The 144179-nt window shown below is 43.1% G+C and overlaps 7 protein-coding genes across 18 annotated transcripts in view; 3 read left to right on the forward strand and 4 right to left on the reverse strand.

The window, feature by feature from the left end:
- Positions 1 to 6966: 6966 nt before the first annotated feature.
- ankrd44 (ankyrin repeat domain 44) lies at positions 6967 to 49036 on the reverse strand. Of its 3 annotated transcripts, none has more exons than XM_080785007.1 (28): positions 48460 to 49036; positions 40434 to 40517; positions 38379 to 38457; positions 37686 to 37756; positions 37084 to 37284; positions 35934 to 36021; positions 35218 to 35360; positions 34080 to 34292; positions 33129 to 33207; positions 31490 to 31604; positions 31083 to 31165; positions 25363 to 25426; positions 25186 to 25254; positions 24931 to 25071; positions 23283 to 23348; positions 22139 to 22250; positions 21670 to 21741; positions 20804 to 21005; positions 20618 to 20705; positions 20059 to 20176; positions 19662 to 19884; positions 18726 to 18813; positions 17275 to 17358; positions 16296 to 16441; positions 16025 to 16107; positions 15803 to 15885; positions 14694 to 14785; positions 6967 to 13151 (listed from the first exon to the last, which is right to left on the reverse strand). In XM_080785007.1, the coding sequence occupies exons 1-28, from the start codon at positions 48484 to 48486 to the stop codon at positions 12892 to 12894; spliced, it is 3174 nt and encodes a 1057-aa protein (XP_080641133.1). In that variant the 5' UTR covers positions 48487 to 49036; the 3' UTR covers positions 6967 to 12891. The 3 variants fall into 3 exon arrangements, with proteins under 3 accessions (XP_080641133.1, XP_080641132.1, XP_080641134.1); XM_080785006.1 differs by having other exon boundaries at positions 25363 to 25471; XM_080785008.1 differs by having other exon boundaries at positions 12894 to 13054; positions 25363 to 25471.
- Positions 49037 to 50774: 1738 nt separating this feature from the next.
- sf3b1 (splicing factor 3b, subunit 1) lies at positions 50775 to 69666 on the reverse strand. Of its 6 annotated transcripts, XM_080785468.1 has the most exons (24): positions 69609 to 69666; positions 66210 to 66382; positions 65902 to 66003; positions 64756 to 64870; positions 61877 to 61956; positions 61245 to 61439; positions 60254 to 60728; positions 60041 to 60162; positions 59646 to 59843; positions 59349 to 59450; positions 58509 to 58688; positions 58314 to 58400; positions 57098 to 57368; positions 56800 to 56945; positions 56364 to 56510; positions 55850 to 55975; positions 55509 to 55730; positions 55089 to 55271; positions 54863 to 54974; positions 53151 to 53271; positions 52735 to 52866; positions 52204 to 52476; positions 51839 to 52055; positions 50775 to 51467 (listed from the first exon to the last, which is right to left on the reverse strand). In XM_080785468.1, the coding sequence occupies exons 1-24, from the start codon at positions 69634 to 69636 to the stop codon at positions 51309 to 51311; spliced, it is 3966 nt and encodes a 1321-aa protein (XP_080641594.1). In that variant the 5' UTR covers positions 69637 to 69666; the 3' UTR covers positions 50775 to 51308. The 6 variants fall into 6 exon arrangements, 5 of the variants coding, with proteins under 5 accessions (XP_080641594.1, XP_080641596.1, XP_080641595.1 ...); XM_080785470.1 differs by lacking the exons at positions 65902 to 66003; positions 66210 to 66382; positions 69609 to 69666 and adding an exon at positions 62340 to 62394 and having other exon boundaries at positions 64756 to 64831; XM_080785469.1 differs by lacking the exons at positions 64756 to 64870; positions 65902 to 66003; positions 66210 to 66382; positions 69609 to 69666 and adding an exon at positions 62340 to 64534.
- Positions 69667 to 73614: 3948 nt separating this feature from the next.
- Positions 73615 to 82833, forward strand: coq10b (coenzyme Q10B). Of its 2 annotated transcripts, XR_013965577.1 has the most exons (6): positions 73615 to 73833; positions 77423 to 77581; positions 78698 to 78890; positions 80056 to 80157; positions 80513 to 81231; positions 81285 to 82833. XR_013965577.1 is itself a non-coding variant. In XM_080786671.1 (5 exons), the coding sequence occupies exons 1-5, from the start codon at positions 73736 to 73738 to the stop codon at positions 80678 to 80680; spliced, it is 720 nt and encodes a 239-aa protein (XP_080642797.1). In that variant the 5' UTR covers positions 73627 to 73735; the 3' UTR covers positions 80681 to 82833. The 2 variants fall into 2 exon arrangements, 1 of the variants encoding a protein (XP_080642797.1); XM_080786671.1 differs by having other exon boundaries at positions 73627 to 73833; positions 80513 to 82833.
- A 731-nt stretch (positions 82834 to 83564) lies between these two features.
- Positions 83565 to 91121, reverse strand: hspd1 (heat shock 60 protein 1). The gene is made up of 11 exons (XM_080785655.1): positions 91019 to 91121; positions 89023 to 89198; positions 87871 to 88206; positions 87667 to 87762; positions 86900 to 86993; positions 86597 to 86765; positions 86306 to 86405; positions 85924 to 86169; positions 85414 to 85588; positions 85139 to 85317; positions 83565 to 84898 (listed from the first exon to the last, which is right to left on the reverse strand). The coding sequence occupies exons 2-11, from the start codon at positions 89194 to 89196 to the stop codon at positions 84740 to 84742; spliced, it is 1728 nt and encodes a 575-aa protein (XP_080641781.1). The 5' UTR covers positions 89197 to 89198; positions 91019 to 91121; the 3' UTR covers positions 83565 to 84739.
- A 704-nt stretch (positions 91122 to 91825) lies between these two features.
- On the forward strand, positions 91826 to 101776 carry LOC308331205 (MOB-like protein phocein). Of its 3 annotated transcripts, XM_080786484.1 has the most exons (9): positions 91826 to 91947; positions 94032 to 94187; positions 97229 to 97291; positions 97927 to 98027; positions 98165 to 98207; positions 98432 to 98518; positions 99389 to 99468; positions 99697 to 99808; positions 100512 to 101776. In XM_080786484.1, the coding sequence occupies exons 1-9, from the start codon at positions 91945 to 91947 to the stop codon at positions 100644 to 100646; spliced, it is 780 nt and encodes a 259-aa protein (XP_080642610.1). In that variant the 5' UTR covers positions 91826 to 91944; the 3' UTR covers positions 100647 to 101776. The 3 variants fall into 3 exon arrangements, with proteins under 3 accessions (XP_080642610.1, XP_080642608.1, XP_080642609.1); XM_080786483.1 differs by lacking the exons at positions 91826 to 91947; positions 94032 to 94187 and adding an exon at positions 96527 to 96610; XM_080786482.1 differs by lacking the exons at positions 97229 to 97291; positions 97927 to 98027; positions 98165 to 98207; ... (2 more) ...; positions 99697 to 99808; positions 100512 to 101776 and adding exons at positions 95348 to 95437; positions 95609 to 95810.
- A 1528-nt stretch (positions 101777 to 103304) lies between these two features.
- Positions 103305 to 125445, reverse strand: rftn2 (raftlin family member 2). Its single transcript, XM_080785514.1, has 9 exons — positions 124822 to 125445; positions 115145 to 115325; positions 112915 to 113023; positions 112367 to 112541; positions 111461 to 111679; positions 108976 to 109085; positions 106521 to 106624; positions 105796 to 105877; positions 103305 to 105431 (listed from the first exon to the last, which is right to left on the reverse strand). Exons 1-9 carry the CDS (start codon positions 124958 to 124960, stop codon positions 105228 to 105230), a joined length of 1323 nt encoding a protein of 440 aa, XP_080641640.1. The 5' UTR covers positions 124961 to 125445; the 3' UTR covers positions 103305 to 105227.
- A 12010-nt stretch (positions 125446 to 137455) lies between these two features.
- Positions 137456 to 144179, forward strand: part of plcl1 (phospholipase C like 1) — an 83390-nt gene continuing 76666 nt past the window's right edge. For both annotated transcript variants that reach the window (XR_013965517.1, XM_080785687.1), the window contains exon 1: positions 137456 to 138406. Coding sequence is in view for 1 of the 2 variants with exons in the window: in XM_080785687.1 (XP_080641813.1) it covers positions 138254 to 138406 (153 nt within the window). In the remaining variant the exon portion in view is untranslated. The remainder of the gene's footprint in view (positions 138407 to 144179) is intronic.

Raw genomic sequence — 144179 nt, forward strand, 5'->3', positions numbered from 1 at the left:
TTGTGATGTCCATGTGTGGTCCAGCTCCATGGAATGCACTTGCTAATAAAAAGTACTTAAAATATTGCTTTGATGCTTAGTCGTTAAGCTGTTTTTGTATTAGCAAACACACGGACAGGCCTCTTTCATACTGGAGTAATTCATCCGCTTCATTTACAGACATCAGTAAAACGTGACATGACGTCCGTATTTAGAATACAACAGCAGCGCTTATTTTCCAGATCCAAACTTAGCGTTGCACAAAGCTTGCTTAATAGCGACATCAATTCATTCCAATCCACATTAAATGTCGTGCTCTGCACGTTCATTCATCCGTATGGTATAGCTCATTTTATTAGCTTCAATAGCGTGACACATCCATTATGGTTAGATCCTTCCAATCGATCCAATTTCAATACTTGTGTCCGTATCAGAGTAAAGATTTCAACTTGAATGTAGGGCCAATATGCCTTTCTTTCTTTTATCACCAGGGATATACGGTTTAACAACGTGCTCACACTTTGGGCCTTGGGCGTCTTGTTGTTTACTCACTTGTAGTTGTTTGTCGATGGTGATTGATGATGACTGCAACAGGTTGATATTATGGTAGGAGTTTGTGTTGTGTGTGTAGCGAACCAGGCTGGACAAAGAGGTTGAAGGCTGACTGATGATGTGAAGTTTCTTTAATGGATCAACGTGAAAACTAAAAACAAGACACAAACATATAATCAATACAGGCAGACATATCCAATAATGTGAGGCATTCATATAAACAAATAAGTTTACAAATAACCAATAAAAGTTTCATATCAAACCATAATACCATATAAACAAACCAATAAAACAAGATCTCACAACAATAGGACACAAACCAATAACCATAAAAATGACATTCACCTTGTTCCCTCTCCAGCTAGGTGCTAACTTGTTAACGGGTGTCCCAATACCATGATGTCACTCAACCATGTAATTCTCCAGGAAAGTCACTAAAACCAATAAATCATATAATTAAAATCCAGCAGTTCCATTTCCATTCCATTTGTTATTTTGTTGGTCTGCACTCACTTGATCTGTTTGGTGTTCCATTTCATCCTGTTGGTTTAGGCTTGGCTTTCAAAGATCATGGTGGAGCACATGAGGAACAAACATTTTCTCCCTGACTGATGCATGCTGGGCTTTCTTTATCAGACAGTATGACTCTGGTGAGTGAGCAAGCTTCCTGTTTGCCCACATAGCCTTTCAAAATATGAGCTTTTCCTCCATTTCCATTCCGGGGTCCGTTACAGTGTGAGTGTAATGGTTTCAAAATAAACGGGGCAAACAAAACAAGACCAGGCTCCAGACATAAACTAAATAAAGGTCTCAAAAAACAGACGAGCGCAGGGTTCAATAAACAAATAATAAAGTACTTTTCTTTCTTTAAGCCGTTTGTGCGTTGCGTGCGAGCTGTTGAAATCTGTGTCTCTGCTCCGCCGCGACAGTCCCCCCCCCCCCCCCCCCCCAACGCAATTCTGTCTACCCAAAGTAGGCTACCAGTGAAAACATCAACTTCTTTTTTTCCACCACTGCGGGGGGGGGGGGGGGGTAGCATGGGTATGGTAGCATGTAGCCCACTTAAACAAGCAGCAGGAATCAGACGGTTAACTAACCTTCACTGATAACAGCAGCCAGCAGTGGCAACAGCATAGAGTTCACCCAGCAGTGGAAACAGCATAGAGTTCACCGAGCAGTGGCAACAGCATAGAGTCCAGTCAGCTTCACTTTCTGAAATGGCAGGGGAAAAGAAAATTAGTTGTCGGCCTACAGGATGACATTTTGGAAGTCATAACAGTCACTGACAGGGCTGTGTCACCATTATTACACACATTCTAGGGCTACAATCTGCCTTGTGCAACCATTTTTCAGTTCAACAGCAAACACAATTACAATTGTTAATCGTAATCCTTTGTATGTACGTACGGTGGGGGGGCTTCCGTCGCTCGGTTGAAGATAGCCGGTATTAATAGAGCCGCGTAGGTTGTATGGCACAATACGTCCCGAGCACCGTACGCCTCGTAATCTCAGGGAGCGTTCGTTGACACCGTTATGAGTTTCAGCTCAGCCGAGTAGACACTCTATTACCAATACCAGCCATCTCCTGATGACTGCAGCCAAGGTCACCGCATGACACCAAGGTCACATGATCAACCTGTAAGACACAAACATACGCCAACATTACTCTTTATCCAGATTTTATACATTGTAGAAAATACATCTTTAGGAAATTCTTGCATTTTTCTTTTGCAACCAGATCTTATTTTAATGATGTTTGAGACAAAAAACACTTTCCTGGGGTTTTATTTTAGTATTTCAAAGAGTCCATGATGTCATGGACACTGGGCTCACTAATGTTGTCTCAGTAAGACAGCCCTCCCCCTATCCACAAGGAGGAGCAGTGGCCCAAAGCATTGTGGGAATTGTAGTTCAGGAAGGAAGTGAGCCCGGTGTCCATGACATCATGCTACTTTTGAATTCTGAGAAGTTTGTACATTTGAGTTTTCCATCCAGCAGAGAGACATTTAGTTTAATCTTATGAATGTGTCTGAGCCACAGTTACAACTTGCGTTACCAGGCATTATGTACTAAAGTAAAAGGGTACGGCATAAAAATGTACTTAAAAATGACCAAATGTAGCCTACTCATTACACAGAATGTCCCATTTCAAATGTTTGAAAGAAAATCTGAAAATGGCAGATCTACAATCTCACAATGCATTGCATCACAGTGCATTGTGAGATTCCAAATGGCCAAAATGTAGTTGTAGCCCAGTGGTAAATTGCAATGTAGCCAAAAGGATATATTCTTTTAATAATCCAAATCTACAAAATAACTAATCATTTTTAAGAGCCTGCCCAGGGACTACAGATGAAATGTAGCTTTGGCTAACTCTGGCCCATTTACATTGATGTGAAAACTGACATGTTGATTAATGAGCTTTGTCCCGGTCAAATAAATAAAGTCCAAATAATAGAATACATTGTCCACAGTACTTCAGTAGATGTTTGTTTGTGTCTCAAAAAGTACAAACACATTCCTCATATTGTTGTCCTTTTAGAGTCACAATAAACAACCAACAGTCATAACACTAATGTTTAAACAATAACAGAGTTAATGTTGGCTAACAACCATGCGGTTCTCAAACAAATCTTAATTACCTCTCAGCAGCAACGCCCCAAACACTGTTATGCATCCGTGTGCGGCTCCATTTTAAATCATAAGCCCCGCCTGCTGTATCCGGTTCTAGACCGTCGGTCATTGGTCCGTCAGAGTGAATGGATCAGCTGTGTGGATTTACAAGCCACACGCATGCGCGCGCGCGCACACACGCACGCACACACACGACAGACAGACAGACAGACAGACAGACAGACAGACAGACAGACAGACAGACAGACAGACAGACAGACAGACAGACAGACAGACAGACAGACAGACTTACACGAGACAGACAGACAGACAGACAGACAGACAGACAGACAGACAGACAGACAGACAGACAGACAGACAGACAGACAGACAGACAGACAGATATTGTATTATATCATTTGTGGATCCTTGACAAGGACCCACAAATTATATAATATGAAAAGGTTTGTCAAGAATCTTCAGACACATGCAGTGTCTGCTCGTGAACACTAGATGGCTTCCCAGTCTGTCCATGACAAACGACTTTAAACATGTAGCCTAGTTTCACCTGTCTCTCTCTCTCTCTCTCTCTCTCTCTCTCTCTCTCTCTCTCTCTCTCTCTCTCTCTCTCTCTCTCTCTCTCTCTCTCTCTCTCTCTAGAAGTGTATATTTGTATGTCTCTAAATGTTGTGATGAATTGAACAAGGTAAACAAGTCTAGTGCTTTATTGGTCGTCCACTCACAGTTAATATGTGCGTGTGTATTTGTGTGGGTGTCAGGTGGTGAAAAACAACCATACTGTTTTCATGCTCATAGCCATGCACCCACACACACACACACACACACACACACATGTGTGTGTGTGTGTGTGTGTGTGTGTGTGTGTGTGTGTGTGTTCCGTAGTGGTCCTACGGCGTAGGACCACTACCAGTTGACCTGTAGTAAGTCTCATGGTCGGGGGGGTAGGACCAAGGGATTTGGGATTTGTTTATAAACATTTTGGTATTTGTTTATAAACATTTGTGATTTGTTTATAAACATTTGTGATTTGTTTATAAACATTTGTGATTTGTTTATAAACATTTTGGGATTTGTTTATAAACATTTGGGATTTGTTTATAAACATTTGGGATTTGTAAGTCTCATGGGGGGGGTAGGACCACTACCAGTTGACCTGCAGTAAGTCTCATGGTCGGGGGGGTAGGACCAAGTCTCATGGGTTTTGGGATTTGTTTATAAACATTTTGGTATTTGTTTATAAACATTTGGGATTTGTTTATAAACATTTGTGATTTGTTTATAAACATTTTGGGATTTGTTTATAAACATTTGGGATTTGTTTACAAACATTTGGGATTTGTTTATAAACATTTGGGATTTGTAAGTCTCATGGGGGGGGGTAGGACCACTACTACTGGCCACATGAGGCCCCCACCTAGCTTCTTAATTTTGATCTCAAAGTGCACCAGATTGAAGCATTTTCATGGCAAATTTACAATTTTTATCCGGCGTGGCAAAGCAGGGGGGGGGCTCTGTATAATATGTTGCCTAGGGCCTCAAAAGGCCTAGAACCGGCACTGCACACACACACACACACACACACACACACACACACACACACAACACCCTTCAAACCATATAACAATATGAATGTACATCTGATATTCACAAGCTTGCATATCTATGCCAAGAATATGCCCGCTTCCCCCAATATTAATCTTCATCATTCAACCTCTGTTATTTGTCCAAAGTCTGACATATTAATGGTACTACTCACATGCTTTATCCTCAGGATGGCGCTCCATACGGTGATCCACTGAAGTGACATGCACTTGAAATAACTGGGCTGAATGAGAACAGCAGTTGATACTGTACACTGCTTAGAATTAATCAAAAATGTACCTTCATACCTACCATATTCATATTTTATAGATACAAAGTCACAAAGGAGGGGCCCGGACAGGAGTCAACCCACAGAGCCTAGTCCTTCCATGCGCCAGACCTCCCAGTCCCGGCAGAGTAGTTCGGGAGCAAGGGGGCACAGTTGGTAGTGCTGTCGCCTCACAGCTAGAAGGTCCTGGGTGCGATTCCCGCTGGCGGCGTGTTTCCTCCTCCGTCATCAGTGCCCATACCCGAAGGTGGGGTTGGCGAAAGGCAGTAATCCTGGTCACTAAACTGCCTCCCCCTGGCCAGCCGGGGCGCCTGATGGAGGGGAAAGGAACTGGTTGGAATAACTACTACCAAAATATATGGAAGAGCTACGTCCAACCAGGGAAACTCCCCCCCTGTCAGGTGTAAAGGTGCAACTTGGACACTCAGGCATGAAGGAAGCATGAGTTCAAGTCTGTTGCTCTCCCCTTGTCCCCCATATATGGGGACTAGGTTGGTGGAGGGTGTGTGTTGTGTAGAGCCCAGGATCACATTAGATGATTGACACAGGGGTGAAAAATGGGTTACAAAATCGTGGGAGTAGTTCGGGAGCGGCGGTCTGTGTGGCCCTGTCTTTCCCTAATGGGACTGGTAGCCTAACTGAAAATGAATGAGTCTCCATGAATTGATTGAACAACATTCAGTGTGCAAATTTGCCCTAAACGTCACATATTTGTGAGGTTTGTGTTAAAAATGACATGCTTTTATTACAATAAGGCAAAAGCTAGAGCATGGTTATTAAAGACCAAACTCTGAGCGTCATCAGGACCACTGACCATATTATGTTCTGCTGGGCTACCATTACAATTTACTGTAAGTCTGGATATCCAAATGTTAATATATATATATATGCTATATATTTGTGTATCACAATAATATGGCAAATTTTATATTGAAAGGAGAACCATTATTTTATTTTATGTGTGTGTGTGTGTGTGTGTGTGTGTGTGTGTGTGTGTGTGTGTGTGTGTGTGTGTGACATGACATGGCAGTGTTACAGTGAAATTGGTGACCTGACAAAATATGTGATCATCTTGTGGACTTCTTGTCTTTGACACATGGCCTAAATACCACTAGGTAACTTCAGACGGACGGACGGAGTGCAAAACATACTCTGCGGCTTTGCCCATGCCTTTGGCCTGGTGGAGACAATGACATAGTTACTGACTGTAGGCCTACTGTATAGCAGCCTCATAGTCATAGTGCGTTCTCAGTGTGACAAACCAGTCTTGTTATAAGAATTGGTCACCAAATGATGAATACTTGAACTTATGAGGTGTGTGCATAATTTAACCACATGGCCACAGATGACCCCTGATCTGATGGTGCCTCAGGCCGGGTTGCCTACCACCACCAGAGCCCACAAACGTATGCAGTCACAGCCACTTGGAATGGGATCTGAAATCTAACTCATACTTCTTGATTACATGACCTGATTATGTATCAGTTTCAGTGTTTGATAAAATATGGACTAGTAGCAAAATGTTTTTCGAAGAAAATACAAAATGGCAGAAAATGTAATCTACATATATGATATTGGTTAGATTTTGTGTGCATGTCAGTGGTATTGAACACCCTTTACTTTACATCCATGTTGTTTCGAAAATATTGAACGAATGAAAAGTAGTAAACGCTTTGGACACTCTTAACTCCATTGGGTCCTCAATGTCTGCTAAAGCAACCAACTCCACCCCCCCTCCCTTATGCAAGTAATTGACAATATAAAGTCACACCAACTTTGAGGCATAGTATTGCTTTGTTTTCAAAATATAAGGATTTATTTCAAATTTCCTGAAAAAGGAACATCTTGGGAGTTTAGATGGTTTCTTCCCGACAGCGATATGTAATGTGGTCAAGTAGGCTTAGGTTAATCAAAAAATACCACCACAGCAGTAAATTAAAACAGATCATCTTTATAATTTTACAATTCATATAAAACAAAGAGTCGCTGGCAAACAGCCCTCAGAATCTCATTACTGCATTAGGAACTGGTATGAAAATCAGACACAATAGCGATTGTCACAACTGGTGAAGCTCATTCTTTTCTCTCATTCTGTTCACTTATAGTTGAACGTAATACTGACTTAACCGTGGCAGACCTTTAGCATAATGTAAATTCATAGTCCATTGCACAACGGTATCGTGTGCCAAAAATAGCCAATCTAAAAGCTCACGGCACGTTTTGGAAAGCGTTGAGCTGCTAATGTTTTTGTTTTGTGACACCGTTGTACAACAAAGTATAAATCAGGCTTAAGAGACAGGCAGGCTAACACTGCTTCATAAACAGGGTGTGTGCTTATCAGGCTCAAACTGAACCTATATTTTGTTGCATGGTGGTGTTGCTGAAAATCAGCTTGCTTAAGTTATTGTATCGTCTGTCAGGTGGAAACTTTCAGTAGCCTATTTCAAATTCAAGAATTGCAGATCTGCTATTTTTGTTACTTTTGGGTGACGCTGTAGGGCATTCATTTATGAAAAAACACAAATGTGAATATGGAGATAAGGTTTCTGCCCTGAAAAACGTTACCATGGCGAGCGACACCGTCATGTGCTGAATCATAACAGGCTTTAGGATAATCTCCATTCCGAGGTTTGAATGCGAAACTAATAATTTACAACCTTATTTTCTCAAAAATATAAATGGAAAGACCCTGTGGAAATACATGCTTGTTATTCATGGGTTTCATTGTTTCCAATGGGGTGAAATGGAGGTGTCCCTGATAGCCTCTCTGGTGGACATCTGTACAGACAATGCTGTGCTTTACAACAGTATATATATATACAAAAGCAGTTCAACTTCATATCTTCAAGATAATGTTACACACTCACACACACACATGGACATACACTCATAAGCACACTCATCCTTTAGGAGTAACATTGGTAGGGGATACTTTGTTTTTGCATCCATTTTACAGGTCAGCTGAATGGTTCCCCCGCTTGGAGCGAGCGCCTCACATTATAGACAACTTAAAACACAATAAGAATAGTAGCATCCACTACTGTGAAAATAAATGTACAAATTAAAAATGAATAGACATACAGAACAAGGCACTGGACAAGTCCGAGACACTGTCATTTAGGCGTTGTTCAGACTATACAGGCAAATCCAATTTCTTTCTCAAATACGAACTTTTGGACTGATTGATCACACTGCAACTTGGAAATGATCAGGTCAGACTTTTGTATTGAGATATAACGACATAGGTGTGAGTAATGTTGACCTTATACTTTGTTGTACGACTGTGTGCTCACCAAAGCACCAAATCTGATTTGCACCACATTCCTATGTGTTTTTGTTTGATGTGATTCCAATCTAGATGGGACAAAAATTGGATTTGGGCTGCCAGTGAGAACATAGCCATGGCTGGTAGGTGAACAAACAGCAGTGGAAGGATGGATAGAAGGCGAAAAAAGGACAAGAGAAAAGTGGTCAAGGCCCTGTGTTATTTTACATTTAAGTGCTGGCAGTATACTAGACGTACCTTCGCGTCATAATTAATAAATAATACCATGCTGCAATTTGGAGACAGCTCCCATTTGGACCATCTAGTAACCTCGGAAAGCACAGAAATTTGGTTCCCGTTTCACTTCTCTGCGTGTTAAAATGGAGTTTCTGTGATTTGAAAGAACTATCCAGGAAGCTGAAAATGACAATTGTAAGCTTTTTTCCTCACATCACTTATCAGCACTGCTTTGAAAAACAGCATCAGCGTAAGCCGTGACAGGACCCATTCGCATTTTTACTAGGTGTTCTTTCTGGTCAATATTTCTACTAAAAACACTGGCATTGGTATCAGACACGTTTCGGCCATAGTTGGCCTTCATCAGGTGACAGAAAGTAATCAATGACGGTCACAACGAGAAGGTGCACATGGTGGGGTAAGCCCACTGGTATGTTCTTGCAGACAGACAACTATACAGAGGAGGACCCGCCATGTGTGCAACGTCTTATTCCTCGCAATCCCAAATTAAGGCAGCCTCAGGCTTGTGTCCAACAGAAGATGGTAAAGGACAGCAATGCATGTTGTGGCCTCCCTTGCATCATTTTAATTAAATTATGATTAATGTATAATATTTTAGTCCAACAGGCTAAGGAGGATGTCACAGAAATTCCCCCAGTCTGCATCTAATAGTGGTAGTAACTCTGTTGATGAACAAGAGAACACAATGGTCTAGGACACAGACATGGAGCTGACTGCATCTGACACCATTACAATACACACTGTAGAACCTGGCTCAAAGAAAAATGATAGTGGGGAATTCTAGAAAGCAAATAAAACTTTGACAGATCAAGGTGGTATCTGTGCGGCGAGGAACCCTGAAACACAGAGTAAGCCCACTGGTATGTTCTTGCAGACAGACAATACAGAGGAGGTCCAGCCATGTGTGCAACGTCTTATTCCTCGCAATCCCAAATTAAGGCAGCCTCAGGCTTGTGTCCAACGGAAGATGGTAAAGGACAGCAATGCATGTTGTGGCCTCCCTTGCATCGTTTTAATTAAATTATGATTAATGTATAATATTTTAGTCCAACAGGCTAAGGAGGATGTCACAGAAATTCCCCCAGTCTGCATCTAATAGTGGTAGTAACTCTGTTGATGAACAAGAGAACACAATGGTCTAGGACACAGACATGGAGCTGACTGCATCTGACACCATTACAATACACACTGTAGAACCTGGCTCAAAGAAAAATGATAGTGGGGAATTCTAGAAAGCAAATAAAACTTTGACAGATCAAGGTGGTATCTGTGCGGCGAGGAACCCTGAAACACAGAGTAAGCCCACTGGTATGTTCTTGCAGACAGACAATACAGAGGAGGTCCAGCCATGTGTGCAACGTCTTATTCCTCGCAATCCCAAATTAAGGCAGCCTCAGGCTTGTGTCCAACGGAAGATGGTAAAGGACAGCAATGCATGTTGTGGCCTCCCTTGCATCGTTTTAATTAAATTATGATTAATGTATAATATTTTAGTCCAACAGGCTAAGGAGGATGTCACAGAAATTCCCCCAGTCTGCATCTAATAGTGGTAGTAACTCTGTTGATGAACAAGAGAACACAATGGTCTAGGACACAGACATGGAGCTGACTGCATCTGACACCATTACAATACACACTGTAGAACCTGGCTCAAAGAAAAATGATAGTGGGGAATTCTAGAAAGCAAATAAAACTTTGACAGATCAAGGTGGTATCTGTGCGGCGAGGAACCCTGAAACACAGAGTAAGCCCACTGGTATGTTCTTGCAGACAGACAATACAGAGGAGGTCCAGCCATGTGTGCAACGTCTTATTCCTCGCAATCCCAAATTAAGGCAGCCTCAGGCTTGTGTCCAACGGAAGATGGTAAAGGACAGCAATGCATGTTGTGGCCTCCCTTGCATCGTTTTAATTAAATTATGATTAATGTATAATATTTTAGTCCAACAGGCTAAGGAGGATGTCACAGAAATTCCCCCAGTCTGCATCTAATAGTGGTAGTAACTCTGTTGATGAACAAGAGAACACAATGGTCCAGGACACAGACATGGAGCTGACTGCATCTGACACCATTACAATACACACTGTAGAACCTGGCTCAAAGAAAAATGATACAGTGGGGAATTCTGGAAAGCAAATAAAACTTTGACATATCAATGCATGTTGTGGAAATGAGAAATCTCTGCCATCTCAAATCTCCCAAACATCGTCATACCCGTGCTGGATGTCATGGACCCAGTCACAAAGAGCTCCAGAGCCAAAGAAAGTGCGAAATACAGACTTATCAGAGAGAGAGAGAGAGAGAGATTCCAGAGGACTCTGTCTGGTACGCTGATTCCCAGTAGAGAAGCAGTGCTTGAAGTGCCTGGTGTAATTCCAGCTGAAGCATTTCCAGGTGTGGTAACATACTGTATGCTACATGTGTTCTATTTAATACGTCTTTCTATTCTGTACATAGTTAGACCTTCAGATAAAAAAAAAGGTTTTTAGATTGGCAATATCTACAATCTGGTCTTTTTGTTTGATTGATTTGTGATTTATGTTTTGTATTATTACAAAAGGGGAACTATGACGTACCGTACTATATAATTATATATTTGTATTATTATAGTATACCATACATTATATACATTATGTAATATATAAGTATAGTAAACCATATATATTATTAGTAGACCATTATTAGTAAACCACAACACATATTATGTACTATATAAGTATAGTAAACCATATCATATATATTATACCATTATTATTTTTATTATTATTATTAACTACAAATATTAGTATATATATGAATGTGTAGATGAATGTATACATCTATCTAAGGACAACATGAATGTATGCACTGTGATACATAGATGTCCCATCGGTCTGCTACACGTGCACAAATGGACTCCAGGGGTAGGGACCGACAAGCCTATGGATACTCCCTAGCCCTTTTTCGGATAGGACAGGACATGAGCTACGGAAAAAAAAACTATACATAGCAAACTATGTGTGCTATGTATGAACTGTATGTCCTTCTTCCGAAAATAAAACTGAACTGAACTGAAAACAGTTGAGTTCATCCTGTGTCTTGGCAGAGAGAACATTAAAATCAATAACTAACACCACTACGGCCAGAGAGCTCATTCAAGAAGTGGATGCAGAGAAGACGGCAAGGAGACCACAAGGAAGAGGATGGCGATGTCCCATGATGACTTTTTGCCACCTGATGAAGGCCAACTATGGCCGAAACGTTGTGTCTAATACCAATGCCAGTGTTTTAAAATAAATTAAGCGCTGTGGAGCAGAGCTGTGTGCAGACTTGTCTCTTTTAAACTCTATCTACCTATTGTCCAGCACCAGCGAGGGACTGGATGTGCACAACCCACCTGTTTTTAAACAATTCACAATGGAGCTATAGGCTCATTTCAAATGTGAGCTTCAGAGAAAAAATTAATAGTTGTGCTAAAAGCCTAAAATCAGTGGGCAGTCATTGCAAGAGTTAAGTACCATTGTAAAAAATATACAAATACCCAGCCATAGAATGGTGCCTACAGTACTTATTAAGTATTTAGGTGTGTGAGTCAATATTTGGTACATCAACTAAACTAAAATCATATAAAAAGGTTAAGATTATGCTTAGCTTTCAGAATGGTCCTCGTCACTCATGTACAAACAGTTAAAGTGGCTTTTTAAGACCGACAAGTCTCCGAGGCTAGTTTCCAAGCCACATAGAGAGAGTACCGAGGTTGGTTTGGATTTAAGCACCCGTGAGTGGACAGAATGATGATACAAGTTCAACACAAGCATGCAGACCCAAACTGTAACTGGCCCAGATTGAAATCTTTCAACACTCTAGCACGCATCCAGGGAGCAAATAATTCGGTCGCATTTAACGTCCAGTGAAGTGCAGCCGCTCCGTTCATTATTTCATTGACAAGGGCACTAGGCGAGAGAGTGGGAGAGAACTCTAGTCCTCCGACCTGGTGTAGGGTTGAGGTCCTGTACATGTTCCCCTACATGGTGAAGTGAGCTCTAAGGGCAAAGAGCCAGAGCAAACATCTGGCCCGCGTCCCAAACAATGTCTCAAAACCTTCGGCCTTAAAGTGTGCACTTACTTACTGCTCTTCGAGCCCTGGAATGATGCAAAAAATTGAATACTTAGTGAAACCTAAGCCACTTCCCTCAGGACATTCCTTTCTTCTATGCCGCCTAGAATATGCAAGGAGTGGGGACAAATTAAATAAGTCAAGTGCACGCTTTGAGGTAGGAGGACAGACAGCGTGGGACAGTGCACACCGGGGGACTCGGGAAGAGCAGGAGACGAGAAAGTTGAGAAGGGGTGTCAGAAGGTTTCGGAGTCTTCAGAGTCGTTCTCTGTGGTTCCCTCGCTGGAGGGCCCGGAGGGGTTCTTGGGGCTGCGCTGCCCCCGGGGGCCGATGCCGGGGCCCTTGCCCCCCTGGCGGGGTAGCTGCCTCAGGAGGGAGCCTGGGGAAGGAGCCCCTGAGCTGCAAGGGGAGCAGAAAGGCATCATGGTAGCCAGAATGAGAGCCAGACAGTCAGCCACCTCCCTGCTGGGAGCGCAAGCCAGAGCAGGGGTCAGACCTGAGAGAGAGAGACAGACAGACGGACAAAAGACCCAGAGAGAGAGAGAGAGAGAGGGGGGGGGGGTGTGGGAGGTACAGGTACAGTATGGAAGGGGAGGATGGCGCAATGGAGGATGGACATGGATGGGGGGGGCAGACATGGAACATGGAGGAAGCAGGGAAGGCGAGGCAGGAAACAGGAAGTTGAGCAGAAGACAAGAGTAGGGGACACAAAGGAGGGATGAAGCAGCATTCCATTAGTCTAAAGCCAGCCATACAACACGGTACACAAACAGACATGGCGACAACAAGCTTACACAGGCACAAACTAGGACGCACCTGATTTAATCATCCCCGACAAATAAGAGACTAATGCAAAACAATAAGCTACATATAATATAGTCCATATTTACTGAGCACATACAGTATAGCAAATTGCTGAGGTCAATTCCATCAACACCCAAACAAAGTAGAATTTGATGTATGTGGAGAATTCCATTCTCATTTGATACTACAGGGCAGTGGTTCCCAACCAGAGAGGCCCCCTCTGGTGGTATGCAGAGGAATCTCAGGGGGGGGGAGAAAAACGTGGAGTGAAATATTAATTAAATTAAATATTATACAACAGGTAGTTCTGAACAAAGCAATCCGATTGGTTGAAATAGATTTTCCAGTTTGGTGAAATGAGCCTGAAAGCACACCTAGCCGTTAGCAGAAGATTTAAGAACAGCTTGATGACAAACATAATGATCAGCTGTGCTGATCAGATGGAGCCACGGAGGTTCGGCACGGCAGAGCAGCAGGGTTGCAGGTGCAGTAGCGGCTAAGCAGCTAACGCTTGCATGGGAAGTTCACATTAAAACATAGTGGCTAAATCTGAAAAATTATGAATTTCTATTAAATATAAATGAGACTGAGACAACAGTAAAATGTGTGGAATTAATTGAGTTTGGGAAAAGTTGTCTGGCAAACAGCCATGGGTCTGGACTGGACTGACTGAGTAACAGGACTAGTATAGTACTGAACCCTACATTGCCTCCAATGAGTCAGTCGGTGCTAGCTCGCCACCGTTGGTGTGTGAATGTGGGAATTGAGGACGCTGGCGTTGACTGTTCGCCGCTTCACCTCCCAATGTATGAATGAATTAACCATTGTAAAGGGCTTTGAGCACTTGGAAAAGCGCTATAAAAATGCAATTCATTATTATTATTATTAGTTGAGTAACAGGACTTATATAGTTGTCTCTGTAAAGCCCCTATGTATTTTCAACATAACACTCTCAAAAATCCACCATGAGGGTAGGTCTACGCTACTGTTATTTTAACATCAGTCATCATGGTGGGACTTGGAGAGACAAATCTCTTCCGAGGTGCTGTAAAAAGGTTGAGAACCACTGCTATAGGGTCAAGTTTGTGATGGAATGGAGCCCCGGGTTCAAAAGAGAAAAACACTGCATGCCAACCATGCTTGAAGCAGCAGCAGCTTAAGAGTTTTTGACTCCCAGCATTCCTGGAAAGGCCGCTAGACCACAGCGGATGGTTCCAGACCGGGACAGACATACCGTTCTCATCCAGCGTCTGGACACTCGCCCCTCTGGCCAGAAGCTCCTTGACAGCCTGCTTCAAGCCGCTCCGGGCTGCCAGATGGAGGGGACTGATAGGGCCAAAGTGGAGAATGGGAACATTGACAGAAAGCATAAGAGAGACTAGACGCAGTTAATCAAACCAATTGATTTGATCGATTATAAAAAAAGTAATCAGTTTCACCTTAACAAATAAACGATTTTGGGTGGAAAATCTTTGTGTTCATTTGCACAAAGATTATTCTATGAACACATTCATACATTCCGGAAATCTAGGCTTGGTGAGGCAACTTGGACTCTCTCAACTTACTTTTGCTTGCTTGCAAAGTTCACATCATCACATGCTTGGAGTCTAACCCCATTCTGGCATCCCTATTTTGAGCATGCCATTATTGGCGATTTTTTTTTCCTTCAACCAAGGTTCATTTAGGTTGTTATTAGAGAAAGAAAAAGATGAGTGTTATTTTCTTTCTTGCCGCTTTCTTTCGTTTTAGCGATTTTAGCTATTTTTGACAGGGGGGCGGGGGGGGCATTTGCACATGGGGCTAAATATGTTTTATAGCAATCGTCATAAAAAAATAATATATAGCGATTTCTTTTTTAATAATTTACTACAGTCCTACTAGACCCCATAAAATTACATCTGGCCACAAAAGATCAATGGATCTATTGAATGTGAAATGTGAATTGAAATTGAGCCTACGACACACAATGTGTCATCGCCCTCGTAACCCCCTTCGCATTCAGTAGATCCTGTGATCTTTTGTGGCTAGATGTAATTTCCTGGGGTGTAGTACTGTAGGACTATAGTAAATAATAACATAAGGAAATCGCCGTAAAATAGCGTCAAAAAAAATAAATAATTAACCAGCTAAAATCGCAAAAAAAACGAAAGAAAGCGGGAAATGAAAAAAAATGAACACTCATCTTTTACTTTCTCCAATAACAATCTTTTACTTTCTCTAATAACCTAAAACCCAAAGTTGTCCTTTAAGTGGTTATTTATACTACTTTTGCACCCACTCTTAGTCCATACAGGAGCATCAACTGAACACCTATGGCTTCATCAGTTTAGTTTAGACACTCACGTCTGCAATGCTGCGTTTGTGGCATTGATGAGGGCAGCGTCGGACAGTTTCTCCAAGATCAACAAAACACAGTCCTCCTTTCCCTAAACATAGAACGATTGTGAGGTTACAGTCACTGCATGAGGTTGTACAATTTACTAGAAATTACAAAAAAGTAAACTACTAACTAGTCATGGAGAATAATGCACAATGAGAGCAGAGCCCCCTCGTGTGGACACTCACATTACTGCAGGCCAAGTGCAGGGCCGTGTTGCCGTCTTTGTCAGTCAGACAAAGGTTGGCATTTGCAGTGGTCAACAGCACCTCTGGACAAGACAAAAGAGTTCCATATTAGCTGTAGAGAACACACACACACACACACACACACACACACACACAGAGCAAAACTCACACATTCCCAACTGTGAGTGACTGAATTAGTCATATCTTTACTGGAACACACAGCCTTTGACCCTCGTGAGAGCATCAGCCGAGTAAAGAATGCATTGTGTACCGAGTGCCCTGACTCCACCCTTCTCTGCTGCCATCATCAGCGCGGTGCGCCCCGATTGGTCCACCGCATCAACAGGTGCATCATGGGAAAGTAGTAGCTGGACACAGTCCACGTGACCTGAGAACGCTGCCGCATGGAGAGGAGTCCTACAAGACGAACACAGATGAATCACTTTAAGCTTATTGTGAACAGGTCATTGTAGGCGAAAGTTTTTTTTATATTTTTATTGCACAACAAAGCAAATGGCAACCTTTTCTGGATAAGGGCCAACTTGAAAATCTCAAAAGCTTTCACTGCCCACAAAAAATAATGACACAATCAAATGTGTTCCGGTCTGGACAAATGGAACTAACATAGATAATATTGCTTATCGTTATCAAGGTTTTGAAGAAAAAATAACTAGACTTTAAAAAATATATATGTTATATTATCATAAAGATTTTAGTGTTTTGCCAATAAGCGCTCCACCTCAGAAATCCATCTCCCAGGGGTCTAGCACATTGTAACGTGGATAGGCTCCCGTGTTCTCGGGCCAATACAGACAATAAGCCTCTCAACAAGTAGAATGTTAGTGCCAAGTACGAATGACTCTTTAAGTGATTAAACTGAAACAATACAAGAAAATGATGACATATGTCATATTTGTCAGGTGAAACAAGCGCCGTCTCCGTTCTCTCCCTCCCATATTATTATTATTATTATTATTATTTTTGTAACGTGTATGTTTCTGTGTCACAACCTCCTGGCCGTTGTTTGCGTTAAGTTTCCAATGTTCTTTTCCTGCTGTCCATGCAGTTAGCTCATAACATTAGCAGCTGTTGTCACTTCGAGCTGCAGTCTTAGAGTGGCCGCGGTGCGCTAATATTGTATTAGTAGGAGGCGCTTTCCCAGGGAGCGCTCACATCTACTGGCCTGTTGTACAGTACGTCAGGTTTCACATGACAAAAAAGGTTCAGTGCAAAATGAAGTCTTACAGTACCTGTCCTTTGCATCCTTGCAGCTAGCGATGTCGGATCCCATAGCCTCCAACAGCAGAGATGCACAGGGCTCATGGTCATTCACCCTAAAGGATGGGCCAAAACAGATGTTGCTCAAATCACTCTATTTGTATCCATGGTGGCTAAATTGCTGCCTGTCAAATGCCATGTAATAATTGGGTTTGGCAGGCAAGATTGTCTACTTCAGTGCCAAGACTGTCCACTTTGGCAGATAACCAGACAAATTTGTTCAATACATCCTCTCTTATGTTTGATGGCTATATGGGTCATTGGGGGCTTATTGTTTTGTAGGACAATATACTCATATGCTGACTACTAAAGAAAGGGTGTTCTGTACAGAGGATTCACCATGGAGGAACAGTGAATCCATGTCATCAGTCTGCCAATGCCAGGCTAGTAGACGTCCACGTCTCCTCTGATAGACATGGAAATGTGCTGTACCATTTATAAAATGGTTACCAAGCATGTCTATTGACAGAAAGGTTCTCAACATCACATGAGACTGAAAATAAGAACTAGAACTGCACTCTGTCGAGTGCCTACTTGCGCTTTGCACACAAGTAGGCCATAAATGACCTACTAGTGCGCAAGCAAAGCGCACAAGTACTGTCAACCGCTACGAACTTTCAAATCTCTGGCTCGCAATGGTGACGTAATAAAGATAGGTTTCAGATTACATATATACATGTATGTATTATGTAAATTGTATTATGTATATGTAATTTGTAAGTTGATTAGTAGTATACTGTGATTACTTAGGTCGTTTGATGCGTATGTCCGTAGCTGCGTATGACGTAATGAAGATATGTACCAATGCCAGCGTATAACTGGCTTTCGATGGTGACGTAATAATGATATGTTTCAGTGTCAGGTGGATTCAAGAAAATGCCTCTATGTATACATGTATATCGTATGTAATTGTAAATTGATTAGCAGTATACTGTGGTTACTTGGGTCGTTTGATGTGTATGTCCGTAGCTGCGTATGACGTAATGAAGATATGTACCAATGCCAGTGCATAACTGGCTCTCGTAGTAATAGTGATATGTTTCAGTGTCGGGTGGATTAAAGGTAATGTATACATGTATGTAATCTGAAACCAATACCATATCAAGCACAAATTAATCATTACGTCATACGCAGCCGTGGACATACGCATCGGAGCACCGGACAAACAACATTACTTGCACGCTCTGCTTGAACAAGTAATTATAAAGCACTCCACCACCTGCTCACTAGCTAAAAGACATAGTTATGCTTTATGGAATAGTTATTACAAATGTAGTTATGCCTTGTGGAAATTAAAAGCACAGCTGGACCCGGCCTTAAATTAATCACGGCTGAAATTACCCATTGCATTTGTTCATATTTCTAGCCATTAATATCAAATAATAATCTACTGACGATCCACCATATTTAAAACAGGACTTACACAGCACAGTGCAGGGGAGTGAAAGGGTTCCCTTCGATACAGCGACAACCTTTCTGCTCCAGCAGGATCTCCACACAGCCCTCGTGACCTGGTGCGCGCGCGCACACACACACACACACACACACACACACACACACACACACACACACACACACACACAGTCAGTGGCGGCGGTAATGTCCCATATGCGAGATGGACAGCCCAGCAAGACAAAACAAGACATTCATTCAGACAGACAAACCCTTAATTATGTGTTAGATATATAGTATAGGCTGCAAAATCCCAAGTGTCAATTTAAACCAACATTCATTAAGAACGCATTCACCGCCATTATCCCTAACCTCAGTTTGGAAAGTCTGGCCACCTGGCAATCCTGTTAAGGCCCACGTACCTCTCTCAAAGCTGAAGGCTAACCCAGTCACAGTTAAGACTACTAGGATGTGCACAGGCAGACCTACAAGGCCACCCGGAGGCCACAGACATGAATGAAGAGGCCACAGACAATATCCATGACTACGCAGAGGCCGTTAGTGGTCATGTTGAATGGGGCACCTCCAGCTGCATCCCCTCCCATACTATTCGAGTGTTCCATAACAATGTACTCGTCTATATGATGTTTTTTGCATAGTATTGTATACTTGCCTGTCACTTAATGTTTCAATGAATTGAATACACGGGACCCCAATGGAAACAGGCCATAGGGCTTTCTTTAGTTCAATCCTTTAAGCAGACCTTGTATAGAACTGTCCTTCCTGTGCTTTTCAGACCGGCGTCAACAAAGTATTCAAACAATCACTCAAAAACACTAGCCAAAAACAACAGATCTACAAGTTTGTGAGCTTGTAGATCGGCAACCTTCAGGGGAAATACAGTACAGAACCAACTGGGGTCCAGTTTACTAAGTCTTGAGGGCTTTAAGAGGTTAGCGCTGCTAACCATAGTAGCATGCCCAGTGCAGGGGTGTGTAGCCCCAGTGGTCGCGCAGTGGGGGGAGGGAGGGCGGCTCTGAACAGGCGATGCTGAGCAGCTCACTCAGCCAGGAGGCGTGGCCTCGCGCCGCCGCCAGGTGGATGGGCGTGCGGCCCCGAGAGTCGCCTAGCAACACAGACGCCTCCTGCTCCAGCAGACACTGGACGCACTCCTCCTGACCGCACAGCAACTAGAGAGAGAGAGAGAGAGAGAGAGAGTAAATGAGTCAAGAGTGAAGGAAGAGACGGGGAGGAATTATCACATGAAATTTTAATTGAACAGATAGGCTTTACAGAGAAAACTCTCCCTCTCTCCCTCTCACGTGCACGCACGCACAGACAGACGGACAGACACACAGCCTTACCCCCAGGTGGAGCGCAGTAAGCCCGTGGTTATCAGCCAGGTTGACATTGGCTTCTCTCTCCAGCAGCAGAGACACGGCGTCCACATGACCTCCTGCCACTGCCAGCATCAGAGGAGTCCTGGAGGACAGCGGGAGCGGGAGCGAGGGACGAGGCCGCAGAGACAGAGAGGACACATTAAGGTAGTTGGTATATGTACGAATACGGCGATGTTTATATAGCGCATTTTATCCAAAGCGCTTTACGATGTGCTTTACACTGACGGCAGAGGAAACCAAAGCTGCTCATGAGGAGCACTTAGGGCTTCAGTTTCTTGCTCAAGGACACTTTGACAGCAATAAAGGGGTAATAAAGGGCTTGGGAACCTTTCGATTCCCAAGCGGCCACCCTCCCAAGGGCCATTACCCCCTCCCCCCAATCTAATAATAAGATGAAATAAAAGTGTGTCGTATGTGTCATTCTTGGACCAATGTCACAGCTGTAAACCCATAAATTTCCTCATACATTCCGTATGCACACAGAGCAACCGGTAGATGAAAAGTAAGACAGAGAACCACTCACTGTCCCTGAGAGTCGGCAACGTCCACCAGCTCCATACTGTCCGAGTCATCCAACAGGAGGCGCACACATGTCGTATGACCATTCATCACTGACGGCCAGAGAGGGAGAGAGCAGCAGCACATGTCAGACAAAACTCGAATGCCAAATGAAAAGCACTGCCTGGTAGTAGCGCAGTTTCAGCCATACCTGCTAGATGGACTGGAGTGCGTCCATACTGGGTGTCGGTGGTGCGCGGCGACGCTCCCTGGTTGAGGAGCGTGTGCACGCAGTCCGTGTGTCCCCGGAGGGCGGCCAGCGCCAGGGGGGTCCTCCCCGCCTCGTCCCCCTGGTCCACCTCTCTCTCGCCCTGTAGCAGAACTTCCAAGGCCTGGGCATGGCCGTGATACGCCTGCACAGACACAGGGAGAGACCGGTGTTTCGGTGATGATAAATACACACTGTATTGACATCGCCTGCCAGAATGTTACGTTTATTTATGCACTTCACTTATGGATAAGACACATGGGGCTGTATTTTGCGTGTCTTAAGTACCAGGTCTTATTACCTAACTTGAGTAAACTAAAGACCTGGAGGCGTGATCAATGCTCTTTGGCCACTCAGAATAGCCAAATGGCATTGATCACGCCTCCAGGTCTTTAATTTACTCAAGTTAGGTAATAAGACCTGGTACTTAAGACAAGCAAAATACAGCCCATGGGCTTTTAAAGTGCAACTAAGTCCAAGGCCACTTTTATGAATTTACAGCTGCCATCTAAGGTTAAAAAACAACACATGTGCAGCTAATAACATAAATCATGGTTAGATTTAAATGTGCTAGTATGCAAGTATTTGCACACCTAAATCAAAGATCCATAGTATATAACCACAAGATAGACAATGCCACGCATAGCCACTAGTATGAAACTTAGATAGAAGCAATAGTGCCTTGGTGAGTGACTTGGTGAGCAATAGTGAATTGGTGAGTGACTTGGTGAGCAATAGTGACTTGGTGAGCAATAGTGACTTGGTGAGTGCATGTTTGTGCAATTGCGTGTACATATGCTTTATCTTACAGCAAGGTGTAGGGGGCTCCTGGCACTCAGGGAGTCAGGGTCTTCTTGATGACTGTCATCTCTGTCCAGCAGCTGCAGAGAAAAGGCAACAGCATCATCATCACCAGACAACTCACATCTTCATCTAAATTAACATTATTATGCTATGTAGGGATTTTTCACACACTTATTTCCCATTTTCAAAACTATGACTGTAGCCTTTTTGTTTTTTTCTTTTGCACGGCAACAATGAAAATTGTTATAATAGTGCCCTATTATACAATGATTTCATGGAAAACTGAAAGGTAGTTGGGTATTGTCCAATGAAAACATCTGCCAGCCGAAAGGACAAACGCCCGGAGTCACTATAGTCAGTATTAAAACAATTTCCTGTATGTGGCCTCAGTTGCACTCAAACGTGCGTGTGCGCGTGTGTGTGTGTGTGTGTGTGTGTGTGTGTGTGTGTGTGTGTGTGCGCGTGTGCACTGACCAGCTCCAGACAGTGTCTGTGTCCAAAGGCAGCAGCGTAGTGGACGGGGCTGTAGCCCTGTTTGTCTTTGAGCGAAGCTGTGGCACCATTCTGTAGCAGGAACTCTAAACACCTGCCAACAACACAAAGGTAACATTAACTCTGAGCCAGTCAGATAAGCCAGTCGTTGTACAGTATAGAGTTACACTACACGTAAGCTCAAGACAGATTCAGAGCTCCGCAGCTGAATCCATCTGCAACTCTCATTTACAACACGTAGAGTTGTTGTTATTAGGAATGAAAACAAAGGAGCACCACAGGAAGAGGAGGGCTGAAGGAAAGCTGAGCCGACATCCGGTCTCTACAAGGGCAATTGGGAGGTTTAATGCTAATGCTGCTAGCATTAAACCTCCCAATTCCCCTCGAAGGAAGTTGAGGAACCACAGAATTACAACAGATGTATGGAAACGTTGTGTTAAATGAGACGTGTATTTTAACACAGTCAGGAAACGGAAAGAGGCATCGAGGATCTATTATGCCTTTTTGTTCTTGCTTAATGTAAGTCGCTCTGGATTAAGAGCGTCTGCTAAATGCCTAAATTGTATGCTGGTAGTGTGACAAATACACAATACAAAAATGTGAAATTCTAGCTGTCAAATATTTCACATCAGAACTATTATTAATATTATTATATTCATATGATTATTCATACATACAGGTTGATGTCTTTCTTTGCAGTGCAGAAGCTCAACCTTGTTCCAAGGTCATGGGTTTGAACTCGGCACCGCTGAGAACTCAGTGTATGAGGAGCACGGCTTAATGTCGTGCTGTAAGTACTTGATGGACCTGATGGTAGGTGTTGCGCTCCACCTCAGCAATCCATCTCCCAGAGGTCTAACGCACTGAAAGCGGGATAGACTCTGGCTGATACCGACAATAAGCCTCTCTGACTTACTTGACAACTATCCCCTTGGAGATAACTGAACCACTATGGGCATTATGAATGATAGTGTGCTATCATACAACTTGTGAGCTAGCACCGCTAAAGTGCAACTTAAGAGATGGTGAAAAGGTGAGAAAGAAAGATACAATAAAGTTATGAGAAGAGCGAAATGCTTTTTTATCAGGCTTCAGTCCAACATAAAATCTGTCAGGATAGACTCACAGCGCTGCCTCTTTCTCCTTCTCAGCCTGGACTCCCTCACTCTCTGGCTCCAGAGCCACACGGCGCCTGGCGAGACAAGAGCATTGAGGACAAGACGAGAGAGAGAGAGAGAGAGAGAGCGTCAGTTACTTCTCATTCTGGCGCTGCGTCAAAAGGATGAGGCTGTCAGCCCTGCAGGCCGGACTCCACTCCACCACCCCCACACCCAAACATTACCTCCACATAACCCCTGGTTGCCGTGGAAACACAGAGGTGCCATCCGTCAGGCTATAGACCAATCCAGGAACGGGTCTCATGGTCACAGCTTACGTATATCCTGTAGGCCGACTCGACGTAACTGCAAGGTTTAAACCCTCACCAGGCGCACCTCTTCCACTACAGTGAACGGTAGAGTGAGTGATGTTAGTCTGCCTCAAACGTTACTCTTTTACCTGCTTTTTACCAACACTAACATTACAAAGATGACCAGAACATCGAAATGAACCTGTGTAAGTTTATGGCTGCTCCAACAGTAGTGGCAACATAATTTTTTTTAATAAAACGGAATGTCACAATATCCACCGCAGGGTCTGAGAGCAGAGCCATAGAGTAATGGTTGAGACGAAGCAGTGAAAGATACATAACATCAGTCTTACCCAATACCCAATCTTTCTGTTTTATGAACACAAGGCTGCTGTACTTTATACCTAATACTTTAAATGCTTAGTATGAGGTATAAAATACAGCAGCCTTGTGTTCATAAAACAGAAAGATTGGATATTGAGTAAGACTGATGTTATGTATCTTTCAGGACCTTTCACTGCTTCGTCTCAACCATTACTCAATGGCTCTGGTCTCAGCCGCCGCGGTGGATATTTTGACATTCCGTTGTTATTTTATTTTTTATGTTGCCACTAATGTTGGAGCAGCCATAAACTACACAGGTTCATCTCGATGTTCTGGGCATCTTTGTAATGTTAGTGTTAGTAAAAAGCAGGTAAAAGAGTAACGTTTGAGGCAGACTAACATCAGTCACTCTGCCGTTCACTGTAGTGGAAGAGATGCGCCTGGTGAGGGTTTAAACCCCGCAGCTACATCGAGTCCGCCTACAGGAAATACGTAAGCTGCGACCATGAGACCCGTTCCTGGATTCGTCTATAGATAGTGATAGCAGCTCCCAGTCAGTCAGGCAAATGGTGACGAGGAGAGTGGTACAATCTCTAAACCTCAAGCCTTTCCTTGACCACTTGAGTAAACAGTCGATCTACAAGCTTACAACGCATCGCATAGCAATGCTTTGTGCACTTGTAAATCTATTTTTGAAGATCCTGGCCTAATGCCAAAATAGGGACACCAGTTTGAAAATGGTCTGTTCATTCAAAACACAATTCATAGAAGACACATTGTACATTTCTCACACTCTCCATAAGCTATAGTTTATTTTCCAAGGATGGCTCCTTTATGAGGAGCGCTTGTATTTGTTAGCTCAACAATGTAAGCACGACGCCAGCAAGGCACTGAGACTGGTGAGGTGGTCTGAAAATGATTTTATCCCCCATACTATGGTGGTCTGTGGACACAGTAGAGGACAGGGAAATTACCTTATGTAACTGTGTGTGTGTGTGTGTGTGTGTGTGTGTGTGTGTGTGTGTTCCCATGTCCCCCTCACCTCCGGTCCAGGTCTGATGCGGCAGCGTAGTGCAGGGCAGAGCGCCCCCACTGGTCGGTGGCATTAATGCAGGTTCCACATGCCACCAGGGTTTCCAGGCAATGGTAGTGACGGCTAGCTGCTGCATAGTGGAGTGGCGTTCTGAGAGACCGACGGAGAGACATGTAAGTGATGTATACTATAAATTGGCTTAATACTAGTAAATAGAGAATGTATATGGGTGTTAAAACAGGTTAGTTAGATTATTTCTTTTACCTGCCACACTTGTCTCTCCTGTTGTGCTCTCCACCGCTGCTCAGAAGCAACTTCACACACTCGACATTACTAGGAGAGGAGAGGAGCGATTACTGCAAAAACACAAATCTTATGAATCTCTCTCAGTGCAAATATAATTACATTCCATCAGAAATCTATACAGTAGCTAATCCTTACCCTCCGGCAGCGGCAGCATGCAGACATGTCCTCCCCAGACTGTCGGGTGTGTCTATCTGAAAGCCTGCAGACAGGACCGAGTCGTTACACATTATGCTAAACCTCCGACCTGAGGGTGGCAGTGCAGGACGGGAAGGGGAGAGACCAGACAACACACAGCAGCGGCCACAGAGAGGAGGACGAGAGTGAGACATGGGAGGGTGGGGTGGTGGTGGGGGGAGGGGGTGGAGAGAAACACAAGTGTTAAGTGTGAAGGGAGGCGTGTGGAAAAACAAGTTCATGTGTGTGTGTGTGTGTGTGTGTGAGAGAGTGAGAGTGAGACAATGGTCAGAGGTATGCATGCATACACAGACACAAATGAGTGCGTGCATGTGAGCTACATATTAAATAGACTAGAATTTCGCCCCCCTTCGGGGGGCTCAATCCTAGTGTCGTTGCAGCGCAATATGGGAAGAAGGAAATTGCGGGAATTGACAGACTCCACTTCATGTTTCAGCTGTGGTTTTAAACTCAGTAGTGTGCCCTGCACACAGCGCACACTCGCAATTGCAGCTGGAGGGCGACGCGACACACACACACACACACACACACACACACACACACACACACACACACACAGAGCGATGTGTGGATAAATCACTGAGATTTGGGAAATGTGTTCAGAAGTACAACGATTAAGCACGCACAGGCAAATGTCAGAAGCATCTGTTTCGGTTTCCAAACAGGAAGTTGTAAATGTGCTTATTAGACGGAGGCAGCGTGATGCTGGCATCTATTGTGATGCCAGCATCACCACATTTCACATAGAAATATAAGCACCCATTTACTCGCTTAGCGGAGACTGTGGGGTGGTAGAGGACATCTCCCCGGACGCGTGGGTATGTCCAGATAGTTGCCTCGCGGAGGCCTCTTTGTCCAGTGTCCATTCTGGGTCTGGAAACGGCACTTTTTTGAGTGTTGACCCCAATAGAAGGTCTGCTGCTCTGAATTTTACACCTCTCCCGCTTAGCGGAGACTGTGGGGTGGTAGAGGACATCTCCCCGGACGCGTGGGTATGTCCAGATAGTTGCCTCGCGGAGCCGTCTTTTGTCCAGTGTCCAGTCTGGGTCCGGAAACGGTAATTTATTTTGCATTGACCCCAGTAGAAGCTCTGCTGCTCTGAATTTTACACCTCTCTCGCTTAGCGGAGACTGTGGGGTGGTAGAGGACATCTCCCCGGACGCGTGGGTATGTCCAGATAGTTGCCTCGCGGAGGCCTCTTTGTCCAGTGTCCATTCTGGGTCTGGAAACGGCACTTTTTTGAGTGTTGACCCCAATAGAAGGTCTGCTGCTCTGAATTTTACACCTCTCCCGCTTAGCGGAGACTGTGGGGTGGTAGAGGACATCTCCCCGGACGCGTGGGTATGTCCAGATAGTTGCCTCGCGGAGGCCTCTTTGTCCAGTGTCCATTCTGGGTCCGGAAACGGTACATTTTTTTGCATTGACCCCAGTAGAAGCTCTGCTGCTGTGAATTTTACACCTCTCCCGCTTAGCGGAGACTGTGGGGTGGTAGAGGACATCTTCCCAAACGCGTGGGTATGTCCAAATAGTTGCCTGGCGGAGCCGTCTTTTGTCCAGTGTCCACTTTATAAAGTCCATGCACTCCAGTGAATAGCATTGATCCATTTAGATAACTTTTTTATGTTATTTAATTACTTATTTTTACACAGAAACATAATGTGTGTCTTTACAATAACTGTAATGTAATAAGAATACTAATAATGTAATGTAAAAATTATTTAATTAACGAATTAAATAATCTTATTTTATTCTGAAAGCAACCGGATGTCTTAAATCTGCTAGCTGTCAGACCGGAAGTTCTAAATTTGCTCATAAGACGGAGCCTTAGACGGAGCCAACTCGCAGGCAGTGCGAGAGGCTGGTTACAGGATTCTATAGGTCAGCCGTTTTGGTGTGACACACACGGCTTCCACATTTAGCTTCATACTGGGTGAAAGTGTCCTTCCAAAAATTATTATTTCGCTCGAAATTCTTATTCACAATGACATCGAGTTGAGGTGTTTGTGTTTTAGGGTAATTGTTGCATAAGCGCTATTTCGCACTATTTCTCCCTCCCCTCCCCTGTGTCTGAAGCAGCTAGCATGGAAGCTATATGGATTATGGAAGCTTTCCCTCCGATTGCACACAACCATGCCGTTATCCACGCGTCCATCCGATTGCTTTTAATGTAAATGTCCCATCCACTGAGCAATAGCGATATAAGCGCCTTATTCATTCATTCGATTCATTTGGGTGTGGGGCTGTGCAGTGCTGTGGGCAGCCTTTCTGACGGAGGCTCGGAGCTGCTGCTGCTGACGCTGTTCGAGTCGCATGGAGCAGTATAGAGTAGGCGTGGCGCAGCATTAGAAGGGCGCAGAAAATGCACGACATTGAGGGGTAGAAACCATCCCGGTCGCGTGGTTCATCTAACGCGTGTGTCACTGTGAAGGACTGGCCCCAATAAGTGAACGTAGTTGGCGTAGTAGACGCCAACATGACGATTCTGACGTAGGCTGGTGATGTTGAGCAACAATGGCGTGGTTGACAAAAGTAATATTTATTCAGTAATTAAGACATTTCTTTCAATGAAATGTAGCCTATATGTATTCTGGGAGTGTGCCGAATTTATTTTGCATATAGAGATGTGTGGTAAAAGTGTGGTTGGGTCGGAGAAAGCTGTTGGATAAACGGCCATGTGCTTATGTACCCCTGTCTATTAGGGTAGCAGGATTATTATGATTATTATTATTAGTATTGTTATTGTGATTATTACATGGATTATTGTTGTGATGTGAGCTTGTGGCTGACTCACTATCTAGAAAATAAAAACATGGCACTTCATTTAAAATAGGTTACAGACCCCTGTTATATGCGCTTGTTTTGGGATGATTTTTAAAGACCTATTTACTTGTTTCTATGAGACATGGCAACGCCAACAGCGCAGCGAAAGGCATCCACGTCTTTCTCTTGTGAAATGCTGAGATTAGAAACGACCATAATTATTTCATTTCTCAACCTTAAAAAATAAATAAAGACATCTCCATAATCCTTGGGAAGTGTGTGTAGCAAAAGTAGTCGGCATTGTCATGGTTGAAAGTATTCATGCAACACTGACGCTGTAAGCTGTGTGATGCTAACGCGCTAACACCGTTAGCATGGTCTGTGTTGGTCAAAGGAAAAAGGATAGATATGAAACTACTGGCCAAAGTGTCATACAAAACACAACACCTAAAATCGGAATGTGATGGTGACCTATTGAGCACAAACAGACAATCATGATTTGCTTGCTGGACCTATAATTAATTTATGTGCATTACATTTCCACCTCGCACATATAAATCAAAAGCAAGATGGATGCTAACGCGCTAACACCGTTAGCATGTTCTGTGTTGGTCGGAAAAAGGATAGATATGAAACTACTGGCCCAAATAAATGTCATAGAAAACACAAAACCTAAAATCGGAATGTGATGGTGACCTATTGAGCACAAACAGACAATCATGATTTGCTTGCTGGACCTATAATTAATTTATGTGCATTACATTTCAACCTCGCACATATAAATCAAGCCACAGTGCAGTCAGAGAGTAGTTCACAGGTCACACACAGGAGCAGTGAAAGGGGGAGGGGACTTGGGATGGCAGTGTAGAGTAGGCACGACATTGAGGGGTAGAAACCATCCCGGTCGCGTGGTTCATCTAACGCGTGTGTCACTGTGAAGGACTGGCCCCATTAAGTGAACGTAGTTGGCGTAGTAGACGCCAACATGACGATTCTGACGTAGGCTGTTGAGGTTGAGCAAGAATAGCGTGTTTCAGAAAAGTAATATTTAAACAGTAAAGAAGACATTTTTGGCGAATGCAATGTAGTCTATGTCTTTTGTGGGAGTGTGCAGGTTTTATTTTGCATAGAGAGATGTGTGGTGGAAGTGTGGCTTGGTCGGAGATAGAGCACGAATGAACGGCCAGGTGCTCATGTACCCCTGTCTATTAGGGTAGCAGGATATTTACAGATACAAAGGTAAACACAAAACACAGAGGTGGGTGTTACACCAATAGAGAGGGAAGACTCGGACTTCAAGACAGTGTCCCATTTTATTTCACATTATCATGAGTCTTTCTTTCATGTGTATTTCAGGCAAAGAATCACAGTCCAGTGACTCAAAATAAGTCACACAATAGAGCGTTCTAACTAAGTAACAGCTAAGAGTAATGTGAGCACAGAACACAAACCCCCAGTACACAGTGGGTCCCCAGCACCCATAAATCTGCAGCTGTGTACAGAAAACTGCAGCACATGTAAATTACTCCTTTGTTGTTCGTCACAGCGAGGCCGTTTTAGAGCAGACCAGCTATGGGAGGCTCTGTCTCAACCGAAAACCTTTGACTTTGGCCACAATTCTAGGGATTCTGCCAGAGTGTTGGGAAACGGCACAAGGGATCTGGGATCGGAATGGACCCCTCAAGATTTCCCTAGGCTGTATCTAGTTTACATTTGTTGAATCTATCGTGGGCGTCCCGTTTACGGGAAGACTTATTTTCCTGTGGTCAAGGAATAAGGCCACGATGTTTACCACCATCCAGACAAGAACGAGTATTCAGCAGTGCACATTTTGCCAATCAGAGATGATTAATAAGACCCGAGTGGTTCCTCGTCTGTCCATAGCGAGATTTGAGTCACACTGCCCAAAAAAACAAATACGTCTAGAGGTTGAATTCACCACTGTGAGGAGGATAAAGAGCGAGGCTCAGACATTCCTGACCCAAAGCACAAAAAGAGACAATGCTGTGTAGAGATGCAAAGTGTCGTATGCCCCATTCACATACACGAAGCTAGAAGCGGCTTCTTGCTTCCATCTCCCATGGTATCTCTATGCATACTAGCGTTTACATTTTGAAGCTTGGAATTAATCACATTTTTTTAGTGTTCTTTTTTTCCCCTCCACGCCCACTTTCTGAGGAAAAAGCTGCTTCAAAAATCATTCTAGCATGCTTTCTTTTTCCAGCTTCTGGCAGTGTGAATGAAGCATTAGAGTGGTTGCTCAAGAGTAGCTTTCATTCATGATGATAATGAATTTGAGCTGTTAAGACAAAACTGAACTCTGTTCAGCAGGAAGAGACTACTGTATGGTGCAACATTTCTCAATGGCTCTTAAGAAATTGCAGTGCAAGTGGGGCCTTTCTGTGTGGAGTTTGCATGTTTTCCACTTGAGGTCAGTCCGTTGCTCTCCCCAGGTTAATGACAGAGGGAGTGTATCACTCAGCATTACACGAGAACAGGGGTTCTCGTTTTTGTCTGGGGACCCCCGGAAATGCCCCCCCAATACAAATTGACCGTTACATTAATCTAGAAATTATAATAGAGAAAATACATCATAAACTAGATAAAGTGCCCCTCGGGGCGCTATAACAGGCCAATGTGAAAAGAGTGCCATTTCTTCTTACGCCTTGGATGGCAATTGGACTATGTATACTATGCCATTCTGTTCTTTTTTTTCAAATTATTTTTCTAAATAATTTGGCGAACCCCCCCCCCCCCCCCCCCCCCCCAAGGGGTCACGACCCCCTGCACTAGACAATTGACACTGGGTGAAAAAAAAATGGGTTACAAAAATCGTGGGATGAAAAATAAAAAAAGTGCCGTTTCTCAATAGCTCTTGGGGAGTGTAGTTTGTGACGTACCCGATGACAGCAGCTTCCGGCAGCAGTCAGAGTGCGCATTCAAGGCAGCCAGGTGGAGAGGGAACATCCCATGGACCCCTCGTCTGCACAGAAAATAGACAGTATTTTCGACAGTCCCGGTCACTGCAAACATCACCAATTGTGTCCGTTTTGGAGTGCCTACACAACCCGGTGGCACTGCAGAAGGGAACTGAACTGAATTAAAAGTCCCTTTTACAAAAGACGTTACATGGACTTGTTCATACTTTTGCGCGCGCACGCACACACACACACACACACACACACACACACACACACACACACACACACACACACACACACACACACACACACACACACACACACACACACACACACACACACACACACACACACACACACACACACACACACACACACACACACACCTTGTGCAGTCTGCGCCGCTGGTAATGAGTGTGTTGATGAGGAGTTCATGTCCATAACGGGCAGCGATGTGGAGAGGGGTGTTGCCATCCTTGTCCACACTATCAATCTCCCCACCTAAATTATGATAATCAATCATGTAAATAATTCCTTTTCTTCTTGAAATAGTTTAGTAACGCGCTTATAGTTCATTTTCAATGCGACCTGCCTTTTTGCGCGTAGCACTGGGGAGCAGTCGTGGTGCGACAACGCAAGCGTATTTACGTGAGCGCGGTCCAGTTAATTTGTTGCGCGCGTTGCTCGTTGCGTGCACACGCCCGCGACTCACCAGACCTGGATACTGTTTAGCTTCTTTTTTTTTTTACACTTGCATTGTTGCGCCCCTCTTGAGCAGACCTGTCGTTGATCTAGGCAACAACGCCTGCGTTCCTCGCTTCCCGTTTGAAAGGTCCTTAAAGCTTACTTTTTTGGGGGACAAAATGTTATGAGTATAGAATGTGTAATGAGTAATACAATATATAACTAACAACTACTACTAACACTGAAGTGTACATTGTGCAGCATTGTTTCTGAAAACATAGTAAAAAATATTCAAATTAAAACCCATAAAATAGCTAAAACTGAACATATTTCAATATATAAGGGCAATTTCTCATTTGAAGAGTATATGAAAGCCATTTAAATACTATTAGAATCTTACACAGCCGCTTGCTCCCAAATAATTAATTACATCATGCCAGTGCACTGTGCAAAAGTAGGTCAAATCAATTATACTGTCACTCCAGCTGAACTGGTCTGAACACATTACTGACTGACTAGCCTGAGCTGAGATGTGTTAGGTTTCTGGTCTAGAGGGGCGGGTCGCGGCAGAGATTTGCGCAAGCCCTGATTGGATCTCACCGATCTGTCAGTCACCCCCGGCCCCTCCTCTCCCCCCTAGTGCAGCGCTACGTCACATAATTTGGAGCGACGCCCACCCGGAAGGGTTGACTCTCACTTTTAGACCAGAGCGGCCAATAGCGTTCCTCCAGGCTTTCATTTTTTTTTGCGCCGACGAAAATGAAAGCCTGGTACCGAGGCTACCAACTGACCAGCTCCCCTTAAAGTTTAAACCATAACATGACTAGATATGTAATATTGGATCTTTGGCAGTTTTCATTCACAACCGTTTTGTGAATGAAAACGTAGGCCTTCTCTGCATTCTCCATGTTCTGACGCTGGAGCCTTCCGGTTACCCCGGGAAGGACATGAATCTTATGGATCTCAGCTTTAAGCCCGACACCATCGTACGATGAAAATAGCTGATCTACGAGTTAAACATGTGTTGTAATGCAATTCGTTGTGAGCTTGAAGATCCATCTGCTATTTTCACTGCGCAAGACCAGCATACAGAATGTATAAATTAAGCATATATGGGCCTAGGCTAATTTTGTGAATTTTCGCCTCTAACGACATACTTCAAATTTGGTACATGCTCAGGGTTAATATGGTTGAAACACTTTTATAGCTATGACTTTTTGATTATGCCCGAAGGTCAGTAGACTGAAAGCTTTCAAAATCAATACTTTGTGCGCACTTGTGATATCTTGAGGATTACTAAAAGTCATTCTTAGACACTCAACACACGCAAAGAGGACCTACCATTCTGGATGAGTGTCTGGGAACGAGTGAAGCGCCCGTGTACCGCTGTCATGTGAAGGGGGCTCTTTCCATCACGACTCTGTCAGAGAGGCAACAGGTGTGATGATATCAGACTCACACAGGTCACAGTAAATAATAATGGGAGATATAGCACCACTCCCACTTTACAGACTTACAGGAATGCTCTCCAGAGTCTCAAAGAGTTCAAAACATTAGAGCACCGACCGATGCCAGTTTTTGGGTCGAATGCCAATGCTAATTTTTGTTACGTTCTTAGTTTATACATGATTCATGATAACTACTTTTTATATATGTGATGTATGCCATGCTTTTGTTCTTGCTTAATGTAAGTCGCTCTGGATCAAGAGCGTCTGCTAAATGCCTAAATTGAGACGTACCTAGACCACCGAATACCCATATTTTCATCGATATTTGTCAAAGTCTTTGATATCAATTCTGATCAATTTTTGTTTCCTTTTTCCCCCCAATAAGAGATTTTTGGAAAACCTTCAAAATACATATATAACACACACATACCATATAATATAGTTAGTATAGTTGACACTGGTACTCCACTGTTACGTTCTAGTTTATACATGATTCATGATAACCACTTTTGATATATGCCATGCTTTTTGTTTTTGCTTAAATGTATGCCATGCTTTTGTTTTAGCTTAAATGTAAGTCGCTCTGGATCAAGAGCGTCTGGTAAATGCCTAAATTGTACACGCATATATATATATATATATATATATATATATATATATATATATATATATATATATATACATACACACACACACACACTGTATATATCGACCCAAAAAAAAATCAGATTTTGCAGTGTACTTGGAACAGCACGAGGGGATGGTTACCTCCAAAAGCTGCCTTGCCTCCACCCTGAAAGTAATGTGCAGGCAGAAAATGAGCCGTGGGGTTAGGGTTACCTACCTGTACGTTAACGTCGGCCCCGTTGTTGACCAGGAACTCCAGGCAGAGAGCTCCGTGGGTGGAGGCCGCCGCAAAGTGCAGCGGGGTGAAGCCCTTGTTGTTGGGCTGGCTGACGTTGGCGCCATAGTCGATCAGCTCGCTGACCACCGCGTCCTGGCCGTTGAAGCAGGCCACGTGGAGCGCCGTGTTCCCAAATGCGTTGGACTCATCTATCTGGAGGCAAAGAGAGAGTATGAAGAGTGTGTGCATATCTGTAGCAGGGCGTTCACTTCTAGTCCTTTTTACTAGTCGACTAGTTGCCTAGTTTACTAGTCGACTAGTTATATATATATATATTCGTTTTAATTTTATTTATACAGCACCTTTCCAAACATAAAGTTACAAAGTGCTTTACAGACAGGATTAAAAACAACAATCGTAAAGAACATCAAGAAAGGTAAATAAATGAATACACACACACACACACACACACACACACTTGTACATTTAAAAACTGTGTACATTGGTGACTATAACTATAATCTACCTGATCTTGAGGCCTACAAAATTTAGCTTTGCTTTTTTTTTTAATTCTTCTTATTATTAAATAGTCAACTAGTACCAACGAGGTCGACTAGTGGATTGACTAATCGAATAGTTGCTTAAAGGGACACTTCACCCTTTTTGCAAAAAAATATATGTTAATGACGTTTAGGAGCTTTAGAACACTTTCCTGGGGGTCTTTATGTATGTAATATGTGGTTTTAGATATTTTAGATTGTAGCAGTGAGCCTGTTGTCTCTGATGTAATGGACACTGGGCTCACTTCCTTCCTGGACTACATGTTGTCTCAGTAAGACAGCTCTCCCCCTATCCACAAGGAGGAGCAGTGCACCAAAGAATTATGGGAATTGTAGTCCAGGAAGGTAGTGAGACCAGTGTCCATGACATCAGAGACAACAGGCTCACTGCTACAATCTAAAATATCTAAAGCCACATATTACACACATAAATACCCCCAGGGAAGTGATCTAAAGCTTCTAAACGTCATTAACATATTTTTTTTTGCAAAAAGGGTGAAGTGTCCCTTTAATGCCCTAGGGACTATAGGGAGAATAGGTGAGTGAGCTAAAGTGATCCTTTGGTCAGGAATACCTACCTCCACAGCTAGGTTGAGCAGGTGTTTCACCACCGCGATCTGCCCACTAGAGGCAGCCGTGTGGAGGGGAGTGTAGCCCCTCTTGTCCTTACAGCTGATCTCTGCCCCCTGGCTCACCAACACACACACCACATCCAGGTGACCTGGAAACACACACACACACACACACACACACACACACACACACACACACACACACACACACACACACACACACACAATATACATGGTCATCCTCAGAGCTAAAAGGTCGACTCTTTAATTTAACCCATTTTGGGTCGGGAACCCCTTTTGGTGTTAGCATTATGTTATGCTTTAGCTATTGAAAAATAGCAGATCTACAAGCTCATAGCGCGCCACCGAGTGGCGTGCTAAGAGCTTGTACGTCTGCCATTTTTGAAAAATGTAGAAGACATTTTTTTAATCTGATCTCAGGTCAAAATGGGTTAATGGAAGTTGAGGGATTGTGGCTCCCCATCATTTTGTTTTCCGGGCTAATGCAAATTAATTCTCTGAATCGTGTATCTGGTGAGTGCAAAAGCTACAGTACGTAATAACAACCCCCATTAACAGTGCAGGGGGGGGCGAGTACATAGATAGTACAGAACAGCACACTGAAGTGAGCTCCTCTAGCTAAAAGCATTACACTTTTCACAATCGATGACAATCTCTGCGTAGGTAACTCAAGACCCGTTGCTTTTATTTTTGTCTCGCACCCATGAAAGCTGCCCAGTGCAGCGCCCGGCCGTCTTTCTTGTCAAAGGCGTTGATGTTGGCGCCTTTCGCCAGGAGTAGGTTCACCATCTGACAGAATGAAAGTGGAGGAGAGAGAGGAAAAGAGGTGGGTGCCAAACAGTGATGAGTCAAATATGAACATAACCCTCCGGCATGATATATTTATGCACAGATGAGTGTGGGCGCAAGTGTCAATGCCTACAATTGACACTTGCTGTGTGTGGGGGTGGGGTGGGGGGGAGGGAGGGAGGGAGGGAGGGAGGGGTGATAAATAATACTCATGTAACTGCATTCGAAAATCTGACATGAACAGACTGCAGATAAATAGAGGCCCGGCCATTCATATTGGCCACTAGAAATGTCTGCCAACATTTATTTTTAGATTCAACTAAGCATAATACGTTACTCATTCAAAGTTTTCTGAAAACGAGAACCTTCACATTTTTTTTATTCAAAGTCTGCATGTGTATGCTTTGTCCACCAGCGCCGTAGCAACAGAGGAAAGAAACTGGAGAGCAGTGTGATATGTGATACAGGTCCTGAACTCAGATCTGAATCCAGGATGTTTGTAATTAAGAGGTGCGTGCATAAATGTTGAAGGACCAGGGTTGAGCGCATTGAGCTCACTAATCCTTGACAGGCATATTATTACAATGTAGATGACTAAAACATGTAAATATCAGGACTTGATATAAAAAAATACATATTACAATATATTATGATATGATATGATATGATATACCTCCACTTCTACATACTAAAACAGACTGCGTACAGCGGACAGACTGTATGTGCTCAAGGGAGGGCAAAAAAATCCCGAGATTCCTTGCGAATCACAGAGCGCATGATCGGGTCTGATAAGTCCCGGAAAAGATGCACTGTGATTGTCCAGTAGTCACTCGAGTGGCAGCGTGAACGTAGTGTACCGGCGTCCACTCTTCCGGCGTACCAGTGTAAATTCTTCCGCCCTCCCGTTCACACACATGGCTCCAACAGACTGCAGCAGCCAATGAGGCATCTATTTTTTTAATATATATATATATATATATATATATATATATATATATATATATATATATATATATATATATATATGCAAAAACAGATCTAGTTGGCTTATTGGTGCAGTACCTCGGTGTGGCCGTTGAGGGCGGCATGGTGCAGTGCGGTGCGCCCGCCGCGGTCCGAGACGTTGACGCTGCTCAGCAGCGGGATGATGACCTCGGCGCATCGCAGCGCGTTATTGGCCGCAGCGACGTGCAGCGGCGTCTGCCAGTTCTTGTCGCGGGCATTCACGTCAGCCGAGTGGCGGATCAACACGCGCACCGCGTCCTGTGGAGCGCGGAAAAGGGAAAGGGGAGTTCAGAATGTGTTATGTGAAGATAAATAATGATTCAATGATTCAGAAATATTCAAGATTATGGTAAACAACATCACTTGTAAATCGCCCAAACTAATGAGTCATGGAAAGAGAGTGATACAGATGCAACCTAGAGCACGGTAAGACTGCGCCTACATAGTTATGTGGAATTACCAGTTAGGGGAGAGGAACAGAAACCACGACGTCAGCTACAAGTCAGCGTGTTTGTGTGTATGTATTTGGGTGTGGGCGGAGAAGAGCTTAAGTATACAGGTGGCATATCGCTTGGCGACACCTGTGACACTGTGGGTGTGTGTGTGTGTGTGTGCATGCGTGCGTGAGAGAGAGAGTGAGAGAGTGAGAAACTACCCACCTCACTCCTAGATGCCACGGCACGATGAAGGGGAGTGAGCCACATGTTATCTTTGGCGTTGACCCGAGCCCCTGCAGAGGAGCACAAGCAGAGAGGGATTAGCTGGAGATCAGGTGAAAAGTGGAGCATATGCACAGCACACGTTATTATGAGTCCAAATACGGACATGTAGCTTACATATGCTTTCGAGAAATTAGACTGACCCCTTTTGGTGTTTTAAGCATTATGTTATACTTTAGCAGAGTTTAGCCATTAAACAAATAGCAGATCTACAAGCTCATAGCGCGGCACTCGGTGCCGTGCTATGAGCTTGTAGATCTGCTATTTTAGGAAAAAACGTGAAAATGTGATGCTAATCTTTGAATATATATTCTTCAGAGCACATTTTTAACTCAAATCTTTGCTTCTGGGGGGTGCCTGGAACAACATATTTTCACATGGGAGTCGGCGGCCAATTACATATATTGTTTTTTTTTGGGGGGGGGGGGTCCTTGACATGAAAATGTTTGAGAACGACTGACGTAGAAACATGGGTTCTTCAGAAAACTGTCAGAATTTAGAAGGCAGGTACTTATATTGAAGATCTCAGTGCGAGAAAGGTGAATTACGATTACGATAGGAGGAAAAGGAGAGCAAGAAACAAAGTGGTGAAAGAATGCTGAAAGGACTCTGGGGATGTATGGGTGACTTTACCAGAGAGGATGAGGAGTTCAGTGATCTCCGGGTCTCCCAGGAAGGCTGCTGCATGGAGGGGAGTACGTTTCTCTGCATCCTGGGGAAGGGAGACAGAGCGGTTGAGGCAGACTACAGTTGGAAGTCTATAGGATAGTCAGCTGTCCAAAACCCACAGACAAAATCCACATTTTGGGAATGTCATTGTAGGCGAGGATTTACTCATATTTTTAGCGGTTTATATAACTTATATTATTTTAAAAGACCCCAAGACGTCCCCACACATCCTGGGCCCTCTATGAGTGTAATTATAAAAGACGTGTGGAGACGTCTTGAGCACTTAAACTTTAACCCATTTAGACCCGAGTTAAAAACATTCACTTTGAAAGAATATATATTCAAAGGTTTGCGCCACATTTTTACGATTTTTCAAAAATGGCAGACCTGCAAGCTCGTATGAGCTTGTAGATCTGCTATTTTTAAATACAGTAGCTAAATTATAACAATGTTTAAAACACCAAAAGGGGTTCCCCGCCCAAAATGGGTTAATGAACAGCCTCAACACCTCTCGTCCTATCCCACCCCTGCCTTCAAGGGATGTTACAGTTTAAGCTAGTTTAAGATTTGACAACTTTTCGAATTGGTGCCAACAAAAGTATTTCAGAATTGACAATCAGTCTTTGCCGTGCTCACAGATTTCAAACTTTGACCAATAAAAGATTGTGCACAAATTGTGTGCAGAGCCTCCCTTTATTCTTTTCATTTTTATACTTTTGTGACTCCAGCAACTCACCTAAATCTTTCAGCAGATGAACGGTGGCTTTTTTTTTTGTTTATACATTTTTCCATTACGACTTTGACCAATACAAACTATGCAACTCTGTCTTTGAGACAGCAGAGAAAGCCTGCTGAGTTAATTATTTTTTGTTGCAGAACAGGGAGTCAACGAAGCAGTCGGCAAAATTGATCAGTACAATTTAGGTATCAAGCAGACATTCTTTTCCAGAGCGACTCAGTAACGCAGACATCATCCTATACCAGTTGCCAATCTGCAACCAGGCCTTAAACTGGTGAGAAACAAGCTTAGTGACCCTTGGTCAGATAGTAAAATAGGACTGGTAGCTTAGAATGGACACAGAGGAAGCTACAGATGATGAAGCTGAGGGCCAAGTTATGGGCCAGTCAGTCAGTGTCAAGTCAACATGTCCATTGTTCATCTCAGAGCTCTCTAGTACAACAACACACAGTCCCGATGACCACACCAGATGTCCATCTCACTGGGATGTGTGCCTCTTCTCCACCAAACAAAAAGAATACAACTGAATTGCAAATGAGAGCGCACAATTGTCCTGCTGCAGGCGATCACGGTCCTGCATAGGAGGTTAATATAATCAAGAGAAGACAGAGAAGCATGTCCTCCACTCCTCACTTGTTTTTTACAAATGAATCACTTAACACGTTAAAGAAAGACGAGGTCCCTCGCCTTGGCACACGCGGGTCATGGAGAGAAGAACGCATACTTTCTGTTAATGCTATAAACAAATTCTACATGCATTAAAAATAAATACAATAGAAAATAGCATCTGGCACTCCCGGGCCAGTGGTTATAATGGTGGGGCCAGTGATCTTGAAATTTGCCACTGGCCCTCCGGGATATCTCGTAGTTGGTAGATGACGGGTGTTAAAGTACGAGATATCTCGTGGTTGGCAGCCACTCTGTACGGCTCTGTACTTGTCTCTGTACTTGGCCCGCACCTTTTCCCTGTCTACATCAAACAGACAATCTACACGCACACAAGGCGTTCCCCCCAGAACAGGGATGCTAGGGTTCAAGTGGTTAATTTAAATAAACAGCTGCTGAACTTTGGCTAAGCTGACCCTTGAACTCTGATCACTCTTGATCCCTGTGCTTTGGCCCACACAGGAAGTAGCAAGAAGATAAATGAAAAGTATAAGGTTGCCAGTGCCACTGTCTTGCTTGTAAGCTAATGTGGGCCCTACGCTCACCTCAACACAAACAAGACAACTGAACGGTCTTTCTCAACACATTGTGCTGCTGTCCTAATGCCATCTCACCAGAGCATTGATGTCCTCAGACTTGTAGATGAGCATACGGATCTCCTCTGGGTCTCCATTGAAGATGGCCTGGATGAGTGGAGGCTGGGGGGGGGGGGGGGGGAGAGAGAGAGAGAGAGAGAGAGAGAGAGAGAGCGAGAGCGAGAGAGAAGAGAGGTTACTTAACACGATTTATGGCATGAAAGACATTAAAGAGAATGTGACCAGGGCCTATATGTAACACCAGTAAATATAGATTCTATTTTAGAAGAAACGGGAGCCCTGAAGGTCATGTGCGACATCACTGATCGATGTAACAGTCCTTTCATTTTGTCAAACAGAGCCAGAAGGGAAGGCCATATACTGTAGTAGAGATCACATTTGTCCAGTGGCTACAGCACAAAGAGTAAACAACAGTCCAATGAGCCTTCCCACGGTATGGAATACTGACTCTGCGAGGCGAGCACGTGGCCGTGTGCACAATGCACATGCACGCCTGTTTATAATCGTGTGTGTGCACGCGTGTCCAGAAAAGCAGCTGCCTGTGCAGTGTTTACACAAGCCGGAAAGGACGGGCTGCGACTAGACTGTAGGCAGGGCAGCCTTCATTATTTAGTACACCATTTTTCACTTCATTGCAAACGTGTTTTTCGCCATGTTGCTTGTTGTACACAGGAGTTTATAAAGAACACCTAGAAGCATCCATAACTAGCAGGAGAGATGCGTTTTTAACAGCGTATTGAAACAGGCTATACCGTGCTGAGCAAGAGAGATAAAACTCTACCAAGCTCAAGGGAAAACCAGACAAAGGGCATTGTATGGAGGTCATGCTACAAAGCCCCTATTTTCTCTCCACGATCACAGACATATGGTAAATACAGGTCCTAGAGACACACACACACACAGTGACTCAAACACACACACACACAGACACACACTATCAACATCAATCAGCCATAAAGGTCAGCTTTCTGAGGAACAGAGAGGGAGGCATGGGGAGCTCGTTGGCAGATGCCCGCATTTCCTATCATCTTGAGCCAATCACACAAGGGAAGCCAAGCCAGGATGCTCATACTCAACAATATGTCAAAGATTACAAACCCCAGGGCCTCTCATTCCCCAATCCTCTTCATTTTCAAGCACTACTGTGATGGCCACTAACTCTCTTCATTTAGGTACCAACTCTCCTGTGAGATTTGTCAGCTGGAACGTCAAAGGTTTGGTATGTCCTATCAAAAGGTCAAGTCGTCAAGACAGTGTTCACACATCTGAAACATCTCAGGGCTGATCTTTGTTTTTGCAGGAGACCCACATGCGTAACAAGGATCAGGTCATACTGAAATGAATGCTTCAGTGTTTCACTCCAATTTTTATTCTAACGCAAGAAGGGTCCACGAGTCAATTCAATTCAAACCTACCAAAGTTATTTCTGATAGAGAAGGCAGATATTGTATTGTTTTAGGCTCATTGTGGTTCTACTGGTTAATATATATGCCCCTAACTTTGACAGCCCTACATTGATGAACAAATTATTTGATGCATTATGTTATCCTGTCAAGCAGTTAGCACTGCAATTGACACAACCTATTAAATATACTCTTTTAAATTGACTCCTTCTGGCTTTAAATATCTGGGGATCAATGTAACCAGAACTATCTCCTCCCTTTTTTTCTAATCTTAAAACTGACTTTCAGAGATGGGAAGGTTTAACCTTTTCATTAATTGGAAGAATCAACACAATTAAAATGAACATCCTCCCTAAGTTTTTATTTCTTCAATGCCTTCCCATTTTTCAGACAAAAAACAATCTTTAAAAATATTGATCAAACGATATAGAGTGGTAAAGCACGTGGATGTGCAAGTTCAATGGAAGGCTGTCCTTGCCAAATGTCCAACTGTAATATTGGGCTGCACATATTCATAGTATTTCCTACTGGTATGCATCAGCAAACCCGCTTTGGTGTAAGTTTTAATCAAAAGAATGCACCTCATCTTCATTGTCAGCTCTACTTACCTCCTCTATTCCAACCAACCCCTCTGAATTTACACGGAACCCAGTTGTTCTCTCAAAATCTGGTACCAATTCAGAAGTCACTTTAAAATTTAACTTCCATCCACCTTCCATTAGGAACCACTTATTTCACTTCTCTTTTTCAGTCTGCATGGCATGAAAGGGGTCTAAAATCTATATAAGAATGGTATCTCTGTAGTTTTGCCGATCTGTCGGTTAAGTTTAGTCTCCCAACCTCCCATCTCTTTCGGTATTTTCAAGTCAGACATTGTGTTCAATCACTATTTCCAAACTTTCCCCAGTTACCTTTGACTCAGATATGGGAGGAGTTCATCCAGTCTGGCCCATTTGAAAAATCACAAGATTACAAACCCCCTGACATGGTTTAATTCATGGTTTGTTTGTTTGTTTTTGTTGATTTTATAGCTAGATGTGGTGCCCAAATGCATCAAATTGTGCAGAAGTAGGCCTCTCTTAACTTCCTGAGTATCTGTCACATAGTCCACCTCACTTCCTGTTGCACCGTCTCTCCTTCTCAGAAATGCCAGAGAGGAACCTCAGAAGCAGTTTCACTTCTGCTTAGAAATAAACTAAAAAAAACGCACACTGCACACACTAAATGACCACCCTTGGCTAGAACAGTAGCCTATCTTTTAACCTGTTTGACTTGCAACTGCAAAATGCTAATCTAACCACTGAAAGCAAATCGATGCATGTTATCATCCCTCAGACATGAGCCTCCAGAGTCCACACACAAGATAAGGGAACTACTATACAGTATGTCCGATGTTGAATGTTTGCAGACACCAAAGGCTGACTCATTTTTCCATTTTAAACATATGTGCTTTCATTTGTTTCTGTAGGAAAGTTAGAGTCTGCAAATAGTCAAGGAGGAAATTTTAGGTCTATATGATAAAGATAAACAAACACGACTAACATGTGTATTAACACTGAGGATTGATTTTTCACATTCACGCCAATACATAATCCTCACCAATTCAGGTCAAACCTTAACCTATACACCAACTTTAACCATAAACCTTAATCTCACCCATAAACTTTAAACCCAACTATAGCTCGTTCAAAGTACGGACCTCCTTCCAAACTAAGTGAGGACCCGCAAAATATGCTGTCCTTCCAGTAAGTCCATCCAGTAAGCTACAAGCACACATACACATGCACAAAGTATGTCTTTGGTCTCTGAGCTAGCCTACAGCAGTGCATAACAGACAGATGGAGAGAGCAGGAGACTGCTGAATTTCTCTCCCAGAGAGATGAAACCATAATGGGGCAAGAGGAGGGGGCTGAGGGGATGGGGACTCGGGCCATTCATGTCTCCAGTTGCAAACCTCCACCTACTCTACTCTAACCCATAAATAATTTTGCCACACAGAAAAAAATAAAAAAAGAACTCTAGTGTCTTTTCTTTGGCAAACATTTGACAAAAATAGCAAATCACAACATCCATTTTCAATATATTGGGGGGAGAGGTAAAAAATAGGGTGGGTCATATACATAGTACATAGTGTTTAAGTTGTTGCATTACAAATACAAAGTACCAAATAAGGCCCTAGTTTGGACAGGAGGAGCTGTGCCTTTAAACAAGCCGTGAACACTTGGCAGTACAGTATATGGCCGCTTCAGCCGAAATGCCTTTCCTTGAAGAGCTCGTCATGCACGCACAAACGCTTACACCCCCCCCCCCCCCCCCCCCCCCTCTCACACACACACACACACACACACACACACACACACAAGCTGGTATCTGTAATTGCCATGGGGATCTGGGGAGCTCAGTGCTACCAGCGTTTGGGAATGGAAAAGCCAGGGAGGTTTGAGAGTGTGTGGGGGGGGATTGGCGGGGGGTTGCCTGTCCTGGAAGCAGCCGTCCTGAATGAGGCATTCCCTAAACCCACACCACCACCCCTCCGGGCTATCTAAAAGCATCTCAGACACAGAGCTCATTGTTGCAGCGCGCGCGCACACACACACACACACACACACACACACACACACACACACCGGAAAAAGACAGTTGCAAAAAGCAGCAACACACTTATGCTCCTAACTAGCCTCAAGTTCAATGTCCAATTAAAAGTATTCCAAGCACCCCTGTTGACCATTACAAAAAGTTAACTTTCTTGTCTACGATCAGAGGGCTCAAATACACAGCCCACTAAATCATCTACTCCTGTCACTGCTGGTCCCCAAGGACCACATTCAGTCCCTTGCTGCTACAACAGTGGCATAACATACGCATTTCCCCTCCAAAACTTCCTTTTCAGCCACTGTTATCCTACACAAACTTCCTCCATCAGATAAATTGTGATTTCATTCCACAAACACTATACGAATGCTTAAATTACAGGGTACCCTTACTGACCTAACACACACATGTGCAATGTGCACTGCATACTACACTGCAACTGTACATGAGTGAACAGTGAAGGCAGCAAATATACAAGCACACACACACACACACACACACACACACACACACACACACACACACAGATGAGTCTCCCCTAGCTCTGGTCCATAGCCTTCTACTGCTTCGATTCTGCCCTGCAGTAAGGCTATGGGACTATCAGTTTTAAATCTCAAATCGAAATCAGACCAGACTCTCCTCTTTTGTGGAAATCTCACGAACGTTTGACCTACTCACCAATACAAAGATGGGTTGTGTCAATAGAAAGACTACTTTCCTTAGTGGACGCACTCTGAGCCCCCCACCACACGTATAAATGGTACTTTTTGGCCAAAAAGGGATTTTGTTTCCACCGGGAAAAAAATACTTTTAGTTACTCCGCTGCGCCCTCTACCGATATTGCCCAGAGAACTGCCTCTTAGAGAATATTTTTCCTCCGGTGAAAAAAACTCCCTTTCTGCCCAAAAAGTACCGTTTACACGTGTGGTGGGGGGCTCAGAGTGCGTCCACTAAGGAAAGTAGTCTTTCTATTGACACAACCCATCTTTGTATTGGTGAGTAGGTCAAACGTTCGTGAGATTTCCACAAAAGAGGAGAGATTTGAGATTTAAAACCGATAGTCCCATAGCCTTACTGCAGGGCAGAATCGAAGCAGTAGAAGGCTATGGACCAGAGCTAAGTCTCCCCCATACAGTCAGTCCGACCTATATAGTACATACATAGTGTAAGTGTGTTCCACTGATTGTGGACTATGGGCATTTAATTGGCCAATCCCCTCCCCCTCGGGACCAATAAGAAACAGCTGATCTGCCTATATCAATGAAGAGTGGAATTAAAAACCCCACTGCACCGCATGACTCTGTTTTTCTCCCTGCCTGTCAATGGAGCTTTACAGTGAGAAACAGAGACAGTTGCGGTGGGACTCTATACTACTCTACTCTGCATACACAGCAAAAATCTGGACAGTTCAGGTTCCATTTACAGCACTTTGGAAATTATATGAATGTATTTATTGATTTTATGGTATGTCTCTGCTAAATCCCCCTCTCCTCCAAAAACAATGACACTCAAAGTTTACACAAACAAACACAAACACACACACACACACACACAGAGTATGGGTGCAAAGGAAAAAACAGAAAAAGGAATGTCACAAGGCAACAACTTCCTGTATTTCTTCTTTTTTTAAGGCCCGCAAAGGTCTCTACTCATAGTTCGACTCTACTATATGCTAGCAACGCTACGCTGAAAAACATCACTAACACCACAGCATGCTTGTCACTGTCAGTGTCACTAGTACAACTACAAACATGTCAGTTTATTACTGCACAGTGCACACCACATTAAAAGCTCCCCCATCTGAACAGATCCTACAACTGACCGAAAAAGAGAGCCTGCTAGCTGCAGTTTGTGCTCCTCTCATACTACAGAGAAGGTTCCTGAGCACATGATGTGGTGTGAGGGTTCACTGCTGAAACCATGTGACCTTAGTCTCAATGTAACATTGAACTCTTGACATATACAGCAAAAACTCATGGTTTCCTTATATGGCCAGTAAATGAGTGAGATTGCCGGCCTTTCTATGTCCAGCTTTTAGTGTGCGTGTAAACGCAAACTTTTTAACACAAACATGAAATGCCATTGACAATGAATGGAACGTTTTGAGTGTTTACATAGCGTAAACACAAACATGAATGAGATAATCATGATGTATGATGATAAGAGCGCCCTTCACTTCAAACGGGTGGGATTTGTCAATTGGATGGATATATCTCAGCTTGTTGACAGCACTACACACATGGATGCAGCTAACACTTCAACCGCCGATGCAAAAACGTATTTTTGAGGGGCGCTACTAACCCCTCCTATGCCCAGTTTTCCGGGTTTGTGTAAACACAAACAATGGCTTGTGATTGGCGATGACGTGATTCGCTGAGCAAAGTACATATTGAAGATAAAAGTGAGGGCAGAAAAGTGAAGACGGAAAAGTGAGGACGAAAATTGTGATTGGCCAAAAAGAGATGATGTATGATGATAAGAGCGCCCCTCAATTAACATCAGGGTGTGATTTTTTTCACAAATTCGCAAATTAGTGGTACTGCTTGGCTTAGACATGTAGACGTATCTGCCATCCCGTGTTTTTTCATGAGATGTAAGCGACCACAGGGCCACTTTGCGCGACCTAGTTCGACTGATCCAATTGGCTGCCTCGTCTGGTATGTCTGCCTCCTCTGCCTAAGCCAATGGGAGTGTAGTATGATTACCTGCCTCCTATTGGTGCTGCCACACTATCAAAAAAGCTGCGCACGTTCCCTGCTGCGCGCAGCTTCAAAACCGGGTTTTTAGACAGCTGGTGGATGGAAAAGAAGATCCACTTCCGCGGACGACTTGCGTGACGGCCAGCTTCCCGGAAGCACTCTCCTCCGCGTCAATCGTCCGCGGAGGTGGAGCTTAATTCCCATCCACCAGCTGTCTAAAAACAGCTGCGCACACGCCGTCACAGCTTCTTCTGTCCGCGGCGCAAAACCGTTTTGCGCTTAGGTCTGGAAACGGGGTAAGCGATGCCACACGGCACCACCAAAGGGCTGATTTCCGCACCGCTGCGAGTAAGCTTTACCACTAGCAGCCTCGAAGCGACAACAGTCAGCTGCTAATGTTATGAGCTGGGCCAGCAGGCAAACCACAACAAAACACAGTCATTGAACCACACACAGAAAGTCGGCAACGAACGCAAACAACGGCCGTTGTGACACACAAACATACGTTACTAAAAATAATAATCATACCAATATTGGCGGGGGGGGGGGGGGGGGAGAACACAACGGCGACAAGAACACAACAGAGACAGCGCCACAAACAAGGCCCGCGAGGCGTGAGGTTGTGACACACAAACATACACGTTACTAAAATAATAATAATATACTACCAATATGGGACACACACACACACACACACACAACAGAGACAGCGCTTCTTTCACCTGACAAATATCACTATGTGATCATTACTTGTTTATAACAGGAAGTTCCATGAGTACCAAGAGAATATCCAAGAGTCAGAGAGTAGTGTCCACGCCCCCTCTCCCTCCCCTGAAATTATCACAGAGCAGATACCTTTGGAATTGTCAAAGTGTGACTTCAGTCGAAATTATAATAACGTGACATAGTAAGTGTTAACTGTTAAGTGAGATAAGATAGCTAGAGCAACTTTAAATTGAGGGAGATGCTTGCGGAAACGGAGCAGGAAGGAAGTAGTCATTTCAGCACGGGACAGATAAGAACATTGTGACAAATCTAAGTAACTAACTAACTAGCTAACTACAGTGCACCAAGATAACTTGACAGCATCACTGAATTCCATGCATCTCCCTCCTCCTGCAGCGATACAGTAGTTCACATCTTAACATTTCCTATACAGGGAAGGTACATTAGTGTTTTATTAAACACTAAACACAAACATGCTCTTGCATTCATCGAGAATTAACCAAGACCACTTTGGCTAATGATAAATAATATGAATACCAATATAGCTTAATCTTACAAGAACATGAAATGTTAAGACCAGAGAGCTCTTTCTAGTGCACAGGCTAGGCTAATATATATAGCTACCTGGTCGGCGAGTTTGAGAACAGCCATATCTCAGTCAGCTTGTTGGTCTGTATGTACATCCACCCTGTCCAAGTAGTCCAGAAGATCAGCCGATGTCTTGATACGACGTCTATAGGCGACCTCCGATGTCGTTGCGTTGCGTTTACCTACCTACCTACCTACCGCAGTTATCCTACCCAACCCGGTTGATTCGGCAGATGTGTATCTTCTCGCACCTTCCTGCGAAGATGGGGAGATCACGAAGGCCGCCGTACCGGGACGAGTACCACCAGGGCCATGGCCCGCTCCGCTATCTACGGCGACGGACGGTGTGAGCCGCGGCAGCCGCCGTTCCACTGCTGCAGAAGAGCCAGACGACGGAGGGAGGCGGGGAGGAAGGAAAGCTTTTTCCGACTGATGTAAACAATCTACATTTATGGCTGCTGTTGTTGCGCAGAGCTCGCTGTCTTTACAAGCCATGCACACACTGCCTTCCCTGCTCTGTAGAAGGGGGGGAAAGAAAAAGCCTCCCTCCTCCTCCTCCGAGTCGGCGGTGAAGCTAGTGAAGTGAACACAGATCACACAGGAAGTTCATGCTTCTCTGTTCTCTCCTCTCAGATGCAGAACTGGAGGAGAGAGCGCTTGGCTTCTTCAGCATCAAATAGCAGTGCCCTCGCTGCTACCACCTAGTGGGTAGAATTGCCCTAATGCCCGATTCGTACTTACTTGGTCGCACGACGGTGTCGCGCGTCTAAAATAGCAGATATACAAGCTCACGACGTTCGCATCCACGACGCGCTGTGTGTCTTGTAAATCGGCCATAAATTAAAGCAACAATAAAACACATTGAATCTATGCATGGAAAATGAATGGGCGCCGAATACAACATGAAATGCCGGTCGATTAACAAAGCATTGCATCATGCACTCCATTTTAGAAAATTCTGCACTCCCTTTAAAAGGTTTCCAAAAGAGTAGACAAGCTCTTCATGTTGACTCAATAAAGTTGTATTACTTACCATAATCATCACCACTACCACACGCACAGTGGAGTAGTCCAAGCATTCATTTGTGTTGTTGTTTTAGGACGCAGGGGAACTTTTATCTTTCTTTATATACGCATATTTTCCTCAGAACTCTACTGCAGTCTGCTCGTAGATGGAAAATACTAATAATAAACACTATAACCTCATATCCCTGTAATTCCGGCAGTCTGTTTTTGAGTTGCATTCATCAGTAGCCTACAATAACAAGTACATCAATTTTGCAATAGTACAGAAACACAATAGGATACAGCTGTACATGTTTTTTTTATATTCGCCTGCAGGCCTATTGGGGGATACTTGCATTCCCATTCATCCCAAGCATGGATGGGGAGTTGGGGACAGCCTGTGAAATATAGGTCACAGAGCACATGGGCCTTTACTATGGAGCAGTAGTATGTGCGTGGCCCATGGGTCGTGGGGTGGTAAAGTGGAAGTGGGTAAATTAAATGGGGGAGGGGTAGTGTGTGTGTGTGTGTGTGTGTGTGTGTGTGTGTGTGTGCGCGCGCGCGGCACTGGATTATACTGCATACATTACAGCTCTTTGACCCCAACTGTTAGAGGAAGAGCTTGATCTATGACTTTAGAAGGCTCTGAATTCATTCATCTAATTTATAAATTATGTATAGCACTACTACAAATAAATCAGAGTTGTCAATGACAACTCTGATTTATTTGTAGTAGTGCTATGTATTCTCGGGGGGAATCTGGATATAATCCCCTGGGTTTTTAACAAAGCCATGCATAAAAAAAATCAATGCCTCCTAGCCCCTAGGGTTGAGCTCAACAACCTCAACAAGGCCACAGGGACAGCCCTCCCGTCTGCCCGGGTCTCCTCTCCTGTTTTATCTGGGTGTTGTGTCTCAGCACGATGACAAGGCTGATAAGGACAAGAGGTTTTTGTTTCAGAAGTCAAGTGAATCATATGCCTCCTTGAACACAGACATTGATGAGATTAATGAGTTTTTCTAGTCAGGGCTGGAAAGTAGCAAATACCCTCTTTACTGTAACTGGGATTATTCATGTACATGTAGACCTACTTTTAAATATTAAGTAGCCTATTGTACTCACATCACATCTACATAAATGCACTAGTCTACAGATAGTTACCTATCACTGCACAGAGCAATTTTATCTTTGCCAGACCATGTATGATTTCCAGGATAATCATGTTTGAATCACATACTGCTGATTTAGCACTGCAGGATAAGCACAGACAATTGCTGGAAGCTGCCATGCTCATTTCACATACAAAAACCACCAATATATTCAACAGCAAATATAAACACAGATGAATTTTATACAACAATTTATTTGGTCAAATAAAGCAACATTGTGATAAGAACAGTTAAAGTATCAACTGACAGGAGTGTGTGTAGGGAGCAGCCATTAAAGAGGCCCATAAACACACCAAACCTTCATGCTTTTAAACAATTCTGTCCAGCTACTTCTCATTCCTTATGCAAGGCTACTCTGACTTCAACCATTCTTTATGGGAACGCATACAAAACAGAGGTTTTTAAAAACAAAACAAAATACATAAAGGCTCTACATTGTTCTGTTTTATAGTTCTCCTAACTTCACACTGGATGTACAAATGAAAAGTTCACCGTTGGCAGTCAAAAGAGGATGAATGTAGGTTTTTTGTATGGACCCGATTGACTTTTATGAAACAGACAGATTTGAATTGAACGCTCATTTACAAGATAGCTTAATAAAAAAAATGCCTTAGTCCTTTACCAGGAAAAATAGGACCACTGAGGAGAAATATAGGGAACAGGAGCGCAAGAAAGAAATGAGTGAAGACAGGAGAAAAGTTTGTAGTTATTTACAAGACAAATTCCAGCTCATAGCGGACAAATGGGTTTTTCTCGTCATTGTAGACCCTTGGGTAGTGGGCGATCAGGGCATCTTGGGAGCCGATGTAGATTGAGTTGTAAATCTTCCAGTAGACGTCCCTCACCTTCCTGGCTGGGTGGAACAGACCCTGTGGGTAAGAGCAATACAGAAAGGCTTTAGCACTGTCTACTTGAAATAAGTTATATTCTCCAGTCATTGGTTGTGTATTAAAAAAAATATTCAAGTGCGAAAAATGGCTGAAAAATGTGTCACTCCAAGAGTTCACATTATTAACGAATGTCTCTTGCCATTTCAACGAGCATAAATATTTAGGCATTTTGGGCAACTAAAATATGCGAAACAATGTTTAGAAGCAGATTTAAGCCCAACACACACCGGCTCCACCTGGAAAATAGAACTGGTTCTATCGGCGCGCCAGGCGAGGCGTCAGCGAGGGTCGGATGCCGCCGGTGTGCGATGGGCTTTAGTCTGAGAAGACGTGATCATGGTCAGTCTTACCTGTAAGCAGTATTGTAACATGCGGCACGGCCCGATGGCAACCCTAAGGCCCTCCAGGGCCCCCATGACAGCTTGGATGACATGGGGTGACGTCTCAAAGACATTGGGCCACACGTAGTTGAGCAGGTGGTTGAGGGAGTCCTCGCAACCAAACCCATAGACGCCCAGGGACATGTGCTGCACCACAGCACTGGCCGTCTGTCTGTGGACCAAATCTCTGCAATGTGACAAAGGAAAATGGGGTCAGGGCTCAACATGCAAAGGAAAATTATGTATTATTAATTTATTAGGCAAGTTATTTGCCATTAACTGTACAAAGAAATAGTTACTACTACTGCTAAAGCTCCAAGGCTTCTGGTTATCACCTGTCCATGAGTGCGTCTTCCAGCAGTGGTGTGACTGCATAGATGTAGTCCTTGCCCATCTCTCCAATGTACTCAAACAGAAAGGACAGGGACTTGAGCACACCGTTCTGCACATTGAGCTCAGGTACGCGGTACTCATTCATGAGTGCCGGCAATACGGTGAAGGGCGAACAGGTCTCAGCCACGATGGCAATAGCCACTGTGGTACAGACACGGTTCTGACGCTCCTGGACCTTGAGGTTATTGAGCAGAGTGGCCAACACATCGTGGGGTCTGAGAGAAGAGGGTACAGAGTGAGGCTACAATCTACGTAGTGTAGAATTACAATTATTGTGTCTGTTCCTGTACCAACTTTAAACCCTGCATCCCCATTTTGGGCATGTCATCATATGCAGACATCTTCAAAGATGTACAAAAATACATGCAAAACTGGACGATAGACTTTTTGCTATTCTTTCCAATAGGGCTTTAGTGGTTCAGATCCCAGGACATAACGTAGCTGGTGAAACAAAAATGTAGTTCAACACTCACCCAATGGCTTTGGCGATATAACCAAAGGTGTTGACAGTGGCTCTGCGAATTGCCTTTTTGTGAGCCTTGAGCAGCTCCAGCAGCTCAAAACAAATCCTCATCCATTCCCTGGCCGACACGTACTCTGCTCCCCTGAAAATGTAAAACACCACATCAGCCATATGTCTCAGCTCACCTCAACTCGTGAGTTGTGAAAGGATTTTTTTTTTATCATGCATTATTGTTTAGCTTTTTATTTAGACAGGACAATGGAGAGAGAGAGAGCGAGAGCAGAGAGGGGGAGAGCGTGAGCAGAGGGGGAAAGAGAGAGAACACAAGGTCTCCAACTGCTCAACTACGCAAGACACGTACACATCACTTCCTCCCCTGTCGTGTATTCATATTCTGGCTATATTACTCAATGTTGCCACACCAACCTGTCTGCGATTCTGCCCACTAGGTCAATGCAGTTCTCCTGGACCTTCTCGTGCCGATTCTTCAAGATGGGCGTCAGACGAGGGAGCAAGTCTTTGATTGGTGGGGTCATCTTGTGCATACCTTGTAGGAGAAAATGTCCAATTAGCTATGAAAGAAGTTGTCATTTGTGATGGATCACTCTGTGTAATCAGTCTATTACACATACTGATAGGCATTAGGCACACTGACAATTTAAGCACTACCGACCCATCTCTCTCGCTCTCTCTCTAACCAACTATCCTACATAAAGGATTTGATAATGGGGTCTGTATGCGGCAGTAGCCTACACGTCCATTGAGCAAAGTGTGTGTATGTGGCCCATAGGGCAGGAGCCTATCTCCCGTCTCTGTAGCACGAGGCGGCTTACATTACAAGTACACACCACTGCCATAATGTACGAGTTCACACCCAGGACATGACTCAAGTACACCCCAAGGACATTACACTGCTATGTGGCTTGAATTGATGGATCGGCCTAATTTTTTAGACTAGTCATTAATGGCACCTACACACTGTAGGAGTTTTAAACTTGTCAGCGACAAGTTTAAAACCTTTTAATTTTAAAACTTTTAATTTTAATCGACCGTCATATCTGTGTGGCTTTCACACTAAACGATTGATAGCCGACTAGGCATCACACACTGCGAGAGTTCACCAAGATGCGATCTTATAGTTTAATAAATGTCAATTATTTGTCACCAACGGGTGCAGGTTGAGAACAGAGGTGATATGAACGTCATTCTCTGCTTGTTCTCATGTTGGTGTGTCAATCTAGCGAAGTACTAGCCCTGGTCTGACCATGGGAGAGGTCCAACAGGCGAGAATGATTCGCATACAGCTCACCCAGGAGCAATGTTCTCTCCCTCCAATAAGTACAATCATATTTCATCTCCTAAAAACACCACAGCACAAACTACATTTGTTTTTTATTCCAATTCATTTTGACACACACACACACACACACACACACACACACACACACACACACACACACACACACACGGTCCAAAAGTTTGCAGCGTTGAACAATGCGGTTTATCGTACATTATTAAAGTGTGTAACAGCAATGTTGGGCTCATATAATATAGCTACCAATATGTACGACACAGGGATTTACATTCGCCAGACTAACAGACAGATAGTGTCTGTTACCCACAGGCTGTCAGGCTGCTGAATGAACAGACTAACAGACAGATAGTGTCTGTGAGCACATGCAGCCGTCTTGTGAAGTTGTCCTCTCATTAGCTGCAATACAGGATTTCTCGGGACACGGTCGCAACCCAGTTCATACTGTATGATGTCCAGTCGGCGAGAGAGCCAAATATCAAACCTGCTAGATATTTAGAATCGGTCGGGAAGGCGTCAGCGAGCACGGACCGGCACTGGATTATCCCCGATAATAATAATCGGGGCAAATATCGTGCAGTGTGTACGAGCCATTAGTCGGTTAGTTTCAACTCGGTTTAGTGCGTTGCTGAATTGTGCAAGAAGGGACAGCTTGGCTCACTTTAATGATATGCTGAAAGGTCTGCATAACATGTTTTGCTATTATGTAGCATACAAATTGTATGCTACATATTTTGCACTGCATTTTTTGATAAGAGTCAAAAGTGAACCTATTGTCACATCCCTAGAAATGGAAAGTGTGTGCGTAGTAGTTAAGCTAGCATACCAATGACATTGACGATGGCCTTGAGGGCTCCCAGGATGCTACCCAGAACCTCAGGGTACTCTTCTCCCAGGTACTCGTATAACACCACTCCCAAGTGACCCATCAGCTTCTCCTGCAAATGGGTAAGACGGATAGAATGTGTTAGACAGCGATAGTTTATGTCACTGAAATTATGTGTGTATGCGTGTGTGTGTGTGTGTGTGTGTGTGTGTGTGTGAAGGCGTACCTCCTGGCAGGTCTTCATGACCACTGCTGTGCGGGAGATGAGGTCAGCAGCCTGCTGACGGACCTTGGCTGACTTGTTGTTGAGACGCCATAGCACCGTACCACAGATCTGAGGCAGGTATGGCTTCACACGTTTCCCCAGGGCGTTGACCACTGTGCCGAAACCGTTCAGCATCACTGAATCCTGGACAAAGGAAATGAGTGTGGTAATCAGTAAAGACCTGGCATTTACATTTAATTTCCGCATTCTGACTCATTTCCTAGATTAAAGAGATCTTAATCAGCCTTGTTTTTAGTTTTTCAAATATAGGGGCCACTCCATTCTCTATTTTCTATGTAGTGGACATGCTTAAAATTTAATTAATGTTTCATATGCAGCCAGCTCGCCCATGTTCAGCCAAGCAAGTCTCACATGACTCACCTCTGTAGTCTGTTCCTGGAAGGCATAGAGAATGCCGTCAATCAGCTGCTCTTCCAGCTTGTGGTCAATGTCTGCTGCTCCAAGATTGCCCATGATCTTCTCGATGGTCTCCATCACCATCTTCCTGTACTGCTCAGCCTCATCCTTCAGGTCGTCCACAATACGCGAAATGATCTCGGCCGCTCCCACCTTGTTAGCCAGCTCCACTGTTGTGTCTACCAGCTGCAGGGAGGAGTCAACGCAATAACTTAATACATGTTACGTCTATAGTTCACATATACCGATCCCTGAATTTGTAAATGTATGTGGCGTCTCTCCTGTACGAGTGTGTGCGCGCTGACCTGTCTGTAGTTGCGTCTGTCCAGAGCCATCCTGTGCTGCCAGAAGTGCTTGAAGAAGGGGGGGAGAATCTCTGTCTTGATGTAGTTGGCCTCAACACCATCGGTGCCACAGCACTGCTTTACCACCTGACACACAAGACAAGAGAACAAGCTTAGACATGGAATGCAACAGGGTGCAACCCCCAAGACATCTGGTAGTTACAGCTTGCTTTAGGGTTTTATTTGTGAATTAGGACAAAATACTTTCATTTACTAAACACAATTAAGTATGTAGTACTAATGTTAATATGCATGAAGCATAAAACCGGAATAAATGTATAGTTTTTTTGTTTGTCACCAACGGGTGCAGGTTGAGAACAGAGGTGATATGAACGTCATTCTCTGCTAGCTCTCGTGTTGGTGTGTCAATCTAGCGAAGTACTAGCCCTTATCCGACCATGGGAGAGGTCCAACAGGCGAGAATGATTCGCATACAGGCCCACCCTGCCACAGCAACAGGTCTCCCCTCTGGTACCTTAAGGACAATCTTTTTCATCTCCTCGTCGGGGGACTGGAACTCTCTGATGAGGATCAACATCACCTCTCTGGTGTAGTAGTTGGCATATTCTGCATCCATCAGAGGGATCAGGTAACCGATGGCCTTCAGGAAGGCAGCCAGACCCTAGGACAACAAAATATGCTTAGTTTAATCATGGGTACCCCTTTAGCCATAATTTCATTTAAATAGGTGTCCATTGTCTGTTGCTACCAGCAGAGCATCGTGGTCCACATCTGACCGCTCTACTGACAGCAGCAGTCCCTCACAGAGGAGGATTTTATAGCAAGGAGATATTCACACTGCAGCCACACACAGGCTCAGTGCTGGGTGATGATCTTGCATTGGGAGTCAATTTGTTGATTTACAATTTTACAGTCCAATTGTCATTCCGTTTGGCTCATCAGTTTCTCACCTTTCCTCTGTGTTGTCTGATACCCTTCCAGAGGGGCTTGAGAACGGAGTCAAAGGACTCAATACCGTAGGGTGTGGCGGCTTCAGCCAGGGCGGCGATAGCCAGGGCGCTGATGGTCCTTACTTTCTGCTGTTCATCGACCAGACCTGTAGACGCATGGGGAAAAACAGGCAACAGATCAATCACAGCATGATTTGCAGTGCACTTCCTCAGGACGTATTAACCGTTATGCGATGATTAATCTAGCTACCAACACGTTACTGATGGAAATGGTTGGAGGAATTGAGTGAACACTGACCATGTTCTATGATTTCCACCAAGCTTCGCAGGTGGGGCAGGATGGCGCAGCCCATGAGAATTGCAATCTGCTGTACAATCTTGATGCCCGTGTGTCGGGCCTGCCAGGACTTCTTGCTCTTACACACAGCTTTCAGGAAGGGTAGAAGAGAGGGGATGCCCAGTGCAGAGGCCACCACAGCAAACGCTCTGGCAGTGGTGTTTCTGACATACTCGTCCATGTTGTCAATATCGGGACGCATGGTTGAAATCATAGTAGCCAGGCCTGCAGCCTGGAGGACAGAAGAACATAACATATTAGACAAAACATATGCTGTAATGAGTCATTTAAGGAGAACATATACGACAGTATAAATTATGCATGTTGCATAACATTTGAGGGGCACTAGCCTTTATGTCCAGCTTTTAGTGTGCGTGACTGCGTGTAAACACAAACTTTGTCCTAACACAAACATTGAATGCAATTGACAATGAATCTTTGAGTGTTGCGTATTGCGTAAAACATTGAAGACGAAGGTGAGGACGCAAATTCTAATTGGCCGGAAATCCGGAATGAGATGTATGATGATAAGAGCGCCCCTCACTTGAGTTACTTCACACAGGTGTGATTTTTTGTTAACAAAAAAAAACAAATCTAAAAGCTAGCTCAGCTGTTAGCTTGAAGATCTAGTTTGTAAAACTGTTCTTTTTAGCAAGCAACACTGTATAAAAATGTGTAAATAATCACAATACTTGTAACATCCAACTTCATAGTACAACTTTTGTGCATGGTGAGCAAATTAAAAACAGTAAACTGGTATTAGGCAAATGTTTGAACATCAATACAGTATTGGGAAATAAAACATTGCCATACTCAAATGTATCCCTATTTTCTTACACCCGTACTGGTAAACAGGCAGAAATAGTGGTCTAAATGTCTTATAGTTTAAAAAAATGTCAATCATTTTGTGTTTGTCACCAACGGGTGCAGGTTGAGAACAGAGGTGATATGAACGTCATTCTCTGCTTGTTCTCATGTTGGTGTGTCAATCTAGCGAAGTACTAGCCCTGATCGGACCATGGGAGAGGTCCAACAGGCGAGAATGAGTCGCATACAGCTCACCCAGGAGCAATGTTCTCCCCTATTGTCCAATCAGTACAAGAACAAGAAGTACAATCATATTTCATCTCTTAAAAACACCACAGCACAAACTACTGCTACAAATGCTGTCTCTCACCTTTGCCAAGTTAGAAATGATCTCCCTCCCTTCCACTCTGGCATAGTAGTCCTCATCAATCAGCAGGGGCTCAATCACCACCAGGATCTGGACACAGAGATTTGAAATCAGTCTCATATACACAGAGGAAAAACTTGTTCTTCTCTTTCACACACACACACACACACACACACACACGGCTCAGCTCCAGCTTACCTTGTGTACATATGGTCGGACCAAGTCGTCCAGTTTGTAGAGGATGCGGTCGATGACCTTGACCAGAAGATGGCGCTCTTGGTCTTCCAGTGTAGGAGACATGAGCAGTGGCAGGATCTGGTTGAACAGGGGACCCGCTCCAAACTCACGTGCCTTGTCTGTTATCTGACGCAAAGCCGCCTAGAAGGGAGAGCAGGTCAAAATAGTCAATTTATGTATACTGGAATTGTCTTCATTGTCCTTGCCAAGACTTGTTTTGTCTGCTGCTCCCAGTGGAACATGGTGGTCTACTATCTGTCCTCTACTGACAGCAGCATGCTCAGGCTCAGTGCTGGGTGATGATCTTGCATTAGGGAGACTAATGACATTTACTTTTACTACATTTACTTGAAATGAATGACATCTTAAACAATGCTGCTTAAACAGATCTGAGAGCAACATGGGCAGGAATCAACCCAAAACCCCAGAGTGTAAAGATGGAAGGCAATTCAGGGCCGAATTATATGCACATAAAATATTGCCATACTATTTTCTTACACCCGTACTGGTAAACAGGCAGAAATATTATTAATATAATTATTAATATAATTATTTTGTGTTTGTCACCAACGGGTGCAGGTTGAGAACAGAGGTGATATGAACGTCATTCTCTGCTTGTTCTCATGTTGGTGTGTCAATCTAGCGAAGTACTAGCCCTGGTCTGACCATGGGAGAGGTCCAACAGGCGAGAATGATTCGCATACAGCTCACCCAGGAGCAATGTTCTCTCCTCTTGTCCAATCAGTACAATGGGATACTGTTTTGAGTGAGGGAGGATGGGATTTAGTAACTCAGACTGACCTTCCTCATGGGCGGCGTTCCATTCTTAATCTTCAACAGAAGCTTCATGATCTTCCTCTCTTTCTGCTCCTCGGGACTCAGTGTAGACTCATCCACCTCCACCTACCAAACACAATTAGTTACTCATACTTTGTATGCTTAATCAGCAGGTTTATTTTGGTGAGCAACATGTACGACAAAGCATAAACCAGGCTTTAGCAAACACACCTTTAGATTTCTAAGCGACGGTACTAAATAACAATTGGCTGTGTTTTATGCATTGTGTGTGTTAAAATACATGATGTGCGCAGTACTCACCAGCAGTTTGTCAAAGTATTGGATGTCATCGGGTTTGAGGAAGGGGAGGTTTCCGGAGGGCTGATCGTTCATCTGCTTCATGGAGCGGTCCTCTGTCTGCATGTGGAAGCCCGTCATGCCCCCAATAGGGGTGGGGGTGGCTGACAGCTTACGGGCTGGGGTACGAATGGGAACGTAGCCTGCTGGTGGGGGCAAAACCTGGGGAAAGATCATTTACAATTTAGCAGACACTTAATGAGAGGAAAGGACAATATACAATTTAGGCGTTTAGCAGACGCTAAATGGGGGGGGGGGGGGGATTGTCAATACTATGACTTATTTATTCTGCAGAGTGCAGACCAAGTCACCTCCTCATTAGTAATTGACGAATTATCAGACTGGACCAGGGCCTATACCTTGTATCCCTCAGGGAACATGGCGTCCAGCTCATCATCCGTCAGTGGACGATTCCTCTCATCAATTTCTCGCTCCCATCTCCATGCTTGCAGCTGCTCTGGGGTCATGCTCATCAGATGACCTGAAGAGAACACAAAAGTAAACGATGCATTAGAAACACAGCCAGTAAAAAGAAAAAAAGAACGTAGGCCAGAATGACTGCTCTTGTTTACCTGGTGTGGGTGTGGCCATGTTCATGGCTGGGGTTCCTATGGGGGTTTTCCCAGGGGTAAGGAGGGGTGTGGAAGAACCCATCTGACTGGCAGGGGTCTCGTCCCAACGAGACTTCCTCTTACTGGCCCCTGGTGTGGGGGTCTCTCCCACCGACTCCTCTCCTCTGTCTGTGCGCGGAGTCTCTGCCCAACCACTGCCGTGTCCGGGGGTTTCCCTCTCCGTCTTTGGGGTTTCATCCCAGCGGTTTTTGCGAACGCTTCCCGTGGCACCACCATGCCCGGGCGTTGCGTGACCGGGAGTGTCTCTGCCAGGAGTGGCAGCTCCGGCCGGTGTGTGGCTGGGCGTGGGGTCCCACATGCGGGTGCTGGGGGTGGCCCCTGGGGTTTCACTTCCCTTGGGCCGACCAGGTGTCTCGTCCCAGCGGCTGTTGGAAGGCGTGTGCCCAGGGGTATGTGCAGGGGTGTGCCCTGGAGTCTGTACAGGAGGGAGATAAAGGAAGAAGAATGTTAGCCATAAAGGCAATAGTATAGTATAGTATAGTATAGGGACTATTTTGCAGGCTAAAAATCACATAGTTCAATCATCTTCGGAGTCTGAATACACAGAAACTCAGACAGTAGCTTCCCAATGCTCAAGGCAAGGCTCTGAACTATAGTTCACCCAGCCAGTTTATAAGGGCAGATTCACAGAGTCCGTTTGATTCAAACTGTTCCCGAATACGATTGCCTGGTCCCCGCTGGCCATGATTCACATTGGCCTTGATTACTCCGCACCCGAGTACACTTCATTCAACTGTATGCAATGCTTTCAAATTTCATCCAACCGTATCGGAGTACACTTCAATCGGTCCTGAGACTACCTCCATGCGGTCCCAGGAATGGTTGGGTGATCCGCTCCCAGGAACGGTACACGCAGCATTCACACTACCACAACATCTGCCCTCAACGATATTTCCATTAGTGCGCTATACCAAATGTAAGATGGTTCTACCTCAGCTTTTTCGTCAGCCTGGTCCCAGCTGGACATCTTTTTGGGCGTGGTGTTGGTGGGTGTTTGGTTGCCTGCCTCTGCCGTCTGGTCCCAGCGACGCTTTCGCTTTGCAGCAGCCTGGGAAGCGGCGGATCCATTCACAGCCTTCAACTCCCCTGACTTGGCCTTTTCAGCCATCTGCTGACGGATCTCACTCTGTGGGGGAGACAAATAATGGAAATAAGCTCTCAAGCTTTATCCTTTTGACATATATAAATCATCAGGTATAAATCATCATGTGTACCCGTTTGTCAATAAAAATCAATCACATTATATACAGCTTTTTGTCCGTAACTCATGTCACATTTGCCATTGACAATGAAAGGAGAATTTGGCCGAGCAAATCGGCTTTTATAAAAACATTGCAACTGTTTTTTAAACATTGTATCATGGGTTAAAAGATAACATAAGTTGACAAATTAATTCACCAAGAACTATATTATTTTTGTATTGAATGAACCTCATTTCACACAGGTGTGATTTTTATACAACACATCCCTATATGAGCCGATTCTAATCAGCAGCCACAATTGTCACTTCTTTACGAATGTTTTCAGCAAATGTGTCTGGGGGAGGATAGAAGCACAGCCTACCTCCTCTTTGGTCAGGTGCTGCTCTCTCATGACGTCCATGTATGACCGCGACTGCTTCTTGGGGTCTGGCGTTTTGCCCCCTGCGCGAAAGAGCACGAACAAGAACAGAGTACCTTCATTAGAACACACCCCACGGGACCCGGTTCATAACAAAAACACAGCAAGCACATACAACACAGCCAGCTAACCCTGACTCTCTTTATATGCTCATATCAAAATGCTCTTTTCTTTTTTTCTTTCTTTCATTTGTTTTACAGCTGAAACACAACAACAAATCCCTAGAGATGTACATATTCTGTTGGTTTTTACATACAGACATAGCAGTCTATAGAGAAAAGAAAAACAAGCAGATACATTGAGACAAGAGCTGATGTTGCTCTGTTTTCTTTTTAAAAAGGAGATTAAGGAGGATATAGCCATCACTGATGCAGGGGTCCTGGGCTGTGCTCTCCAGAATACGTACACTTTCAGTGCCAAGGGTCCTTCTGCAGTCAGACTTCAACCGGCAGAAAAGAAGCCTAGAAAATTGCTCTTTACCATTAGTAACACTTTGGAAAAGGGTTGGAACTCACACACAATAGTATACCACCTGTAGTGCAATGTTTTACGGCACTCAAAGAAATGTAAAATAAAAAATCTTCTTGAGGTTTAGCCTCAAATAAAATAAAATTGTAATAAAAAAAAGTTGGTCCACATTACTAATTATTCACAGCAAATAAAGATGAAGTCAAGACATTGAGGGTACATCTAGGAGTGAATTATCTCCTCTGCGCCATCAAAACTAGCAGTTCTGTTGCTACCTCTGCAGCCAAGTTCATGGGATGAGGACAGAAAAAATCACTTAACTTCTGGTCATAAAGCTAGGCTGTACTGGGTTACTCTAACATCTGAATGATTCCAACAATAATTACATTAAAATCCTAAATTTGGGGACTAGGTTGGTGGAGGGTGTGTAGAACCCAGGATCACATTAGATGATTGACACAGGGGTGAAAAATGGGTTACAAAATCGTGGGATAAAAGATATATTTAGAAAAATCCTAAATTTGGATCTTGACTTGTTGTTTCAAGACAAAAGTATAAATAAATAATATAAATCAAAATAAAGCAACGCATAATCCTACAAACAAAAGTTTGATAGGCTCTGATTTGCTACAACTTCATCTATGGTCCCTGGTAAAGTCAAATGATAAAATAAAATAAAAAATAAATGGATTGTGGGGGACAGAGGTTTGCTGTAGCTAAGCTGCATTTGTTTCCCCTCATAGGCTCCCCCAGTCAGATAAGCAGCCAGTGGACCCTGACCAAACTGACAAGTGCACACTTCTGTGTGTTCACCATAACCTACACAGGATGAGTTGCTGCACCCTTAACAGAGTGCAGTACAGGACTGGCAAAGCAGTACTGCTGTAGGAGAGAAATTAGATACAGTTAGTATGGGCCTGTGGTATTGTGGTACACATTTTGATAACATATTTCTATTTTACAGAGAGTTGTAAAATAAAAATATATTTACACAACATCTTTGTAAACAACTCTCTCTACATGCAGGGTTTTGTAAGCCCTACCAACACTAAACCACACAGGCCTTCTTCAGCTTCTGTTCTCAAGGGATGTGTACTAGTATGGAATCTTGCTAAGAATTGCTTGTGTTGTGGTGCAGACTACATCCATGGTATAAGCTATAATCTTAATGCCATTCAGCAATTAATACTGTCAAAGACTCATATTGGGGTGTGTATCAAGCCAGGTTAAGGCTTACAAATTTGAAAGTAAGTGGATTACTTCCACCACTAACGCTAACACTAATGGACAGAGAATAATTGACTCAGACACCAAGATAAAAATGTTGAGGCAGGTGCACTACAGCTATTGAACAGTTCACAATCACATAATGGTGAATGCACCGATTAGATTATATCTAGCCTCATTTTTTAAGGCCTGTGGGACGCTGCATACTTAAGTCTGACAATTCAACGGCAAATGTAAGCAACATAATGCTGCCGTATGATACCAGAGGAGAAACTGAGGTTACAGACAAGGTCTGATTATTGTATAACTAATTTTATGAGTGACCTTTCAATACTTGGAAGCCACTGTGAATATGCTCCAGGTGACTGAGCCAAGCCAAGGTTATATAAGGCCAACATTTCTCTCCACTGCCTGCCTCTGGACATGTAGTTCTACATGTACGGGCGGATTGGTTATCGCTATGTCCTGATCTACTGAGCACAGGAAAGTGCAGAGGGGTGAGCTATGCCAACATTGACCATCAAATGTAGCCTACTTGTTAAACTTAATTTCTCATCCTGTTGCTATCACAGCCTATTTCTCATCCCTGTACTATCACAGCCTATGGTATTACACCTTCCCATCATCAGTCTGTGAAGACAGCCATATGGGTCTGTTAACCCTTCGACACAAATTACTGCAACCCATGTTTGTTAGGTGAGCCATCCTCTTAGCAGGAGAACACCCAACTACCTCTTCCAGTAAACCATGTGTCAGTCAACCTCACTCCGAGATAAACTTTATTGTATCGCACTCATGTAAAATAGTCTGTGTTCACAACAGTAAGCCTTCCAAAACAAAAGTAAACAAAGTCTGTTGCAAAACTGAGGGAAAAGTCCACTGGAAATCAAAGGACAAAGAGGAACAATTACAATGGTGTCATTGGGACCAGAAAGGATTGACCACAAGGAAGGGGCTAAGTCTGGGGAGCAAAGCATTGCATTTGTGGCCGAAGGGTTGAACAGCAAAAAGGTGTGTGAGTTTGAAACCCTTTGTAGACACAGGGTCACAAAAACAAAGAGAAACACCATGAACAAGGGGAGGAAATGGGAGGATGTGATGAGGAAAAGACAGGTGGTGAAAATTACCGTCTGCAAAGGGGTCGAGACGTTCAGGGGAGATGATCATTTGTCTGCGGCGGGCTTTGTACTCATCCTCCCGGTCTGCAATCTTCGCGGGGCGATGCTCCGCAAATGGATCATACTATAGAAGAGGAAACAGAGACATGGTAGTATCAGAGAAAATGGTAGTACATGACTGCCAACACAGGAGTTTTTCTATTCCCCCTTTCTTTCAAAATAGAAGCTCGGGTGACGGGAAGATATGGCCGCTTTTAATCTGTAAGCCCCCCTCCCCCCTTCCGGACAAAAACTGGGAGACATAATTGCTTGCTTACTTCACTAAGATTTCGATAAAGTTGCTGATGATCGCTCACTTCATATTTTGAACGAGGCATGTTGAAGTCAGAAATGAAGAGCTTAGTACTGTATATCCATCTGGTCAAAACCACAGAGAGCTCCTTAGATTACGTGCGCCTAGCCTCTTTGTGAACGGTAAACAGGGAAGTGAACGACAACGTGCATGCACGAAAGTATGGTGTATGGTGCAGAAGGAGAGGCCAAAAAAAAAGATCTGAATATTTTTCTCTCGTTTGACATCAATGAAAATACGCTAGGACGTGTGTAGCAACCCGTCGGTTGGATTAGTTATGACGTTCCCACACGTCTTACGGTCTAAATTGGTTAACGGGCCATGCATGTCAGAGCCACGGTTGAGTTTTAACCAGCCACGCATGTCAGAGCCACGGGTGAGTGGTGACAGGTTAGACAGCTTGATGGGTTGCTATGGATACTACGGTCACGTGATGTTGGGTGGTACGTCAGGGTAAAGTCAGCTGCTCACTGGTGGCATTTCATGAATGGAAGGAGGGGGTGAATGACTGGGAAGTCAAATTTCCCAGTCATTGCAAACACAAACGATGCTGCTATCTGTATACTATTTTGCACTACGCACTTTGTTATGACGTCGCCATCGTTTTAATATACCTTATTAAATGAATAAAACGCAAGTGTACTGCCTCTCTGTGGCTTCATAAGTTTGTCGCCATACAGTGAGTATTAAGCAGTCACACATGTCGGTCGGAGTGTTAGTACGTCGTCAGACCAACGTATGGGCCCCTTTATTACTCAGGTGCTGATGGTTATGGAAATAACTAAGCACAATAAAATACTCACTTGCTCTTCTGACTGTGGTATGGCATTGAGTATTGCCACCGGGGCATGGTACCCCGGCTTTTTCTGTCCCAGCAGACTGGTAGATGAATCCTCTTCATCATCCTGGGGGGAAAATAGAGAGAAACAAGAGTCTAGTCAAGCCTTGCCATTGAGGCAGACTCTCCCAGCTCGTATGCAACAGGCAAGAAGGGAGCAGTCAAGCTCCTTAAAAAACGTGGCACAAATGAACAAGTGTCAGCACTTTGGCAGAAAGTGCAAATAATTACTCAATCTTTAATCCCCACACCCCAGAAAGACAAACTACTCACGTCTTCTTGTTCATTTGCAGCAATTGAGGTGACATAACCAGCAAAGCGGCTATCACTGCCTCCATAAATCTCCTGGTCATAGAAGCCAGTGGAGTCTAGGCCCACTCCTTGATCTCCCTCCTCAAGCAGGGCGGCCTTCATCCCCTGGATCTCCAGGATCTGGGCCTCTATGTCTAGAGGAAATACAAGAAACAAGAAACATTAGTCTACAAGTGGTCATCTCTTCCGTCTGTTGAACCGAAACGACGCCAACTAGATTCTTTATTCGGATCCCCATTAGCTTCTGCGGTCGCTAGTCTTCCTGGGGTCCACACAAAACATCACAACATAAAAACATACAATACAATATACATACAAACAACAACTGACACTTGTCTGTCTAAATCTAAATTCAATTACATTAGAATACCAAAGGTATATAGATAATGTAGGTTAAATAACATGTACAAAAGCAATATCATGTACTAAAGCACCAGCATCAGTCCAATTGTGTGACCTCTTCCAATAATGTTTTTTAAGCGGTTTTTTAAAAGAGTATTTACTTTTGATTTGTTTTATGTTAACAGATAATGAGTTCCACTGTTGGGTGGCTATATAAATAACAGATTTTTTAAGTGTTTGTCTATGGTTTTGGAAGTTCCAAATACCCTGAGCTTACCGGTCTAGTTTGATATTTATGTTTTAGACCTGAACTAAATAATTGATCCCTGTAAAATCTGGCTTTCCCTCAATGATTGAATTTCTGTTCAATTTTATAAGACTAGCAGTTAATTTAGCCTCTACAGTTAGCAGTGATGTAAATTGGTTTTCAATGTAATGATTCCTGGGATGCAGGGATGGTCTTTTAGATGAGTCCCAGTCCCACTTCAACAACATTAGGAGTCATACTTAGCAATTTTTACAAATTTCAGCATTTAACTCCCATTTCATTGTATATGGTTATAATGTGGTTATATTCATGTAGAAAACAGAAGAAGAAATGATTGTTATAACTAAAGCTAGCAAAATAAACTAGAATAAAAAAACAGTACATAGTGTATCCCGTGGATGCAGAGGTCGTTTTATTGCGTCCCTTAACTATAAACTGCGTTTTGGGATGCAAAGTGCACCCTATTTTAATCTCTGAGTTGGCCATACTAAACTGTGGTGCATCCTAGCAACATTGGTTTTAAGAGAGCAGTTCAGCACTAATCTTGCAGCTCTATTTTGTGCTAGCTGGAGTTTTTGTATATCTTTTTTAGCAGACCACACAACCATACAATACTCCAAATGTGAAAGCACTAATGCCTGTGTTACATCCTTTCTAATGAATGGTGTAACATAGGGAGAGCATCTGCATGCAACCGCAATACCCTGCCCCATTTTTACAACAACAGAATCAATATGATCTGACCAAGTCAGTAAATAAAGTGCCCCTCTGGTGGCGCTATAATAGGCCAATGTGAAAAGGGTGTCATTTCTTCTTATGGATGGCAATTGGATAATTGCCATCCCCACCAGTTGGTGGCGCTATAACAGGCCAATGTGAAAAGGTTGGGATATATTCCTCAGCCTAGTAGGAAAGTCTGAAAGATTTGTAAATTGCACGCCGCGTTCATGATTTGAGGATTTTCGTTCAAAACGGGCCAATCCTGCAAACTTTGAAAGCCAATGTTAGCCAATTTCCGGACAGATCCATCTTGAACACATGACTATAGAGATAGTGTGGAACGATTTGAGGGATTTTTGGACAGAATCTGGAGGAGTAAGGTTTTTTAAGTCGGCCTCCTGCCTCCTGGTGGCACTATAACTGGCCGTTCTGGAAAATTTGGGGCAGGGGTTCATCGTTGGCATCCAGGGAGTGTGTGTGCAAAATTGTGCATCGACCGGGTTAACGGTACTGGAGAGGAGATTCGCAGTTAACAGACGGACACACGCACACGGGCAGAGTGCAAAACATACTCTCTCCCCTAGCTGCAATTTGCAACTCTAAAAACTTTTTTTTATAATGGGATGAATCTAGAGTTGAAATACCCTCCATTGACTCCCCATTCTTCCAATTTGCGTTCTGCTTGTATTAAACAACGTTAAACTCACCAGCTCTAGGCCAAGCTTGAATTATCCTCTTTCAATCTACAGAGCTTTTGTTTCATAAAAATCCACCGTGGACAAGTTATGTCCAGGTGATTCTTTTTCTAAGTGTTGGAGTTTGGAAGGACTCGTCGAAGTCCCTGAACAGCCCTGCATACCACCCGAATTTGCACATAATGCAGGAGGCAGCAGCCAGCAGAGACCGTTAATAAAAAACGAGTGCTTCCAAACTCCAACACTTAGAAAAAGAATCACCTGCACAGAATTTATTGACAGAAAGTAGCTCATAACATGTCGACGGTGGATTTTTATTAAACAAAGGCACTGCAGATTTTAAGAGGATAATTCAAGCTTGGCCTAGAGCTGCAATGTTGGTGAGTTAGTCGTTTAATACAAGCAGATCGCAAACACAAATTGGATTAATAACTCCAGTCAATGGAGGTATTGCAACTCTAGATTAATCCCATTATTTTTTTTAATTGCGGCTACTCTCTCCCCATGCGTTCGGCCTGGTGGAGACAATGCACAACATACTTGATGTCCCTATGCAAGAGTTTATTAGGATCCTCATTAGCTGGTGCATAGCAGCAGCTAATCTTCCTGGAGTCCACTGTCCCACAACATGAAAACATGACAGTCGACATGAATGACATTACAGGACAATGATATAAAATTAAAATATTTTATTCGTCCTGTAATGCAAGGACGGGAACAAATCAAAACAAATGAATGAATGACACCATCACAATAGAGCGATAAAAGATAGCAATGCCAATTATATATCGCCATGTCCACACAAAATGCATAAGCATGACTATTTTGAAGTGAACTGGAAAATATGTTTATTGTGTTCGCGTCCCACTAGATACGCCATTTTATATGGCCAACACTGCACACAACGTGTTTCTGACGGTAATCGTACGCCAATATTAGCTTGCTGTAAATGACCATGTACCAAAAATAACACTAGTGTAAGTTTGGGTTGGGCCCGTTTGAATTGCACTTTTATTATTGTCGCACATGAGTACTTAAAATGGGCGACTTTAAAGGTTTTGCGTTGGATTCGTGGTACGGTATTGTGCAGGGAGAAAGCCGTCTAGCATAGTAGCATTAGCTGGCTACATAGCTTAGCAGCCGTCGCCATTATCGTCATGTCTGCGTTGCATCGTAACCAGGCCTACCGCCGCTCACACGGTTTAAATAGAGCAGAAAATCATATTTTGCGGCAAGAAAACATTCAGTGGAGTTATTATAACAAGCGACACGCAATGATGCCACAATTCACACAAAATCAACGAAATAGTGACGACTTTTTGTTATTTAATTTACCTTCGTGTGTTTTGGCGATCTTCGCCATTTTGATGGTGGTTCGTGACTGAAACCGGACTTCCGTCTCGGCAGTAATAGCCGTCCCTCGCAACACCGGGCCGCTAACGGCAGTTCTCAGATCAGATTGGTTCACAACAGCTGTGCGCCTATGGTGGCCGACTGGTGGTGGTGGTGGTGTATTTGGTTGACACTACATGAACAGACAAATGAAATCATTCATTTTTATTTGTATTTTATATCCGTTATGAGGTTAGATCACCTAGCATCCCACATGGGATTTTCAGACACATCAGTTAAAACATTCCAGTGTAGACAACAGCAACAATCATCCAAATGTAGCCATACCTGAATATAAAAGGTTTTATAATATAAAAGTGTATACATACTGTAAATGCATAGTATGCATTGCATACTAGCATTGGATATGACAAGACTGTCATAGTAGGACAGTCTTGAATGACCTACAATTTTAAAGTGAAAGCTTTAACATTCTGAACGATATTCTGAAAATACAAAAATGTGATCAAATAGAAATTAAATTAAAGATTAAATCTTAAACATACAAACTGATTGATTGAAATATTTATTAACAGTTTGCAGAATTACAGTACATTTTCAGCACAACTCAATAGAAAGACTGTTAACTGTGAGTGGACGACCCAATAATTAAAGCATTACACTTGATCCACCTTCAATTCATCAAAACATTTAGAGACGTATAGCCAAAGAACAGAACATCATAATTCATCATAAAGGAGGTAAAAAGGGAAAAGAAACATATACAGTGAGGGGGAAAAGGGCTGGAGGGGGGATTCCGAATTTACAGGCCAGTTTCGACTATGATATTATGAATTGAAAGAAAACAAAGACACCATTAACACACATATTACACCAACACAGTGAGGTGCTCTAAAGTCCTGTCTAAATCACTAGTTTATTGCTTTTCAAATACTGTCATGTAGGCTAAAGGAAGCCAAATGAATAATATATATTTGGCCATGGAACGCCATTCATGATTCTGAATCCATTTGCAAGCATTTTGCACGAAAAAGTGAACCCAGGCTATAGGCCTATATGTGCCATTTTTAGCCCAAGGAGTATTTTTCATGCAAAACAAATGTGTGCAGGGAATTCAGAATCATGAAAAAACCCTAGTTTGACCCGTTTAAAGCAGAATGATATTTTGTACTTTGCCTAAATATAGCCCAACTTTTAGCAGCTGTCACAAAGTTTCCCAAGGGAGTTGGGTTGGAACAAATTGAGAGGTTATAGTAGATGTACCTTTATGAACACAACATATGTGAAGAAAGCTCTTAAGCATTTTTCCCCCCTAGATTGGTAAAAAATTCGGCTAACTTTATGATGTGAGGGATGTTTCACAACCAGTTGGGCAATATTCCTGACCTTTATCTGTTCTATATATGTCAGTAAATAATATGTCAATAAGACATGCATTCATTAATCAAATATCTTTAACACCCAAAATCCAAATATGATCCTCTCAGATATAGGGATTTGAACTCTTTGGCCCTGGGGGATCTCTGACAGTTATTATACATATATGTGAGTAACACTTGGGCCCTGGTGAACATACTCAATAATATTGAGTATGTTGGTGTTAGTTACACATATTATGTGTAACACATATTATGTGTAACTAACTGTTATAACTAAGGAAAAAGAAACCAAGGCATTCTTCTGGTGAAAAAAGTTAAAAAGCTGGGATAACACACTCGTAGCGGCCAGCACTGCCTTCTTCAGGGTATCAATGTGTGATCTTATGCACCAGTGGAAGTAATGAACCATAACGGTAGTTACAGCTATAGCCAGTCATGAGCAGAATTAGAGACCACAAAAACAACTTAATACTCTTGTTGCCTGCATGTAGAAACCCTTGCTGCACAGGTTATGCTGCATATCTATAATTTTCAGGTGACACATTCCAGAAACCAGAACACAACAGAACAAAATCCTCGATCTTGCGTAGCCTGAAGCATTTGTTCAGTAACAGTGGTCTCCCTGTGTCTCCAACTCTTTAGTTAACAGAAAATAAAATGTCAGGTTGTTATATACCAATTTCATCCAGCCAGGAGAGAGAATTCATATAGGATACAGGATGAACACGTGAAATGGGAAGGGTTGAAATAAATAATGAGTGAATGAAAATTGGAACTGCATCCAAACACTAAAATTTAAGGTGATGAATGGGTTCTCCTGATTGGATGAATTCGGTGGCCCGCCTGAAAATGTATGTTCTGTTTACTAAAGAGCTGGTGTAGTGACAGTGAGACTACATTACTATTGTGTGTACCTCCCAGCCCTGGCAGTGTAGTTCTGGAGTAGTTTCAACGGATTGTGTGGCCCTGGTTTTGCCCTAGTGGGACTGATTGAGGGTAGCTACTGGGACGTAAGTCGGGACTTGATCACCCCCGGCTGGGTTGCCTGAGTGAGGGGTATGAATCATGTTGGAAGACTCGAAACCCTGTTGACCTCAGGATACATTACTGAGGATACGTCCCAGGTGCATCCATGCGATGTTTTTAGTTATTGATAGTGATAGTGATTCACCCTAACCCTAACCTCCCCCGGGGCAGACACCTAAACCTAACCGCACCCACCCTCTCCCGACCCCCAGCGCACCTCAGACCAATGCTCCTTCAGAGCAATGGTCCGTCGGATCATATAGGGTGCTTCCCAGTGATTAGTAGACCTGCAGGCTGCAGCTTTCACTTTTTAAACAAAACACTTTTAGTTTTTACCACAGAATATAATACATTATACCTCTAGTTGTTTCTAACCACCTGATGTGTTTTTCTTTAAGGGGTTGTTAGTTATATTTCTTTATTAAAATATGTTATTGATAGAAATCAGAATAAAGAGCTGGAGAGGGGTCTCCCACTCCAAAAAATCAGGTCAAATACCAGTTTCATAAGGAAAGAGAATAGCTATCAAGATAGCCTATATACAAGATAAACGTGCAGTTGGAAGTGATGAAAAAAAAGTTGATTGGTTGAAATTGGTGGTAGGCCTATAACATTTCTTTCTGTAGGCTATATTAAAGAGCTGTAGAGAGGGGGAGAACCCTTTACTAAACAAACACTCTTCACTTAATGCGGCCTGCGTTTGAACAGGCTATACTTATATATTAATATGAATATATGATATGCAAATACTGTTGTTGATGATCTGCTGTTCCAAACATGCAAGTTGAAATGACCCGTTTCCGTTTTAAGTATACCGTCATACTGTCATACTGTATACTGTATTCAATTGCATTTTCTTTATGTCTAATGTATAGCCTATTTGTTTTTAAGTTAATAAAGTTTATATAAAAGTATAACATATATGCACTTGAAATTATGTTACACTGTTTATTATTTCATGTGTGACTATTTTTGGCTATTTGAGTTATGGGGTTTACTGACAGTAATGTAAGATGTGCAATGTGCATGGCCCCCTGGAGTGAGTGTGGAAATAGTGCCCGGCCTTTTCCATCATCAAAGTAGCCCAGTGCCCACCCAAAGAACGTTTTGTTTTCACCCCACACATCTTTTAATCTTTTGATATTTGTATTTCACTCATGCTTTATTATTTTTGTCTATTTTACATGAAGCACTTTGAATGTCCTCTGCATAATGAAATGTGCTATATAAAGAAACTGCACTGGCCTTCCTTGTTCCTTGCCCTGTTGCCTTGAAAGTATTAGAGGTTAGGCCGCAGCAGGTCAGGTGGACCAAAAGAAACCCAATCGCATATGTCTATGCCATAGATGGTCTGACTATGCCTTATATATAGGCAAGTTGGCAACTCTAACTAACTAGGTAACTCTATATGCTCAATCCACCACGTCTCGTGACATCCAGGCGCGTGCATGAATGTGCACGACACACCACCAACGTCATTGTTCTCCCCGGTTAACGGAGAGGTGGACTGGCCAATGAACAGCTACTGCTCGACGCGGAACAGCCAACCACTATGCAATAACTCTGAGGAGGTGCGTTCCAGAGGAGAGGAGGCAGGGCTGGGCAGGCCGCGGGCGACACTCTGGCTCTCGTTGTCGTCAAGACGTCAACCAACACCTCGAGTCGAGAGTCGAGTCCAGAGACCGTGAGAGAAAGAGAGGGAAGATGGCGAGAGGTAGTAGGAGCCTCCGGAGAGTCGCGGAGTGTATTAAGCAACTGCCGTCCACAGCCGGCCGGGAGACACGGACGGGGAACAACGGGAGGTAAAGGGCTCTCAAATAACTCAATGGTCCTGGCTTTGTTTCACCAGCAGCACTGGCTGGCACTGACACAGCTGGATAGACCATCCACTGTACTATAGTCTACTGTAGTTAGTTACTATGTTACTAACATGTAACAGCGAACGTTTGCCTACAATTTAACTATTACTGTTTCCTTTATTTGTGGATCGCCTCCCGAACGGTTTGTATAGCTTTCCGTCATATTTTGCTGGTGCGAAATTGGCCGATGTGATTGCAACATCTATACAGTACTAACGCAGTCTTCTGAAACTGAAAACTACAGTTTTGGTGACGTTAACTTTGGGCCTCTCTAGTCAACATGATTTGGTCCGCCTTTTGTGACAGCTGGACTGTTTTTGTATGTGCCTTTTGAATTAGGCCGCCTATACATAATACTAATTATGAACTAGTAGGCGGTAAACCTACTCGGTAATCTTGGTCAGGCTAGTTTACCGGGTGGTAGCTGCGACCAACCTGTCTGAATGCTTACCGTAGTTTCAATCCCGTGTTAAATGCTCAAGTTATTAAAATGATATGTCTGGATAATTTCCCACTTTTCCAATCACCCAGCTATGTTATGTCTTATGTGTTATGTTTAATATATATTTAATATATTTTGGCATATTGTCAATGCATGGGCCAATGGCTTAATTTTATTATGTCCCACCACAGCCCCACAGCTTTGCTGCATTTGTAAATGGCTTACCAGCTGACATTGTTATGTAAAAGAAGACCACTGATAATATTCTCCCTGCAGGGGTTGAACTGTCATCATAGCAGTGTTTTGGGTAGGTGGCTTGTAGATTGTATAAGACTGATATGTTAACCATCCATTCAGACCATCCCACAGTTTAACTACATATGCACCCCCATATATACTCATACAGTATTGGCTTGATTGATTGATTGATTGAAATATTTATTAACAGTTTGCAGAATTACAGTAGCCTACATTTCAAGCACAAACTCAATACAAAGACTGTTAACTGTGAGTGGACGACCCAATTAAGCATTACATTTGTTTACAAGAGGGTCCACCATGTTCAATTCATCAAAACATTTAGAGACGTACAAATAGACACTTCTATATAGACAAAGAACAGAACAGGAATTCATCATAAAGGAGGTAAAAAGGGAAAAGAAACATATACAGTGAGGGAAAAGGGGTGGGATTCAGATTTGACGGGGGGCAGTTTCGAATTGCAGCCGTCTGTAGGTGCCCTTTGAAAGTGGTTTTGAAGGAGTCAAGGGATTCGCATGGTTGGTAGGGCGTTCCACATTTTGGTGGCATAGGAGCGAAAATAATTTAGTCCATTGTTTGTGCCAAATTTGGGTTGTACATGGTTCGTTGCACTCCCTCTGGTGTTGTGGGTGTGGACTTCGTTAAAGTGTCCTTGAGCAAGACACTGACCAAACCCCTACCCCTTGTTACCGATGAGCAGGTTGGCGTGCCTTGCATGGTTTTCTCTGCTATCAGTGTTATGAACGTGTGTGTGTGTGTGTGTGTGTGTGTGTGTGTGTGTGTGTGTGAATGTAATGCATTGTAAAGCATAAATGCCAAATGACCATTTGCACACCGGCCGTTGCTACTATCATGGCTTAGTGAGGTGAGCAGTGGGCTATATGAGGGGGCATGGTAAACAAACATCATTCTATCAATCATGATGATTCCCCAGGTCTCCCATCTGACAAGATTGTTTTGGGACAAGATTAAAACAGGGACAGTCATAGCATCAGAAGCATCTCAAAATAAAACACTGATTAACCCAGTTTTTGCATGGGTGACAGGGGCAGCGGTGGCCGAACGGTTTGCAGAGCGGTCTTGATACCGGAAGGTCGCCAGTTCGAATCCCCGGACCGGCACGTTAGAATTACCACCGCTGAAGTGCCCTTGAGCAAGGCATTGAACCCCTACCATGAAATGTTCTATGAGCAGGGTGTGGCTGTAAACAAGCATCTCGAGCGTAGTCAACTTCAAAGAACTTTGCTTTGCTTTGACATTGCCTGAAGACACTCATTTATCATGGTGTTGACTGGCTCCTGTTTAGCAGCATTGTCAACGCTGGAATAATGAAATATTTCAAAGTAAAAAATGTTATTAAAAAACTCTGATGAAATGGCCTGCCTGGGCATCTATGCCGTAACTGAAATACAGGTGGTCTGTGTCTGTGACATGGTGTCATTGGAATTTTAATAATTTCATATTAAAATCTTTCAAATTCTCTGAGACAGATAATTGCAGTTTTGTCTCTCTCTTTTTTTATGTAATCCATTCATCATGATTGGTATTCTTTCACCCTGACAATTAGGAATGATCAGGTCAGTCTATACTGGAGTTCTGTTTTGGGGGAATTCTTCCCATTATGCCTGAAAGTGGTAGCCTGGTTCCAGCCCATATAGACCTCGCACAATCCACTGAGTGAACTGCTCCGAAGCTTCAGAGTCTGATATTCAGGCTAATATGAAAGTGATACACCCTAGAGATAACCTTGTTCTGCAGCATATCTGACCCTAAGCTGGCTGGAGTGTATGTAGAAATGTTGGGCAGGTGGACAGACTGGTGAACAAAGCGAGCCCTGATGCCTGGGTCCTTCAATGTTTCCATATACAAGGTTGTTATTAATGTCGATACCCTTCATTGACCTGGTCCCGCTTTGCCTTAATGACCTGACTGGAGTAGACTGATGTGTCTTTGTTTTGTATGTGCGTCTGTGAGCTTTTAAAGGAGCTGTATCTTATTTACTTTTGTTAAAATAAGTGTAGCTCTATATTCTGATATAATATAATAATTATTATTATTAATAATAATAATAATTGCTAAAGTGTTTGTTCAGTAACAGGTGTCTCCCCATGTCTCTCCAGATCTTTAGTAAACAGAAAATGCTACATTTCCAGCTTGGGATATTAATTTCATCCAACCAGGAGAGAGAACTCATAGAGGATACAGAATAAATAATAAACAATTGAAGTGACAAAACAAATAAATGCAATAAGCAGACATAATTGGAACACGATGAATTTTAAGCTGATAAATCGGTTCTCTTTCCTGATTGGATGAAATTGGTGAGTGACCCTGTTTATTAAGGACCTTCAAGATACAGTTTGAATGACAAATGTTTGGCAGGTGCTGGTAGGTAGTAGGTACATGTTGCACTCGGAAAGCACTCATGTGTTTTAGGAATGTGAATTGACTAAATACGTTTCACGTTGCATACTTTATTGTGAAATAAATAAATCAAAACAAACTCCAATGTCAAAAAATATTCATTTTAGTTTCTCTCAATTTTGAGGAGGTGGAGAGGGATCATATTGCAAATTTAATGACATATGGTATATCCATTCATTGTATTAACTGTTAATACATGTTTGTAGCCTATATAGAAAACTTTAAACTTTAACCTAGGCAAAAAAATAATATTCCGATTCAGTGTTGACTGAATGCAGTTGACTCACTGTAGTACAGCTTTGTTAAAGTAGTAAAGCACCATTTCATTATGCTCCCCTGAGTCCCTTCATTACTGCTTTCTGACCTGACTCATTGTGTCTTTTCCGTGTTGTGCTCTACAATCAGGTATTTGTCATCATGTGGGATCCTGATGACACGTGTGCCGCCGCTGCTGGGGGCTGCCATGTCAGGACGCACTGCGGCGACGGTGCCCGTCCGCAGCTTCTTTAACTTAGCTGACACCTTCTCCAAGAAGAAGGAATACTCAGAGAGACGTATCATTGGGTGAGTCACTCCAGCCTGGTTTCACTTTACCTTTCTTTTGTCCCCTTTTGTCACACACTGCAAAATGGCACAGTTTTACCTTATATGCTGTACTGGTTCACTTGTGGCCCAACCCATATTAGGCAGCCATCTATAGTTCTAGTTCGTAGTTCTCCAGGAGTGTAGCTGTTTATAGGATGGCTTGTTTGAGTGTCTGACTGTCCACATGGAGCCACGCTGTTCCCATGTGGATTGTGAGATCCACATCATTTGACGTTTTTATAGTTAACTTGACATTTTTCTATGAAGATGCAGCTGCCATTCTCCCCAAATACTGTACGAAAATACTGTTCGTTTTCTTTCTCTGAGGCTACATTTATACCCTCCTTTGTCCCCAAGCACGCTGACTGCTTTGCATGGAGATCATTATAAGTTAATGAATGAAAATGTTCAAGATCAGCTACGTGTCTCTGAGGATGTAGATTTTCAACCTGTGCTTCTGACGCACTGAATGTCCCCGTAGAAAGGTCACAATCACTACTGCCTGTATAAATAGACACAATCAGCAGCTACAGTATGTTCTCTGACCCATGCGGTTTATGTAACAAGGGTGGGAGATTCTCTCTCTCTATGTCTATGTCATTGGGTCAGGAGCATGCCCTGTCAATCTTGTTACATTAGCGTTATGGTTTGTCACAAGTTCTCACAACATTATTTTTGTTATTGTCGGGCAGAAACCTTTTATCTCCATACTTTTGTTTCTTGTGCAGTAATACCCTATTTTATACTTTGTCGTATTGTATGACAATGTCGTGCAAAAGTAGAGGCAATAGCCGATCTACAAGCTCACAACGTGTTGCCACATGATGAGTTGAGCTTGTTGAGCTGCTATTTTGGCTATTTTAGATGTGTTTAGAAAAATGTTGGCTATAATGTTATGCCAAAAAGGCCTTGTTGAAAGTCATGGCCGATTTAAATCCCGTGTGCGCTGTTCCTCCATTTCTTGAAATGTAACAGCTTCGGACAGGTTTCCGCCCAACAGAGACATTTTGCTGTTTGTGGCGCAACAGAATCTTAGACATATTTGGATGGCTGGAGGTTTTACTGGTCTCTTCTCTGTGTCCCTCCCACCCGTAGATTTTCCATGCAGGAGTTTTATGAGGTAGTGAACAAAGTGGAGGACTACAAACACTTTGTTCCCTGGTGCAAGAAGTCAGACGTGGTGTTTAAACGTGCCGGCTTCTGCAAGGCCAAGCTGAGTGTGGGCTTCCCCCCTGTGGAGGAGAATTACACCTCCCTGATCACGTCTGTACGCCCCCATCTGGTCAAGGTGAGAGACTGCTGTACTATTCATCAACATGGCAGTATTTGTATGAAAGAACGTTGGGCCCAAAAGGACAAGGAAAATGTTGGGAACAAACACGGCTGTGCTAGTGTGCTTAGATACTTTGTTGAACGTACGGCGCCTGTGTGCCGTACAGCCGAGATCCAAGCCATTCTACGTCTTTTTGTAAATTCGTCAATCTGGGTTCCTTCATGGTGCTGTCTCCATGCTGGAAAGCTGAACATCTAATTCCGTTTTCTGGCTCATTCCCTCGACGTGACCTGCTGTGGCACTTATTTACTGAGCTAGTCTGCACCATTGTGAGGTCAGTTTAAAAAAAGAACGTATACAAGCACACCGGATAGTCGTAAACAAACCAGACAAGCCAACAAGTATGGCGGGCACTACCACGTGACACATATGTTGACGCCCCCTCCAGGAGATTTTGGTACACACTAGAGTCTGGAACTACACATCCCGAATTCCGAGTAAGGAAGCTGCCATTTCCGTTCACAATTTTTCCCCCTCCCATTTCTTCTAAGCAGCAAGCTATATGCTTAGATGATTTCTATATATTAGGATACGTTTGCACGACTGTAAAGACGAAAGGGAAGTGGAGAGGAGGCTTCACTTACGCTTCATCGCTTACTCATGGTCATAAATTCGTGCTCTGACGGAAGCATTTGAAAATTGCGAGAGGCAACAGTCTGGCCACGTGAGATTAAAATGGCAGGGTTCCCTACATTGCTTTCGCAAGAATTGCTGGCTGCTTATCAGAGTAATTCCAGCTGTCCAGAGGACACTATAGTGTCCTCTCGATTAGGAATGTTCAGCACTAAATAGTGTTCTTTTTTTTAAGATTTATTTTTGGGCCTTTTATACCTTTTATTGATAGGACAGACTGACAGGAAATGGGGAGGTCATCGGGTTCGGTATTTGAGTGCGTGACACGTTGTCGGGCTGCATTGCAGCCTAGGTTGCAAGGTAACTATTTTCTGGTCTGCTGTAAGGCAATGACAGCAAAATAAATCTAGTATTTAAAAAATATATACTGCTATTTCATCTGAGATTGATATGATCACATGTTTTTAGATTTTTCAGAACTTTTTTTTTCTTTTTCAGAAAAAGGAATAAATAAAAGATAGTAATGACGTGTTGTGTTGGTTGTCAGGCATCCTGTTCAGACGGTAAATTGTTCAACTACCTGGAGACAGTGTGGCGCTTCAGCCCTGGCCTCCCTGGCTACCCTCGCACATGCACCGTGGACTTTTCTGTAAGTATTAAGGCGGTGTGTGTGTGTGTGTGTGTGTGTGTGTGTGTGTGTGTGTGTGCACGTGCGTACGTGTGAGAGAGAGCACAGTATGTGCAATTCTGAGTGTTCAGTGTCTTGTCAGTGCATACTGTGTGGGATCTCCACGTGCCTGAGCTTGTCATGTCTGTACATGCTAGTTTTAGATTTCTCATTGGCATGTAGTCAGTTTCTCTCTCTCTCTCTCTCTCTCTCTCTCTCTCTCTCTCTCTCTCTCTCTCTCTCTCTCTCTCTCTCTCTCTCTCTCTCTCTCATACAGTACGGTAAATTCAACTTCTAACCTAACCCATCTCTCTCTCTCTCTTCCTCCGATTCATAGATATCCTTTGAGTTCCGCTCCCTCATCCACTCCCAGCTAGCTCACGTCTTCTTTGACGAGGTAGTGAAGCAGAATGTGTCAGCATTCGAAAAGCGTGCCTGTAAGCTGTACGGCACCGAGACATGCATCCCCCGTGAGCTCATGTTCCACGAGGTCCACCACACATAGTGTGCCACACAGCCTTCTAAAAACAACTTTCAGCCATTCAACCTACTCAGCTAATGCCACAGAGAGAAAGAAGGGGAGGGAGAAGAGAGGCAGTGGAGGAGAGGAAAAACCTGTACCTGTGCCCCACCTAAATACAGCAGTGACCTTTGTCACGAACAAGGCTGATGGTTACTATGTCCCAAAACTGGATCTAGTTGTATATGCCAGTTTTCTCCCAGCAAGTAGGGTGTAGCTACAGGCCATTTGTCAGCTTCTCCACTGCCAGTCCTGAAACCATGTTTCAAATCCAACCACCATGATCTCTGTGAGAACTCTGACCCAAGACCTGTTAAGGCTGTTAACAGATATGGGTGAGGTGCTGCCAGTGCTTGTTTTCAAGCCCCATATAGATAGACAGAAAGAAAGAAATACATGTCAGAGATGAGAGTAAATTTAGGAATGATGGCAGGGTTTCCAAAATCAGGCACTGGATGTATAACCACGTCTGCCCAAATAGTTTTAAAAAATAGCGTCATATCAAAATTGATGAACCAACCATCTCAACAGAAAGTGTGCTTACATTGTATAATGTTATCATGACAGTTCACAACTCCATGCAACACAGTCGCAATGTTTTGAAAACATTGTGATGATGCAACCCACAAGGACCTTAATTGTGGTCTGTGCACCAACTGGCTGAGCGAGGAGTGGGTCATTAATCTGTGCTGTGATTTCTCTCAAAGAAGCTCTTTCTGTTATTGCTACTGTACCAACGCAGTGAACGCACAACCGTTCCATGATATTGAAACAAACTAGCACTTTAATTGTAAAAGTGCAGCAAGGTCAAAACGTTCATCACTGCTCCAAAAGGATAAAACACTGAGAAAATCTGTTACTTTTAACTCTGTTATGAATTTGCGTGGGAAATCTTGATGGGAGTTAGCAAAATGCCTATTATATAGAAAGGGACAGAACTAAGCACGTTACTCACTATGCTGATCAAGCGAGCAAGCATCCGTTTATTGTCGCATCACAATTTTATACCAGTTATAAAAGAGGGTGTGAAATTATTTTGTGTATAAAGCTTCCCATGAATCAATTACATTATAGAAAGAATACAATTAAGACAAGTGTGACAGTGTTCTGCAGTTTTTTGAGCGACATATCAAATAAGTCCCAACAAATATCAAATATGCATAACGTGTATGGGAACTTAATGTAGTCATACCTGCAGTGAGTCCAATGTAAACGTGCATGTAAGACTGACAATGGCCATCTAGTGGCCTCTTTGAATAACAGATCATGCTAAAGGCGCAGCAGGTAGTCAGATACCGACACATGCAGCAGGGCTCAGTGCCAGTTTGGCAGCCCAATAGCCTGGCTTTGTCAACTGTCCCTAAGTCTGTTCGTTCAGCATTTGATACTGCAGTATCGCCTGCCTAATGGTAAGCTGCATCAACAGTTTTTGCCTGGGATGGTTAGTGCCTTTGAGGATCTGCTTAGCCTTGGCTACACCAATATGTCCTGCAGGAAGATGTAAGAACCAGATAGATGCACTGTATACTGCCAGACATTCAGTCACACAAAACGTTCTCTATTTCAAATGTTCTTGTGCACTGTGCTCTTGTGATTTTCAGTACGAGTAATACTGTACAGTGGAGTTGTTCTATGACAGAGGGTGTTTTTCTTTTCTTTTTTTAAAGTGTGCAATATCAATAGTATTAGTTTGTATTTTCAGCTAAGCAACTGGGGATATCCACTGACTGTAAGGGCCCAAACTGGCTAGTGAAATTAAAGATCAGATCATGTATTATGTACTATGCCGTCATGTCAGATTTGCCACCCATAGAACCTACAATATCAATCTCCCAACCCATAACCACCTAGTGCCTCTTGACCAAGTGACAACATATTTATCATCTATTGTTATCATATTATACTCATTTTAACATATTTATTATGCTGAGTTTTAGGAACAAATGTAAATATTGTTTTGAAGAAGAAAGACATGCACTGCTTAAAGCAAACAGAAGTAAGCTTTGTTTTTGTTTTTTGTGGTATTGGGAAGTACATTATCAAATGTTAATAGTTTTTTGATTGGCTTTAGAAAGATGTACTGACTGCATGGTTTATAAAATATATTTTTTATATAAAACCAATGTAAACTCCATTAATTTTGTGTGTGGTGTGCGTGTGTTTATCAACATTAGTGGCTTGCAGGCCTCATGGCTGGACAGGAATAGGGGAATCATGTGAAGTGCTAAGAATAGAAGCACCACGGGTGTGACTATTATCACCAACAGCAGAACCTTACCTCTTGACAAACAGAATTCCTTCTCAAATATATTAGCAGGAAAAAGGCAAAATAAAGTATGTATGTAAGAGCCAGTGAAAGACTAATGACATATGCTATTTTAACTACCATGCTATAACTACCACATAATGGGAAACCATTAAGTTAAAGATGTCATTAAAAGAACACAATGATTGACTGCAGCTATGAACAAAAGGGCAGCTGTAGATGTCAGGCGGATTGGCACACAAGGTCACGGCCTTCATGCTTTTCTAAGGAGCTAGTTTAGAACTTTGACGTGGGGAGATATTCTAGCCAAGACATTGTAATTCATACTTCTTCAGTGTTTGACCGAGTCATATATGGGCTTTAATGAGTTGTGTAGATCTATTTAAAAATATAAAAAAAACAGACACAAAATAGGCCAGGTTGAAAGTGGTTAATCATAAGTTAACACTCCACATGCATTGTCCATGTGAGCACCAGTGGAACATGAGGCTCTATGACTCTACAAATGCTCCAGCCTTTGGGCTACACTACAGGATCATTGAGTTTGAAAGTCTATCATCAAGTCAAGTATTTGTCTAAAATATACACTCAAAATCCAAAACGTGTCAGAACATTTGAGTTTATTAAATTAAAAAAAGAAAAGAAAATCACAGTAACAATCAATGTCTACATTATACAAAAAAGAGAAAGGGTCATGTTGCTGCTGCTGGCAAAGGACAAATATACTGGAAAATAAAAGATAATAGCAACATTTCTCTGGCAAGCATGGCCATTGATAGCAGAACATGTACAGTAGGAGGGTAAATGTGCAGCATCACACAAATGGGGGTTGATGTTTTGATGTCAACACCTTGAATGGTCCCACCACCCTGCCCAGTCCAACTCCTCCTCAACAAGGCAAATATAGTACTCCTTCAAACAGTCAACCAAATACTCAATAGCAAGATGGAAGAAAACTACATAACAGGCATAGAAAGTTGTTCTAATGCCAACTAAGGCAGGCATCTCTAGAACGTTGTTATGTCCCCACTATTCAACAGGCCTCTGGCGGTGAATACTCTTGTAAACCTTCCCCATTACAGATTTCTACAGAGAACAGAAGCAGCATCATCATTGCCACTTCAGAGAGAAAGCCACAGAAAATGTTCACATGAAAAATATGTTTAATAAACAGAGATAGTTTTATCTTATAAAAGAAAAGAACAAGACTGAGAATTAACAAAAACATTACAAAAATAAAGGACAGTGACACATTCTTGGCTAGGATTCCATTATCTACCAACCCATGCTCTCCATTAGGTTAATAACATGTTAGTTTCTGTAAAGCCTTAAGGTCCTTGCAGGCTGCTGCAGGGTTTTCCTCCAGAAAAATGGCAGGAAAAACAAAAGCAGTAGTCTGCAAGGACCCTTACTCTCATATACAGGACATAAATAACTACTTCATGAAATATCTCCAGCACCTTTATATTATTCTTACTGTTGAGCGTCATATCATATGTTGATGTAAACGGGCTGGGAGCCTGGGAGAGGGACGGAGAAGCGGTGGGTCAGGCGAGGCTGGCTCTTCCAGAAACCAGGGAGGGTGAAGGGAGGAGGCAGAATCGTGAGGAGGTGGTGGTGGGGTACATCATCCATTTGCAGCTCCGACAAACTCACGACCAGTCAGTTTGAGCAGTTTTGTGGAAATGGGGCAGACTGGCTTTGGCTGAACTTGTCCTTCGGCCACCCCTGCCACCATTCTGCCCAATTAGTTTTTACAATGTTTCAGGGTGCTCAGCTTAGAATCCCATGCCACCCATGCCGCCCATTCCACCCATACCCCCCATGCCTCCGGCTGGCATATCCTTCTCCTCCTTGGGGATCTCTGTGACAACACACTCCGCTGTGGACAACAGGGAGGCGACTCCTGCAGCATCCATTAGTGCCGTCCTCACCACCTGTAGGAGGAGGCAGAGAGTGACTGTGCAGTTAGTTTTGCTGCATTTCTGAGACCAGCCAGAGAGGGGCAGCAGAGTTATATGCTCAACCAAAAGAACATTTGCACATTAGTTGTCAATTCACAATTTTCAATTTGTTTCAGCAGACTTTTTGCACACTGGATCATGCGCCAAATGGTAAGAGCCAATAAATACATGTCCAAAATAACTGTAATTTGTTGCGTATACATTAAACTGTACCTTTGTGGGATCAATGATGCCCTTCTCCACCATGTTGACGTACTCTCCCAGCATAGCATCATAGCCAAGCTCAGCATCTCCCTGCAGGATCTTCTCCACCACTAGCGCACCGTCCACACCTGCGTTCTTAGCGATTGTCATGGCTGGGACACGCAGCGACCGCCTGATGATGTCCACACCTGACAGCAAAAGGAAGGATGAAAGATTTCAGATGATGTTCATTTGAGAAAAGCGTACGAGTGTATTCTGTATGCCTACGTTTGAGCTCCGCTTACCAATCCTAATGTCATTATTGGCAGGTACAATGCTGTCAAGGGCAGGGATGCAGCGGAGAAGCGCACAGCCGCCGCCAGGCACAACGCCCTCCTCAACGGCTGCCCGTGTAGCATTCAGAGCATCTGTAACACGGTCCTTCTTCTCATTCACCTCTATATCACTTGTACCTCCAATCTGGAAAGGAAGACAAATGTCACTCACTTTTGGACAGAGCAGATGTCAAGGATCGTTTAAGGATTTTCACCTGTTTGCACTTAGTAAAAACATAATGTTAAGTAATACCTTAACACTACTTTTGGCTAGACTTTTCAAATTAGACAATTACATAAAATTATATTTAGTGTGTTGGATTACCCATCTAAACTAAAACATCAAATTTCAAATCAATGGCTTACTCAAAAATCAGACAAACCATGGTATGCTTTAGAAAATGGTTGGCAATTAAGTAAGGTATACTGTGAGTCCATTGGTATAATGCTTTAAGACACAACCCAATCATCTCTGCTCACCTTGAGCACAGCCACACCATCAGACAGCTTGGCCAGTCTCTCATTGAGCTTCTCCTTCTCATAGTCGCTTTCTGTGTTTTCCAGCTGCTCGACAATCTCATTTGTCCGCTTCTCTATGTCTGCAGCATTGCCTCCTCCCTTCAGCAGCATAGTGTCGTCCTTGGTCACCTGCACCTCGCCTACCTTGCCAAAGTCATGAGGCTGGATGTCCTCTAAGGCCACGCCCATTAACTCATCCCCAAACACCTGGCAGGAGTTAAGGAAACAGTTTTTGCCTGTGTCCTCATATAATAATCCAAACAAAATGATTTACACTCCTTTTTATGAAGTGATTTTTGGTTTGCTTGGAAATGAATTAGACAAACTTTGGGGGTGTACTTACTGTTCCTCCAGTGGCGATTGCCATGTCTTTGAGCTGGTTCTTCCTGTTGTCTCCAAAGCCTGGGGCCTTGACTGCCACCACCTGGAGCCCAACCTTCAGTCTGCATAGAGAGAGTGTTTTAACAATCACCTCTGACACAAATCAGATTATTGTACTGATCAATGAGACCAGTGATTTCAGAAGCTGTGCAACGATTTGAGCTTTCCATCCAGTGTATTATGATATATAATTATTGTGCAATTCATGTGTACTTTACCCAACAGTGCATTCAAAGAGTAGAGAGAAACGTACCTGTTGAGAACCAGTGTGCTGAGGGCCTCTCCATCCACATCCTCAGCAATTATGATCAAGGGTTTGCGGTGCTGGTTGGCAATCTCCAAGGCAGGTACAATGCTCTGAACAGTGGAGATCTTCTTCTCACTCAGCAGCAGGTATGCATCCTGGAACTCACACTTCTGACCTGAAGACATAAAGCAGGTTAAATATGATCAAACCCTATATTTAGCACAAAAGATAAAAAGAAAGTAGTTTGTTACACTTTTAAAAAAGAAAGAAAAATTAAACAATGCTGATTGGTGATGTGAATGGGCTTACCTTTGGCTGTGTTGATGAAGTAGGGGGAGATATAGCCACGGTCAAACTTAAGACCTTCGATGATCTCCAGCTCATCATGAAGAGTTTTGCCATCCTGAAACAGAAACAAGACTACCTCAGTTTACATTAGTTACTAGTTTTATCTTTTTATACCAGTAAGCCTTGAGGGCGAGGTCAAATTCTGTACTGGCCATATAAGGAGCATGTCTTGAGTGTACAGGGTTTGATGGTCAGATCAACATATGGATTGTTAGAACTGTTCCGACATTCCATATGTTGTTCTGACCTCATCAAACCCTGTACACTCAAGAGAATGTCCTCGCTACCACCCTTAGATCTCCCTTATGAGGGCCGGCCGGGGCTTAATTTCCGGGCCGGTTGATGAGAACTCGTGTTCGTCAGCTGCACTAATAACTTTGACATGGAGATCCAAGGGTTTGGAGGTCAGATGTAGAGTTGCTGGCCAATATTGATGACAACTACAGGGCAGCGCCCTGTGGATTCGTCTACTTGCCAGCCTCGACATTTCTAACATAAAAACTTTAGGGTTTACAACGGCTATGGGCTGGCAAGTAGACTAATTGCGACAACAGGTAGCATTTACTATGACATCAGGGATCCCTGATGATGTCACGAGACCTGGGCACCATTTATGGGGGCTTGACCATGTATGGAGATTTTGAGTGACTGACTGACAAAAATGCACAATGTCATAGTAAATGCGACCTGCAGTCACAATAATTACATAGAAAAACAGAAGCTGGTACCTTGACAGTGATGACTCCCTTGCGGCCCACTTTTTTCATGGCATTACTGATGATGTTGCCAATCTCTACATCACCATTGGCTGAGATTGTGGCAACCTGAAAAACAGAAGTCACCAAATGAATGATGTCTCATGCTTATATGATGGAGCAATCAATTTCCATTTGTACAACTGTCAGCAAACTAGAGACTAGAGAGATATTTACTTGTGCTATCTCCTCTGGGGTTGTGACTGGCTTGGAAATCCTCTTCAGCTCAGCCATCACAACCTCCACAGCCATCATGACACCACGACGGATCTCAATGGGGTTGGCTCCTTTGCTGATGCTGTCAAAGCCCTCCTTGGCAATGGCACGTGCCAGGACTGTGGCAGTGGTGGTGCCATCACCAGCTTCCTCATTGGTGTTGTTGGCCACATCCTGCACCAGCTTGGCACCAATGTTCTTATATCTGTCCTTCAACTCGATAGACTTGGCCACAGTCACACCATCCTTGGTCACCTTTGGGCTACCCCAGCTCTGTTCAATGATGACTGTGCGACCCTGGAAGAGTAGAGCAAAGGGGAAAATTTTTTACCTCCATGAAACCTAGGCCTCAGTTACACGCACAAAATGGATTCAGAATGAATTAATTCCGAACAGAGATTCATACCCAACTGTTTACATGGAACCTGAATACAAGTATTCCTCAATTGTTTACATGACCAAAGCATTAATTCGGAATATAACTTTGGACTATAGCCAATCCATATCCGTTATCCCTTAAGAAATGAATAACCGATAAACACTAACAGCTATTATCTGATAAAATAAAAGCCCTGCTTGGACATGGGCCTATATATATATATATATATATATATATATACTAAAGGCAGACATGTGTAAAATACTACATGTATTCCAAACTCCCAGTAGCATTCGGAATAAAGTGTTTATATGGTGATCTATCTATACCACCCATCCAGACCGGAATACATTTTCATTCGGAATGGGATATTCTATTCCAATTGAGGCGTTTACAGGAGCATTTTTATTCTGATAACTGAAATGAATCCATTCATTCCGAATGAATTTCTGCATGTAAATGGGGCCTTAGTGTCTTCATTCTGGGCATGACACATTTGGCAAAAATAGACAGGCAATCTACAAGCTCATGATATTTTGCAATTTGAGAGCTTGTTGTAAATCATCCATTTTCACTGTGACATACAAAGTATATAGTGCTGCTTATGCGGTTAATGTGATGAAAGTGACTTTTATTAAAAGTCCTAGCAGAAACAAGAAAATGGCAATAACATTTCTGTCACTCATAAAAGTAATTCACTCATTTTGTCGCTCATGAAATAATGCAACCTTTACCTTGGGGCCCATGGTGACAGCAACGGCATCCGCAAGCAGATCCACACCCTGCAGCATTAGGGCACGGGCATCAGCTCCAAACTTGACATCCTTGGCATAGCCTCGTGTGAGGTGGGGGGCCAGAGCTCTGCACACCGGCCTCACCTGCCTCATGATTGTAGGTAAACGAAACATTACTGTGGATAGAAAAAGAGCAGTAGGAAGAGAATCAGAATCTTATATTCTACAGTACACGCGTGGTCTGCTCATTTTATACTATTCCGCTGAATTGGTCTAATCATCCTGGTGATGCCAGAGTGAGGTGTCGTCTTCTCTGTGTATGGAGATTCAGATGATGTCAGTAGGGTTCAGCTCCATATGGGATCCAGGAGGTAATGACCTTATATGGAGTATATGATGCGATACATAGATGTGTAGTTCTATTATGGAGATCCAGCTGATGTCATCAGTGTTGGTCCGCTCCTCCATATACAGAGATTTGCTGAAGAGTGAAGAGTCTGTAATGTCGATGTTGATCAGCTCCATATATGGAGATCCAAGTAATGTAGAATGGAAATGGTTCGCAAAAGATGACTTGTTACTACTAAATTGTTACTAGATAACATGAAAGCCTTTGTAACAGTTGCTATTATAACATGTTGCTGAATTAATTTCTATTTTGCCAATGTGTTTTTCTTCCAAAGTGCAGATCGACTCCCCCTCCAGTGTCACATAAGGACGCGCATGACAATGCTTAACTTTGCCCCGGCCCCCTAGTGGTCACAGAGGGCATCTGCAAACACATCTACTGCAGGAGTACAAGAACCAGTAAATGAATGAACTTGCCTCAGTCTAATGAATGGTGAAACAAAACTGCAATCTCCACAGTATAAGCCCAGAGGTTCTATCCTGAAAGTTATTGAGGGGCAATAGACGCTCCTATGTCCAGCTTTCGGTGTTTGTGTAAACACACACACATTGATGACAAAGTTGAGGACGCAAATTCTGATCGGCTGGAATGAGATGATGTATGATAATGTACTCTGATAAAAGCACCCCTCACTTCACACGGGTGTGATTTATTAACTTTATGCCCATGTACAAAATGACAAACCATACCATTAGCCTCCTAATCTTTCATTTGAAAGCATCTGGGAAATAATGATTCATGACTTATAATATAACCAAAAATGATAGATGCCGGTTTTGACCTTCAGTGCTGTTATTATATCCATGACCATCTATCCTCAAAACGGTTCCTGGTTACCCCCACGTGTGCTCTTCGTGCCGTGCGTCACAAGGTCAAGTAAGAAACGCATGTGCAGAACCAACCCGGCATCCTCTGATTGAATGAACTGGGTTGTGAGTAGCAAGTAGCAACATCCCTTGCATCATATTAGATGAAAAGTCCACACTGCAAAGTGAAAACGGATCATCAAATGCACCAGTCAGTTCTGCTACCACCGTTACTGTACGTGTGATGAACCATCAACCATGGGCTTCGTGGACAAACCGCAGTGTCTTTTACAAAATGTACTGATATTGCAGTGGCTGAGACAACAGGGTGAAAACTCAACTGGTTGTGGCCATTATCAAGTCACCTTTCGTGTAATGTGGCCCTCACTGCACCCCGAAACGATTTAGACACCCCTGGTCAGAGAGATTTCATTAAGCAAGATACACCCATAAGGCACGAGTCACGACATACCATTTGGCATTTTCCATGTACCATCTGCGAACAATTATTTTAATACAATTTAAAGGTTGACATTAACGAGGTGGGGAGAGAAATACTAGACCAAACAAAGTTGTCTTGTTCCAACCATTCCCGGTGCGGTGCTGTGTCCTTGCCAGTTACGACAGATTTAGCCATCATGATGTAGCTATATCGTAGCTAAGCTATCATGTCTAGAAAGCTAGAAAGCTTTGCCTATGAATCGGTGTTATAGTTAAAGTGTATTAAAACAAGGAGTCTGTATGCGGTTTAGAAATGATTCGTTGAAATGACAATACTTACTTGTGGGTTGAAGAGGTAGACGAGAGCAGGTCTGAATGATATACGTCTAGCGTGTGAGGACAGTCAGGAGCAGACGGAGACGGCACTGTGCATAAGAACTGAATGAATGCACATGGCCTATCTATTACATCCGGGTAATTGACCGGCGTACCCCGGATTATGTGTATTGTCATAAACATGCGAAATATATCCATATAGTAAAATAGCTTGTAATGTCAGACACATGAGACATAGCCAATAATATAAACTGCTTATATTGATAGTAGTAAAAGGTCAATGTATCAAAATAAACTACTTGTCAAAGGTATACACACAAATGCTCGTTCCCGGGCACACTCTTCCAGAATTTTCTTGGAGAAAAAAAGAGAGGTCAAAGTTGACATTGTGCAACATTGCTGCGCAATTGCAATCACATGAAAACGTTTAGAATGAGCAAAAAATAATGCCGTCAGCTAACTCAGTTCATATTATGGTTGTTATGTGATGCATGCATGGAGATAATGTGCTGTTACTGACACTGCTTGGATTGGAAAGTCATTAGGAACATTTAAACATTCAAAGTCAACTATCAATTTGCATAGGGTACTTTATTGCCTAATATAACTTTTATAAGCATTGTCTTTCATACAACACCGTTCGTGTTATCCAAATTTAAGTACGGTAGTTTTTTAGGTAACATAATCGAAATATTGTTCTTGTACGTTTAGAATGTGTCTCTTGCCAGAAATAATTTAAACGGGCTCTTGACAGATGAACCTTGTACAAACAAACAGCAAAAAAAGTACCCATAGCTAGAAGCATTTAGTACGCATGCGCGCGCCGCCTACCCTTCCTGAATATTCTTCACGTGGAGTGATTCTCCATCCGTCCTTCAGTGCAGTCAAATCCACGAGCATTCATTCAGAGACCGAAAGACAATATTCAGAATGGTAAGATATGGAACACCAGTATCATTTGGTTTATTCATAACCGACAGTTCTTTAGAATGTTGACCGTTATACCCGTAATGTCTCAACATTCATTATGACCACCTGGTGGTCTGAATCGGTTCATAGCAACACAAACGCATTGTTAGCCGTACACATGGCATACAAGGTCAAGCAGTTAGCGAATAATGATAAAATAACTTTGTAAACGTTAAAATATTTTGTTCACATTTTAAACGCATACTGCGTAGCTGCTTTAGTTATATATATCGGCTAATTAAAGGGTACGTCTCCGTAAAATTTCTGGTGTGCAGCTGCCAGATTCCTATTTACTTGTAGGCCTATAATTGTTTTCTAGTTGAATAGCAGGCTGTTATCTGACACGACACTTAACATTAATTTTGGTGAGTTTGTTAACTTTACTGGTAAGTGGTAAGGCGAACACTGTTCAATGCTATGCAGTCACACATGTGAATTAAGAATGATACTGAGATGTGACTCCGAGCATTCCGCTATGCAACGCGTGTTTGACAACGTTCTCCGTGGATTCCTTCCTTCAAGATCAGTTAGTTAATGCTGCAAAATGCAATATTTTCAGAATTCAGTTCGCAAACTTCGCATACAGTTCATGTCCTTCCTTGCATACTTGAATCGCTTCCGGTTGACGCAACGTCATCTGACTGCGTCAGTTCAGGTCAATGAATTATAAAACCTGTTAATGAATTATAAAACCTGTTAGCCCCAATATGTTAATAAAGTAAGGGCCTAAATTTTCTGAGCTGCTACAGTGCCTCCTCTCCCCAATTTGTTCCCTCAGTCCCTACGCTCATGAGTGTAGGGACTGAGGGAACATATTGGGGCTAAAAACCTGTTTGCTTTTCAGATGGACCGTTTTTATATTGCTTCAAAGCTATTATATTTATTTTTTGTTGAGTTCTAGTAATATTTTAGAAAACACTGACAGAAATATGAATCACATCGGAGTCAGAATGTATTCTGTATGTTTTCTGAATCACCTGAAAAACAGGCCTTGAGTGTTATCTCCTGATGTTGAAATCCTTGAGGCTTTTGTGCAGCTTTACAAGGTTATCACCACATCATCCACATGTGTCCATGTCACCACACTGAACTTAAAACTGATTTGCCAGTGGAAAATGTGACTATTATGCATGGTAAAAGGGATTATCCTACATTGTGACTAAATCCAGAACCTTCTAAGATGCTCCTGGTGTAATTTGATAGCGTTTATCAGTATTTCAGTAATCTTTGTAGCTCACAAGGAAGGTAAATATTGACAGAGCAACAGTCCCCATACCCATCCCCCGATTCTGGAACCTTCCCTTCTTTCTCTACCCCCCTCTTGCCCTGACAAAGCAACCTTTGTCCAAGGTCAAATGTACATCTGCTGCTGTCAGTTGATGATCTAAAAATGTTACATTATTTTTTTATTGTCCTGCCAGTGGTAATTTTAGTCCATTTGTTAGGTGGTAGGTACTGCAGGGTAGCTGTAATTATTGTAACAGGCTGTCACCACTTCAGCCCCATTGCCTATATACTTGGCTATGTATGACAAATAGTTGAAAATAATGTACAAATGAAATATTTTGAAAATGTTTACTTTTTTCTTATCTGCCCAAAATAGGGACAACCTAATGAAGTAATAGTATATGTCCAAGAGTCCTCCTCCCCCACTTAACACTAAACAGAGCAGCAGCAGATCCTCATTAATCATTTAATTTAAATCCAAGAAACGCTCTGAATCTAACTACTTATTAACCTGTTCTTAGGATAGTTGAGCTTACTTTTCATTACAAAGATTAGTAGGGGTCTATATTGTATTACAGTCATAATTATACATTTTCTTATTTTGATATTGAACTTAACATTGTTGAATGCTTAACATTACTGAATACTTAAGGAGTCTTTATTAACTGGGTGAGGTGACTGCACTCTGCTTTTGTTAGGACTGAACATTTTTTAGGTTACATGAGGACTTTCAGTGCTGCACAATTGATTCAAGACTGCCCCCTAGGGGTCATGTTATACAGCAAATTATATGATTTTTGGTATAACTCTTCTGCATATAGGCCTTCAGAAGATTTCTCCCCATGTTTGACCGGGTGCTGGTGGAGAGGGTTGCAGCAGAGACTATGTCTAAAGGTGGCATCATGCTTCCAGAGAAGTCTCAGGGGAAAGTACTGCAAGCCACAGTGATGGCAGTTGGACCTGGTTCCTTCAACCAGGTAATGACCAAGCTTGTCAGTATGACAGGGTTGCTGCATAAAGCCCTAACCACACCAAAGGGTCAAGACTGTTTTAGCGTTGTCCCTGCGTTCTGATGTCTTGTTGCACATTGACTCTAGTGATTCAACTCTTGAAATTCAATTGCCCAAACCACACCAAAGGGTCAAGACGGTTTTAGCGTTGACTCCTTGCAACCGTTTGGACCCAAGAAGTTGCATGGTGACCCTTTGGTGTGGTTAGGGCTTTAGAAGTCCGATACTGGTATGCATTTTGAGTTCAAGACCTGGCCTACTGAAATGGTTCACTCTTTTATCAGAAAATTGACACATGGAAGATTATTTTTAATGACTTAACATTGCCTGCCAAGGATGTAATATTACGTTGCATCAAATCCAACACCATTATGGTCTTTTCGGTGGTTTATGATAGATGGCGCTCTTTGCCAAATCTTTGAAAACACCGTTTCCCTCCGTCTCTATGTAAACAGGCAAAACGGTGAATCCGCAAAACTTGTGACGTATCATGGCTCAAGTCACGTGGTCTCACAACGGATATGTTTATTACATTGATGCAGAGCCATAGGTGATATTTAGAGACAGTTCCTAGAATGAGCAAGCAATCCCTCCTTGCCTACAAAGCGCCGCTCATCCTACAAATACAAATGTAGACTAGCGATGGTGAATGTAAAACCATGATGTAAACAAAAAGCCTTGTGATAGGCGGCAGCAGCGTTTATTTAATATATGTATAAAATATAATCATCCCATGGCGCGATAGGCCTGCCTGCCTGTCAGCCTGTAACTCGGTGCGGTTAGCAGGTGGTCTGTGTGGGGACAGGGACAGATGGAAGGGGGGAGCAAAGGTTCTTCTTGTACATGGGTGACTGCTCTATCTGGCAGTCCGTCACCGCCACCTAGTGACTTGGCATGCACATTATGGTGTTTTCATTAAGTGTTTGTGTAAAGGGTTGATAAAATATGAACGCAACGGGACTTTACCGTTATCTCTGGTGACTGCTCTCCTGTAAAGGTGGCCTAGGTTGCTTTACATTGTGGTCACATCATGGGTCCCGTGGGTTGACAAAACTAGGTAATAACTAATAATACTGAAATCAGTAGTCTTGAAGGGTTGTTTTGTCTCTTCATTTTCTTTTTTGTAGAAAGGAGACCTGCAGCCAGTCGGAGTAAAGGCTGGAGATAAGGTTCTCTTGCCAGAGTATGGTGGAACTAAAGTGGTTCTCGATGACCAGGTACAATATGTAAAAGTCACGTTCTCTCCACATGAAGGAAAAGTCACACAAATAAATACAGTAGTATGACACATTTTTGTTGTTCAATTATACACTTTAGCTTAAATCTCACTAGTAATCTCAATGCAATAATATCTGTCCATCTAAAATTTTTATTTATTTGTCTTCCAGGACTACTTCCTCTTCCGTGATGCAGACATTTTAGGAAAATATGTTGATTGAGTTGTTTTTCTGTTATCTGTAATCCCTGATTCTGAAGAGAAGACAAGTTGCCTTCATTGATGTCTGTTTGCTTCCTTTTCCATGTAATTCATTTTGTAAATAATTATGATCATTTTTTTGTTATACAATAATAAAGGTGAGCTATTGAAAATGGTCTTTTCTTGTTTATACTGTACCTGTATTGTTCATATGGTGTGCTGTTGATCGTTAACCACAATAATGCAGGCAAGTAATTATAGGCAAACATTTTCAAAACATTTAGATAAAAGCTCACATACTTTGCTATTTTATTTGTCAAGTAGTTAAAAGCAGATAATATATATTTTTTTTCATATTGCACTTTTCATTCACATGGTTAAAACACAATCAATCATAGGAGGTTAAAAGCAGGGTTTAAAAAGGGCAATCACAAAGGGATGACGGTGGTTACACAACAATGTAACACAAAATAATTTAGGCCTGTTTTTAAAGAGTCCAGGGTCTGTGGTGCTCTCGGATCAATAGGTTACCGTGGTGCCTCAGCTTAAATAAAATGTATGTGCCTGGTTCAAATCCTGATTCCTGACCAAAGATGTGTCTTCATCCACTGTTCCAAATTAATACAAAAATGTCTCGAGTTAATTTCATGCCACATGCATTGAAATGTAATTTTTACTCCGTCCTACACTTACAAAGTGTGTGTTGTGTGAACTCAACTACATTAGCTACGAACAAATTAGACTTTTGAAATGTCTGATTTATTTGTAATTACAAAACCAACGGTTGCCAGACAACCAACTACCCAATCACAGCACGCACGTTCCTCCAGGCAATGGGAGCTGGGGTGGTTCTCCTGGTCCAGAGAACGCTCGTTGAACAGCGGCTTCAGAGGCATCCGGGTATTCTGTCGAGATGGTCATGGCGGAGGGTACTGCAGTTCTCAGGAGGAATCGGCCTGGAACCAAGTCGAAGGTATGTTTTCACAAATCAAAACATTGCACACGACTGTAATTAATAAACCACGCGCATGGAAAATGTACTTGAGCTACATGGGAGGCTTATTTCTTTACTGCCAGTCTCCTTTCTTACAACTGGGTCACAGACAACACAGGAAGGGCCTGGAAGTGGCCAGCTGACTTGGGATGCGTCTATATCCTGGAGGAATGTTACTAGACAGATACATTGAGCTGTGTACAACTCGTCGGCTGATATAATTCTTAGCTTCTCGTAATTATTTGGAGTTGCTTGCGACGTGCTTGTAAATAAAGCCAGTGCCTCATACTGAAACCCACCATGACGGCCAATGTTGCATACAAATAATTTTGTTTCAGTTTCCAGGAAACCGTTGTACCCCCAGCTTGCTAGCATGCTAATGCTAGTTTTGACGATGTTAGGACAGGTTAGTTAGTAGTTAGTTGCAACATTACCGTTCATAAAATGTTTCTCAGCTAAATCCGTTGGCTGTGGCATAGGTAAAATTTCGCTGATGTTTACTAACGTTGCCAGGCTGGCAAGACTACACTATGTTAGCCTTGTGAATGAATTAAGCTGGTCTAATTCTAAATAAACGTATCCTTCTACTATTTATAGGATTTCTACAATTGGCCGGATGAATCCTTTGAGGAGATGGACAGCACCCTGGCTGTCCAACAGGTGTGTGTGTGTGCGTGTGTGTGTGTGTGTGTGTGTGTGTGAGTGAGTGTGAGTGAGTGAGTGAGACTGTGTGTGTGTGTGTGTGTGTGTTATTATTGACAGTCAAACATTCTCTGCCACCCCCGCAGCGCATTGGGAAAATGATGAAGACCCCTCTTCAATGGGGCGATTCAAATTATGACAATACACCATTTACATATTTTAGTAGTATATATATCATTGCTTACTTTTAAGAGAGGCCTCTACTCACAGCCTCTGTCCAAAGACCAAAAGCCTAATATTGCTGGCCAAGGACAGGTAAGCCCTTCGGCAAGTGGTTTAGATATTTGGTATAGAGCGTATGTGCAAAGTGAGTTTGTTGTTTAATGCAATCAAATAGGACTTTTCTGTTTGGAATTTTGGATGTATGGGCTGTTAAGGCCAGAAACTCTTTAGCCACTCGGTACGTATTTCCCCCACAGAGACACGGGTTAGAAACTTGGGTATTACATTGGTGGTGCCCAACGACGATGCTTTAGTTTAGTTGAGTGACTGCAGTAGTGCATCATTATTATATGAAAGTCCTGAAATCAAGTTGCTTTTACTGGATTACTCTGGTGGGTTCTGCTGACATGTCTGCATGGTCTCTCTAACAGTACATTCAGCAGAATATCCGATCGGACTGCTCTAACATCGACAAAATCCTGGAGCCTCCAGAAGGACAGGATGAAGGAGTGTGGAAGTATGAGCATCTCAGGTACCTAAAAGACCAGCATTACCCATTTACATGCATACGTCTTTATGTGACCAAAATGCTTCACAAAACATCCATTCTGTCTTTGTACCTCTGTCTCTTTTGTGCCTTTATATCCGTGCTCTCTGTTACCCTTGTAGGCAGTTCTGTCTGGAGCTCAATGGATTAGCCGTCAAACTGCAGGTATGATAATGTGGCCACAATTTTGTTGAAATTCATGTAAAAACAATAGCGGTGAGGCCATCTTAAGCCCTCCTAGGGTTTCTTACCTCACCTGCACAACGCCTTTTGTTGTTAAAAATCGGGACAGATGGGGGCTGCATAGTTGCTAATACCGATGTAGTCGAACTAATCCCTATGATGTCCTCTATTGAACTGATGCATGCTCTCCTTTTTGCTGCCCACAGAGTGAATGCCACCCAGATACCTGCACCCAGATGACTGCCACAGAGCAGTGGATCTTTCTATGTGCTGCCCACAAAACCCCCAAAGAAGTAAGATCTCCATGTTGTTCTTCTCAGCTACAGGTTAAGTAGGGCTTTGAAGTGAGCCTTCGTGTTATATAAGATAATTGGAGTCTAATCTAGAGGCTGTTTTGAATGGGGAACTATTTGTGTTTTAACTCATGAGGTTTCCCGCCTGTAATCTATTCTACAACAAGGCTAGCCCTGGTCCAGTGCTTACAGCGAGTCTCTCTCTGATGCCCTGTGGAAGTCCCTTCCGCAGCCCTCTGGTGATATTCTCACTCCTGTGCGAGTGTTTACAATTCCCAGCAAATAAACAAAACGATGTAACTACTCAAAAGCCTGCTAGACCTTGGTAAAAGTCTATTCTCGAAGCTGGGAAGCATCTCAGGTCCCCAGTTTCTCTCTAAAATGCACTTTGTGCCATTTTAATAAGGCAATGTACCCTGAATTTACCGGGCAGAGTAATTTCTTCTACTACGGCATTTCCGGGTTTTGCCTACGCAGATCTGGTTGGATTCATTTCATTTAATGATTAAAATAGTGCATTTTAGAGAAGCTGGGGACCTGAGACGCTTCCCAGCTCCGAGAATAGACTTTTACCAAGGTCTAGCAGGCTTTGTTTCGGTGAGTAGTTACGTCGTTTTGTTTATTTGCTGGGATTTGAAAATCCTCGCACGGGAGTGAGAATATCACCAGAGGGCTGCGGAAGGGACTTCCACAGGGCGTCAGAGAGAGACTCGCTGTAAGCACTGGACCAGGGCTACAACAAGGCAATTAATAATGAGCTGTACTTCTGGGTCTTTATTGGGACACTTTGTTTGTGTTCATGCAAAACAAAGCCAGGTTTAGCTCTCAATTATACACACCGTGATGTGTCATTTGCTGCTGTGTCCACAGTGCCCTGCCATTGACTACACCAGACACACGCTGGACGGAGCTGCCTGCCTTCTCAACAGTAACAAATACTTCCCCAGCAGGTCAGTTAGGACCTAATACCTTCTCCTTAGCTCAGTGATTCTCAAACAATTTAATTTCCCCACTTTGGTATTCATTAGGCCACAAACCCCCGTCCCATAACTTTCAGAAATTCAGAGTGTACAAATGGACCTTCTATATGGTACTCTGGCTTCACATTCACTGTCCATTCGTTAACACAACTTAACACACGATGTGATGAGGTCTCCTATTTCTTCTTTTTCCTTCAGAGTTAGCATCAAGGAGTCGTCTGTGGCAAAGCTGGGCTCTGTCTGCCGTCGCATCTATAGGATATTCTCTCACGCTTATTTCCATCACCGCCAGATATTTGATAAGTATGAGGTATGTTACCATGGACAAGAGCCAGCCAAAATGTAATGGGATTTCCTTTAAAATGGCTTGAAATGAGCATAAGGAAAGACTGTATTAAATAGGTTTCTTAAGTTAGGATCAACTTAAAATTCGCTAAAATCTAAAGAGCTAAAAGAGCTTGGAGGCAGCTGTCCTTTTCCTTGTTGGTCAATTCTAAATCTCAAGCCAGGCAGTGAGGGCAGTGTTGATTTGTGAAGTGGATAAGGATCATAAATGTTATGACTGGTCAGCGCATTTGGACAAGTGACTGGCTGAATTTAGTGTGTGTTTTTCATGCAAAACTAATACTTGGACTGGTTTCAGAATCATGAAAAACCCCTAGTTTGACACATCACGTTACTTAATTAAAGCATAATGAAATGTAGAAATATTTGCCTTTTGTATAGGATTAGGTTGTTAATGGTGGCCATATGGATTTGGCTGCTGTGGTGACCCTGTCGGCTTGGGCACACGAGCTAAATCATTAGAGCATGCCCTGGGCTACATCTGTGCAAAATCTGGCGCTTTTAGACGAATTAGCTCGAAATATCCCTATGCTCCTCAACAGTGACCAAATGTATTTTTTTTGGGAACCGACCAATGATTTTAGCATTACATGTGTGTGTGTGTGTGTGTGTGTGTGTGTGTGTGTGTGTGTGTGTGTGTGTGTGTGTGTGTGTGTGTCTGTCTGTAGAATGAAACGTTCCTGTGTCACCGGTTCACGCGCTTTGTCATGAAGTACAACTTGATGTCCAAGGACAACCTGATCGTGCCGATCCTGGAGGAGGAGGTTCAAAATACTTCATCAGCTGGGGAGAGTGAGGCATAAGATTCAGCTGCTGCCATAAGGGAGACGCACATTCACTCATACATGTTCAAAATCACACGCACACTACAGAAGAGACATCTCTGTACTAGCCTCCAAATGCCTACATGTACAGTATAAACATTACACACACACACACTACAGATTATTACTTCAATCCAGGAACTCTGCCTGTGTCCTGCCTCCCATGTCAGTCTCACATGACACAGGGTGTAAGTTATCGGAAGCGGAATTCAGCCCAAGCCTGCTATGGGTAAGATGGAATATCTACCATCCAATTTATACCTATTCCGTCCATGTAGATTCACACCAGTGTCTATGCCACAGGCCGGAAGCAGTTGTTTCTGGCTATAACCAGGCGCTCACTACTCTTATAGGGAACTTTGCTTTAATGTTTTGAGCAGCTGGATTTGCAAAACGTATGTAATCATTACCTGTGACAAAGGCACACACAGTTCCCCTTGTATATAACCCCTGCTCCCCCTATATTTTAATTCACTGTCATATTTTCTGATGGTGCTTCACTTCTTTGTGTTTGGTCCTCCCTGTTTGCCCGTGTTGCTTACCATCCCTTTTGGAGAGGGGGGGGGGGGGGTATGGAATGGATCACTAAATTAGCCTGCTCACTTGGAAATACAGTTCATCATACTGTAGTTGTCGTTTATGTAGTAGTCAAAAATGAAACTCACATTTGGCTTTGTAAGTGCACTAGCAGTCAAATATGCTGTTTATCTTGTGTGGCCTCTGAAATGTTTCAGAATATTTAGGATGGTTTGTTGGCTAACTCATTGATCCTGCTTAGTGACATGCCCCCATTTTTATTAAAAGTATGACATTCCTCCTTTCCTTGAAGTAATGGCAACTGACATTACAAAAACGAAACTGTCAAATCTACACTGTAGAACATTTACTGGTCCAAGCATTTCAGAAATTACTGCCGGGAAAAGTTGGAATGGATATATTTTAGTATTGGAGCACAACCTTGCCCTTTCTCTTTGATCCTCTCGCTCATCATTAAGTTATTTTGTGGGAGGAGTCTTGTCTCTCCGCCCCACTTTTATTTTTTTTATGGACTACAAATTTTGTTACTGTCGACATGTTCATGTCTGTTAATAAAAAATAACTTAACCCAGCTGACTGTTGGCCTTTATCATAATGATGTACACTCAAACTATTTCATGTAGCATATACCATTTAATTACGTCTGTGATATCTTTGTTAATTTTGTGGAAAAAGTCAAAGCTCTATAATAATCATTGCTATAGTGTGCTAAATGGCCCCTTCACCCCTTTTGCAACCAGATCTTATTTTAATGTGTGGGAGAAACACTTCCCTGGGGTTTTTATGTGGGTAATATGTGATTTTAGTATTTCAAAGTGTCTGATGTCAGACACTGGTCTCACTTCTATGTCTCAGTAAGACAGTCCAGTAAGGAGGAGGTCAAGCGGAAGGCACGCTGCATCGCTGTGACTACTGGCCAATCACAGCGTGTCTTTTCTGGGACTTATAAATTAAATCTAAAGGAGCTTTATTGGCATGAGAAAACATTTACATTGCCTCCGATTGGAAGCATCTGCTATGCTTCGCAAGGAATAGAGACGCCGAAGGAGGCGTCTAGCCTGTTTATGGTCCTCGGACCTCTCCACCATAGTCTCATATCTATGCTCTCCACAAGGTGGGGTGAGTGCACCAAAGTATTATGGTCATTGTAGTAATCCAGTCAAACACAGACTACATTATTGTTCTGGCCATAGAGTGCAAATTTCAAGTTGTGCTACTGATATCTACTGCAAATTATATTAACATTGAGTGACTGAAGTTTCTTCCAGTGGTGAAATGTCCCTTTATAATGGGTCTCTCCAGCTCTTTATTATAAAATTCCAGGTGGGTTGTCAATTCCAACCAATCAAGCGAAAGTACGCATTCAGTGTCACATTCCAGTTCTCCCTCCTGGTTGGATAAAATTGTTATCGCAAAAAATGCATTTTGCTTACTAAAGATCAGAATAGAACGATCAACTTATTGGAACAAAATATCAATTACCCTACCTTTATAAGAAAGTATATAGTTGTCTGTGGGAAGTTGTATTTATACAACGTAATAAGAGACCTCCTTCCGCTTGACCTTAACCACTCCTCCCTCATCAACAACTCCTCCCTCCTCATCAACTCACCTGAACCACTCCTCCCTCATTATCAACAACTCCTCCCTCCTCATCAACTCACCTGCCTTTCATTATCACCCAGCCAATCCCTGGCGCAATCACCACAGCATAAATACACCTGCGATCTCTCAACCAAGTTATTTGTTCTGCTCCACGACAGACCAAACATGGGTCGTACTGCACTTGTAGATCGGCTATTTTCACTTTTCTTCAAAATCGCCACCCTCCTCCACCCCAACCTCCTCCTTCCGCCTCGATTCTCTAGGAATCCAGGGGGGGCAGTGACGGAGCAGAGACGACCAACCGCTCATTCCGAGTATAGAGTAAAGATGACCGGCAGCTCCAGAGACTACGCCCCCACCTTGAGTCTCGCCCTACCTTGGGTTCCTCACTCCACTCCATGCATTCATCTCATTCTGTTTCAATAAACTGTTAATCTTGAGCGAAGCTGCGAAGGTGTGGTCTCTTACGAAGTGAAAAAATAGATACGATGCATGAACAGGACATAACTATTTTACTACCCCAATGGCATAATACAAAATGTACAACTCATCAAAATGTAAATGCTGAAATATTAATACTTATGTTTAGTATTCCCTGATTGGGGATTCATATGGACACATCTGTGGAGCTAAAACACTTATAGTAAAAACATGGCCGATGAATACAAACATCTCAACATGTTTTCAACTAGTCAGAACACAACTTCTGAAATACAAGCTCACCTCAAATATTTGAAATCCAAGGCTATCATCAATAATACTTATTGGTATGTTAACATCTATATATACACAGCAGCAAGGTTCCTCATGAAAAAAAAAGCCCTTTTCCCTTTAGCATTACGAAATTCTGTTATTTCCTCAACACAATAAGGTGTTTGTTTCTGAAGAACTGAAACCATTCCAGAGAAGAGGGACATGTGAATGCTAGTACCATCAGACTGAAACAATAGTGATTGTGATGTAGTGACACTATGAATATTCAGAAAGCATTGACCCCATGACTGTTGGGATCATGATGGGAACAAGTGCACGAGAAACAATCAAACTAGTGAGGGTGCACGTGGTCCTTTGATTAGAGGGTAACTTAGATTATAACTAATTAAGAAACTCACTCAGTTATTAAATATTTCCAGTTGATTAAATTAAACTAAAAAGGTGCAAGTGAGTTGGCCCTAATTCAAAACGGTCATACCACCAGTAATTTTACTCATAGCAGCCTGCTGTAATCCGGGTCTGTACAAAGTTAGCTTTTCCAGGCTCAACACTTGTTAAGTGTAGCAGCGTATTGCACAGCCAGGCTAGTCTCAGTACCAAGACACACAGTTTGTAGGAGGAGCTGCATGGAAAGGGTTGCCCTTTGCATTTGTGTCCATGAGACGGAGCAAGCATCACAGGGTGATGATGAACAGGTGTTGGAACATGGGAGCCCAGAAAAGGACTAATAAAAATACTACAAAAAATACCCATACTCCCCCCCCCCACACGTGCACACACAAAACGGTAAAACTGTAAATTACTGTTTACCGGTCAAATGTAATTTGCATCATGAGGTTTCAATTTGAACGGAGGAATACTGGGTCATTCAATGTTAGGTCTTGACTTCAAGTGAGGACAAAATCACCTGAGAATCACTGCTGTGGAGGAACTCAAACATGTAGAAAAGTCTTGTTACTTGAGCTTGGTCACAAATTCACAACAAATACAGATTGACCCGTTCTTCCTTTATGTGGAATGTCCTTGTTTTTCCAATCCGCACAGATTATGCATGTTGATTCTTCTTCTGTGATGACTGTCACAGATGTACTGTATGCAGACGTGCACTACAGTCCGAGTTGTGTTACCGTGTTCAATAGTGATGTGGAAAACCCATTAATAAAACCCTGTGATATGTTCTCCTTTTAGCACCAGACTGAATGTGAACATGTGACATCGTGTAAAGTGTCTCCCACAGGTTTTTTTTTACATTTTCCCAAAGAAAAGCTATATAAAACAGAAAAACACAATGTAAATCCACTGCTAAATTAATATCATATTCATTATGGCTTCATTAAAAACATAAAAAAGTGCAGCATTGTTTCTGTTAAAGTAGAGCTTTAAAGAATGCGACCAGGGAAATGCTTTAAAGAATGTGGCCCGGGAAATGCTTTAAAGAATGTGGCCAGGGAAATTAACTTTCATCTGCAATTTGTGACACCATATGATGTTCAACAATGCAGATGCAGTATTTCTAACCGCTCTAAAACAACAGTGACAGACAGAGGTGCTCAACAGTACAGTATCTGCCCTCACACCCAAAGTATTTATCCTTTTCCTTGGATATGCCTTCTGTTAACCCTTTTGGTTAAGTTAAAACTTAAAACACATCCTCTTCAGTTGAAGAGAGGAGCTGTCCATTTTCAGTCAGTCTCTCGCCTGGCTCTACATGCATGTGACCTCTGCCTTTCCCTCCTCCTGCTCGAAGCCCCCCTCCTCCAGGTGGGACAGGGCGCTGGGGTATCCGCCTCCGAAAACAGGGAAGCCTCCGATGCCCCCCATGGTTGGGGAAGGCTCCTCACGGGGTACGGGGCTGGCGACGCCACGACTCACAGAGCGATTGGACACGTCACTCTGCGCTGACACCGCCTGGTGATCAAGGAGTGATCAAACACACAGAGGAAGAATGGACCAATTAAGATCAATGCTGTGGCAAAGACGGTAATTTCCGTACTTGGGTTAGGAAATTGATTAAGTTGCGGAAGTGGAGGTCCAATGTGTCCTTGATATTAATATAAAGCTATCAAGCAAATGTGCCTGCTTTCACTATCTCATACCTGATGATCAGTAAACATCAATGTACAATTTGCACTATTGTGAAGTGTAATTCAACTGTTCCCCACAGGGAGGCAATATACTCCTATATATGTTTTTCATGTATTGCAAACCATGAGGCAATATTGTGGTATATACATTATGAAGTGTCTCTAACAAAGCCTCCACTCCTTCTCACCTGGTTCTTGACTTGGACTGGTGCCTGACTTCTCACAGGCCTCTGGAGGAACACCACCTGCTTGGTGGCCAGGTTCCCATCACTAGACACATAAGCACAGCACGACAGTTAGACCACCTGTTTCTCAAGCAAGAGTCCACCGTCCACTTGCGGTCCATGGCATATACGTATATACAGTAACAAAACTAACAGGTTTAAACATAAAATGCTGTAATTTGTTAAATGTATAAAAAATATGTTAAGTAATATTTAATATCTTAAAGTAAGTTCATAAAATTTAAAAGACATATTTTGTAACCCTTTCAATTAAAATTAAGCTATCTATCTATATCTATATCTATATATATATATATATATATATATATATATATATATAACCTTTCACTGGTATATATGTTTCACAATATTCCACATTAATTCGTTTTTGACAAGTTTGATAAACATTACTTTTAGTCATTAGTGTCTGCCCCTGACACTTAGGCCAAAATGGCACAAGCACCGGAAATGTATTTATTTAACCCCAGAGCTGGGACTCCACAGCATTCATTTTGGAGCATTACTAATTTACTGTGGTTTTGTTTCAAACAGATTTATATTTGAGGCATGCAAAGGTTTTGGAACCCCATGCGTTTTAAAAGTAAGTACCATTAAAACCATGTAAGCTACAAATATGTGTCTTTCATATGCATAAAAGTGCCAGGTAGATATAATTAGTAATATATTACCTGTCATGTCTGATGATGGGTGTAGGTAGCACACAAGTGAGCAGCCACCCAAACTCAGCCAGAGTGTGGAGGAGGGGTCCGTAATCAGTTTTCACATTAGAGCTCTACACACACACACACACACACACACACACACACACACACACACACACACACACACACACACACACACACACACACACACACACACACACACACACACACACACACACACACACACACACACACACACACACACACACACACACACACACACACACACACACACACACACACACACACAGTACACAGGATTAGAGCCTGCAAAATAAGCCAGTATCAATGCCCCCAGAGTTATAATGCGAGCAAGCTGAATGATAGATAGAGTTGACTTTAAAATTATTTTAATCTCCTTTAAGGCTCAAAGAGGTCTTGCCCCTGGCTATATCGCGGAGCTCTTGCCCCCTCACGACCCTCCTCGCAGCCTGAGGTCTGTAGGCAAGGGGCTCCTAAAAATCCGTACTGGCCTTCGCCATCCGAGCACCAAAGCTCTGGAATGAGCTTCCAGAATTAATTCGCCTCACTGACACCCTCACACGTTTTAAATCCCTATTAAAAACCCATTTGTTTCAAAAAGCATTCCTATAAATAACAGTTTTTGTTTTTCCCTGCCTTTTACTGATCTTGTGTTATCTTGATTTGTTTAATGTTTGGGTATTTCTTGTTTATTAGGTTCATTATGATAGATCATTGTTTTTTTGTTTTTCTATTGTGAATTTTTCTTGTTATTATTCCTGTGCAGCACTTTGTGGCTCATGCCTAGAAAGGTGCTACATAAATAAAGTTATTATTATTATTATCATAATGTTATTTCTACTGCAAAGTGCCTATTATTTCTACATGATTCAAGTACTTAAATCTGAAATACTTAAATTAAAGCAAGTACATATTGTAAGCCTTTTACAAAAGTCCTTATTCTGATGCCTGCTGAGTTTAGCACTCCGAAGATAAAATAATTGATTCTGAGAGGAAATAGAATATACTTTCTTTCTCGTCATTATAGGCTACATCTATCTTCAAAAATAGTGAAAATAGCAGATCTAGCTATGAGCTATTTTCGCACAAAACTGTTATATAACAAAGTATAAAACAGGGCTTAAAGGTAGGGTAAGTGATATTTTTTGGTTAAAACAAAAAGGTTTTTGTTAAAAGGTTAAATCACTACATTCTGACAGTTTGTTCAGTAACGGGGGTCTCCCTGCCTCTCCAGCTCTTTAATAAACAGAAAAGAAATGTTCAGGTAGGTGACGACATTTCAGCCAATCAGGAGTGCTCCAGTTCCAAATTTCCAATTACCATCTACTCATTTCTTTGTGTCATCACTTACAATTTCACTTGTTTAATCTGTATCCTCTGACTGCGTTCTCTATCCTGATTGGATAAAATTGGTATCCCAGTTTCAGTTTCTGAAAATGCATTTTCTGTTTAATAAAAAGCTGGAGAGACATGGAGACTCCCGTTACTGAACAGACACTATATAGCAATGAGACAGTAGTAGTACTATCACAATATAGAGCTTTTTAACACTTTTTAACAAGAGTCCCAGGCTACCAGAGCACCATGTATTGGTCTGGACTGGACCACGGTGGAATAGCCATGGGGGTGTTTGAGTGATGCATTGGAGCTGCTAATGATAATGTGACATGTGGGTTATCTTGCAATAGTGGGCATCATTGATATGTACTTACCGGTGTAGGGATATAGATTTATAGGTTCATGTGATGTGGGTTATGTGGGGGTCAGGAAAGGGTTGCATGTTTAACCAGGTGAAATGGTACAGTCTGCACTGATTGGTTCAGCTGAGCTGACTATAAAAGGCTGCCAGGAAGCACACCAACTCAGTGTTGGATTTAGTGAGAGGGCATGGTGGAGCTGCACACCAACATGCCCTATTTGTTTGCTGCCTGCGTGCTGCCATTTCCCATGCTGTTCACCTTCTTTTTGGAATAAACCACGGTGTGGCTGCTTTTTACATCTTGACTCTGTGCTCATTTCCAGCCGCGTATCGGGCCAACACTACACTCATTCACACGTACCAAACACCAATCAAGCAATGTTTGGTCGTTTTTTTGGGCCACCACAATGCTTTTCCAATGGGAGTCACATGGTTTGATCAAACATTTGTGTTTGATTGCTGATTGCTCCCCCCTCATCAAACAAATGTTTGGTCAAACCATGTGACTCCCATTGAACATGAATTGGAGCAGCAATCAGACATCACACACGGACCGAACATTTGTTGTGTATGTGTGTACGAAGCCTGAAACTACCTTTAAGTGGTTAATTAGACTAATCGATTTTAGATTATTGCCTTCATTCGTTGATATATAAAGACAAGAAAAATAAGAAAATAATCGATAGTCGCAGTGCGCTACATGACATGTTTGACATGTTCAGACACGGAGTCATTACTGACCTCGATGACAGTCCACTGTTCTACTACGATGGTGTCGTTGGCAGGAGGAGACGTGCTCCTCTCCTCGTAGACAAACAGCCCCTCCAGCGACCTGGGAACTGGCTCGCCTGCTGCTGGCACACAATTACACACCAATTACAATACTTGTACCATTGTGTCCGATCAGTATAACAGGGAACACATCAGGAAATTAATAATGCATTATTCTTCAAAGCTAAGACCCAGTAGAGCACGAGACCAGTATACAGTTGCATCTTCATAACCACAGCGGAAAGGATTCTGCTAAGGGGGACATACATGTCACTGCCAGAATGTCATTGAGATGACAATGAACTAGTTATAGGAAATACAGTAGGCTGTGTGTACTTGTGTCGTGTGTGTGTGTGTGTGTGTGTGTGTGTGTGTGTGTGTGTGTGTGTGTGTTGCCATATTCATTTAAACTAGGGCTGGGCGATATGGACAAAATCAAATCACTATATATTTGACATTCTTTATCTTTATTTAGTCATTTTCTCCCTCCATACAAGTGTGGCTTGAGTTGTAAACACAGCAGAGACTACCACACCAGTTAAGTGGCCTCCCTCTAGTACAGCAGAGACTACCACACCAGTTAAGTGGCCTCCCTCTAGTACAATTGTTTAGTAGTTTTCCCACCAGGAGCTAAACGAGCTCTAAACGAGCAAACACTCGACATAATAACTAACCACTGCATTGAGGAGTGCTAGCCCCTCCTATGTCCAGCTTTTAGTGTGTGTGTAAACACAAACTTTGTCCGACTCCTAACACAAACATTAAATGAAATTGATAATGAATGGCCAATTTTGAGTGTTTGTGTAAACACAAACATTAAAAGACATATGATGATAAGGGCACCCCTCACTTCACACAGGTGTGATTTTTCTTTTATATTTCCTTCCACACTCGACTGCCGCCTAGTGGTCTCTGGAGGTGGCTGGATTACTACTCACTTACATCCAGTCTCCCGGCCTCCCAGACTGAGAGAAGAAGAATCGGCTAATGTTAGCATTAGCTCAAGATGTTTACCTTTCGCCAGGAAAACGGTAATATGTCGATCGCAATGCGATGAAAAATCACGAATCAGAATATCGGATGTTTTGTCAAAACCACGGACAGCGCTCAAAGTTTCAGAGATAACAGAAGATCCTACTTTTAATATCGATTTGGACTGCATAATGATGACTAGAACAGCATGTCTATATTCCTAGATTTCCAGGCCCCAGATGTCTACACATGATGTGGATGTCTGCCAGTCCATGGAGGGACAGGAAGCAGGGTCGCTAAGGTTAGGGAGAAACTTCCAAATATAGATGTTGTGGGAGAGAGGGGGAGGGGCCTCAGCCAAAACAGGAAGTGACTGATCAAGAATGTGTGTGTTATGTGAGTTCGGGGGGGGGGGGGGGGGGGGGGGGGGGGGAACACAACAGGGTGCGTGAATGCACAGGGACAGAGCCAAGTAATGCCCTCAAATTACCAGTGACAGATGTGGATTTGAGAGAGATGATGGGTCACGGCCAGGCAAAGGGATTTGTAATCCCTCTATCTCTCTCTTTCTCTGATCATTCCTATGTCTATGGGGTCCTGGCACATTTAATTTGTATTTGATTAAGCAATCTCCTCTGTGAAAGGCAGCGGTGACCTCTTCGCACAGCAATGTCCTGAGGGCCAAAAGAAACTCTGGTGATTGCTTTCATACGCCTGCTGTTCCGAAACCACGGGTACTACGAGTTCTGCATGATCCACAGAAGATTATATACTAGGTCTGATCTGGATCTAATTTGATCTCTTCCTTAGGAGATTGGCTGTGTTCTTGTAGCACTGATGTAATGGATGTTATTCCCCTTATATTTACGTGGGTAATGAGATTAAATGGAATTCCACCTAAATAAAAAAGTGCCACTTTTACAGTGGCACAATCGTGTATTTTATTGTATGACTGGTGGGCAGAATCTACTGCACAGTTGATCACTGATCAGACATCACAACTGCAGCCGTTTTGTCTTGATGAAGGCCAGTGTTGGCTGAAACATGTTGGTTTTAATGTTGTTCCACTATTGAATGAGCCATTAAATAAACTAAAGGCTGTTTGAAATGTTAACTTCCAGAAGAGCTGAATTATCCTTTCTCCTTTGGTTCGGTACGCCTACTAAAGAAAAGAGGACCTTCTGGGATTCCTCCAGTACTCTCTTGCGTCTTTTTTATGACATTGGCTCTGTAGAAGTCTAGCCATATAGAGGAGGGTTTGTCTGTAAGTCTGGGGCTAGTACACACTAACATTAGGCCAACAATGGCCAAGCATTCTTACCATATATGTTTCAGATTTATAATAGAAGTGAAAGGAGGTTGGATAAGGTTGAAACCTTGCCCTCATAACTATGTCATAGACAACTGACTGGCCACGTGAAGCCCAAGGACCAATACCCAATATCACACAGTTATTAGACCCCATCTTCAACAGCAGCAGTACCTTTGGGTGTGTCCCAGTAGACGAAGGAGTCGACCAGTGACCAGCCTTTTCGGTAGTAGGCGGCGGTCAGCTCCAGCCAATCTGCCTCCAGAGCACTCACCACTTGGCCCTTCCTGGAAACACGCATGGACAGCGCTCCCTGGTGGTACTGGCATGCCAGTGAGTCCAGGGGAGCACAGCCTGGGGCCCATGAGTGGAAGAACACCAGCAGCCTCAGGTCTGATGGATCCGAGGAGAGGGACAGAGAAAGAGTGAAAGAAACAGTTATGAACGGAATAATCCCTTGACAGCAAATGAAAGGAGATCAAAATGGCGTATGTGACAAAACTACAAACTGTATGTCTAAATCTTAAAAGAGGAAATCATCGAAATCAACAACTGTTGATGACTTTAACGATGACGTTTTAGCATACAGCCTGCAAGGTCTGTAGACTGAATTATCATCATTACAGTTAATTTTAGTGACGAGCACCTCACCACAACCTTATCTGCCGAATGTCTACTCTACACAGTAATATCTAATAACAACACACAGCAGAGAACAAAGAAAGATAGCAAGGGAATCTAAATATTAAAAATGCACAACGTTGCTGTTGGGAGGAAACCACCTAACTCCATTTTAGATACATACAGTATATGTCTTTTCGTAAATCACTGCCATTGAACACTCTTTACATCTGTGTGTTGGGTAAAAGAAATGTTGAACCAACGAAAAAAGGGGGGAAAAAACTGTCTAAAAGCAACTAACTCCACCACCTCTCCCCCTCTCATGTAAGTAATTGACAATATATAAAGTCACAACACCAACTTTGATTCTTAATTTCCACATTTTGGAGTTCCCGACAGCAGAGACAAATAGTCTGTATGACAAAATGAGTTGATGAAGTGGGTCAGAGATGTTCTCACCCGAGCTGTACGTGTTCTCCTCCGGTTCTCGGTCTCCGGGCGGGGTGCTGGGCGGGCTGCGCGGCGGGGAGCGACAGGCCCTCTTTGGGCTGTGCACTCGTCCATTGCTGATCCCGCACACCTGCTGGAGAACCGAGCCAACGAACCGAACACCGCCCCGGGCGCTGCTGTTCACCTGCCCAAGCAAGAGACCCAACAACCGACCCAATGTACACCCAAACCGGATAAGCGACAATATAATATACAGATACAGAAAAGCATCATCTGCGACATATACGGTGTATATTGTTGTCGTCGGGCAGAAAACTTGTGTCTCCATATTTCACTTTTTGTTTTTCTTTCGTAAATTAATGCCATACTTTGTCATACAAGAGTGATGCCCAAAAGTTGTCTTGTCTTACAACGTTGTATCCAGTGAGCTGGTAGATTATGACTTTGAGAATAATGACTAGTACATTGGATACATTCCTGAAAAGGAAACGGTTTTGGACATATGTTTTCCCCCTGACAGCGATGATTAGAGTAGATAAAATGGATGCGTGACTGACCCTGTCGATCAATGCTCTGACAGTGTCTCCAGTCAGCGAATCTCCAGGCAGTGGCCACTCCTCCACCCTTAGAATGGGCACACTGTGACACATGGACAACGCCTGCTTACTGGAAGACACAAAGACACATACATGTTTGTATCACTACATTTATCATTTTGTTCAACCGTAACCAATGACACACATCAAGAATTTGTTTTGTTTTGCTTCATCGCTTGACAGGGTTGTTTGCTGAAAATTACTGATGTTCAAAGTTCAAAACAAAAGCTTAAAGCTTAAATTAGGCTTTACAATTTCCCCCATAAATACAGACTTACTTTCAAAGTGAGGACCAACAACATTTTTCCCATATCTTTCTATGACCTCATAAGAACAGAGATACAAACCACACACTGTGTACACACATACACAATTTCTACTGCTAATTGCATTTCTGTTAAATAGCCGCCGTGATTACAGGACATTTATAACTGAAGGGTGCTTGATTGTTGGATACTGGAATCAGATCAAGCAGGAATTGCTGGATTGGAAGCGGTGATGCCATGATGCCATTGAACCGGCTGCAGAGTTCACTGCGCACTTGTAATTGTCATTGAGTGTCAGACACTAGCCCATAAATCATTCATCAGCCCAGCGTGAGATGGCTACTAGCTGCCTTCTCAGCGTTTAGACAGAGGAACCGAGGATGAACAACTTAACCTTCAGTACTGTATAGTATACACACACACAGTACAGTACACACGAGTGTGAAAGTGTGTGTGCTTCTTCCACTATCTCCCAGTACTGCTACTACCACTTAAACAATTATACTTGGTTGACCAACCAGGGTCCCCAAGGGGTCAATAGTTGGTCCCCTCCCTTTTCCCCCACTTCTACCAGATCTCTTTGCCAAAAAGAGCAGATCTACTGTACAAGCCCACAGTGTGTCGAACGGCTATTAATATTCAGCGAATGTTCACCTATTTTTGCCAAATGTTGGCCTACAATCACATGCCTACGATAGAGATGCTAGGGTAATGCAGTGATTCTCAACCTGTGGGCCAGGGCTAACTGGTGAGCCATGAGGCTATTGCAAATGGGCCCCCAACTAATTGGCAAAACATTAAATTATTAATGAAAATATAACATTAATAATTTAATATTTAAAAGTAATAATTATAATAATGTTTCATGGCTGCCGTGTTAAGTGGTCAGATGGGTGGGCCGCATTGAGAATTTCAGGTGGGCCCTGATGCAGAAAAGGTTGAGAATCCCTGGTCTAATCACAATCAGCATCACTAGAAGTCCTCAGACTCCCCACTAGAACCATGGTGACAAAAATGACATACTTGGTTTAGTGATGCACTGAATATTCGGCCGGAGAAAATATTCGGCGGAAAATGGCAAAAAATGCATTTTCGGCCTATTCGGTTTCGGCCCGAATAGTGTACGCAATTATTGCATTTAAAAGAGCTGAATAAATGTTTTATGGACCCATAATAGTGATTATTATTTAAGTAAAGTTTTGCCATAACCATTTAATTTTGCCATAAATCAGGTAGCTTTAAGGTATGGCCATGACAGCAATGGTAGGAAAAAAGATATATATATAATATTAAATCATATTCGGTATTCGGCCAACCGTTTCCTATATTCGGTATTCGTTTCGGCCAAGAATTTCCCTTTCGGTGCATCCATAGTTGGTATCCCAACCTATCAGCCCCTCTAGGGGAAGCTCCGACGCCATTGGCTGCGATGAGACCGCTGTTGTTGGGGTACTTGCCAATGCCGTGTGCCTATAGGACAAACCAAACCAAAACAGAGTCTCCAGGACCCCGTCTCTGTCACGACAGTCTGTCCTCCTGCTGGTGCTTGGCATGAAATATGCAGCCCACCTCATCCATCATTAATCTATTTACTGGAGTGCATGCACATGACTGGGTATGTGTGCGTATGACCGGACGTGTATGAACACAACATCTCCAATATGATGTTTTGATGTGAACAGAGCAGTCCTGTTGGCATCTGGCATATACTGTACCTTAACCTCACATGATGTCACTGAGGGACCATCGCAATTTGACAATCATAGGCCTTTAGGGGCTCGCCTGCTAAAGGGGCACATGCCACCCTGCTGGCCTGAGTTCGAATCCAACCAGAGGCTTGTACAGTAAATCTTGACTACATCTCGGGGCATGACTGAACGTCAGTGCTGTATATCTACACATACCCCGAGTATATCTAAACATACCTGGGCCGTGGCCGTGCCAGGATGACGCGGTACAGCAGGCTGAAGGGCAGCGAGCGCGTGCGTCCCACAGACAGGATGATGGGGTGCAGGGCGGCCAGGACGTAGCCCTGGGTGTAGTAGGGCTGAAGGGCCTGGGGCAGCTCACAAAGAGACGACACATACTGCACCGTGGGACGGCTACCTGGATGGAGGGAGACGGGGAGGGAGGCAGTGGAAAGGTGGGGTACAGGGGGGGAGAGAACATGAGAAAGAACGTGAGTGAAGTCCTGCTGTATAGTGCTGTTGTTCCTTCTCATGGCATGAAAAGACGGTACTCTGCTCTCCAGAGCATAGATGAATACAAGCGATCTTAGGAAGACAGGATAGAGTAGACTGAGGGTTATGGGGCTCACCTGGTAAGAGAGTGCATACCACATAACAGTACATGGGATAGAGTCTTCATGTGTACTGCATGATTGAGCATGAGCAAGACACTTCAACTGCTCCTGAAGCAGGTTGGTGCTGTCTGCTGTGTGTGCAATGTGCACATTGTAAAGTGCTTTGGATAAACGAACTAAAGGCCAGTTGGTTCTTCTGAAGCAAAGACATATTATGAAGCATGTGGCTTTAGGAGCTGACCTGATGTCTGATTATCCAGAGAAACCCAAATAGAGGCCACCAACTAACCAAGCCTTGAGGAGGGAGGGAACTTAAGCACCCACGCACCACATGCTCACGTAACGTCTGTATATAATATGCATTATTTTTAGCTAGGTTCCCCCAGCTGTGGTCTGTGTGATCTGGTAAGGGCAGGTCCCCTAACTGTGCCAAGGGAAGGTGTGGTACACACAGCTATGCTAGCTGAGCCACACTGTCCTTACACTCTGGAATAAAATCTGGTCAGTCTGGTTGTAGTGATGTACAGAGTAATAGAGGTGGCTACAGTAATACAGTATGTAAAACTACAATTCAGCATTTTATGCCCTTATTAAGAGGCCCCTGTTTCTAGAACCAATCGTGCCCCTGCTGTTCTAGTTGTGTGTACTCTGGTGACAATCTCCCAGGTTTTGTTGCTGAAACGGAGGTGAAGCAATTCAAGAGAGGACAGTGCTTCACATTGGGGCAGTGATGCGATTGGTTACCAAAGCAGTTGGTGTAGGTTTGTTAGTGACGCTCGCCACTGTTGGCAATGAAATTACTTTGGATGTTGATGCCACCAGCAACACAAAGCTAGCCGAAGCCTTACCTCCTACATCTTAACCCTTATGCCTATGTCCTGACTCCTGACTCACACCTTCGCATCTAGCATACAACATTGATGCATGCTAGATGTATGTATGTATGTTTGTTTACATCTTGCCCCAATGCATTTCCAATGGAAGTCAGATGGTTTGACACAACATTTGTGTTGTACGGCTTTTGGCTGTGTTTCGACTGACCCCCACATACAACAAAAATGTTGTGTCAAACCATGTGACTCCCATTGGAAATGAATTGTAAGCTTGCATTAGTAAATAAGTCTCATGCATCAGCTATACATCAGTCTGTTGTAAAGGTGTGAGTCAGGCCCATGTCATCTCCCCGCCTGCTTTCTGACTGATTCATCTCACAATAAGAATCCAACAGTTGGAGATTTGTTAGAAAACCATCAGTTCCCGCCACAATGTTAAGTGACAGCAACACATTATGTGTTCTTCACTGCCGATAAGAATGCCACACATGTCTTGGTGACAGGTGTATCCAGAATGTGACCGGATTGTTCTTTTTAGGGCACTTCTGCTTAACTAGCTGGAACAGTGAGGAATGACAGGAGAGACAGGGTAGTTAGTGCAAGGGGATGACATGTGAAACAGGTCAGCTGGATTGGAAGCCAGAACATAGTAATTAGGTCTCTTACACAGAAGATTCCGGAGTGTTGATTTAACTCTTGTGTAAAAATGGAACTGCAAGGGTCCATTTATTACACTTTAAATTTGACTGTGCACTGTAGAGAAAGCTATATGCATAGTAAGTGCACACACATGTTGCAACTATATCATGCAGATTAGTAACCTGCATGCTGTTAAATAGTTAGACTGTATTGAGTCTCATGTTGTTCCTTTTCTCATGGTTCCTTCCGACTACCACAGTGCCTGACTGACCATTCCCATACTTCCTGTGTCCACAAAGAGTGGCTGTTCACAGAGTGGCTACTGGCTATATGCCATGCGCGCACGCACACGCGCGCAGCCGCGCACACACACGCACACGCACACGCACACACACACACACGCACGCACAGGGTGTTAGTGAAAAAAAGAGCCTCAGACATATTTAACACATTCCAAGGTTCTAACGCACAAAACATTTTATAGAGGTGGGGGGGGGGGGGGGGGGGGGGGGGTACGAGAGAGAGAGAGAGACAGAGAGAGAGAGAGAGAGAGAGAGAATTCCTTACTGCAAGTGCAACCCCCACGTTTTCACACACAAACACCCCTGCGAACTGAGACAGTAAACAGCCGAGCTGACCAAGTGAATGAGAATGAGACTGAACTGGTTCAGTGGAGCCACTGAACCAGTCTCTGAACAAACACCGTTAAGTGTACTCGCACCATTCACAAGCCTATGAACATCCTCAAGTCGGTGTGCTTACTGTAATATAATAGGTCTTAGGTTGCATCAGGCCTAGAGCAATGAATCTCAACCATCTTGACAGTGTGAGGTTGGGTCACACACCTGAGTCAGTGTGGCAAAACAGTAAACACTGCAGCCAATGCCCCCCCCCCCCTTTTTTTCTTTTAGACAATTTTATATCGAGACACACACACACACACACACACACACACACACACACACGCACACACACACAAACACACAGTTTCGTTGGGGCTACAGCTCTTCTCCTCTTCTGCTTCCAGCCCTGCCGTGTCCCCCCCCCCCCACCCCTTTCCTCCTGCCACTCACTCCCTCAACCCCACACACTGAGGCTTCTGTTCAGTGTTGTGTGGGAGAAAAAAATGAAAGTGTTTGGGGTGGTGGGGGGGGGGAGTAAGTGCTGGAAAGGGGTAAGAGAAAGACGGGGGATAAGGGAGGGACGCATGATACGGAAAGGTTGTGGTTGAGCAGCAACTGAGAGGAGCAGATTTGGAGGAAGGAGGTGATGGTGGTGCCGGACTGCCGGTGGTGGGGAGGGGGGGGGGGGTACAGTTGGGGAGGGGTTGTTACAAGATACAGTTTATGAGCCAGAAAGCCTTGTGTGTGTGTGTGGGAAACGGGGAGCTTGTGAAAGTGTGAGAAGGAGAAAGCTGCTTGGCAACTGTTCAAAGAGAAAAACAATAAAACTGACGCTCTGTTTTCAATACGGGGGTGCCCACAGAAGAAACACAGCAAAGAGGAGGAGAGAGAGACAGACAGACAGACAGACAGACAGACCGACAGCTCCTTGCATATAAACGTGAAAAGCTCATGCTAAAGTAACGATTAGGGAAGCAATGCACTTATCCTATACTAACGTTAGCAGATCATTACGTTAGTCCAGAGGTCTGTGGGAATTGATTCAGCACAGTGTTAACTTCCCCTGTGTTCTTCTCCAAACGTAATAAATACAACATAATAATAATCCAGCCTATGCAGCTAGATTATAGAAAGGCAAAGGATTAAACTCTCCCAGTATAGAAAGTCTGTCACAATAACTTTCCCAGAGTGACAGGGGAATTAATCCTGCAACCTGCAATCTTAATTTAATCTGTTGTGTCTTCTTCTATCCTCCAGTCCCAACTACGAATACGTCAAGCTAAGCCATTTATTTATCCACCAAATGTGTCTGTGTGTGTGCCATTAAAACACTTTTTGCCGGGGAATTCTTCAAAATAAAAGGCGCTAGAGTGCCATCGGTATGGCAGATTTCACTCTAAAAGCCCCTCCCTTCCGTTCCCCCCCAAAAACGGGAGGCATAATCTTCCGTTCTTCCGTAACAACCTCTGGTCACACTAGAGTCTCTCTAGAAGTGTTAATATCCCAAACGAGATGCATGCTGAAGTCAGAAATTACGACATTGTCCTTCTGGTCAAAAGCATGGAGAGTTCCCTAGATTAGGAGTCGTAAACAAGGAATTCTACAACAGGTCGTTAAGAGGAAGCAATCTGATTGGTTATTGTGTTAGGTTATTGCTAACACAATAATAACGTGGAGGAAGTGTGCAGTGGGCTCCCCTGACTGTGCTCAGCTGCTGCTTCTGCTGCTGTCGCAGGTTAGGTACATTCACCTACAACTACTGTATAGTGTATGCAGTGTCCTGCTGGCTGTTTTCACCAGCTGCTGCTGCTCCTCTGTTCACAATCGTGACAGACAGGTACCTTCACAACTATACTGTACAGTGCCCGTGCTCCGCTGCCCGTGCTCAGCCCAAACTCAGTTTGGGCTGTTTTCACCGGCGGCCGCGCTCACGGGGAAGGGGAGGTGTTGCTGTCGGGGGCACCCGCTGACCAGCTTGCGTCGGGGCCTACTGATGTCTAGTTACCGGTACACACACACACACACACACACACACACACACACACACACAGTAATCAGCTTGGGGAAGCATTGCCCATTAAGCACTTTGATGTGCTGCCTGCCCCTGTACGGGGCCCCAGATCTAGTCGGTGCTCTCAGCAGGAGTAATGGCCTCTAAAAAGGAGGCCAAGCTCACTGGGCATACTGGTCACAGGGCTGGGGGGTGAACAGTGTGACTGTGTGTGACTGTGTGTGACTGTGTGTGTGTGTGTGTGTGTGTGTGTGTGTGTGTGTGTGTGTGTGTGACTGTGTGTGTGTGACTGTGTGTGTGTGTGTGTGTGTGTGTGTGTGTGTGTGTGTGTGTGTGTGTGTGTGTGTAAGTGAGTGTGCAAGAGAGCAAGGAGTAAAACGTGAGAACTGGGTACCATGTGTGACAGCCACTCTGTATTGCGTGCCCCACTAACCCTCCATCTTTTCAAGGAGAAGCAAGGACAGGGTAGGGTGGGGTTGGGAAATCTGTCACAGGAAATACTCTCCTAGCGGTGGAGAGGGGTGCATCAACTAACACCAAAACCTCATTCATGCTGGCAACAGTGAACAGGCAGTTATTAGCATACAGAGCTGAAACAGACCCATTAGCTGGGCTGGCTATTAGAACTAGCGGCAGGGGAAAGAAATCAAATCCCTAAGGTGGGAAATGAGAAATTATGTCTTTAACGTCTTTCTTTGCACAGACCTCAAGGGTCTGTGGAACATGAATGAAACATGAGTGTATAGGAACTTTTTGCTTTTGTGCTTCTGGAATTCAAATGTCTTAAAGCACAGATACACATTTTTCTAACTAATATATTCAGCAAAAGACTCCACGAGTTGGCACCTTATGTTCTAACTTAAAGATGGATTGCTGTGATTTTTGTACTTTTTCTGTTTTGCATGTGTCTATGGAGTTAACATTACTCTAGACCCCCAGGTGTGGTTATAATATTCAAATATGTCTTCCCTGTGTATTTTTGAGTCGTGCAACCACTCCTACAGAGCTCTCTCACTGGCTGGCTGTGTCCATCCCTGGCTGGGTCTGTCCGAGTACGGAAATTGCGTTTGGTTTGTTTGCACAACCAAGTGTCACTGTTGTGAGCCTAACACACACACACACACACACACACACACACACACATAACAGTACAGTGACGGGGCCACCTGGGGAAACTCTGTCATTTCTCAACCATTTCGGTTCCTAACCTTATATAATTAACCTTGAACGCTGAAAGCTTTTGAGTCAAAAGGCCCAATCGAACTAACACCATTTTAGTGACATCGTAACCCTAGCCCTCCCACATTATCATACAACAGCTGTGGGCGAGGCTTAAGTTCAGGTTGGTGGTACTAAGGTGAAAACCAGGTATACTTAATGAACTGGAGGATGTGGCCACAAAAACATAATTTAACACTTTCTGTACACTTTTTTGAAAGAAATCTTCCTCCTAGTATAATCATAGTAGATGATCATGTTTTAGGGTGGGAGGGGGGGGGAGTCACGGCACTCCATCTTTAAGGTTCAATCAAGACCATGTGACTTTGGACACAAAGTGTACACAACCATGTCCCACACATGAACGAAACCACCAGAGGCAAAGAATTCAGTTACACCTCTGGGTTCCAGGCATCTGCATGCCAGGTGCTATTCAGGAATGGAACACTCTTGACACGTGTGGTTATTAATGCTTAAAAACATACATGCCCTTAAGCTGACTACTGCTGGCTTCTACTCCTCCTTCACAGAAACTGCGTTTTCATCAAAGGCCAAGTTCTCACAAGTTTGTCAAATTGAAAGCAGCATATCATGGACGAGTTTTTGATAGACTTATTTTCTATCAGAAGATGAAAAGTTCCTTGAAATTCACCTACTTCTTTCTACATATTAAAGAATATTATAACAACACCCAAGGGGCCAATTACATCGCCTGACATAATGTAACTTTGGGCCATAACAAAGTCACATACATATGCATTTTATTTAACTATCATCATGAATATTTAATATCATTGGTCTTTTGTCAGGTGTATGATGTGAACAAAACACTAAATTAACATACCGGTAGCCTTTTCTCAGCCTCATTTCACATTACCAAATGTAACCAGACGTGCAAGGTAATGAAATAAAATAGCCTTTCTTTGAGCCCTTCAAATGGGACAACAAGGAATCCCGAGAGATTATACTCTGGGAAATGCCCAGGTTAATACAACACTTCAATGTAAAAATGTCCCATACTGGCCCACACTTTGGACACCCCTGACGTAGAGAGAGAGACTGGTAACGACAGAGGTTTTTGCTAGTACCAAGCCCTATGATTCACATGCAGCCTGCATGCAACAGTTTATTTATAAGAGTGATGGAAAAGAGAACCCATGACTCCAGATGGTAGCCTTAAAGAGTGAGGCTTGACTTATTCACACTCAACTCACTGCTGTAGAGAGAAACATAAACTACCATAAGCAGAAGTGTAAACCCGGGGTCAACACGGAAAGAAATAGTGGCCTTGTTCTTGTGGCGTGACAAATTATACAGGGGCCTGCATCCATCCACAGAAACGTTATCTATTACATTTGGGGTCCCAGGTGGCTCAAGTTAAGTAAACCTTGATGTGATGTGATCAATGTATGCTGCTTGTGTGCGCGAGAGGCGAGAGCAATAAACCTGTGATATCAACTTCTTGGGAACAAAACAAAGAAAGCACAGCTGCATGTGACTTCATGTTCCCTGGATTGGCTACCTCACATAGCCCACATGCCTACGGAAAATATGTTTTCCCTCCGTCAAAATCTGGATATGTTTTTATGCGTATCTGTTTGTTTATATGGACTGAGTGTGGACTTTTATGCTGATTATGTCTAATCCCATGTACATTACATTTACCTGCTGCTATGTGGACCTGATGATGTGTTACCACATTTGCACCCGTTTAACCTCATGTACATAATGGTATCTTGAATCTTCTGGTTTTATGCCATGTGTGTATGTAGATACCAGCTAATCTCCGGCACCATTAACCCAGTCGATGCCAAATGTTGCACACACACTCCCTGGATGCCAACGTTGGACCTCTGCCCCAACATTTCCAGAATGGTCTGTTATAGCCCCACCAGGAGGTCGACTTTTGTGAAACACATTTTTTGATATTACTCCTCCAGATTCTGTACAAAATCCTGCAAATCGTTACACAGTGGGCGTGTTCGGAAATACCGCACCAGGAGCGCACTCACCTATTAGTTTGCATTGCACAGTGAGCTCAGTGTGCTATTTCCGAACGCGCCCAGTATCTCTATAGTCATGTGTTCAAGATGGATCTGTCCGATATTTCATATTCCATCCTAATCGGCTAACTTTGGCTTTCAAAGTTTGCAGGATTGGCCCTGTCACGGGGCAACCCGTGCCCTATAGACACTAGAAGACTCCACAATATAAAACTGGTCATGACAAACACACACTGCACAGATGCTTCCATTAATTGACTGTCATCAAGCTCCTTGGAGGGGTGGCCATGTGTAGCATCATATACCCTTATCTGTGTTGCCTAATTCTATTGTAATTGTTTTGTGTGATGTGATGCCTTGGAAAACATTCAGACTCTAAATGTGTAATTGTATAGTTGGTCTAACTCATGGGTCATGGTTTACCTGGTTTGAGTACATTGGTCCAATTACTAATCATTGTGGGTGGGGTCTCACCTGGTACATAAGGGAGGCTTGTGGAAATGTTTGGGAGGGAATCAGTTTAGCTTGAGACTAACAAAGGAGACAACTCCAGGGGAGAGCTGGCAGGGCCAGGAAGGCATAGCCTGTTTTCAGTTTCTTAAGTTCTTGTTTTGTTGTTTTTCCTTAGTTGAGTTGTCAAGTGTTTTCTTACTTTCTGTTATTTGAAAGTGTATTGCAAGTCTTTATTTGTGAAGTATTATTTTTGCCTGCACAGTGAAATCCAGCCTGGGTCGGTCACTCTGTGTTTTGAGGTAAATAAAATACCAAAAAATATCTACATTCTTGGACTGTCGATTCTTGGAGCTTTGGCCGTTCGGGCAACTTTACAGGCCCGTTTTGGACAAAATGCCTCAAATCATCACACAGCGTGCAATTTACGTGAAATTTTTCATGAAATCTTTCACGGACTTTCCTACTAGGCTGAGGAATATATCCCACCCTTTTCACATTGGCCTGTTATAGCGACACAAACAGGTGGATTTTTGCAAAACACATTTATGGAACAAAATGCCTCAAATAATCCAATTGCCATCCAAGAAGAATTGCCTAAGAAGAAATGGCACCCTTTTCACATTGGCCTATTATAGCGCCACCCGGAGGCCACAACCTGTGCCTCGGGCCTGTGCCCCTAGAGCCAGTTTATCTAGTTTTCCCTTTCTGAAAACAACACAAATGATTGAGCAAAAAACGTTTCACCAACCGCTTTACACCCTGTAAACCTGTGTGTGACAATAAAGTTGTTTCTTACACAGGACAGTAAAAGCAGTAGGAGACAGACACTTGGAGGGAATTATTATTTTGTGCAGGGCAAAACATCCTCAGCCCAGGATGCTTTTCATGCTGCATCCTGCATGTAGTTCCCAAATCATTAGAAGCCAGTATCTGTCACCATCATTATGGCGTCTCTGGCCCCCTAATTTAAAACGAAGCACTTCACATCACGCTAGGATGCCATGGAGGGCCCACTGTTTACATAGCAGGCACTCATTCAACAGCATAATCACCATTTCCTTCCAAATAGGTCACAGTCAAAACAACCAGACAGTCAAACCAGTGAAGGGATTATCCTTGAAATATGAAAACCATGGCCATCTGTGATTATCATACACATATAAATTAGATTACGTATCACAGCAGAGGTGTGTGTGTGTGTGTGTGTGTGTGTGTGTGTGTGTGTGTGTGTGTGTGTGTGTGTGTGTGTGTGTGTTGGGAAGAAGGGGCACTGAGGAAAACATCTTCTCTGACTCTGACCTATTTCTAGATAGGTCTCTGTTGCCAGGAAAAGACTCAAGACTCCAGACTCTACACGTGTGGTGGTGAGTAACAGGGAAATAATAAGAATTGCCAAAGCAAAACTTGTAACTACTATAGGTCAAATAGTGATTATATTATCTATTGAATTATGCAAGAGTGACGATAACGTTAATTTAATTCAATGAATTGATCATGACAGCAAGCAATAGCAAGCCTACCTTCCAGACTGAAGTCCAGTAGTACGTACTCGTACACTGTGTCTGTTTTTGACTCCACTTGCGGTCTTTTCAAAGTGGAGTAAATCTTCCCGGGGGTGCTGTCCTCCGGGTCTTCCAGTTTGCGCAAACCGCAGCCCATACTCTCCGTGGCGGGGTATCCAGCTCACAAAGCCCGATAGGAGCACGGCTGTAGCCCGCTCTGTCTGTCTGCTGCTGCACAAACTGCGCTTCCCTTATTTTCCGCTGTGAAAGTTAACGGGATTGCCCCATCCTCTTGTTAACGGTCTTAATCCCCCCGAGTCTCCACGGATAACCACGATGATGTCCAAGAGTCAGAGCGAGACCGAGCACCGACACGCTTTAACTGTAACTGCACCTCAAAAGACGCATTTCAATCGTTTCGAAGAATCACTCCCATTGAAGTGCGGCGGAACGCTCAAACGCTCCCTTGAGAAAAGTTTGTCTGAGGGGGGGGCGAGTAGTAAAGTGACAATAAACTAACACACTTACTTATTTACAAACTGATCCCGTGAATTTTAAATGAGTCAACAAAATGTTACCGCCTTCTGCGAAAAACAGTGAACGTAGTTCTTGAAACATGCAGCAAAGTATCTGAGCCTGAGCCAGACACAGACAGACAGAAAGGACAACGTGAAAGCGAAGCGACAAGCGTGGCTAGCTGCTAGCGGGGAGGGGAGGGGAGGAGGAAAAGGGGAGTGAGTGGGTGGGTGGGTGATGGGGAACGAGGAGACTGTTTGGGGCCATTCGCCCCCTTTGGCTGAAGAAACCAAAGTTGCTTCAAAACAAATTCCCATAATGTTATTTTAGGACCTCTGTAGGCTATAGACAGTAGCTAAAAGGCTGGGATATTTAGGTAGACTGCATGTTGTAAACTGCAATGATAAATGTTTCAATACATTCAATATAACAGTATTATAACACTAAGTTTGTCATTAGGTTACTTGTCAGTTGTCAATGACATTTATAACCTAGGCCTACTTCAAAACAATCATATGAAGGAGCAGTATGGATAGAGTCTACATACTGTTCTTTCTGATACTAGGCTTTTTAATCAGCTCAAAGGTTTCTAGAGCAAATGCATAGCTTCTCCTGTGTGAATTATTCTGTTGCACAATGTGACCTTAGTCCAGGACTATTCCACCAACCCATTCATATCTTCATATCTCCCAATCAATGTCACTGTAACAAAGACCCCTACATGCTCCAATTTTAGCCATCCACGCCTTAGAGTATATTCTAAGATCCACCCACCCACCCACCCTTTCTTCCTATATCACTTATCCACCTAAAGTTCCATATTGATTTATGATTAGACACCGGCATCATACTTCCTTGAGGGTTGACTCCGCCTCCCCTCTGGTTCCGGTGGAGGGTGTTGTGACTTGTGAGGTGTGCTGAGGTGATCTTTAACAAAAAAAATATCTTTATAACAGTGACATACAATCACATTTTCTCAGAATGTCCCCCTATTTTTTCTTATCCAACAATTTTGTAACACATTTTTCACCCGGTGACAATTACCTAATTGTAATCCTAGGCGCTACTCTACTCTGTCAGCCTGGGGAGAGCCCCAAAGCTTGGCAGAGCTCATGCTTCCTTCAATGCATGAGGAATGCCTGAGGAATGCCGGAGGAATGCATGAGGAATGCCTTATCACCTGACAGGTGATACAATACAATACAGTAGGTCTACTACACCAGAGCCTTAGATATAGACAGAGTTACGCAAACTGCGTTCACTTCATGGAGCCAGTCCAATGGCGGCTATCCTACATAGACTTCTATAGAGCATGGGGTCAACCAACTGGGACAAGTCCTGGACCGGAAGTAGGCAGAAATGCATTGGACTCAGGCTACAGCCCAGCTTTAATGATCTTAAATCCCTTTATTTTAGATTGTTTTGTAGTACAACATAAACATTAAAGAGACTTTAGTAGGTGCATGGTGGCACAGTTGGTATTGCTGTCGCCTCACAGCTAGAAGGTCCTGGGTTCGATTCGCTGGCGGCGTGTTTCCTCCTCCGCGTCATCAGTGCCCATACCCGAAGGCGGGGTTGGCGAAAGGGCCTTTCTGTGTGGAGTTTGCATGTTCTCCCCGTGTCCCCTAGGGTAGGTACCCTCACAAAAACATGCAGTAATCCTGGTCTCTAAACTGCCTCCCCCTGGCCAGCCGGGGCGCCTGATGGAGGGGAAAGGAACTGGTTGGAATAACGTGTTCCTTCCACGCGCTACGTCCAACCAGGGAAACTCCCCCCTGTCAGGTGTAAAGGAGCAACTTGGACACTCAAGCATGAAGGAAGCATGAGTTGAGTCCGTTGCTCTCCCCAGGTTGGCGGAGGGTGTGTAGAGCCCAGGATCACATTAGATGATTGACACAGGGGTGAAAAATGGGTTACAAAATCGTGGGATAAAAAAATATATATAAAGAGACTTTAGTTGTTACTGTACAATACTTTAAAACAGTTGTCATGTTGCACACATGCTTAAAATAGCTCTTATTTGCGCCGCCCTTGTTGAAAACAATGTATTTCCAACTCCAGCTTGTCTCAGTTCAGGCTGCATGAACAGCGCTCGAGCGCTCGGTTTCTGCCCCCTCTGTATCGTAACTATTATATTAGATGGCTCTGGCCTACACTACAAGGCTCACAGTGACATCATTTTGTATTAAGGTGCATGACTGAAATTGCATGTAGGCCAGGGGTGTCTACCTTGGGCCAGCAGTTTCCAAACTTTTCTTTTTCTTGGATTCCCCCCCCCCCTGTCCCTCCCCTGAGGAAAAACTGAGCTTATTTGTGTATTTATCTTGCTACTGTAGGCCACTCTACTCCATGATCATATACTCAAGTGTGGGAGTTAGGTTATACAGTTACAGCATAACAGATGACGTTTTAGATTGATATCACCCGAACACCATCAAGGCAGAAAAAGTGGATGAAACAGAATCTCAGGCCACAAGCTATATAAGTACATGCCATGAGTTATTAACATAGAATGTCAAACGAAATGCATTAAAGGCATCTCTGTAAATCAATTGGTATGGAATGGAATGTGTGTTATGATTCTAACATGTATGTTTTAAATCTTATTTTGACATGCATGTGATCTTTGGGGCCTGGGCCTGGAAACCACTGCCCCTATAGGCGACTTTATAAGCTTTGTAATGGTCTACTAAGTAGACTGTGTGAAGTAGACTCTACTTCACACAGTCTGTCACTATAGGGCAAGTGAAGGAAAATCCCAGCATAGCAACAGAAGGGGTTCAGATGCACTGAGGGCAATGAGAGAACACTCACAGTTGACAGCAGGCAAGTCATTTTCTTTGTGCGTGTGTTTGCCATACAGCCATACACTCACCTCTTCCACTCTGCCATTAACACCATTAGCAGCAAGTCACACAAATCATCAATAGGTCATCATGTCAGATAAAGCAACCTCTTGACTTGTGATATTTGTAATCCAAAACCTAGCCCAAAAGCTTGTTATAGGTGGCCACATGTGGGTGACAGGGTCATGTTTCCTGAATGTTAAGTGTTATTTAGGTGGCTGGCATATGTCACCACTCACCATGCAACAACCCCCAACCCCACCGCCGCCATTAACATCTAAGTCCTTACCACCGCTGAGAGGCAGAGGATGTCACAAGATGACTGTTCGATTTTCACCCTCCAATCTGATTACACGCACACAAGCGCACACACGCACACACACTCCCCAAATCCCCCTGACCTCTTCCACTCTGACTCTGCCCTCATTTACTTTTGTTAAGGAAAGGACCATTAAGGGCCCAGATCCAAACACAGACCCAGGCCTGCTGCTCTGCACACTACACTCTCGCCATTAACCCTTTTGTGATGGACAGACCCACATGAGGCTGCTGTGTGTGTGTGTGTGTGTGTGTGTGTGTGTGTGTGTGTCTCAATTTGTAATACTAGCCCTTACCCGTTGTGAGATATTTGCCCTGTCTGTCTGTCTGTCTGTCTGTCTGTCTGTCTGTCTGTCTGTCTGTCTGTCTGTCTGTCTGTCCATCACAAACACACATACACTGCGCAATTACGCACACACACGTGTGTGACATTAGACATTATAGACATTATATAAACCACAAAAGGTGATTTATAGACGTAGCCTTAGCCTATACAAATATACACTTTTATAACAAAAAACAGGAAATCATCATATAAAGAAAGTAAAAAGGGAAAAAAATTACAGTATGGTGAATGTCTTAATGGCTGTTGGTGGGTGTTCCACATTTTGCTGGCATAGGAGCGAAATTAATTTAGTCTGTTTGAGCCGAATCTGGGTTGCACATGGTTTGTTGAACTTCCTCTGGTGTTGTGGGTGAGGACTTTGTTGACATTAAGTATTTTTAGACAGGTACATTGGTATCTTGGTGGTGTAGCGAATGTCAATGTTATAGACCACCAGACCCATTGCAAGATGCTGTACTCTGTCTGTCGTCAACCCTAAGCCATTCCAGCCTGTCAAAATGGGCAGGGGTGAGGTGGGTTTTGGGAGTGAGGCCAAGTAGTAGCCTGACCAGTTTGTTTTGGCAAGTCTGGAGCCTTGTTTTATAAGGACCTTTGATGTGCACGACACGTTAATGTTCTTCCTCCCCGTTTAGTTAGTTAGTTTCTGAACAGGCATAGATTAGCTCCTCTGAAAAGCCAAGGAACTTTCCATCCAGCAGGACAGTTATGTTGTCTGAATGGATTAAAGGAAAGAGAGGAAGGAAACAGCTGGCAAGATGGAGGGAATTATTAGAGGAAAGCTAAGGAGAAGTACAATGACTGTATGTATATTTATCCCTTTGTGTGAGAGGCAGTGGGTTTCCTCCTACCCCGGCTGTCCCATCATCCCATGAAAACACCTGCAGAGTTTGAGTTCTATTGTCTATTCCACTCTGTTGTGTCATGTTATGTCATGTTATGAATTAATAGAGCTGTTTTAACCTTAATATAAGTGACAGTGCATTTGCATTTAGTCTTTCGGATGAAGGGATATACGCAAGTTGCGGACTTGACCAAGACAGGAGGAAACCACTGTCATTCGGGTACTCGGCTCCCCCCTACACAAGACACACTGGGGAGGAAACCCGGGGCCCTCCTTGGCTAAACACAGTTCAATGCAAGGGAAGGAACTGGACAGTGTGTACAGGAGTACATTAAACACTCCTGTACACATTAAACACTCCTATGAAACTGGAATATCCTCCTCTCAGCTTGAGTTTATAACATCACCACAGTACTATCAGAGAAATGGAAGGTATGCTATACACAGCAACATTTATTAATTAACCATGTAAAGTTAGAAACATTCAACTAGCATTAATAAACCTAACCTATATTTAATTGTCGTCTTCTTTGGTGCATATAGTCACAGATGTGAGGGGAATCCTTTGCTCTGTAAACGTTCTCATAAATTACATGGATAACAGAGGGGTATCTGTATCACAGGAACACATAGTAGTCCATATCAATGGAGAAAACCAAGAAAACCAAAGATGACTATATGTATTCCTTTGCTAATGCTGCCATCTAGTGTCTATAGCATCCTAGTCACAATTAGTTTCGAGGGAATAGAAGTTGAATGACTTGTGAGAGAGATTGCTCTATGAACCCTTTGCCTTTGTGTTTTTCATCATATATTTATTTAGTTTCTGCATAAGATTGGGGTTGAAAACTATAAGAAAACCATAGCAAGCACGCACATGTTTTCAAGCCTTTCATCAAATAATATGTCCTTGCACTGCGTGGTCTGTGTGGTATGCTTTCACAATATAGTAAGACGAACAGTGTAAGCTATCTACAGTATAGCTCTGTGTGTTAGCCAGACAAATTCCTGCACATACCGTATCTTGTGAATAAAACTACAGTATTCTGATATTCATTCAAAGTGAACTACACCAATTAACCAATATAGAGCAGTAGGACTTACAGAATATAAAAGATTACTGAATGAAAAATGTGAAGTATCATAATGTAAAGTTATTTTGTAATTAGAATATTACAGCAGTCACTCGATCCTGTAGATTTACACTCATTTGATGAATTAGACCCTTCCTTACCCAGGAGTCAGCCGGCTCCTTATCCAGACATCAGTCATATCAAAACTTGGCTATTGTAACTCCCCCCTTTACTGGCCTACCGGCATGCACACTTATATGCCTCTCCAAATGATCCAAAATGCAGCAGTTTGCTTGGTATTCAACCAGCCAAAATTCTCACGTCTCCCCCCTTCTCAGCTCCCGGTCGCGGCCGGCACAGTAGTGCACAGAGAGTACAAAACTCTGGCCTTCAAAGCAAACAAATGTATGGCCTCCCCATATCTTGCAAGTCCCTACAAACCCTTCCACAGGCTCAGATCATCCAACAATAAACTAATGAGGGTAGTCCTTTATCTCTCCCCAAGAACCCACATTGGCGCTAACCATTTTAGAGAATTAAATTGGCTCCCAGTGGAAGGCAGAATACAACAACTGAGACTCATTATGGTCTATAACATTTTAAAAGAACAATGCCCAAAATATTTTAAAGGTTACTTCCCGTGTGTTAACCAGTTCCATAGTTTGAACACAAGGGCTAGTGTAGCTGATCTTAAACCACCAAACCTGAGACATAGGGTAGGTAGAAGCTCGTTTAAATATACAGGGGTGGAGGATTGGAACAAAATTAAATTTGCCCAGTCTTTGAACATTTTTAAAAATATGTTGAAAAAGTGGCTGATGGGCAAGTTAGTATAGTGCTGTATTTATCTATTTATATCTATTTATTGTCTTTTGTTTATTGATCTATGATGGCCGGTTGTAAATGTCATTAGTAGTGTAATGTTAAGTACACATGTTCTTCTTAGCATATGCTGTAACTATTTATTTATTTATTTGGATCACAATGGAATTAAGTCCTCTGACCTTTTGTGCAATCCTGATAATTCTGTACTGCTCTTCTATGAATTGTATCATGAATATATAAAAAAAGAAAAAAGAAAACACAGGGAAGCTGGAAGTACCTTCACTAAAAATGCCGGACAACGCTCCACTCGTCTCAAACTATTCTTCCTTCTGGCTCCAAAACTATGGAATGCACTTCCCATTGCAATTAGAACTGCAGACTCACTCCCAATCTTCTGCCGTCGTCTGAAAACCCACTTCCATCTTAGTCCGTACGTACGTAGCACTTGCCGTAGCACTTGCCCTAGCCTCAGCGACCTTACAGGCGTATGCAAAGGCTAAACTTAAGTAACTTAGATAGCATTTTATGTAGACATAGCACTCTATAGTGTATACGTGTAACAGTATTATATAATTACACAAAATATGATACAAATAAGTGCTTCTACCTGTCTTAATTCTCCATGGTTCATGTGTGTAGGAATACATAGTGCATAAGAGGTCACAGCTCCTTTAAGTCTCCCCCTTTTGCCCCCTGTATAAATGTCCTGCGACACCTCCACCTCTTCCTTATGTACTTCCGTCTTGGAACGAGGTGGGTGTCTTTGTTGACTTCTCTGTATGACATAATAAGAATTGTACTTGCAAATTGATTTATACAGTGTTTGTTTAACTCTGTTTAGAGAGGAGTATATGCACTACTGAGAGCTAACGTGGAGACGTGTCTGTTGTTATTCTTTGTCAGGTATGTTACGTTTTATTATTTGTTGTGTTACTGTCGTTTGCTTATGTATACTTCCGTCTTGGAACAAGAGAGGAGTCTATGCACTACTGAGAGCTAACGTGGAGACGTGTCTGTTCTTTGTCAGAATAAAGCGTGGTTTCCAAAGAGAGTTCTGGGTCCGTCTGTCCATTCAACACAACGGACAGACAGATTACACCGGTTACATACGTATAGTTTCATTATAGATATTCCACTGTTAAGTTCTTATCTTACGTATGATTCACGATGACTATTTGTTATGTATTAAGAGATGGATTAAGAGTGTCTGCCAAATGCCTGTGAGAGAGAGTTGAGGGGGTAGAAAGAAAAGAAAAGATTGAAAAAGTACAGTCAGACTTGGGCCCAGGCAATTACCCATACAAAAATGACAATAGCTTTAGTCCAAAAAGGTTCCACATGTCAGGGAACAAAGAACGACTTCAACAACTGAAGTCGGGCAATCAACTAACTACACGTACCTAGGGTTGAAGATCGGTTCCACTGGAGATTAAATACACTTGGCCATTAATTAACTGAAAGAGCGCCAATTGCACTATGCAGCTTTAGTAGTAGAGATCTCTCATTTTGCTGCAGACGTAATGTTTGGGCAGTGTGAGCTATACAGTACTAGCGTGTGTGGAATCATGGAATGGAGCCATGTGTATTTGGCAGGTCAAGCCACACCACTGACAGGTTGCTGTTGTTCTTTCTTGCCTCCCTGATGATGTGTCACCAGACAAGTGAGCTCCAGACAGCCTGGCATCCCTGAAATGCCACCCATCTGGACTGAAGTCTCAATGTATTGTTATGGAAGTTTTCACAGTATACAGGCTATGTATTCTTGGCCAGAATGTGTGCACAGAGGATTGGAAACAGCACTAAAGAAGACCTTCACCTCAACACACAGCAGGAGATGATACAAAACGGATCCAACTGCGTGGCGTTTTTCTCGCTCGGGATCCGCACCCTTCACTTTCCATTATTCTGGGATATTCTCTCTTCTCCAGAATACTCGCAGGAACTTCTTCAGACCAGGGTTATTATAGTTAACTGAAACTAACTAAATAATAGATATCTCGTGGTAAGCTATTACCACGAGATACCACCACTGTGGTAGCATAGCATGAGGCCTTGAGTTTCAGCAAAACACAGGAGAGAGAGTTGACTGGTCGACTGATTGTCTTTCTTTGGACATTGAGCTAATGTTTGGACAGGATTCACATTACTTTTTGTCTTATGCATGGGATCATCTTGCTACCAATTGAAACCATTTTGAAATCCATTTTCCTTGTGGACCAAAAGTAATTGCATAAGCATAAGCCTCCAAAATCAAACTCCTTTGCCAAACACGAGAACACAAGATTTGATAAAAGAGCATTAGTCCAGAATTAATAATAATATTTTTACCGTATTACTTGCGCAAGCAGAGCGCACAAGTACTGCGATCGGCTGGATATGTATTTTTTTGCTACCCATTTTGCAAGTCTGTGTATGGTTGGAATAACGTGTTCCTTCCACGCGCTACGTCCAACCGGGGAAACTCCCCCCTGTCAGGTGGTATCTCGTGTTATTATAGTTAACTGAAACTAACTAAATAATAGATATCTCGTGGTAAGCTAGTCTGAAGAAGTTCCTGCGAGTACACCTGTAGTAGTGTAGACTAGAGTCTCTAGTCTACATTGTAGCATTATAGCAACAATGAAACTCTATAGACTCTATTCTACTCTACACAGGAATGTAGTAGGAATAAGTGAAGCTCCTATGAGGGGATTTATATATAACACTGTGAAAAAGCAACATTAGCCATCTTACTCTTCTGTCTCAATTCGGTGAAATGTCTTCTGTAATGGATCATGATGGAAGCAGCGTTTGCTCCCCCACTACTAACAATAGAGATGTTGTTGTACAGGGCTGTCACTGACCATCACTAGTGTGCTGATTTATATAACCAGAAAACAGAAACAAGTTAATAAAACAAGTTAAAAAGTTAGTTTCAAGTGAAGAGCGACGCATTTCTTTATTATTGTTTTAATATGTTGAAGTATAAATTGGGCTTAAGGGCTTTGACAAAGTATACAGTATATTAGGCTTAAATACTGTATGATGCACGTGAGTGTTTGACGTCACATCATTGAACTACGCTAAGAGCTAAGAGAAATGGAAACAAACGCTACGGAAAGATTGGCCACCCATGGAGTGGATTATCTTTGGCTGTTTTACCCTGAATGCAAAACTGTTCCCCAGAACTGTCTGACATGACTGATGATGGTAAAGTAAATAAAGGAATGAGGATTAAACCCGCTGGCCCAAGATGTTTGATATGAAAACACTGAATGTGGATCCACTGGACGTTGCAAAGTGGTTGAATTGAGGGTGCTACAGAGTCCAAATGTGTGCTATATGGTGATGTTTACGTGCTGCCGAAGGTTGTTGAGAAATGTTTGTGTCTGTGTGAGTGGTGGATGTGTACAAGAGTGAATGAGAGAGAGCTGAGTGAGAGACAGAGACAGAGAGAAAGGGAGAGCAGGAAAATGGAGTTTGTAGCAGTTGAGGATGGGCTGTTCTTTGGCATTGGGAAGAATTTTTCAAGGCCTTGAGGGTGATAGCAGACAAACTCAACAATGCATCAAGAGAATATGTACCCTCATGCACATGAGCCTGTGCACACACACACACACACACACACACACACACACACACACACACACACACACACACACACACACACACACACACACACACACACACACACACACACCATCCATACAAATGCCTTCTCCCTCTGTGTCCCTCTTCTCACACCACTGTGGTAGCATAGCATGAGGCCTTGAGTTTCAGCAAAACACAGGAGAGGGAGTTGACTGGTCAGCGACTGAATGTCTTTCTTTGGACATTGAGCTAATGTTTGGCCAGGATTCACATTACTTTTTGGCTTATGCATGGGATCATCTTGCTACCTTGAAACCATTTGAAGGCCATTTTCCATGTGGACCAAAAGTAATTGCATAAGCCTAAAGCCTCCACTGCATAAGCCTCCAAAATCATAGGTAAATATCTGACTAGGCACAATAATAAGTAACATATTCTCATATACAATGTCAATTTAGCAACACAGCAAAAGCGTAGGCTATCATGACCGTCCTAGAGAGTCAGCTTTCTATTCAAGACTCTCGCACATTTGAGAAAAAGTAGATCCTGACGTCCCTCATCAAGGTGTGACCTGGTGGTCTCTGTGCGCTAATAGCCCACACAGGCTGATGACATTCCACAGTGCCCTCGTGAGCCACATCTCACAAGGCTTCACAGGGGCTTCACAGGGGATTTGCTACTTGGGATCATAAGGTCGTTGAAAAAAGTGGGATAGAGCAAATTAGATTTTAAGTGAAGTCACAGTTACCTTCAAACTGTTTCACCTACACTACAAGCCGTATTATTAGATGCTGAAAGTCTAGCTATTTTGTGGCATGTCGTCACAGAGGTGAGGCCTATGCAGAATGCTCTTTTGGGTGCATAGTAGTGACCTCTGTGTCTGTTACATAAAAGCGTATCATTCTAAAGTGAGGGTGATAGTGAAAGGAGTAGGAGTCTACACGTCCACTGGTTTCTGCAGCGTGTCGACTAAAGTAAACTGTAGAGGGTGGCAATAAGCTCTCACTGATTTCCATCATGTGCGTAAAACGTCTCACAAGATTATTAAGAACATTAATTGAAATGTAAATTTGTAATTCATGACTGTTCAGTTATGACACTGATTGGTCCACAGAAACAATAATAACAATTGCGACTGTAGGTCGCAGATTACTATGAAATCCTGCAAAGCCTGTCCGTCCGTCCGTCAGGTCGCACCACCATATATGGCCGTCAGCCCGTTACGCCTTGTGACACGTCATGCCACCATATATGGTCGATGCTCCATATAAGCTATGGCCCTCTCCATATGAAGATCACGACACTGACCTCATCAAACCTGGATTTTGGCTGAATGTCTTGACTGTATAGGCCTATCTCGTGCTGTTAACATTTCTGACTAAAAGTATTCAATCAATCAATTCTGGGATATTCTCCCTTCTCCAGAATACTCACAGGAACTTCTTCAGACCAGGGTTATTATAGTTAACTGAAACTAACTAAATAATAGATATCTCGTGGTAAGCTATTACCACGAGATACCACCAGCATAGCATGAGGCCTTGAGTTTCAGCAAAACACAGGAGAGAGAGTTGACTGGCCAGCGACTGAATGTCTTTCTTTGGACATTGAGCTAATGTTTGGACAGGATTCACATTACTTTTTGGCTTATGCATGGGATCATCTTGCTACCAATTGAAACCATTTTGAAATCCATTTTCCATGTGGACCAAAAGTAATTGCATAAGCATAAGCCTCCAAAATCAAACTCCTTTGCCAAACACAAGAACACAAGATTTGATAAAAGAGATTAATCCAGAATTAATAATAATATTTTATAATTTTTACCTTATTACTTGTGCGCTCTGCTTGCGCAAGTAATAAGGTAAAAATAATAAAATATTATTATTAATTCTGGATTAATGCTCTTTTATCAAATCTTGTGTTCTTGTGTTTGGCAAAGGAGTTTGACTTTTTTATTGGCCAAAAAGGCAAAAACATTCATTTGGGGGGGTCTGACTCACTCTAGGAGTCTAGGACTATATGAAAAAGTTTGAGAACCACACTGCCTTTAAGCCAAGGGAACATCTGGAACCGTACCAGTCTAGTGAGGCATTCCAGAGCCACCACTCCCCACTCCACCCATCTGCGCTCTGGAGCTACTACTAGTTTCCACATGGTGGAGCGCATTGGCTCCACCGCGTGTCACTCATGCTTTGTGGCCGGGTATGGGAGGAGCAGGGTGAATGGATGAAGCGAGATCAACGGACGAGAGGCGGTGCAGCTGTCAGTTGTGTTCCTCATTCTCGTGAAAAGTCGGCTTGTTGTTCAGACTACTTAACTGCTTTCAGTGCTTTGGCCGTGGCTCCGCTGAGCGCATGCAATGTGTACACCGTTGGAACATGAGGGTTCGCTTCCTGAGTGCGCGCAAAACAGCGTTGAACCCTCTTCAGCACTTTGAAACCGATTTTGGGAGAAAAACCTAGGCTTTTAGTTTTGGAACGCCAATCTGGATACATCCAACAAGCCAGACCCCCCAGCTTTTTTTTGCCACATGCCTTTCAGTTTCCACCAAGAGAAGGTTGTTTTAACTCTTTAAGTGAATGTTTTGACGGACGACACGCATCTCAGCGCACAGTCCCACACCTCACGGAGAGACTTGTTGCATGGAGAGCAACCCATCCCAGGGGGGCTGCACCCTATATCAATCCCCGTTCATTACAAAGTAGCTATCTACATGCGTGTATAATGGTCTGATTTTAAAAGAGAAGACTGTGCGTGGGGGTGAAATTGAATGATGTTCTGTTAATTTCAGTTGAGCTGCCGGCTGCTGAATGTGAACACTAGTGATTCTTTCTGAACATTTTGTCGTGGTGGTCTCTCTGGACACAATTAGGGGGAGTGGAGTCACTGGTTCGGGTTCTTCTCTGCTCTGGTCACAGATGAGCGACCGAGCCCACTTGGATTAAGCTTTTAGAAAAGTGCTGCCTCTCGGACTCTCGCTGCTCGCACCTAACCCAGCTGTCATTTAAATGGCAGCCAAAAACAACCAAGAGAAACTTCGCGCGAGGCAAATTCGTCCAGTAGATTGATTTTCTCCCGAAAAGTTTGAAACCAAGCTAGGCTTCTTGTCGACATGTCGGAGCGCGATGAGGACGAGTTCATCCCACCGAGAGCGTCCCGTGGCCGGCGGAGCGGCGTTATCCTCCCCGGTGGTGGTGGCCAGGACACCGACGCCATCCTCCTAGAGTCGGTGAAAGCAGCTCCGCGCCGAAGCAGCATCATAAAGGTTAGAGACCGTGACTGAAACATGTACTATTGCATTCATTTTGTTATGGTCAACACGTTCAGAACCATAAATTAGGCATATTTCCGTAATATTATTGCTTTTAAATCTGGTGTCAGTCATCAGTTGGGCTATAGAGGCAGGTGTGTTAATTTCTTCAACTCAAATCAAACGACGACAGGGGATGTTGCTGGTTTGGTTTTAGTTTGTTTAGTTTAGTGTAGAGAGAGAGGGCTTAAATAGTAGCTGTATAGCCCAAGTCTGTAGGTATGCAGCTGAACCCAGATGTATCCTGGGCTGCCTGCATGTCTACTGTACCGTAGCCTACAGTAGCCTATTAGGGTACTGGACGCGCACTGGACATTACAACAGCGCATTTCATGCCACCAGCTGGGCGATCCTCTGGTCACGTACGTCCTTCAACGCGGCACACGTGCGTACCTATACCGGTATATTCACATGCCAGGCCACTGGCCAGCCAATCTGAATAATCCCAGGCTCTCTCACATTTGACTGGTTATGAAAGTAACCACACTACATTCTTTGTTGGATTAATCATGCCACGTGAAAAAAAATCCCGTTCATAAGAAAGCTTAACCTACTTTCTAAGCATTCTTTTGTGTTAATAATGCTATGACGCACAGGCTGATGAGCTGGGTTCCTGCGTTTTGTGTGATTTACACAGCATAGGCCTACTGGATATTGCACTATAATATTTCCTTGCCAGCATAGTTATAATGTATGCACTTGGTCACTTGGGTGATAAATAAACCTGTGGTTTACTGTGTGGGCGGGGTTGGCCTAGTCTTGACTTTGACAAACTGACATGTTGACATTTTTAGCAGACAGATTAAGATCACTAGCAGATTGACAGACAGGTGACGTGTTGTGGTTTTCGTTTGCTACCGTCAGATGGACCCTCGCCTACAAACAGACTACCCTGGTTTTCCATGGTCACCTGTGATCAAATTGCAGGTCATCTGAACCCACTGAGTGAGCAGGGATCATGTTTGACAATCACTACCTCTCATGTCTAACATATCCACCTCTCCTGAGGTGGATATGTAGACATGAGAGGTAGTGAATGTAGACATGAGAGGTAGTGATTGAGGAACCCCATCTTCAGGATCACTATAATTATATTCAACAGAATTCCTATTAATGTATGATGCCGCGTAAAGCTCAGTCCACATCAAAGATACACAACTTGTTGGAACTATAGCAGCCAGTTGCAGCGGTCTGACTCTGAATTGACCCGGGTTGTGGGCTTAATTTTAAATAAAGTTGCAGCTGGTCACATGGGTAAGTCAATCACTGTGCCACTGATACTCGCTGGCAGGAAGTAGATGAAAGGAGGGACAGAGCAAGATGAGAGGGGCGATGTCAGTGACAGGCACGATCAGCTGTCACCATGCAAAGCAGGAAGGAGAGGGAGCAAGAGAAGGAGTGTGTGTGTGTGTGTGTGTGTGTGTGTGTGTGAGGCAGGGTGAAAACTGAAAAGAAGAGAGATGGGATGATTTTTTTAATTATTATACAGCGGACTGACCTCATGCCTCCTTCCATGCATGCGTTAATCGTTATCGAGGCAAAAGTTTGAAGTAATCGTGATATTGGTTTGAACGCCCAGCCCTAGATTGAAGTGTCTGGTAGAATAAACTGGGATGGCTTAAGAGAAGCATTTTGTTCTGGTTAGGACGTTAGGTGGTGGCGGTAAATGTTCACACTTCAGCCCTGTTCCACAGCTCCATTGCTGAAACAACACAGGGGGGTCCCCACCCTCTCATTAAGCCTCTTTGTGCATCGAAACCTACTGCCCGCTGAGCCCACTGGAAAATGACAGAAAGGCTGAGGTGGTCTTACCCCGCCTCGTCAAGGCTCAGATTACCAGTCAGAACATGCATGCTCATGCACACATGGCTGCCATAGAGCCATGAAAACTTGAAAAGTGATAATGATTCGTGGGGCCCGAGGGTTACTGTACATGGGGGCCCGCAGTATTAATATCATTTTTCAGTTTATGTTTAAAGGGGCCTGGTATCGTATCTTGTCACGGGGCCCAGAACGTCTGGCAGACGGCCCTGCTCATACACACGCAATCCCCCCCTCCCCCCAATCCATCACATGCAGACAAAGAACTGCGATTCGAAATTTCTATTTTCTGCCCAGGATTCAAACTCGGTTCATCTGCTCGAGAGGCCAAATTTCTACCGTTCACACAAGTGGAAATCCCTGCTTACTGGCAGGGGAGGTATTTTGGGCATAATAAGCTTCAGGCAGTACTACTTGTCAACCAGTAGATGTCCTACCTGACACCAGGGTCTAGATTCTAGACCCTGGTGAAACTTATTTAAAATAAATGAAAAAGTTATTTTAACCGATCTGGAAGTGTTTGTTACAACAATGTAACACGTACATGATCTGAAGCGGTTGAAGGTGGTCTCCCTATGGGAGAATTCTAGACTAGAATTCTTATTCTTATATTATTGTAACAAACACTTCCAGATCGGTTAAAATAACTTTTTCATTTCTTTTAAATAAGTTTCAGATTGCAACTTTAACGCGGTCACTGCACAGCCAGTGAACTTTGAAGTGGTACATGGTGGTAACCGTAATGTACATCCCTGCTGTACACTGTAAAATCAGCTCACAGTGTTCATTTGTCCATAAAGAGCTCGATACACCTGCATACCTGCACTGGTCTTACATTGGGTGTAAATGGATGTGAAACCCCAGAGATGTGCCAGAGGCTAGATAGCATATCTCTTCTTAACAACTTTTTGCGTGTGTGTGTGTGTGTGTGTGTGTGTGTGTGTGTGTGTGTGTGTGTGTGACATTGTATGTGTGTTTAAAGGACCACTTCACCACTTTTCAACCTATCTTCAAATAATAGGTCCTCACTAATAATCATGATAAAATGGCATGATTTTTTCCTACTCAGTCTGTGTCTCATAGGAGGTCTGTGGGCAGTCCTAGAAACCGTCCTCCAGTGAGATCATCATTAGGCAGATTTTTGTACAAAAATGTTTCGATTTTTATTATCGTGAGAACGATGGCTTCCATTTTCGCATTGCAACTTTTCAGGACTAGAAAGCCTGCAGTTTCTATTAGCTTGTATTCCCCATCGATAATCACTGGAGGACGGTTTCTGAACTGCCCACAACCCTCCTATGAGATACAGACCGAGTAGAAAAAAATTGTGCCATTTTTTTCATTATTATTAGTGAGGACTATTTTTTTTGTTATCAAATGTTTTTATTTTATTTAAGACAATAAATTACAATAAAATGTTAACACCATGAATGAATAAAGAAAACAAAACACATGTAAAAACAACACATAACAGCAAAAGCAAGGAACACAAAAACAAACAATCCCACCCACCCCTCCCCCCGGGACCAAAGATGCCACAAAAAGACAATGTCAGGACTCCTACCACTGTGCAATGGGAACATACAACAAATAAATAATAATGACTAAATCATGTCCCCAACCAAATCTGCAATACCAGACCAAATCTCAATGTTTTCCTCTTTTGCGCCGTGCAATCTTGCTGTTGACATCTCTAGATAAATGATATCCAGAAAGGTCAAAGCCCATTGGCGAAATGTCAATGTGTGAGGTGGTTTCCAGTGCGAAGCAACCATCTTCTTTGCGGCCGTTACGCCAGCAAAGAAGACACGAATACGGGTATTATTTAAAGGCAATTGGGATACATCGTTTAATAAGAATAGAGATGGGGAGGGTGTAATGTTAATTTGTAGAATAATCGAAAGTTTAGCAGCAACCAAATTCCAAAATGTAAGGACATCCGGACACTCCCACACCATATGAAAGAATGTACCTATGGTGTTCGGAGTGCAGAAAGTGCAGTTATGGTTATTTAAAATCCGCATAGCACACAATCTGCGGGGAGTTAAGTATGTCCTATGAACAAAATTTAGATGAATTTGCTGATGATCGGGATTCCTAGAAGATAGGGCAACATTAGACCACACTGTATCCCAGCTCCAATCTGGATCTAGATTTGGTATGTCATTCCTCCATACAGTATCGACAGCCAAGGTCTCATAACTAGATTCTAATAAATAATCATACAATATGGAAACAAAACCTCTTGATCTAACATCACAGATAAGTCTATGCAAAGGGTGCATTGCAAGGGGGGTCTGCCATGGAACCCCGTATGTCCTCATGGCAGTTCTCAATTGTAGATAGAAAAAGAAAGAGTTACCGGGCAAGTTAAAAATATCACATAAATTCTGGAAAGAACGTAAACCATTGACATCAAATAAATCACCCAAAGTATGAATCCCCTTGGAACTCCATCTGGGAAAACGAATAGGACGATTGTCCAAAAGCAAACCATCATTGTTGAACACTGGAGAAAACGAATTCCATTTCAAATCAATCTTGCGCAATTTTTCAGCCGCTCTCCATACTGTTACTAACTGAGAAATGATTGGCCCAAAGCGAACTTTGCATTGATTATTCGTTATGTTTGAATAGATCAGATCTCTCAATTCATTAGTGAGGACTATTATATGAAGATAGGTTGAAAAGTGGTGAAGTGGTCCTTTAAATAACGTCGAAAGGATATACCGGTACTATTGGAATGTGCGACAAGTTAAACATTTTTGAGATGTTCTCTCCGGGTCAATTCAAATCTTTCCAATTGTAAACACTTGCACGCACACACTTAGGCGTGCACACGCACACTTGCATAAGCACACTTAAGACAGTTGTAGGTCTTTATGTCAGGGCCAGTTGTCATTAAAGCAGAGGTGCACAAGAAAAGAGAAAGTACAAGTGTGAATGTGAGCTGATTGTTCAGAGTTCTGTTGTGTCCAACCACACTGAGAAGAAATTAGTATGAAATAGAAACCCTCTGTCACGTTAGGGGAATAGAGTGAAAAACAATTTAAGTGCACTTGGATTTAGAAATGTCCAATTTTAATATTATGCATTGAAATACCGAATTCCAACTCATCTGAACTCTATTTTCACGGTTTTCCTTAGCAACTTTCTCTTCACATTTTTCCGTAGCAAATATGAATTGACAGGTTTTAAAATTGGTCTATGTGACATCTAATAGAAATAGTGTGTTTGTGTGTTTGAGAGGGATAGTAAAAGTAAAAAGCAGAGAAATTTAATGTAATTAGAAATATGTCAGAAATTCAATTGAAAGAAAAGTTTCTTCTGTTTGTCCAGTTTACATACAATCAGCCATTTATACTGTATTATAATTCAGGTCACTCCCACATGGATTCGTTGGCCTGGCTGTCAGTGAGCCATTTTCCTGCATATTAGAATGAGTAAGTGGGACGTTAATCTCAATCAAGTTAAACCGATTGGAGCCAGGGACGCAATATTAATCTTCCCCTTTCCAAACCAACAGCAAATAGCATTACTGTGCAATAGGCCAAACCATGCAAACCAACCAAAGCACAAACTCTGTGGTGTGGTGGATGTGTCATTCAGGCATCCGTGAGCAGGATTAAAACCAAATTTATGCTCAGTCGCATTGCACACTGTTAATACCTGATTACTTAGTCTTTTTGACTGCCAAAAGAATAGATTTTCAATGCAGTATAAATTACGTAGTAGACAGACGTGCAGGGTCGCGCACACACACTGACGCGCACACACTTTTACTGACAGACACACATTGAGAGTTGAGACACAGACAAACAGACACTGACATGCACACACACTGACTGACTGACAGACAGACATACAGGATTTCACGATGTGGCTCAGGGGAAGGCTTGTTGACTGT

Source organism: Protomyctophum bolini, assembly GCF_963924005.1.
Source record: "Protomyctophum bolini genome assembly, chromosome: 16".
Lineage (NCBI taxonomy): Eukaryota > Metazoa > Chordata > Actinopteri > Myctophiformes > Myctophidae > Protomyctophum > Protomyctophum bolini.

Coding starts and splice junctions, on each gene's coding strand:
- ankrd44 (XM_080785006.1), bottom strand. CDS start 48,486: ATGGCTGTTCTCAAACTCGCCGACCAG. Junction 23,349..24,930: donor GCATCAGACCTGGACCGGAG/GTGAGGGGGACA, acceptor TTGTCTCGCCAG/GCGCCGTGTGGCTCTGGAGC. Junction 18,814..19,661: donor GCACTGGGCATGCTACTATG/GTTAGCAGCGCT, acceptor CGCGCGCACCAG/GTCACGAGGGCTGTGTGGAG.
- sf3b1 (XM_080785468.1), bottom strand. CDS start 69,636: ATGGCGAAGATCGCCAAAACACACGAAG. Junction 64,871..65,901: donor TACCACAGTCAGAAGAGCAA/GTGAGTATTTTA, acceptor CCTCTTCTATAG/TATGATCCATTTGCGGAGCA. Junction 55,272..55,508: donor TCCAGGAACAGACTACAGAG/GTGAGTCATGTG, acceptor TCCTTTGTCCAG/GATTCAGTGATGCTGAACGG.
- coq10b (XM_080786671.1), top strand. CDS start 73,736: ATGGCGAGAGGTAGTAGGAGCCTCCGGAGAGTCGCGGAGTGTATTAAG. Junction 73,834..77,422: donor CGGACGGGGAACAACGGGAG/GTAAAGGGCTCT, acceptor CTCTACAATCAG/GTATTTGTCATCATGTGGGA. Junction 77,582..78,697: donor TCAGAGAGACGTATCATTGG/GTGAGTCACTCC, acceptor TCCCACCCGTAG/ATTTTCCATGCAGGAGTTTT.
- hspd1 (XM_080785655.1), bottom strand. CDS start 89,196: ATGTTTCGTTTACCTACAATCATGAGGCAGGTGAGGCCGGTGTGCAGA. Junction 88,207..89,022: donor CTGTCACCATGGGCCCCAAG/GTAAAGGTTGCA, acceptor CTACTCTTCCAG/GGTCGCACAGTCATCATTGA. Junction 86,994..87,666: donor AGGGAGTCATCACTGTCAAG/GTACCAGCTTCT, acceptor TTTCTGTTTCAG/GATGGCAAAACTCTTCATGA.
- LOC308331205 (XM_080786484.1), top strand. Junction 98,208..98,431: donor GATTAGCCGTCAAACTGCAG/GTATGATAATGT, acceptor TGCTGCCCACAG/AGTGAATGCCACCCAGATAC. Junction 99,809..100,511: donor AGATATTTGATAAGTATGAG/GTATGTTACCAT, acceptor GTCTGTCTGTAG/AATGAAACGTTCCTGTGTCA.
- rftn2 (XM_080785514.1), bottom strand. CDS start 124,960: ATGGGCTGCGGTTTGCGCAAACTGGAAGACCCGGAGGACAGCACCCCC. Junction 113,024..115,144: donor CTGGCACGGCCACGGCCCAG/GTATGTTTAGAT, acceptor TGTGTCTTCCAG/TAAGCAGGCGTTGTCCATGT. Junction 105,432..105,795: donor CAGTCCAAGTCAAGAACCAG/GTGAGAAGGAGT, acceptor CTTGATCACCAG/GCGGTGTCAGCGCAGAGTGA.